This window comes from Idiotropiscis lumnitzeri, chromosome 1, assembly GCF_059441095.1.
Source record: "Idiotropiscis lumnitzeri isolate Australia: NSW breed Sydney's pygmy pipehorse chromosome 1, RoL_Ilum_1.0, whole genome shotgun sequence".
In the NCBI taxonomy this organism is placed as follows: Eukaryota; Metazoa; Chordata; class Actinopteri; order Syngnathiformes; family Syngnathidae; genus Idiotropiscis; species Idiotropiscis lumnitzeri.
Genome location: NC_142391.1, coordinates 20,846,355 through 20,983,855, shown reverse-complemented (window position 1 = coordinate 20,983,855; position 137,501 = coordinate 20,846,355). Strand labels below are relative to the sequence as shown.

The window sequence follows — 137,501 nt, the reverse complement described above, 5'->3', positions numbered from 1 at the left end:
ATTAAATTCAAGGGCTATATAGACAAATACATTTAGATACCTAAAAACAGAAAACGAACCTTAAAAGTGATGCCCTTCTAGTTGTGCCGTGTTATGATGCTCTAAAATACAGTTAAAAAAAACACTAGACTGGTATCATAAGGTGACATGGAGATGTTCAACTGTGGAAGTTTACTCCATGCCTCCTGATGACACTGCCAGGGGGCCTAACATTGATCCCTGCGTCACACCAAGTCATTTAATTGCTATGGAAGGAGGTTGTATCGAAAATTCAAATAACTGTTGTCAGTGAGGTACACGCAGTCCTCAAGATACCAACACAATGGGTCCCAAGAGTTTGTTGTAAGCCGACTTTCAATCAACAGTACTCTACTTCTAAGGCAATTTTGTCTTTGAAGGACCCCTGGAAATGGTCAACATTACCATAGAATAGTTGCTTTAAAAAAATAACAATACTCCTGTGTCTTATCATGTATGTGATGTGGTCTTAAGCCTTTTTTGGAGGGAGATTCGAGTCATATAGACACGCTTACTATTTTTCTTTGACATTTTCTTTGAGGTCTGAATTTTTTAATGATCGCACAGGGATCTATGGCCAATTTTGGGGGTGTTGTTTATTGCCTTTGCATCACACATCTAAATACAGGCTGTAGCTAAAAGTGAAGCTCATTGATTTGCCTTCTGAATGAAATGAGCTATCTAAATAAAGTTGCATTGCCTCACCTAAAGTAATCTCTTAACTATCAAAACAGCATTATCTTGGGAAGGCCAAAGTTTTCATGCATACTGGCTCCTAATTGACTGCAGGGCTGTGCCTAATGAAGCATTCAGTGTACGTGATATGTTTTTGGAGTTGAGTCAAAACCTTGAATGTTGTGTGCTCCTGTGTCACAATACCGTGCTTGTCAAAGAGGATGCTTTAAAAATAATAGTGTTCCAGCGGCGCTCATGCCACTTTTCCACGGCATTGGCTACGGCTTCACACTAATTCTCAAAGGCTTGTTTCTTAGACAGAGATTTAGTCTATCGTGCCTCTCATTGTAGCTGCTTTTTCTATCAACGCAGCAACATCAATGCGACACACTAAAAACAAGAGATTATGGAGGAAAAGAACATACTGTCTTCAATACAGAGAGCACATTTTCTACATGGGAAGAATGGTGTGTGTGGCGAATGCAGCTCCTCAACTATTTTCTGTTTCCCCCCAGGGAGAAGAATATATTTTGCGCACACCCCCGAACTATCCGTGCAACTATAAATACAGTTGTATCATTTGTCTATTAAATTTTACAGAAAAGTACACCTCTGCTCTGCCTTAATAACATTTAAGAAACCAAAAAAGAAATCTAGAGCAACTTGGAACAAAGAATAACTTGAACATGTTTAATTAGTTGGTCACAGCGAGTGTGAGGAGGTCTGGTTTTTTTTGTTTAGTTTTTTTAAGCCAATTTGGTAACATTGAAGCAATCTGGTTAACTTAACAAAATCTAAGGTAGAATTGTAGAAAATAACACTGGAATTTATTCGTGTATGTTGCGATAACTTGACTCTTACTATAGCAGATGAAATTCTTCTGGAAAATATCAACCCTGAATTTGGTATAAATATGGGACTTGATAAGCCGTAATTTCAAACCAACATTTGTATTTTGTTATTTATTATTTTTTTTAATTAGAAAAGTCCTGTCTACTGGTTTGCCGGAGAAACAAGGCGTCCGACGTGCCTCCTTCACCATCGCTGCATCGACCCAATGTCAGCCAGATGGTCTTTCACACCATCAAGAAGGAAGATCTGGAGTTTGTAAGTTTATTTTTATTTATCTATTTTTTTATAAAGTCCAATATTTTTACTGTAGTTTTTTTTGGGATGTGACACCTGAATTTTTTTTATCACATTCCTCAGATGGACAGCTTTGGGAGAGGGACGTTTACCAAGATATTCAAAGGCGTGCGCAAGGAAGTCGGAGACTACGGACTTGTGCACCAAACCGAAGTGGTCATGAAAGTCCTGGACCAGGCACACAGGAACTACTCCGAGGTAGGGCTTAGGAATATGGCCTTCCAAAAAAAATCTGATATAAGACTTTAAAGTTTATTCCTCCCATTCAATAAAAATGAATAAATAAAAATTAATTCATACAATTCGTAAGTTTTTTTTAAAATCTGTGTGACTTTAAAAATTCTCCAAAAATATCTGATTTGATCTCCCCCACCTAATTAATAAAAAGAATATGCAAATGACAATGACAGGATTCAAAACTTATGCAGTAAAATTAGGACTGTCAAAGTTAAAGCATTATCTAATAAAACCCACAAAGAGTGCCTGCACACATTTCTCCCACTTTAAGCATCCAACAGTGACACCTAGGGGTGCCACTTGGTACTTTTCAAATCCAGCCCTTTAAATAGAATAAAATTTGTTTTTGTTTTTCTCCTGGTTAGTGACTGAATTGAACATTTGAACAGGCTTTTTTAAAATACCAAACTATGCAATGTATAAAAGAAGGGTATTTTCTGTAATATTCTTAATTTACGCATAATGCATTTAGTGGCTTTCTGCACTCCAATGGAGCCAGTGAATGAAGCGTTTTATGATTTTTGAAAGTGGAGATCCTTCATTTAGTCTGATGTTGTGGTTAAAGGAAGTGCGGATTAGTTCCACTTGTGTTCCTTTTGTTCTCGTCACGGACATCTTAAGTGTTTTGCTTTTCTTTTTCCCCCCCATGCTTTGCTCTCCCGGCAGTCTTTCTTTGAAGCGGCCAGCATGATGAGCCAGCTCTCCCACAAGCACTTGGTTCTCAACTACGGCGTGTGCGTTTGTGGCGAGGAGAGTAAGTCAACAGCACACACAAGCTTACTTTGTAAACGGGAACAAACCTTTTCTCATCCAGAAAAGCGCAGTGTTTCATAATTAAGACCAAAGGTTGTTGGTTTTTTTTTGTTTTTTTTCTTCCCCAAGAAGTGTTAAAGTGGCATTTGTTCCTTGCATTGTATTTGTGAGTTTAACTGAGAGGCTGATATTGTCTCCTGTCAGATATCATGGTGCAGGAGTATGTGAAGTTTGGCTCCCTGGACACCTACTTGAAGAAGAAGAAGAATTCTCTGAACATTCTGTGGAAGCTGGAGGTGGCCAAGCAGCTGGCCTGGGCCATGAACTTCCTGGTATGTAGTCATAACCAAGGTCAAATCCAAAATGGCAGGGGAAAAAATGCGGTCAATAAATTCTCTCAAATAAACAAAATATTGTTCATCACAAGCCGTCATTTACAAACTCACGTATTTGCAACTTGATTGTGAGTGTTGTATGCTGGCAACTCAGCATTTTGGCCAACAGTGAATAATTTCTCATGAAAGCTGTTTAATGCCTCTCGCAGGTAAAATCGACAGAAACACCAAACAACAAAGACAATCACATCATGTACTTTAATCTTAGCTTAATGCTAACAAACAATGAGTAACATGCTTAGGGTTAGTTGCCATTTTAAAAGCAACACTTATTTGAACACAGATAATATCGGCATATATTCTTGCACTTTGGTCAATTAAATACATGACCAAATACATGGCCAAGATCAAATGAAGAAAGGGGAAAAAATGAAACGTTAAAAAATGAAACCCCCCCAAAAAATCACGACTGAAAACCCATGACCAGTAATCCTAACCAAGACATGACCCAACAATTATTACCAAAAGAAACGACCGAAAACTATGACCAAAAAAAGTTACCAAAATGCATCACCAAAAACCTTGGCTTAGAAACCAAAACTCAGACCCCAAATTCATCACCCAATCATATTCTAAAAATCATGTGCGAAAACATGATCAAAGCAGCTCTAGTTTGAGTTATTGAAATTGCACTGGCGTACCTAATAACGTGTCCAGTTTTGTCGATGCTGTTCAATCAAAGCTTCCTTATCCTTCGACTCGAAATGGCTCACCATTTTTTGCTGCCCAACGTGCAGGAAGAGAAGCGTCTGGTCCATGGAAACGTGTGCGCCAAAAATGTGCTTCTGATCCGAGAGGAGGATCGCCAGGCCGGGAACCCGCCCTTCATCAAGCTGAGCGATCCCGGTATCAGCATCACTGTTCTGCCTAAAGACAGTGAGTCTGCAACTATTTTTACGTCCGCTTCTAAGTACCGTCAATGTACCATTGTAATAACCAAGACAACATTATTTTACAACAACCAATAGTTGCGTTTCTGAGTGCTTTTGTTTGCGGCCAGTTTTGATTGAGAGGATCCCATTGGTTCCCCCCGAGTGCATCGACGACCCCGCCAACCTGAGCCTGGCGGCGGACAAGTGGAGCTATGGTGTCACCCTTTGGGAACTCTGTAGCGGCGGAGAAAGGCCGCTAGCCGCGCTGGATGACGCCAAGGTGACAGTTGAAGGATTTGCATGGCCATAGAAATCATGGCCAACATACATGACCCACAAATGTGCCCATCAATCATGACCCACGTATATGTCCAAATCCGTCACCAAGGTACGAGACCAAAGACACGTGACCAAGTACGTACTGCATTGTAATCCCAATATGTCCCGTTAAACCGTGACCCGAGTATTTGACCGTAGTACAGTACGTAACCAAAGATGCCACCACTCATCACCAAAGTACTTGACCAAAAAAACGTGACCAAGGTGCCTGTGACCAAAGAATCCAGACTAAAATTGCATCTTTTCCTTTTCACCAACACTTCAGAAATGCTTGTTCTACGAGGACCAGCACCAGCTTCCCGCACCCAAGTGGACCGAGCTGGCCAATCTCATTAGCAACTGCACCGACTACGAGCCCACGTTCCGGCCGACGTTTCGCGCCATCATCCGTGACCTGAACAGCCTCTTTACGCCAGGTTGGTTAATGCACTCAAGCTGTTCTTGTTTCTGTCAGGTATGAATGTAGGTCACATTTTGCCAAAACATCCTCCTTTGGCTCTTGTGCCCAACAGATTACGAGCTGATCGTGGACAGCGACATCCTTCCCAACCGGACGGCGGCTTCCGGCTGGACGACAGGAGGCTTCGAGAGTCAGGAGCCGGCGCAGTTTGAAGAGAGACACCTTATATTTTTACAGCACCTAGGAAAGGTAGCAAAAGTCATGACAAAAATAAAATGGATCAAAATACATACACCTAAAATCATGACCATTTTTACATTGTGACCAAAATCATGATTAAAAAAAAAATATATATATATATATACAAAAACACGACCAAAAATCTTGACTAAAATCATGACCAAACGCCATGGCCATTTTTATGTTATGTTATGAGCAAAAAAAACATGACGTTAATCTCCTGACAAAAAAAATTAAAATTACCATAACATGACCAAACTTCATGACTAAAACAAATAACAGAGGCGTGACAGTGACATCAGATTTGCCACCAAAAATACAACCAAAATTATGACAATAGGAAAAAAAACCTAATCAGAAGTCTGACCAAAAACACAACCAACCTCATGAATCACAAATCTGACCAAACTGTGACCAATAACTTAACAGGAGACAGGCAAAAAAAATCTCAGCAAAAATGTGACCAAAAATCTGACGAAAAAGCATGTACGTTTTTTTTTTTTTTACTTTCTGACAAGGATTTTGCCTATAATTACATGCCTATCATAACCCAGTACAAAAAAAACATGACTCGTGACCACGACCCAAAAAATGTGAGTGTAAGTACCATCAAAAAAAAAAAAAAAAGATCTGTCTGCTTTTCTTTATCTTGACCGTCCATGGTTTGTTGATCTATTTCAGGGAAACTTCGGTAGCGTGGAGATGTGCCGCTACGACCCGCTGCAGGACAACACGGGCGCGGTGGTGGCCGTAAAGAAGCTGCAACACAGCACAGCGGCGCACATCCGCGACTTCGAGCGCGAGATCGACATCCTTAAGTCTCTGCAGCACGACAACATCGTCAAGTACAAAGGCGTCTGCTACAGTGCGGGTACGCTTTCGACGCAGCAATCTGAACAGCACAGGACAGCCAAAAGTCCAGGACCAAAAATCCAAAACCATAAAACAGACAAAATTTTATTTAAAATTTCAGATAATTGCAACCAAAAATCAAACAAGAAAACGCATCCGTGAACCATGACCACAATTGAACAAAAATCTAGACCAACACCACGTTCAAAATCCATTACCAAAAATCTGAGAAATCTTAGAACCCAAATACACAACCTTAACCAATAACAAAAACTAATGACTAAAATTTAAGACCAAATATCTGACTGAAAACCACAACTATAGACCACCTTGACCAAGTATCACGCATAGCCAAACACCACAACCAAAAACTAGACTCACTAATACAAGCAAAAGAAATCACAACAGAAAAAACATGACCCGAAATCACTCCAAATATTAAAGAGCAAAAAATATGGCCGTAAATGACAATAAAAAAACAAGACTAAAACTTAGAACTGAAACTAAATTAAACTAAAATATATGTACAAAAATTGTCAAAATGACAATAAAGGGATTTCTATTTCTAAAAAAACCAAAAATAAAAGAATTTGCAAACAAAACTCACAATAGAAATGTAACAGACCTAGTGTAAAGTAAGTTCCGAAAATAGCAAATTATATATTTTGTGTCACAAGTAAAGTAATTAAACATCATAAAAATAATAAAGCTTGGGGAAACAAATAATTTGGTATATTTGACAAAATAATAATTTTCTGAAGTGTGACATCATTCCAAGGCAACTACAGCAGCGCTCTCACCATTGAAAGTGTATTAAGCCAGTCAGAAATTGATTCACAGAGCAAAATCTCAAACATATCTGAGGGGATCCAAGTATTTGAAGAGCTGGAGGAAGACGAGCTTGTTAGATTCATGTTGGTTGGACCTTACATGTACGAGCCAGATGCTCTGGAGACCCCCACTATCGCAAGCAAAAAAAAAATCCAAATCTCACTGAGTTTTCCTCCTGGCCAGGCCGACGCAATTTGCGCCTCGTTATGGAATACCTTCCCTTCGGAAGTCTGCGAGACTACCTCATTAAGAACAAGGAGAGGATTGACCACAAGAAGCTCATGCACTACACTTCCCAGATCTGCAAGGTCCGTACACTTTGCTCTCACTTTTCCACCAAATTAGCTTTGGTTGTGAGCTTCTTTCTTGTGCCGCGTGCGTGCAGGGAATGGAGTACCTGTCCAGCAAGCGCTACATTCACCGCGACCTGGCGACGCGAAACATCCTGGTGGAAAGCGAGCAGCGTGTGAAGATTGGCGACTTTGGGCTGACCAAAGTTCTCCCTCAGGACAAGGAGTACTATATGGTCAAAGATCCAGGAGAGAGCCCCATCTTTTGGTAGCGCCGTCCCCGAATGTCCTCATTGATACATCGCAAACACGTCCTGACGCGTCTCCTCCTCAGGTACGCCCCCGAGTCGCTGACGGAGAGCAGGTTCTCCGTGGCATCGGACGTGTGGAGCTTCGGTGTGGTGCTCTATGAGCTCTTCACCCACAGCGACAAGAATTGCAGCCCACCGGCCGTAAGCCACCACACGCTGTAACAGCGAATAGAAAAATAAGTCAAAACCTAGAAAGGAATTCAAAACATTGTCATACTCTAGACCAGGGGTGCTCATTACGTCGATCGCGATCTGCCAGTCGATCGCAAAGGTAGTATGGGTAGATCGCATGACATTAAAAAATAGACGTCAGCCTATCATTATCCGTCATGTGATTGAAACAGGGCACCCAGTCAGATGACACCTGATGCGCAAACAACGGTGCTAAGTGTAGCACAACTAACAAGCTAGCGAGTTGGTTACCTCCAAATTTAAGCCCTCGTTTTATTCTCTTGAACTCAAGGGGGGTATAAACATGAGTGGGGGTGCTGGACCAAGTAAAAAGACAAAAACGTATCACTTTAATACGAAATGGGAGGAGGAGTTGTTTTTCACGATGACATTTTCAAAGTGCGTTTGCCTCATCTGCAAGTCTACCATCGCAAGGGAAATGTGGAGCGGGATTTACGGACCGTTCATGGAAAATATGATGCCGACTTTCCGCCGAAAAGCGAGCGGAGGAAGAGAAAGGTGAAGGAATTAAAAAGCCAGTTGTCAGGACAGCAGTCATTTTTCACACAACTTACTTCAAAAGCGAAAGCCGCCACCGAGATTGGCTCATGCGGTTCTGCAAGGTACATCAACATACGCCGTTGTACAAAAAATACTCAATATATTTTTAAATAAAATTGCATTTTTATAGTAGGTAGATCATTTTGTCCTTGGTCATTTTATAAGTAGCTCGCATGCTGAAAACGTGTACGCACCCCTGCTCTAGACATTTATTTAACGTCAACATTTACAACATGTTTAACAGGGTACGAACATCCAAATCACTAATAAGACCATTGTCAAATCGGCAATTAGCATAGCAGTCTGTTGTCCTCCATTTTGAATCTTGTTTTGGTTTTGTGCCTTGTCAAGATTTTTATGTCCATGATGGGCAACGACAAGCAGGGCCAGCTGATCGTCTACCACCTGATGGAGCTGCTCAGGTCGGGCAGCAGGCTACCGCAGCCTGTCCACTGTCCTGCCGAGGTAAGTTCGAAGAATTTGCGTTGACATCAATTCCCTTGTTTTGGAGTGTATAATTAAAATAGGAATGACTAAAAATTTGAAATATTTCAACTATCCCTCGAAGTGTGAATCATATTGTTTTTTAATTTTTACAAGAAGCTTGTTTGGGAATTTTAGGGCTCTGTTATGGTTCAGGACTTTTTGGAAATGGTTGCATGTCTAAAGACTCTATTAAGCACATAGGGCATCGATTAATTAAAATACCATTATTATTATTTATATAATGACTATATTGAGATAAATATAGCTTTGAAATTGCATTAAAAAATAAAAGAATAATATAAATCCCATCATGCGAAATACAAATATATTCAATGTGATTACATACAATTCTATTAAAGAGAGAGAGAGAGATGTAATTAAAATGTGGAATGTAATTAAATAAGAAATTTAAGAACTGTTAGTTTTCACATTACATTAGATATTCATTAATTTAAAATGACATGAAATTAAATATAAATTTGATTAAAAAGAATTATATTAAGTAAAAAAGTTATTTAAAGACAAGTCATTGAATAATTTATATATATATATATATATACATATTTTTTTTTATTTAATACATTTAAATAGAAAACAGGTTTCATTAAAAATGCCTGGTAATTAAAAATTCAATCAAATAAAGAAACATGCCATTAAGTAAAAACAAATGTCGTGAATGGGTTATTTCACTCCTATTGGGCAAATGAATGAGGCAGTTTTGATTTGAAGCTGAAGAGAGACGAGAGCCTGACAAGAAAAAAGAAATTGTCATATTTGAGAAAGTTTGCAAACTGAGCCTTGTGGAAACAAATGAATTCTAAGGGTTCAAATATCAAAATGGATAGAATGAATGTTTGTTAAACGCTTTGCAGTAAAAGCAGCAAAAATGAATAAAAATTTTACAGGTGTGAGCATTAATGAGTGAATTGACGTCATGTCATTGTCAATCGTTTGCAGATTTATGAGATCATGGAGGAGTGCTGGGACAACGATTCGGGCCTGCGTCCGTCTTTTAACGAGCTCACCCTGCGCATCGACCTGCTCCGGGACGCCGACTGACCGCCAAGCCCAAAGTGCCGAAGCCCTGTTTTTCAATATGACATAGTGTAAAACAAAAAAACGTCCTTCTACATCTGGCTGAATGTTTTGCTTTTTGTTGAAAGTTTTTCAAATGTATTATTGATTATCTGTAAGTTTCTTGGGGGGAGGGGGACTCACATTGCAACATGGAGATGCTTACTTCTATGTGCGTGCGTGTTAGCCACCCAAACCGCTAGCAGGGCTAGCCGTCATGATGTTTCTCTCCCTGGAAAAAGACTATTTTCTATGTAAGTGTATATACACCAATAGTATATATTTGTGTACATATTGTCAAGATTGTTTTGTTTAGCTTGTGTGTTTTTTTTTCAAAATTCTAATTTACTGGAGCTGGAGATTAAAGCCCCCGTGTTGCTTCAAATTGAAGTCTTTGGGTTTAATAGGTGTCGACTATACTTGGTCCCACGAGTGTGAGAATTAAATCAGTCAATATGTTTTAGATTTAGGATTCTTCACGTTAAAAGGTGACCTTCAGACAAGAAGCAGCGCCACTCCATGGACATGATTCAAAGACGCAAACTCGCATTGTTGTGCGTGTTAGTGAGGCATGAGTTAATTACAATTAATGTATATTAATAAATAAATCCAAGCCTTCTTTTATTGTGTGATCATCCATGTTCGCGCTCTCATGCGGCTCGGACTTCGTCAATCGCTTTTTACTTTATTAACTGTGAAGACTTGGAGATGGCAAGCTAGCGTGGAACACTCACACACTGAACAAGAAACAAGCCCAGAAAAGAAAAGGTGGTGCTGAAAAGCTGAGGAACAAGAAAAAAAAAATCCGTCGAAGTTGTACCCACACAAGAAAATGACAGATTTAGTTAGTGGTCTTTCGGGTTTAGCCAGACAATAAATTGTTGCCGCAGCTAACACGAGATGTCAACACGATAAAACAATAACTCATATAATGGTAAGTTATGGTAACTTAACTCATGTTTACTTTTTTTGGAGACGCTTTAGGTGAAAATGCTCATTTGGCAGACGTTAGCTTGGCTTGCTAATGGTGCAAAGTGCTTAGCTTCGTGTTAGCTAGCCTATGTTTCTCAAAGTACAGAATGAGCACAATGACCAGGTGTTTCCTCTAGTTGTCAAGCTTCGCATTCATAATGTTATTGTCTGGTTGAAAATCAACCTGCTATTGGCTGAGTTGCCTATACTAGATGAATATGAATGGATGGTTTGTGAGACTGAACATGCCGCATCCTACATGGAATCATCATTGAATAACATTCCAATTTGTATATAGGCCTGCATGAAATGACGATCAACCACTTCAACCTGGCCTCCTCTTAAACGCAACACAACTGTGAGTACACAGTAATGGGGTTTCCATGTACTTTGACTCAATTTTAGAACCAATAAAAGGGTGAACATTTGAATTAGCGTGTGGAAAAGGCTTCTCCCTCAGTCAGTGCAAGTGGACCAGCAAACCCGAAGCAACTAAGCAGACTGGTGTTTTGCCAGGACTTCTCACAACCTCTTCTCTCGGTTTCTCAGTACAGCATTCATATTAGTCGGTCATCACAGAGGATAAAAAATACAAGCCTGTGAGTGATAGATCATCTGCCTACATGTATTGCTGCACCGTTTGTGTGCTGATATCAGTCTCTTAAAGGGTAACATCACTGCGACATTCATGCCGATTGTTAGCCCGTGTACCTTTGTATCCTACCGTTAAGATAGCGAAGGTTTAATGTTTGCTTTAAATAAACATGTAATTCTTTGTTTCATGTTAAGTTTGAATGTAAAGAAACTATAAAACTAAATTAAAATTAACACAAAATGTTTTTAAAAAAACATGAAAAAAATGAGTCAACAGAAACATCGTAAACATGGGTCTCGTTTAATTATTTGGTTTTCTTAGCAAAAAAAAACAAACCTGGATTGGTTAGAAAGTAAACCAAGTTGTTCAGTTAAATTAGGATAAAATATCGCAAAGGAAAGGAGACTACTTTGTCATTCTGAGGTTATGAAACCAAAAAAAAAAAAAAAAAAAAAGACAACTACAGAAAACATAACGGGGGGGGGAAAATCAACATTGAAACGTTAAAATACAACATCAAGACTACAAGAACATGTTATACAGAGGTGGGGGGGACAAAAAGGGAATCTCAAGGCAGCAACAATAGAGGCACGAGGAATATTTTTTTTCTTAAGTTTGAAAAAATATTGGAAAGTTTTGTTACGGTGCAATTAACTTTTTTTTTCTTTTTTCTTTTTTTTAAAAAAAGCAAAAGTTGCACCTTTGGTCCATTGAAAGTGTTGGAAACAACGCAGATGTGTTACTTATATGAATTAAAAAAAAACAATGTAGGCTCAGTCTCAACCAAATTTCTAGAAAAAAGACTGTTGCAATAAATGTGAATCATTATAATTTGTGGACTTCTTCCTAAACAGTTCCTCTGAGATCTTTTCAAGAATTGCACAGCGGGGTGCATCAATCACTTAGGCGTAGACATCGGGACTGAGCCGAAAGGAAAGCCCTACGAGGAGGCCCTCTTCTCCTCATAGGGGGACTCGTAAACCTCCATGGGGGGGCAGGTGCAGACCAGGTGCTGGTCGCCGTAAATGTCGTCAATCCGCGAGATGCTCGGCCAGAATTTGGTCTCGGGCCGAATAAAAGGCTGTGCGGGGGGGAAAAGAAAATTTTGTTTTTTAAATCATTTGTTTAGACAAAAGACACTTAAATATTTGTCAGAATGACATTCCGATAAATTATTCATCGGCATATTAATGAACAAAAAATGTAATTGATAAAATAACTTTCTGTTGTCCCGCAATGCTTCTAACAATATAGATAGGAATTATAGGCAGAACATTGAGAGCATTTGATAATATTTACAGCAGAGAGAAAAATCACTACAAGTTTTCTGTTTTCTTTGCTGATTATTTTGCCTTTCCTTGTCTTGTAAAATCTAAATGTATTTGGAAAAAAAAGAGGTAATATCGGCCGATTACATACGCTGGCCCAAAAAAAGAACGGCTGAAACAGCCGTCGGGGTTAAGACATCTGAACAATGTACTCTGCGTTACAACTGTAACAAAAATTAAAAATGTGTGTACTTTATAATTAGTTTTTTTCCCAATTGTAATAACTTTTTATATCATTAAATTTATCTATGAAAAACTTTTTTTATTTTAAATTATCGTTTTTAAATAAATTAGCTTTTACAAGTTACGCATCATTATGAATTGTTGACAAATTGGCACCATGACTCTACACATAAATCATCTAAATGTTAACAAGTGTCTTCTATTTTTAATACAAAACGGACAAAAAGCTTTGGATTTAAGGATATTTTTTTACATGTTCCAATTTTTTTCATTGTTAAATTGAAAAAAAAAATCATCCACACTCATAAAACACGGCAGTTCTCATACCTGCCCACATAAAAATGATTACAATTCATTCTGAAAGCACGATGCATCGGCCATAAAAAAAAAACTTTGAGCTCCGTCTTTCCCACTTACCAAGGGGAAGGCTGCAAACTCTCTGGAGTAAGGTCTGTCCCAGGTGGAGGCCGAGACGCAAGCCAGCGAGTGAGGCGACATCTGAAAGACAAACGTACAAAGCTCAGGGACCAGACAGTTTGCCATAGTGGGTGGAATTTATTTCTTTTCAACTCCGGCGACAACAATAACCTTGAGCGGGTTGACACGAGAGTCCATCCTGCCCTCCTCGATGTCGGCGATCTCCTGCCGGATGCCCAGCAGTGCGTCGCAGAAGCGGTCCATCTCCGCTTTGTCCTCCGACTCGGTTGGCTCGATCATCAGCGTACCCGCCACGGGCCACGACATGGTGGGCGCGTGAAACCCTTCAAAAATGGATAGATGATAGAATTGTAGACAACTAGTGGCAAAAGCGCCAAATGAATCGCACCATTTTTTTTTTAATTCATTGATGCAATTGCTAATTAAACAGTCGGTACAACAACGTTTAGCTATTCAGTGACAATACTCAGTCATCTATTCTAACGCCTCTGCTACGAGCTGAGCCATTAATAATGCCAAAAGAAGTACATATTAAAATGAATCTACAGCCATCGCTTTCTGTAGGCGTAAAAAAACGGGATTACAGAGGAATGGTGTTCAATCATTTTTAAGAAAAAAAAATAGGCCGTGCTGAAATACTCATTTCTTTGCATTTTAATTGACATCATCTCAAGCTAACCAATTGTGCTGCCATCTAGTGGTCAACAGTGGAATTGTTTTCTCCCCCAACTCATTCCATAGTTTAAATGATTTTTTGCAATTAGTGCAGCTCTAATAAACCAAGAAGAACAGTTAAAAGTTGTCTTTGTTATCCACAGCCGTTTTGTGTGACTCAGCTAAATTGTGAGCCATGAACTGACCGTAATCTTGGAGCCTCTTGGCCACGTCCACAGCCTCCACGTTGGCTGATTTCTTGAAGGGCCTCACGTCCAAAATGAACTCATGGGCTACAAAGCCTGCTCACACACACACACACACACACACGCGCACGCACAGATCTTTATTTTCTCCGTTTGGCACTTTATGTGGAAAAAACAATTCATTAAATACACTTGATTAATAATTGTAAAATAAAACTTTACATTTGATTATCCATTTAATACAAAAAAGGGTACTAGTACTGTTACAAATGTCAAAAAAGTAAAATTGACAAATGCAAATAATACACTAATTGTGCAAAACTGAAAAATATTTTAAAGCCATCATATCACTTAAAATTGTTTAGAAAAAATTGAAAAGATTATTAAAACAAAATCAACGCTTTCACCAGTAATTAGCATTCTAAATGTTGTATTTATTTAATTATTTTGTAACAAGATTGTTGTACAGTTAAACCCACATTTTTATATGGTTCAGAATATTCAGATTATTGCATTTGGTTTTTGGTGGGATTTGAAAAAAAAAAAAAAAAAACGCATTGTCGTGTCAAATAAAAAATATTGCTTTGGTGCCATCTTGTGACAACTACAAGCAATGCCATATTCTGTTACATGTTCAAAATTTTGTTGTGACAACAAAAACCGTTCGTGAACGTCTGCGACCGACCGTTTGTCACCTTGAGCAAACCCTGACGAGAAATCAGCATTCGGCCCTCAGTGGCATACGACCTTAATGTTGTCCCAGTGTGTAGCGTCATCTGTTGCTAGGCGGATTCCATGCAAACCTGAACGTACCTTTGGCTCCTCTGTAGAGGATCTTGTAGTGGCCCTCCAGCCTTTTGGCCATGTAGTTGGCGTTGAGGATGGCCATTTCTGTTGCATGAACCAGACCCTTGGCGCCCATCATCTTTCATTGAAAAAAAAAAAAACACAAAAATAAAATTGTTAAACAAATGTGTAAATACTATTGAGTTTTGTATTTATTTTTTTTTTTTATTGCCGACCTTGATGTAGGCCCAGGAGATGGGCAGGATGGCGCTGGATCCCCACGGCGCGGCACTGATGGTGCCCAGGGAGCTGCTGCTGTTGACCGAGCTCATGGAGACCACCGGGTGGCTTGGCAGGAACGGGGCCAAATGCGCTTTCCTGCTCGGGGCCAAATAACAGCCTGCTGAAGCTGAGGTAGGAACTCCAGAAAGCCCTTTGAGTATTTATTCCATAGCCTTGATATCTAAAGCTCAATGAACTAGTATGCTCTTTAGCCTTACTGGTAAAACAATTCAGTGCACTAGTAGACCGGCAGTCTCTTACTCATCAAGCCATTTTGGTCTAACTAGTAGGGCCCAGGAGGCTTCAAGTGCAAATACAAATAAAATCATTACTGGAAACAAAATTGTTTTATTAATCTGCTGAATTGTCTCTTTAATGATAAAAAAAAACAGACATGTGCATCGATCTTTACCTGGATAGCAAGGAATCAAATAAATGCTCAGGCGGCTTTACATAGATGACTATGCGTACTATTGGAACTAGTACAGTGGGACTTACACGCCGATTGGACCCATGCCCGGTCCTCCGCCTCCGTGCGGGATGCAGAAGGTCTTGTGCAGGTTGAGATGAGACACGTCCGAGCCGTAATCTCCAGGGCGACACAGGCCCACCTGTAACACACTAGTGCTACTTTCACTCATGCAACATGGGGTCGGATCTTTGTCTGACATAATGTCCACGAAAGAAAACGTCCCATTTTAAATATCGTCCACTTAAATCGATGAATTGTTCAGGACCTAAAATAGTTGCCAAATACCTGTTGTTTGGTGTTATAACTACCACAACAATGATGCTAGTTTTGTTAGCAAGTCTATGGAGTTTCCATTGATTGCTAGCTTTAAGATGAAAGCTTGAAGCAAGCACATGACCTCTTTCATGACGAATTGTTCACTAGCTGCCCAAGTAGCAGTTTGCTCACTACTCTAGAAAAATATATCAGGGTGTGTGACGGCTCAAGTCAAGGTACTGTCATGCTAAGGTGTGTTGGGTTTGTGAGTTGCGCAATTGGTTGTCAGCATTTTCGCGAGCAAATGGCTAAAAAATAATCCGGTTATAAGCAGATAACACACGCACACGCGTACCTGGGCATTCATGTTGGCGCCGTCCAAGTACACCTGTCCGCCGGCACGGTGGATGAGCTCGCACACGTCCTGGATTTGCTCCTCAAACACGCCGAACGTGGACGGGTACGTTATCATCATGGCCGCCAGGTTGTCCTTGTGTTTGTCCACCTGGAAAAACGCATCACAACGTTTGAGGAGTTTTAGCCTTTTTTTTTTTTTTTTTAAATAAAGCTTATACGTAAAATATTTGGTGAAGGGAAAAAAAAAAAAGAGTTCAATGTTAAAGGATTATATTAAAAAAATAAAACGGAAGTAAAAGAACAACAAAATTTAAATATTTTTTTCACTGATTCTTTTTGAAATTAAGAAAATTAATGACGATAGGGGGGAAAAATATCATCCATCCATTTTCCGAACTGTGCTTCCTCAAGATAAGAATAGGGATGAGAAATGCCCCCAAATGCTAAAAGGCCTCTAAATGCCACGAGATTGCGCCAAAGCACGACAGTATAGTTCTACTAGAAAGCCCACATAGTTCGTTTGCACCAAGATGCCACAAGGGGGTGCCAAAGCGCTACTTCTTAGTTTGGGAGTCACTTGGGAATAGGCGGGTTTTCACTTGACATTAAAAATTGTTAAGAGAAAATATTGAAAGAAAATAAACTAACTTAAGTACAAAAATCATTTTGTTTAAATCATTTACACAATTAATCACCTGAAAAAAGAAAAATAATCCCACATCAAAAGAAAAAAGTAATTAATAAAAAAAAACGTGATACCAGGGTTTTAAGGTGGGCCAGGTCGATGTTGCCGTCTTTGTCCACCTCCACCACTTGCACCTTCATGCCCGCCATCTGAGCGCTGGCCGGGTTTGTGCCGTGTGCAGACTTGGGGATCAAACACACCTACAATGTACACACAAAGGCATCTCGTCAATAATCAGATCAAGACAGCCATTCAAGAAACCGCAGGGGTCGTCTAGCTTCGTTTGGAACTAAAAAAAAAACAACAAAAAAAACAGACATATTGTGTCAATCAGTTTTTTTAAATGTTCCTCATGAATGTTATCTTTTTAATCACATTTCCTGCCATTGTAGATATTTTTGTTATTATAGTTAAAAAATAATCTGATTTATGAGTTAACACAAACGATTAATTCAATTAAAAAAAAACATTTGTATTCATGGGTGAAGTGTGCTATACAAATAAAGTTGTATTGAAATTTCTACATTCATATTGTTGCAATGTAAATTTGATAAATGTGACAAAATATATTAAATCAATATATAAATACTATACATGAATAAAAAGTTAACTTGTATTGCATTTATCCCCCAAAAAAATCTCTAAATAAATTTGACAACGTAATTCAAATTTTCAGTCTTTTGTCAAGTCATTCCAGATTGTTTTTTTTAAACATTTGTAAAAAAATATGATATATGGCAAAATAAAAGTTTGAATTTTCCGGTTTTTGGGGGCTTATCTTTCTAGATATGCTTATGTGAAAAGAAATGTGAAAAATATATATTTTTTTCCATTAAAGAAATAAAAATTCAAATTTTTTTTTTCACCCGATCATTCTAGATTGCATCCCTTATCTGTTACACTTCACTTGCCACAGTGTGACTTACTCCATTATTTTAAGAGCCAGACAATACAATAAATACATAGTGTAAAATATATTATTACCGGTATATATTAAAAAAAAAAAAATATATATATATAGATAGATTTTTTTTTTTTTTTTTTATTTATTTTTTTTTTTTTGTCATTTACAATTGCAACGTGACAAACCTCCTGCAGCAATGGGTGAAGTGTTTTTTTTTGTGTGTGGGTGTGTGACCTGAATGTTTCAGCGTCCTGCTGGTCACTAATTGATCTGCTGCCTTATTAGGGTGACGTTCATGACATTGCGCAATTCAGCCGGGGCACTTAGACCTTCGGGTTGGGCAACGTTCACAAATAACACACAGGCGGCCTCTGCAAAATGAAAATGCCAAATATGGAATATTGTCCATTTGGACTTTGACTCTTTCAAGACCGCCCTCCACCCCCCTTATCTCCGACGTGCATGCATAGACCATTATTAAAAAAAAAGTACAGGTGCTAAAAGTCCAGTCAGCCGTTCTTTAATCTCCGGGGACGTCTTATCTGCGACTAGTTCTTAAGCGGTGACCAATCGGCGGCGAACATGCTGAACTGTGATGTCGCAGTGACCCATTATAGCACATTGTGTGGGCAAGAATTGTCACTGATAAAGATTACACTCCCACCTTACTCACTCACAAAGGACAAAAAAGTGACCCAAAGAATAACACTGTACTGTTTCTTGTGTACAATGTGCCAGAATAAAATTTTTTAAGGTGAAGTGAAAAAGATTGCAGTAGCAATTATGGTAATAACGTTGTAAATTAAGTTATTAAAAAAATAAAGTTGTAAATTTACGAGCAAATTGGAAGGTTATGAGAAAAATGTTATAATGGTGAGAAAGATTGAGTAGTGAGTGAAAAAAAAGATTAAGAATAAATTTGGAATATGGCACAACCAAAAAAAGTTGTAGTTGAAAAGGTCAAGAGTATAAGTGGGAATGTGTTGCAAGCCTTAATGTTGTGCTCTAAGGGGATAACGCAATGTCATCGCAAAGTAGGGCTGGGCGATATATATCGTCAATGTTGCTTTGACGATGTGCAAATTTACATTATCGAGTATTTATACTCCCTCGAAAAGGAACGACATCAGTCGGTCGATGGCCACACAGAGGAAGTGGTGAAAAAACAAAATTTGTCAAATCAGGGCGCATTGACGGCAGAGGAGGAGGAAGCGATGAACCTTCATTCTGCGACTCAGCGGGCACGATCCAGTCTGTGATCACACCCGAGCTAACGTTTCAAATATGGAGGAGGAGGAGTGTCCCGTCTCAGCGGGTAAATTAATACCAAGACGCAATTCCACGTGCCTCGTCTGTAAATGATTTGGTGTTGACAAGACTGACGTCGGTCGAAATAACATCACCGTGGAGAGCAATTCTCTTCCACCATGAACTACATGAAAGCTTTTAATGAAGTAAACACACACACACACACACACACACACACACACACACACACACACACACACACACACACACACACACACACACACACTCAGAAAACCCTTATCGAGTTGAGCAAACAAGCTCACACACGCACACAGTACTTTAGGCAAGCAAGTTATAGAACGTGACAGCCAGAATGTTCCGTATTCGCTGAACTTTCAGTTTCAGTTCACAAATGATGTCTATTCATAATTGTTCTGCGAAGCAAGAATATTTTTTGGTACAATATCGTCCCATTATTGTTTTTAATCGAAAAAGTAAGCAGTAATTAGAACCCCAAAAAAGTTACAAAAAAACAATTATCGATGATGTGAGAATAATGTCTTAATTTAAATAGACAATAAAAGTAACCTCTCTATTGCTGTACCAGCACATTTTCCGTACAAATCCTCATTGATATTTAGTTTTGTTTGCGCATCACTTACGCTTCTTGACATCTCCCCCTTTGAGTTGAGGTAAGCCTTAATAGCTGCCAGCCCGGCATATTCTCCCTGAGCGCCACTGGAACACAAAACAAACATGCTCACGCACAAACTAACGAATGGCGCTAAATACACGATTGCCATTCAAATGACATCACTTTTGCTTGAGCTTACCAGAGCTCAGGTCGTTGACACCTCGAGAACATTTTCTCCCTCCTAACTACCTTACATAATATTTGAGTACTGTTGCTTGCCATCTTTTTTTTTTTTTTTTTTTAAACAATCGTAATCTAATATTGGACTACAATTTACATCCTGCACAAAAACGGATGGACAACTTTACATATGATGTAAGACAGTGGGATTGTAAAATGAAGTCCAATTTAATTTGATGTGGACCACATCCCGACCTGGCCGTACCTGTTTGGCTGGAAGGAGATCTTGTCATAGCCCGTCACCTCACAGAGGTCCTTCTCCAGCTGCCTGAAGAGCTTCTGATAGCCCTCGGCTTGCTCCAGAGGCACAAACGGGTGAATGTTGGCAAACTCCCGCCACGTGATTGGCTAAAGCAAACAAGTAACATTTTCACTGGCTAAAAGAAACAAGTATTACCTTTTAAAAATATACTTGAAAAGTGACTCACCATGAGCTCCGAGGAACTGTTCAGCTTCATGGTACAAGAGCCCTAAACAGTCCCCAATATATTCATGTTATTGAAAAATCTTATATTTATTAGTTTTAAAAATGGTGTTGTGGTAAGTTCTCACCAGTGGGATCATGCTGTGCACCAGCGAGATGTCTTTGTTCTCCAAACGCTTCATGTATCGCACGATGTTTGTCTCCGAGTGGTAACTAGGATGAGCCAAAGCAGGATGGTTAGCAACATGCTAATGCTAGCATAATTAGAAAAGGCTGACTGAGCGTGATATCATGTTACATCCTGAGTTCCTCAAAGATATTAGAAGCCAAGACTGGATTATTTATGGCCCCAGTAAAGATAAAAGTTATGAACAAACACCTTAAACGGCTGAAAAAGCTGATAAAAGTTCACTTGAGTGGCTAACTGTAAACGTCCACTCATCAATGTGAGATCACGCATATATGCTTTCAGGTTAGCATGTAATGCTACTTCATTACATGCCTAAAGAAAATGATAAATGTTAGAGGACAAGACCAATAAAAGTAAACGCATTGTCGGCCAACCCTGTTAGTTTCAAAACAATAACTCTTGTGTGACATGTGTAACATGGTTAGCCGCAGAACACTCAAGAGGAACAAGAAAACATGTTCGATGACGTCTCCTATAGAGTTCATGTCAAAAGTAACTATCCACCTGTTGAAGACCTGGTGCGCCAGGTACTTGCTGGTCCTCTTGAAAGGACTTCCCATGATGCCCTTCATCCGCTCCCCCATCTTCTCAGCAATAAGTTCCTAAAAAGAAAATGAAGCATGCAGTCCTTGAATGAGCACAAGGCAACAAAACACGATGAGTAAGAAAATAAGCGTTGGTGTCAACATACAGCGGAGGATTCACAGCCAAAGACCCAAAGCAAGTCGTCCAGGTCCCTTTCGGTCACCGTCTCGTCCAACGATACGCCCAACTGTAATGAGCAAACAAACAAAAATGAGATTTGAAGAAGTGAGCGACCCACTAAAAAGGTCCAGATTTGACATTGTCGCCATCTCCTCGGACCAATGGAGGACATTTCATTATTTTCAAGGAAGATGGAAAAATTACCAGAGTTGTCCAACAGATGTGCATGATCAAATTAAGGACTGTAAATAAATCTTGGGCACCCTTACATTGTCAAAGACCAAAGGAAGAAAATGGATGAACCACAAGAATGGAAGTCCTCACCACTCCGTCAGCGTAGACCCTGAGGTTTATGTTCCTCTGCGCAGCTCTCTCCAGGATGTCCTTGGCCGCCACACCGCAGGTGATCTTCAGTGTGTCGAAGAACATCTCACTGTGCAGCCGGTGTCCTGCTCTTTTCAGACCTGGACCATACCACCACTTACTCATTTAGCTTTTGCCCGAATGGTGCAAGGACCTTACCCTCGGCGAGGATAAGAGTGGCGTTGTGCGTCCTCTCAGCAATGTGTTTGAGTCCTTGAGGGCCGTGGTAGAGTGCAAACATGGCAGCCATGTTGGCTAGCAGAGCCTGATTGTTGGGAAACGAGCCCAGTTACGACACAAGACATTCCAGTGAGGGATTTGGGGTCTGTGGACCTACCTGAGCTGTGCAGATGTTGCTGGTGGCTTTGTCCCTGCGGATGTGCTGCTCCCTGGTCTGCAGTGCAAGCCGAAACACTTCCTTCCCTGCAGCATCCCTAAAACATAAACCTTTAACTTGAACACATACGTCACTGACAAAAAGTTTGGAATACTCGTCTTTCGGGGGGGAAGGAATCACAACAAGTGAGTCTTGATGTCCTACCTGGTAACGCCAACCATCCTGCCAGGCATCATTCGGACCAGATTCTCTTTGACAGAGAAGAAGGCGGCATGAGGACCCCCGTAGCACAGAGGAACCCCAAACCTCTGCGAGCTTCCCAGCGCAATGTCCACACCGAACTCGCCAGGGGGACGCAGCACACACAGTGCCAGCAGATCTGTTGCGCAGCAGGCCAGGGCCTAGAAAACAAAAATCAATTTCTGTGAACTTCAAAAGAGGGACCTCTAATATGTAAGGCAGACGTATGAACAACTTGTCCACCATCATGCTACTTCAAACCAAACCATTTTATTGACATTTTCATTAGGAATGAATGGACTTACCCCTCCTTTGTGTGCCCTGTCCACAAGAGATGTGAAGTCCTCCACCCTGCCGTCAGTGTCAGGGTACTGGAACAAAACCCCGCTGATGTCTTTCTGGCTGAAGTCCATCTCGTGGGGCAGCTTCAGCACCGTCTTCACACCAATGTAGCTAAAACATGAGAGTCAAACGGCATGCCAATGTTGGATACGTCATTTAGGACGGTTGAAAGTCTTTTGAGTGTTTTCCTACTTGGCTCTGGTCTGCACCACTGCAATGGTCTGAGGGTGACAGCGAGGGTCGATGTAGAAGATTCTTCTTTTGTTCTGTCTGGGAGAAGAACGCAAGGAAACCCAGGAGCGTTATGCAGACTCTGGATCTCTTCCTTCCTCTACCGTGAGGTAATGCAATAACGTTTCTTCACACCTGTGGCAGAGCTGCATGGCCTCGGCGGCCGCCGTGCCCTCATCCAGTAATGAGGCATTGGCCATGGTCAGGCCTGTGATGTCGCAGATCATGGTCTGGTAGTTGAGGAGAGATTCCAGTCGGCCTTGGGAGACCTCGGGCTGATAGGGTGTATATTGAGTCACCCTGAGGAAGCGGAATATCAAACGGCAAGAAGGCACCAGTTAGAATTAAGTATAATCTCAACGCATGTAGACCTTTCTTGTTTTTTTTTTTTTTTTTTTTTTTTTTAAATAATTGTTATACTTTAAATCCCTTAGGCCAGTGCTTGCCAATTTTTGGGGAGATTAAATTATTTTCAGCAGCGAATATTTGAGTTTTTGCGAATGTTACATTCTCGTCAGGGTTCGTTTAATGACGGAAATGTTTGATCAACTGTCACCAGACATTCGCCTGTACTTTTCTTGTCGCAAGGGAATTTTGAACATGTGGAAATATCCTTGTGACAAGGAAAACCATTAAAACTGTTTCTGAACGTCTGGCGACCTGACACAAACGTGCATTTTGCTACTTTTGCCAACATTCGCAATTATCGAATATCTTTAAATGTTTAGTTCTTGTTCTATTTTTGTAATTCAATATGGAATAAACCAAGGAACAAAATAAAACTCATCCGAGATTGTTCATTCCCGTCCAGCAGAGAATATGCATTGACCCACACAGTCACGAGTGACGGTATAGCTCAAGTCACAAGTCGTCTGGGCTCCGTGTCGCCGGGACACATTAAAGCTGAGTGACCAAAACTTTGTGGTCAGTCAGCAGATCCTCAGAAGTCACTTGAGTTCTCCAACTCACCAGCCCGCATTCTCCAGGAGGTTCCGCTGGATGGGCGGCGGCACGGAACAGTTGTAGTAGCCCATACCAATGTAGGAACGCCACACCTTGTTCCTGGACGCGATCTTGTGCAACGACTCCAACACTTCATTCTCACCTGGAACATTCCCAGACAACAGTTTATACTATACCATATGTAAAGTGCTTTGTTACAGCTCAGCTGTTGTGAAATACAACTCTCAGTACATACATACAGAAGCGATAACAGTAAATTAATCTGTTTCGATGTTGTGCTGATTAAATTCAAATATTCAGCTTTTAAAAAGGACAGTATCCATAGTCCATCTTGCCAATGAGAGAATGAAGCCTTCAAAACTACTTCGCCACATGAGATCAAGCACCCAGCATTAAGAGACGGACGGGCCTGGATTGAAGTCAAAGCAGAATACTCAGGGATTCCTTGCTTCCATTTCCAACACTCTGTGTGTGTGTGTGAAGCGGGATTTTCTGCAATGACTTTGAACAAAACAAGATTACGAAGTAGGCGGTGCGATACGGCTCGGTTCGGGGCGATGCATTGTGAAAGGACCCAGATTATTTCTGTAGGGGTGTCGGTCACAAAGCAACAGTGGTGGCGCAAGAACCCCTGCTTCCTGCTGATTGGTCAGCAGTGAATAATAGCTACAATTTGATGGCATGGTATGACATCAGCCTATTTACCACAGCGACCTCAAATGAACTCTTTAAGTAGCAACTTATAAAAGCATCATCCCTCTCACTAGTTTGATCCACTCTGTTTATCACGAGTCACCACGTGGCCGTCACGCCGCACCACTCCTCTACTTAATGCCGGAATATTCCAATGAGCAGCACTCGGAACTGCGGAACAAACGGGATTAAAAGAAAAAAAAAAAAGCAGATTAGAATGTAGGCGACAGAGAGCGAGAGAGGAAATGAGGACATATTTTGTTTGCAAACATCCAGAGAAGAGCTGGATCCATACAGCATGCTTCTAACTCACCCCCCCCCCCAACCCTACCAATTTAATGAGCGCTGTGCCAAAGCAACCGCTGAGATTCTTCTGGTTGCCTAGCAACGCCAAGGAATGGGACAATGGCACCCCATGTGAACTACGACTGGAGAAAGGGAAGACACCCCAAAAAAAGTGAATATGTGCAGTTGATTCAACGTCAAATATGTTAAAGATATAAAATGTGTCGTTTCAACGGTGGTGGGCCGTGCTTTTGGTTACCGGAATTTTCCAGTAAATTCCTGGAAAGTTTGGGTAAATTTCCATTGGAATTCATGATGGGGAATTGAGGCAATCGTCCAAATTGTAAACATTCCATTTTGTTTTGCCATAAGCAGACATTTATGAAAATATATAGTTCCTCCTTGTCACTCAAAATTCAATATAGAAAAAAAAAAGTTAAACATGTGGCTCACTGACGCCGCGGGGGACAAAGGATCGAGTCCGACTGTGAATGGCAAAACACCATGAATAATTGACTCATAATTGTAATTGCTATGAAAAAAAACATTAGCCACCAATAAGCGGGGGATCAGGTCATAAAGAAATTCAAACAAGCAAGCAGCAGGCAACCATCCGACGGACATCGTCTGCAGCAGGTCACAATCAGTATTCATCTAAGAACACGACAAAAACGAATTCAACTATGTAATCCTCACCAGTGATGCAGATTATTAAACGGAATAATGTGTGCCGATCAATACAGACTCGTTTTGCTAGCCAGAACTGTTTTGTTCTGGTCAACCAATCAGAGGATGGCAAACTGCTGATGTCATAAAAGGGCCAGCGCTCTGGCCCTGTGAGGCCGAATTTGGAATGCGATTGGAGAACGCATTACATACACACACATACTCAAAGAGAAATGGTATGAAGTGAAGACTGTTGGGAGTCACTGTATAGAATTTCATGGAACTAATATTAAAATGAAGGTTGTAAAGGACTGGGGTAAAAAGCCGGATTCAAAGCCACGTGGGAGCTCCATTGTTGTCTCCTTTGCTGCCATTTTCCTCCAAAGCCTCAAAAAAGCTGACGCGGCAAAAAATGTCAGCACCCAGCCTCCCCGATTGCGACCAATAGGACGCTGCCTCTCGCCAGGTGACTCCAACAAACTTAGTTAATCATTCCCGCTTTTGGATTTATGGTCCATACAAAAAAAAAAAAAAAAAAAGGCTACTTGTGTCAGCACTCGTGACCTTATTAGCCTGTCATCAAATTTGGATGGTAGTGAGTTGTGAAGTACACGATTGCGCAAACAAAAAGGTAATTACACCGCAAACTCTCCAAACGGCAATTTTAATGATTAAAAAGCTAAAAGCTATGAAACACAGTCCAAATGTCAACAGATGTGTGGAGCACAAATTTCATGCCAGAGATTGAAAACGGCAGAATAAATAATCCGGATGACATGTTCTACGTCAAAAGAACGTGAACTGGATTCATTTGACGTTGTTATTCCGGTTGTAGCCGTTCCTAATATTTCATCACGTTAAAAACCAACATAGTGACTCTCATCGATTAATCGCCTGATGCATTGTTGTTTACTTAGATCAAATTATTCGGTTTTTTTGGGTTTTTTTAATATTTGTTCGATTTGATCTAGGAATGCCCTGATGCCAATTTTTTTTCAGAATACAACTACACTGAATAAAATGGCACATTGAATTCACTTAATTTTATTTTGTCAAATGGTCGCATGAAATGAAATCATCTGGACCCAGATAAAAAAATGTATTTAAATCCAGGTGATTGTATTGTGTGCAACCAAATACATTTTCAGTTAATTCAACAGACATATTTTCAGTTTCCTTAAATTTTAATACCGTTATGCCTTGCAATTGTGATGAAAATGTGTTCCATCTATATAAATATGATCATATGTGATTTGTTTTTTTTGTCATTTAACAGGGAGTAAATTATTTGACTATTCATTTTCATCCTTAAAGGAAAACCTAAATTGCACTCAGCAGCATATATTTCCATATAGTTTTCCTTTTTTTTTTTATTCCTGAAAGAAAATGCTGCAAAGCTTGTAATCAATTTTTATTTGATGTTTATTGATTATACCAAGTCTAGCACCGGGGAGAAATTTAAATTCACATTGATTTATTGTTGTACTAAAGCTTGGTGTGTAAATATATCCACTATATATTAAAATTATTTAAAGGGGAAATTCAAATGACACTGCTGTAATATATACAATTGAGAATAGAGACACTAATAACTGTAACGGTGTCATAAAAAATGGTTTCATTAAAAAAAATGGGTCAATGTGACTTAGTTTTGTACTAAACTCAAAAATAATTACGTCAATTGGTAAAAATAAAAAAAACAACTAAACAAAATTGGATCCTTTTTTGAACATTTAAATTGGCCAACACATAACATATAGGAGTGTTAAACTAAACTACAACTGGAATAATAAGCCAAAAAATTAGAGTCTAATGATTATGATCAGCATCTTTGCAGTCTTTTTTTTCCATTGGAAAGTCCTCTGTGATTTATCTGGTTTGAACTGGGTTTCAATGTTGTTGTTGTTGTTGTTTTAAGGTAGCAATTTGTGTCAGTGTGCAGCGTGACAAGAGGAGAGAGTGTTTTTTTTGGGGGGGGGGGATTTCATCCATCCATGTCACCTTATTAGGAGCCCCCTCGGCTGTGATGTAATGTGACCGCTGGAACCAGATTGAACTGGACTTGGGACCTGGGCGAGAAACTTTGCACTCGCCTTAACGTGATCCTCATCATCATTATTCTGGTCGGAAATATGTTCAAGGGGAAGCATGTGGCAGAAAATGCGCGATAAAGATTTCAACTCACACACTGGGTCGTCCAGCTTCATGCTCTGCCTCATACGGATGGACGACGGCACCGTGTTCTCAATCAGCTGCTCGATGGACTGGGGGGGGACAACAACAAAACAAAACATTTGAAACGGAAACGGAGGAGGCGTATGCTCGTACTTTGTCTTTGTTTTGAATTACCTCCAGTCCGAGCGCGTCCAGCATGTCCCGCTTCTCCCGCTCACCTGGCCCGATGTGCCGCTCGGCGAAGTCGTCGTGCCGGGGTAGGATCCGCTCGATACGCCGAGAGCATCCAACCGCCGACGTCCGGACGCCCCGCGTTGCCACGGACTCCCCCGGCTCCGGCACCGGTGCGGCGCTCCGGCGGCCGGCGGTTCCCCACATCACGCGGCTGTCGGCGAGCGCGCGCCCGCCGCCGGCCGCGCGAGTCCGGTTGGCCGCCCCCACCACCTCCGCCGCTTTGGCCGAGAAGATGCCCCACGACTTGGCGCAGCGTTGCATCTTTTGTTTTGGAACAACAAGTTGGAGAATGCCGGCAGAGTGTGAAGATGCGATCCGCACAGGAGGGCTGCCGTTGCTTCTCCTTCTGCTGCTGCTGCTGCTGCTGTTATTGCTGGACTACTTCTGAGAGTTTATACAAGTGCGCACACACTTGCACCCGAGCGAGCCAATCATAGCGCAGTCAAGCAAGTGACGTCACGTCGAGTCCAAGTTAAACAGCTGCTCAACTTCCTCACGTGATTTACCAAAATTCGCCCCTTTGTTGTGAAAGGTTAAATAACAGCATTTGTCATTTGGGTGGGAGGTGTATCACGAGTAGGCTTGCAAAAAACGTCTCACCAACCTTTGTCTATAAAGACACAGGAAATAAGCCATGTTGGTTTATAGCCATCCCTCAAAAATGTCTCCATCGGACGATGTCGATTTTTTTTTAACTCCCCACTGAACAGCATGGAATTTGGTATGCATGAAAACTATGTCACACAAAATCCATTCTTGGTAACTATGGAAAGAAAAAAAGTTTTAGGATGATAAATTTGAATGACACGAGAGAAATGAAGGACTCATTCAACCAGTTCTAGACACTTTGGAACGCTCGGTAGTGAAGCTTCATGAAGTGCTTGTGATGTTTTATTTTACTCCTCTGGGTGGTGCTCATGATTTAAGGTTAAGGGCTAGTGCAATTGAATGTATTACATTTCCTAACCAAGTGTGCCATCTAGAGAAGTCAAAAATGATCACAAGTGCTTCATGAAAGTTCATTTGGCCATCACTACCAAATAGTATTGATTTGCCGTTTTCGCTAAAAGAAGTAGCAGACGCTGTGTGCTCATTACAAGCAGGAAGATCACCAGGGAAAAGGTGGCTTTTCTCCAGAATTTTACGGGGCTTTACTCCTCCCTCTTCTCATGGGCGTCATCAATTTAGCCTCTATGGAGACTCCGAAACTTCCTAAATCCTTCTCTACACTTATAATTGCTGTGATGTAACCCGTTCCACTGTCTCAATTCTTTTTCAAACTTCTCAATAGTTATGTTTGGTAATCCATATGGAAGTGTAAAGTAGCCCAGATATCCTTGGTGAAACTGATTTTGACTATCAATCAGGGGGGAGTTGCCTTCCCAATGAAAAAAAATAAACAAATAACTTAGCAGTACAAATAGGACTGTTACCTAAAACACAGTGAAAACAAAACGTGACTGCTCGACGATATTTTGACTATTACATCATAAAGGAATCCAGCACCCGGAGAACTCCTTTAATAGTGGACTGTTCATGCCATTCGAAGAAAGACCTTCCGTTATCTCCTGATACAATCATTCCTGAGGACTAACTTGGACTTTGCCTGCCATGATTAATAATGGAGAATTTCTTTGGCGTGGGCAACAGAATCCAATTTATTTCTAGAATTTATCGCCTGTTGATCATTGTTAATCCAAAAGCAGGTTTGCATAACTCAAGACTGAAATGTATGGAGGACTGAAAGAGCCAAAATTAAAAAAGAAAAAAATTCATTATGAAATATTTAATTAGAATTTTCATTAATTTAATTTATTAATTAAATATTAATTTAAATAAATACATGTGTAATTAATTAAATTACCAATGATTATATGTAAAAATAAAAGTCATTTAATTATATCTGTATTTCATGAATTATTTCATGGTCCCACAATGCAGCATTTCACGGATTTATTTCATGTCAAACTCACACAAACTCACACATCAAAATTAGTGGTCGGTTCTAGACGCTGACAAACTCAAATCTTGTCTAATCCGTTGCTTCGGCCTGAAGTGGTTGCAAACTCGGCGGGTACGACGATGGAGGACTTTAGTTTATTTGCTCGAATATTCGAACCAACGTAAATGTGAATAGCGCCACCCAGTGTATCGGAGTATTCTCACTAGACTCGGTTGGCACCAATCCATTATTCTGGAATTGAATCGACTTAACCCAGTCCAACCAATCGGGTGTTAGGACCCGCCCACGAAACGTTTATGGCTGAGTGATTGAGTTTGACAGATAAAATTAATTCATGGAACACTGCAACGCAGGACCATGATATAATTAAATACGGTAGTAATTAATCAAATATAGAAATAATTATATAGATTTATTTTTATAGATCATTGGTAATGTAATTAATGACAATTATTTAATTATAAACAGTTGTATTTAATGATATAATTGTGCATTTATTTATCTGATTGATTTAATTCCATAAATAATGAAGGAATGAAACAATTAATGACAATTTTAATTCAACATTTCATGGTATATTTATTCATTTAATTTGGGCACTTTCAGTCCTCCATAGAAATGGGAGTTGAATCTCTGTCCCACCGGACCCTGAATTGTGTTTATTGGGGAACGTCACCTCTATTTGCGATTCTTTAAACAATCCACATATCCCACGACAAAGATGATCAAATTTTGGAGAGGAAGCTGCCCCCAGATTTGTTGTTTTCTTTTTAAATTCATAGTAGCGTTGAGTCAGTTGGATTTAGCAACATGTAATTTGGTTGGCATGTCTATCGCAAGTAGTAAAATACTACAAACGCTGCTGAGTACTTCAAAGTCCTCAATCACATGAAGCCCCCGCCGCGCAAAAAGCCTTTGAAAACATCACAAAAGCAAACGTTGATCCTACAACTCCTTCTTAAAATTCTAAAGTCATGAGTCATGCAATAAATATCGATTTGAAATAAACAAGTTAACTTAATCCAGCAAACGTTTGTTATTTTCTCCCGCAATTGTCGAAGCAAACACCCAGACATTTCAAAAATACAATACAACTTTATTTATATTAAATAGAGGCGACAACTACATTACACAACTTCCACAGAGCGAAGAACGTGAAGTAGGTTGCCACACCTCTGCCACACCTCTCGAACATAAGAACGACAGCTTATTTGATTTCGAGCTATTTTCACCACTTTACATTGGCTACATTTGCCTAAAAATTACAAAGTGGAGACGTACCATAAGTATGGATTTGTGAGAGAAAAAAAATGAATTGGACCATATTTTGGCATACGAGGTTTCCGCCGGACAGCGACAATAAATACATTCCTGGTAAGTTTGAAGACTGCAAATGATGACGCAAATGATGTACTTCACTGTATGTATTATATGTCGTTTCCTAACACACAGCACCGAAAAAGCTTAAAACCTAAAATTGTGTCCAGTCCTTAGAACGCCATTGATTCTCATCTTTCTTTCCACAGGTTACCAGCGATGATTCCTAAAAGTAGTAAGAGTCCAAGATTCCGGTTGGATACAAACTTCTTCCAGCAGTCCTCCGGCTTGTCCATGTCCAGAGTGAAAATCTAGAGGAAAGAAATACAAAGTGACCTTGACTTTCAAGTAACCCGATTTTGGTGTGGTTGATTTATTGATTTCTTTTTATTTTGAACAGTATTTTTGCTTTGCATTGCAAGTCACTGAGTTTGACGACCGCTCACCTGGCGTGCAAGGTGAAAGGTGACGGCGGCGAGGGCGGCGTAGTAAGGGGTGGTCTGCTCGGCGTGGAGACCCGCCGCCACCAGGCCTGCCATCATTGCCGCCGTGAAGCCGCTTAGCCAAGGTTTGGTCTGCTCGCCGAAACGAAGCGCTGTCGACTTGATGCCCACTTTGACGTCATCCTCCTTGTCCTAAAACCCATGGGTACAAATGCTAGATATTTTTATTTTTTATATTAATCATATTGCTATAACACATTACAATACGATACAACTTTATTTATGTAGCGCATTTCACAACAGCTGGAGCTGTAACAAAGCGCTTTCCATATTGGGCTTGCCTCACATTTCATGGAAGCTCATGAATGGTATTATTATGAATTATTGGTAGGCTATCGAGAAGAAGTGCCTTTAAAATATTTTTTTTGAAGAAAGTCACAATCTTCAGATGATAAAGTTGAAAGGTGAAAGGTTGTATTTCTTTAGAGAAAAAGCTTGTTTTTACAGAGAAAAAATTTCTTTTTTTTTTTAGATCAAGTTCTATTTTTGACAGAAAATTAAACAAGTCAGACTTTTACAAGAACAGAATTTAAGAATGTTTTTTTTTCATAAAGTCCTATATTTTAAAAAAAGGGTCAATCTCATGAGAATAACATTGCATTTTAGAATTAAATCTTACAGAAAAAAAATAACCCCACAACAATGAAGACGAGTATCTCGTGATGAAGTCTTTTTTTTTCCAAGATGCAGAATGAAGTCATCATTTTTTTTTCTGAGAAAATAAATGTAGGCTTTTCCAAAAAATTGGCCTTCATTTACATTTTTCTTCCCCCAAAAAAGCTGTGATTTGATGAGCACAAAGCTGCATATTCCCAAGCAGGGATTCTATGCGTACCGGTGAAGAATCGATGACATGGCGCCTCACCTGATGAGCGTAAATGGTGTCATAGATGAGGGTCCACATGACTCCAGAGAAGTAGAGAGGGAGACACACTGACCAATCGCAGACACCTCTGACAGCAGCCCATCCCAGCAGAGTCCCCCAGTTAAAGGTCAGACCTCAACACAAGCAACAAAGTTACACGACAAGAGCCAAATAAAAAAAAAACATTGCTTACCGAGCACCAGCTGCGGCCAGTAAGTGATCCTCTTCATCAGTGGATACGTGACCACAAGCGACAAAGAGGCGGCGCCCAGAGCAATACTGAAAATGTCCCAAAACAAAAATGCTAATAAAAATAGAACCATCTGAAAGTAATGATTCTCACACACACACACACATATATATATATATATATATATAGAGAGAGAGAGAGAGAGAGAGAGATTTAAACTATTTTTAAAATGTTTTTTTTTTTGTGAGTAAGATTTTTGGGGCACAACAATTTTTTGTTGACAAAAAAACACTACTTATGATGAAAAATCTAAACCACTCTAATCCCGGCATGTACCTGTAATAGTTGAGACAGAGGAGCACGCCAAGAGCAAGCGAAAGCTGCCCTCCCAGGAACACCAGAGCCTGCAGACGGGAAACGTCGCCACAAGCGATGGGCCGCGTGGCCGTCCGATCCACCTGCACGGCAAAATCAAAACGTTGCCTGGCATGACAGCTGTTGAAAAGCCAAGACATGATGAGATGAGACGTGACGGTACCTTCTGGTCAAAATCTTTGTCCCACATGTCGTTGATGGTGCAGCCAGCGCCGCGCATCAGCAAGGCGCCCGTACTGAACAGGGCCAGCATCCCCAAGTCCGGAAGGCAGCCCGGCTCGGCGGCAAGGGCGATGCTCCACGTGCACGGGAGGTAAAGCAGCCACGTGCCTGCCACGCATTAGGCAGGCAGTTTTTTTTTAAAGAGAACAAAACAACACATAGCTGCCTCCGGCCCAGTCAACCAAGGAAAATTTTTCTTTTAACAATTACAACAATTTACTGCTTTATGACAATAAAGGGCATTCTCATTGTGATAGGAAAGGATTTTTTTGGGGGTGGGGGAGAGGGGGTATTTTTCTTGAAAAAAATTACAGATTTTCTAAAAAAAAAAAAAATACAACTTAATTCCTGTAATATTCCAACTTTGTTTTTCCCAAAATTTGGTAAAAAATAGAATTAAAGTTTTGCATTAAACTGTAGGAAGTGATGCAACCTTTTTGAAACCGATTCAGTTCCTGGTTTGATCATCGTTTTCCAAAATAGCAGCAAATGTTTGGTTTATTTTGATTATACCTAAAAAACAATCAGTCTGCTTTCATGAAAGACTACAGAAATAAAAGAATAATGACTATTGAGGTGCAGAAATCAAACAAGATTAACAATGGCTATAATGGATTACTAGATTCTTAAAATAGATGTTGATTAATTTGACAATCCGTGATTACATTTTGATACCTCTACTAACATGATGAGAGATCAAATTCCTTCCATTCATTAAACACAGCCCCGCGCAAGATCTCGATTTATTGTGTACCTAAAAAATCGTGGCCGGTGAGTGTTGATGTACACACCAATGGGTTTGTCCAGCCTCATTAAGCGTAGATACGGCTGGACGGGCCGCGGGGCTGCGTTTACGATCGCCGATGCGGACACGCTGAACGTTCTCCTTCCGTGAGCAATAGATGACGAGATATTTCTGTGGATGGCGGGACGGAACGTTCCGGTCTGGCGCTCTTTCTCTTCGGGGAGCGTTCGGAGGCCGGAGGAGCAGGTGGGACGCCGGTGGAACCTCCTGAGGGCGGTCAGCGTACACGAGCATGTGAGTTTGGTTGAGAGCATGATGGCTCCGGTTTTAGAAGTGTGTTTTTGTGTGTGTTTGTCATTCACTGTGGGGCCCCATCAGCAAGCCTAGGATGAACACACACACACACACACACACGCACGCACACAATGACTATTCGTTGTTATGCAAGAGCAGCCAATCTCTTTGTTACAGCACGTGCACAGTCATGTGTGTGTTTAACTTTTCTGTGTGTGGTTGTGACTTGGGTGGAGCATGTTCCGATGCCAGGTATCGTTATCGGGATGATACCAGCCTTACTTCAAGGAAACAAGTGCTCGCAAGTTCGCAAAGGCTCCCGTTTCCAGTAAGCGGCGCCCTCTTATGGCCGTTCTACTGTCAGGAAGTAAATGCATGGTAGTGAAAAGTATGTATGTATGTGTAGAAGTTTCATAACCATAAGTGTGTTGCTTCAAAGTTAATTTTCTAACTCAATTTCTGCTTGGCCGACACATATTTTCCGTTGGATAGCCCAGCCCTATTTTCCAACTGCATTGTGTCAGGCGAAACAGTTAACAGTTAAATCTGTGTTAATTTGCACTTCTGTTTGTGATGACCAAAGAATAGATCTCCGGGAGTTGCCAGATTTATTTTGGACTACATTTATCAAAAATTAATGTTTTTGAACTTAAATGTGTCAATTGTATAGATACTAGTTCGCCTTTTGTCAGAAATAAATGAAAGGTATTTCTTCAAAATTATCTGGCATTGGTTTTGCGATCAAAATTACTAGTGGTATTGGTTACCTCATTACCTGGTTGTTGCAATTGCAGAACACCAAAAGTTAAAGCCATACCTACATTTTAATTGGATTGTTTTATATGCAGTGTGTTTCCACTTGTTTAACACACAACTCAAAATGCCATTAACAGACTACAAAACCAACATCATTGTTGCTCCAATTGTAAACCTCAAATCAACTTATATTTGAACACCAGCGGTACCAAGGCAAGCAAACAGAGCATGTAACAATACTTAATGGCATATATTCTTTACCCGAAGTGAAAAGACAACTATTGCAGCAGAATGCCCATACGATGACTACAGGTTGTCTAGAAGGCGAATAGGCAGAAGCATGAGTTTATTATGCCTCACTCCTAGTTAGTTTGGCGTTCCGACTTACGTACCGACCTCGTAACTAATGACATATGGCGCTGATTTTACGTCGTAAATGGAGGTGTAATTTTAACATGAAACTGTTGCAATGGGTTCAAGGAGGAAGAAGAAAATAACAAGGATGCATCGATAGATGGTTAAAAAGAAAATTTAGGGGTCACGCATGCCCATAAATTACCTTTCACGTTTGAGTCACTGGTCGCTTCCTCTTTGGGTGATCATTTCTAAATAGTTCCGGATGGAAACAATTGTTAAAAATTAAAACAAATAAATTGTTTAATATATTTAAAATGGTTTGAACAAATTTGCATTAATAAAGACTTTGGATACGAAGTAAAATAATGTTTTGAACTCGTGGAAAAAATTCGATCAATCCCGATGAAGGTGCTTCAAATTGGACGTCAAAACTGACAGCAAATCTAAATTGGCTCTGAAATAGTCGAAATGACAAATTTGAAACAAATGAACACAATCATTACATCATATAAGAACTGATTTAAAAAAATGATTCCAAACTGTTTCCAAACCCGAATTCCAAACTTCCTGTTGGGAGTGAACCGATCCGAAATAAGTCCGGCAGAAAACGAAGCTCGCAGTTCAGAATACCGCTTTGAAAGCCCTGATTTGTTTTCGAGTGAAATGTTAAAATTGCTTCGGCGATAAAAAGAACCAGGAACACCTTTTATTTTTTTTTATTTCTGTTTGCTTCAAAATGAACATGTTGGTGTTTTAAATTGATCTAGAAAAAGATGTCCGTTCATAGTCACTGAATCGTTATAATACCTGCAGCATGCCTTCCACTTGAGGGTACTGACAGCAAAGGGAAGAGATTGCTACGAAGTCAATTTGTTTTGTGTATGAAACGGATTGATGAATATTTGTTGTGATTGGCGTAACGATAATTACATGATGATAATTATGTCTAAAAGTATTATCTGACCTATTCGCCGGAAAGACGGTTAACAAATGATAAAAAAAAATGCATTTCACATTAAAATATAAAGGCAAACGTGACGAATACCTTGTGCTTTGTAAAAATATAACTTCCGTCTACCTACCTTCAGTATAAAAAACCCCAGCGCTTTGGCATTACAAAACAACGCGACGACTTGCCGGTTTAACGTTTTACCTTGAAGGAGCCACGACTCTGACCGGAAGCCGAGTTGCGGCATGAGATAGTCGAGTCTCGCTCGCGCGAAAAATGGTGGAAATGTGTGCTGCGTTAGCAACCTCTTCTATTCGAGGTATTGCGGTATAAACCTCGAACCTGGACTATTTCCAGGTGAGTATGTATCGTTTATTCACTGACAACGGAGTAGCGGTGCGTCTATATTGCCCCACGATCTTTGTCTTTCATTTAATCTCAGCACGCCTCGATTGGAAGTTGTACTTGCCCACTTTATAGTCACTTTTGCTATTGTTGTAAATCAATATTGTGCTCTGCATTGACAATTAAACACACGTTAAAGCTTTTTATTATCGCGGACCCAATATATCATATTGACGACAACCTTCTTGTCCCATCGTTGCATCCAATATGCAAAACACCCATCAAAGCAATTTCTTTTGCTTCACACTTGCATTGTTGTGATGCGTTCACTCGGCTTCCACTTGTGGCCATTGTGGCATCATTTACGCATCGCCATGAAGTCGTGACAAGACAAAATACCGCTTGCCACACTCGTCAATTAAAAGTAGGACATGGCAACATTTGTTTTTGTGTAAAAAGGGAGTGCGCATGTAGCTCGACGTCACATTGTTATTCCTCAGACCAGAGGGTACCCAAAGCGAGGATCGGGTTGTTGGTCCGATTTTGTAACGGATAGACGAATGTCAAAGTGCGGGCGGTACCATGCAAAATAGAAATGACCACCAGAAATAATCCACAGACCCCCCCCCCCCCACAAAAAAAAGGTCTCTGTGCACTGATTGTAAGCTTGTTTCTTGTTTATCTGTTTATTCATGATAACCTTGGCCCAAAGAAATATAGAAAACGACTTAATAATGCACAAAGCAAGACCTAAATCTCGTCATGCACTAGCATGTGTCCTGCATTCAACACTGTCACTCCCCTGGGCCGTTGTTGATAACTGCCTCTTAGAATAGAAGAAATGATCATCAGATGACATGTCTGTGTTTCTCATGTTTTTTTTTTTTAATGACTGTCTAGGTTGTGTCACTGCAATGACCTCCTACAACGGGATGCAAAAAGAAGACGACGCTGACAACGATACCATGCACAACCAAGATGCACCCCAAGAACAACCCCGCCCGTCGTTCCAGTGCAACCGCTGTCCCCTTGAGTTCAGCTCCGCGGTGTTCCTGCAGGAACACCTCGGTCAGGATCATGGCTCTGATCCAGATTTGAATAACCATGCCAAGAAAGACTTACCTAAAAGCAACCCGGAAAGCCCGCTTGGAGATCTTCAAACCGATCCTTCTGATATTTTGAACCACCTTGAAGATGACAAGAACTTGAAAGATGTAACTCAAGAGGCAGAGACTGAAATAATGGCCGTGTCAGCCAACCACCATGATGAAGAAAAACAAGATGATGAAGAGGCACAATGCTTTCCTACCTCAAGCGTGACTCTTAACTTGTCTAGGGATCTGAAGACATACAAGAAACCACTACAAGCCTCCAGCATCAGCAAGCATTTCACAGTCACCGATAGCCAATCAGACAATGAGTCAGAAGACCAATCAGACTACCGACCAGATGATGAGTCAAACAACGTTGCCCCTCCCACCATCGACATCTCTAACAGCCACACTTACTTGCAAGAAGACTACCTCTATGTTGATCTGATGCGCCCCGTCATCGAAGCACCCGCCTCGAAGAGCAAGAGAACATCCAACGCGGAAAAGACGACTGTAGAAGCGACAAACAAGAAGGAGCTGTCCTTCGAAGTAAGTGAAGATGACGAAGACAAGTGGGTTAGTCCACCGACGTACAGATGTAAGCACTGTGACCACAAAGATGGCAGCCTCAAGCAAATATTTGCCCATTATCACAAAACCCACCCATACGTACGCTACAACTCCGACTACATCCAGGACAAGAACAATCGGAGTGCCACCTTCCGGTGTCTGGTGTGTCCCATCGAGTTCCTGAACGAAGAAGACCTCAGGAAGCACTATGGGGACGAGCATGTGGGGTCCCCAGATATCTTCACGCTGGGACTAGACCAAATCAACCTTGTGTTCAAATGTTTCACCTGTGCATTTACCACCAACGCTTTGGATATGCTAAAAGAGCACTACAAAGAGCAGCATCCGTTGGCCAAGGCGCTCAATGGGTTGATGTTTCTCAAATATGTGTTGCCGCCACGCAGAGAAGACCCGTCACCCGCCAAGACCCCCGCTTTAGAAAACCCAGAGACCAATGTAGCCTTGTACCAATGCAACAGATGCCCGTTTCATCACAAGTCAGTTATCGTCTTGCAAGTCCACTACCAAAAAACTCACCCGGAAGAAGATATCACCATCGACAAGATAAAACGTCAGGCTGGCGGCGCGCCGAGTAAGAGGCCAGAAAGTCCACCCTCGGAAGAGCAAATAAAACGCAAGGACAAAGTTAAGATTGAAGCTCAGCCGGAAAGTTCTGTATCTGAAGAAGTTAGCGAAAGCTCTGAAGCTCACACAAAAAGCAAGGACAAAGTTAAAATCCCAAAAGTCAAGATGGAATCGTCAATACCCGGAGAAGTCAGAGAAAGCTCAGAAGCTCCGACAAAAACATCGGACAAAGTTAAGCTCCTGCAAGTTAAGTCGGAATCATCTATACCAGGGAATGTCAGAAAGAGCTCCAAAGTTCAAATGAAAAGTAAGAATGTTAAGTTCTTAGAAGCTAAATCAAAATATTTTACCCCAGAGAAAGTTGATTCCTCAGAGGACCAAAACGGAGCAGTTGACTCTGAACAAACTTGTAAAGCCGAGGCACTCATCCACAATCGGCTGGGCGGAACAACTTTACCTGATTTTAATGGTGCTAAAAATGAAGAACTGACGCCGAAGCGCAAATATACGACTTCAAACATTTACGCACGTGCCGAGAATTTGTATTTCTGCTATAAGTGCAACTACGGGAACCCAACCATCAAAGGAATAATGGTCCACCAGTTCCGAACACACGATAAACTTCGGACCAGCAGCGAAAACATTGCGGACTACACAGAGAAGATTCACAATAGTTTGCAAAAATCGGTGGCTCAAGCTGAAAATCAGTCCTTTTCTCCCCTGCTGCCTCTTCCCATCTTGAACAAAGGTGATGAGCACACGTTTTTCTGCCACTTTTGCCATTACCGGCGCAGTACCGTCTCCAAGGTGGTCCAGCACTACGCCCGGAGACATAACGGCTTGGTGGCCACTCCCAAACAGATCCAATCGTACACGTTTAGGACTCTCGAGCTGTTGCAGAAAAAAGACGACAGCGAAGGAACGGGACACAAAAAAACAGCCAACAAAAAACAAGCCCCTCAGAAAGTCAAGATCCTCCAGTGCAAGGGTTGTGTCTACAAGACCCACAACGCAAACCTTTTCCGAATACACGTTCATAAGTGCCAGCGAGGAAATCACTCTAGTTCAGGCGTTTTAAAAGTATACCTTAAGCAAGGAAATGTCCAATCCGGCTACCAGTGCGATTTGTGCGAGTTCTCTCACAAGAAATCCACCATGTTGTATAAACACTACCGCCAGGAACATCCCGAGAGTTGGTCCAGCCTGGATTTTATCACCACCCGCTTGAAGGAAGGCCACAAAAGTACTCCTTTTCTTAAAAATAAAAGCCAGATAAAACAAGAAATGGGCGACAGGGACGAAAGCGATGCCAGCGGACCGAGCGACTCTCGGACGTATTCGTGCCGTGCATGTTCTTTCAAAGGGAGCTCAGTAGTAGGAATTAGAGACCACTACCGAGCTGTGCACCCTTGGTGTCTCAAGGATGATGGCCTGGTGCCCGGCGTTGGCAACCGAAAGAAGTTGAGCAGCGGCAAGAACAAGAACAACAGCTGCTTTGACGACTACCAGATCCCTCTGGAGTCCCCGAGTATGTCGCCGGAACGCACCAAATCGTCTCTGATCAAGGATGACAGAAAGACCACTTCCAAAGAATCTGAACATAGCTTTGACATGGATGAAGAAACTCACATGCACGTCTTTAAGTGTCCGTATTGCACCTACGTTAACACCAAGCATCAGGGGGTCCTCACTCACTGCCAAATGAGGCATCCGGACCTTCAGTCACGAGCCGACAGTCTCTACGTAGATGAGGTGCACTTTCGCAACTGGGGCGAGAAGCAAAAAGGCCAAGAAGGTGATGCGTCGCACTTCCGAGGCTACATGTGCGAACTCTGTCCGCAGACCCACGAGACGGAAAAGAAGCTAAAGAGACACCGCGAGCAGGACCATGGTGAGACCCCGCCCGATGCAAAGAAAATGCACGTTAAGATTCCCAAAAGCAGCACGTACAAAATCAAAATGACATTGTTCAGGTGTCAGCAGTGTGCGTACAGCTGCAGCAACAAGATGGCGTTCGGTCGACACATGCGCTTAAAGCACAAGGGTGCCCCTGTTCAGGTCTTTCGCTACAATTGCGTTTTGTGCTCCAATTCCTACTTCAAGAAGAAGCGCCTCGGGAGCCATTATAAGAATAAGCACGGGCAGGGCGCCTACCTGGAACACTTTTTACCACTCTGCGAGCAGATCACTGATACGCTTCCAAAACCCGAGGTCAAGGCTGCAAACAAGATCAAAAGGCTTGTCTACAAGTGTCCGTGTTGTCCTTACGTCAACTCGCGCCCGCACGGCATGGCCACGCACTGCCAGATGATGCATTCTGACCTTTCCGTCCGGATGAACGAATTTGAACGGGGCGAGATCGTCATCAGTAGCAACTACCAAGCGGGAACCAACAACAAGCGAGGCTACCTGTGCAACGTGTGTCAGGGGATTTGCATGTCGCTCAAGAAACTTGCCATCCACTGCTCCAAGAGACACACAGGAGCTTCCAAACAGGAAAAACCCACACCTGAAGATGGGAATTCTCTGGAATCGGTATCGGTGACCGCCCCTTTGGTTGACATGAAGCCCGACGAAAAAATGATTAAAAACGTAGGGAATACTGACTACTCTTTGTACAGGTGCTCGCTCTGTTCTTATTCGTCGGTGGTCCGGAAACGTCTGGCTATGCATTACACCAAACGGCACGGAAAGAAAGCGTTCCGCATACACTTTGCCCCTCTGTACCTTAGCAAAGTCAAAAAGGCGCCGCATACTCCAGGAGTAGTCGTCTCGGAAGCACCAGAAAACCCCCCGGAAGGAGAGGAAATGCTCTACAAATGCCAGTTGTGCGAGTACAGAACCTGGGCGCGCCGCTACCTGACGTATCACTACAACAAGACCCACCAATTGGACGTGAGGACAAGAGAGAGGCTGCTGATGGCGTACAATAAACGCAAAAGACCTCTCCCTGAGGAACTTCCTCCAGACCTGGTGCAAAGCCCGCTAGATGGCGAGCCGCCACCCTCGACTCAATGCAAGAAGTGCCCCGACTTGTCCTTTGACTCACCGCAGCTCTTGCTCGCCCACTACTGCGCTGCCCACGACGTCGACCGTATAACAGACTTTACCGTGATCCACCCGGCAGGCCGCAACACAGGCGTGTATCGGTGCACTCGCTGCCTGATGACGCTGAACGGGATCAGGAAGCTGGGCCACCACCTGGATCGGCACCAGGAGAAGCGTTCGACTAAGGTTAAGGCCAAAAAGAAGAAGGCCATGCCACTTGAGAAGAAGACGGTCAAATCGGTAAGTCGTCACTTTCTATCCCCAAATTTTCAGAGGATCTAGTTCCGGGCCACATTGCCCAGGACTGCATCTTTTCCTAACCTTTATTTTTTCATTGTTGTTATTATTTATTTCTTTTTTTCACACTGAAAGCAGAATACTGTGGCCATGATAGCGGCACGGCTTTCGGCCCGTAACGCGCCACAAGAAGAAGGGTCCCCCATGACCAGCAGCATTATGGCATCGCCCGAGAAGCCCGCCGAAGTCGAGCAAATGGACGCGGAGTCGCTAAGCGAGAGTTACGTATGCAGCCAGTGCCAGCGCACGTTCAAGTCGCGCAACGGTTTGCGAACGCACCAGCGCAGCCACCAGGCGCTCGCGGCCATCAAGAAGCTGCCCGCGTCACTGTCACAGCTCAGGTAAGAAAAACATTCTTCGTCATTTGACGAGGAAATACCTTTTTGTCCATTTTAGGGGAGGCGGCCATTTTGCCACTTTCTGTCAACTGAAAATGACATCACAATTGCTCAACCAGTCATGGCTCAGCTTCAAAAAACCTGAGCCAGGAGCAACTGTGATGTCATTTTTAGTTGACCGAAAGTGGCAAATGGCCGCCCCCTGAGATGGACAAAAGCCGCTGGATTTTATTGGATGTTATTGTCAAGACAATTATATTGTTTGAAATCACAATATCTTGATATTGGAGAGTGGTGAGTGGATATTTTTTGAGGCGTCTACCTTGATCGTCCACTTACGCTACGTACTTGCATGCATTTCGGCCACTAAGACGACACACTTCACTACTTCATCCACTAGTAGGCTGACATATATGATTGAATTTCATCTGATAACATTTTAAATCAGATTACTGATATAATGGGGAGTGGAGCGTCTGGATATTTTCTTTTATAAGCAGCTGGCTTGATCCTTCGTACTTTCACGTATTTAGGCAGCTGAGACTGCATGGCTCACTAATTCATCCCGAGGTAGTCCTCCATATATAATTACGAATTTCGTTGAGTGTCATTTCAAGTTGGGATCAGTGCTATTTCTGACAGGGCCAGCAGAAAATGTGTAACTTTGCTCTCGTGAGGGCATGAGTCACTAAATAGAAGCACAATCTATCCACCTGCTTCCCCTATTTTTTCCCACATTCTTGGCTTTTTGCCTACTTACTTCACTTGCTATCCCGCAATTTGTCCACTTAACCTACAGAGTTACCCTTTCGACCTACCTGCAGATTTACCTACCTACTTAGCTATATACCCACCTAATAACCTACCAACTTACAATCTAGTTCCTCACTCATCACCTTGTCACCTACCTAACTCCCTATTTACCTGTCCACCTACATACATACCGACGTAATCAAGCATGTAACAACCTTTCAACATCAGCACCATCCCCCCTTCTTTACTACCCACAAATCTAAAGACCTGTATTTTTCCTTTTTTTTTCTCTGACCCCAACAGCCTGAACAAGTATCTTCTCCACAAGCCCGGAACTATCCGTCCTTTCCAGTGCGCCATCTGCTTTTATCGTACCAACGTGATGGGTCTGTGGACCAACCATTTGCTGAAAAAACACCTTGGTAAGTCGACACCTTTATTTCATTGATGTTCTTTAATGACTTTTGAAGAGATTGTTTCCAAATCGTTTGTCTCTGGCATGCCTTCCCAGCGATCAAGTGTGAGATGTCAAAAGCAAACAACGAGTGTGTGTGTGTGTTTCTCCAGATATCGTTCTTGAAACCTGTGATGACAAACAGGAGAACAGCATGACTCAGAGTGCGGACACGGATACTCCTCAATTAGGCTCGGGAGATATTAGTTTGGCCAAAACTAATGAAGGCTGTACCAGAGGCAAGTATTGTAATCACAAATGCATACTGCACCTGCCTGCCTACCTCCTCACGCAAGTGTTCCATTACACCTTACACAGATTGGTATCTGGAGCCCCCGGAGGTGCGCCGTCAGCTGAGCCACTTCTGCCTGATGGCTCAGAACGGAGCCACCAGCATGCCGGCCACCCGACAGATTGACAGCGGCGGCCTGTACCGCTGCGAGAACTGCTCCTTCTTTTGCGAGGATCTGCCCAGCATGCGGCGACACTACCTCAGCAAACACGGCAGAAAGATGTTCACGTGCAAGGATTGCAACTTCTTCACCGGTTTAAAGTCAGTTTGTTATATTTACTGCCACTTAACATTTTATGATTGTACACTGTATAGACTGGATACAAACTGTATCGCGCAATCCGCCCCTTCCCAAAGTGAAATAAAAAAAAAATTACTTTTCCAGACAAATATACAAAATTGAGGTACTAATCACTTTTAAAAATGCCGACCCATAATTAGGGGGATGTTAAGTAAGTATGAACAACACCTGATAATAATTCTTACCTACCAACCAATGTGCTTATCCATCAAACTACAATTGCATAAAAAAAATCTGTACTTAACAGTTGAAAAATATATCAAATAAGGAAAAAGTAACTGTAATCATACTGGAAAAACAACAATCATAACATTTAAAAAGAATAGCATCATTCATAATATAATGTGGAATATTGTTACAGTACAGCATCTGTGCTCTGCGGTTGGCTGCAGGGTGTGGAAATGGGTGGAAGAACTATAATGTTAAACCAAACCAATAACAACAAGATTAAATGACTTTCTAAAATAAAGGAAATCAAATGGTAGTGTAATGCTCTCCACTTTTTATTTAAAAACAAAAAACTTTAAAGTTGTAAATGAAACTAGTACTAATTGGTAATGTGAATGTTCATATGATCATGCTTCTATTAGGAAAAAAAAAAAAAAATATATATATATATATATCTAATGCTTATAATTGACAAATCAACAAACAAAGTCGTTTGTTCCATTGGGCAAAATATAACCACGTTGTGCAAATCAAAATAGACACCTAATTTCAAAATGGATTTTTCTTGCTCTAGCAAATCAACCAAGGAGGACCGATGGAATATGGAACAGTGATTGATAGTGAGCACTGCTTGTGTGTTCCTTAGGAGAGCCATGAAGGTGCACATGGACACGGATCATTCCTCATTGCAGAAAGAAGCTCCTCCTCCAGACGGCCTGCGCTGCCCCTTCTGCCTCTACCAGACGCACAACAAGAACCACATGATCGACCACGTGCTACTGCATCGCGGTACTTCACCGTCGCATTTTCACTTTCCCTTCACTGCGATGTTGCCTTTTCTTCTGATTGTCCAACACGTTGGCCCGCAGAGGAGCGTGTGGTTCCCATGGAGGTGCGGCGGCCCAAGCTGTCGCGTTACCTGCAAGGCCTGGTCTTCCGCTGCCACGTGTGCACGTACACGAGCGCCAGCGCCGACAACCTGCGCTCACACAGCGCCAAGCATGAGTGCGTCAAGCCGTACCGATGTCGCTTGTGTTACTTCGACTGCGCCAAGCTGGACCAGCTGGAGGCCCACCTGTGCGCAAAGCATCAGGTGAGGACACAACAAAACTCTTAATTGAATAACATATCAAAAATTTGGCAAAATGTATGATTATGATTTTCATGAACTACTATTACATTTATTTTTAATATACATTCTTAAATCATTTTTAAATAGACAGACAGAAAATATTTTTTGAAAAGGAAACTATTATTTACACTCTAATAAAACAGTTGGATAATAAAAAGGTTAAGTGCAATCAGATTTACAATTTTGATTCAATGTGTAACCCTTTATTAATATGAAGCATAAAAATCAGTCAAATGTATAATAAAAAAACTGAACATAAGACTGAAATAAAATCTGCATATAAATCAAAAAGACTCAAAAAACTCATAAAAGTTAAATTTAGGTTTTTCACGAAAACGGCATCGTGTTGTGGCAAAAGTATCACAAAATAAATAATCTTTTAGATAATATTTAAAAAAAATATGTGAGTATGCAGGGGGCAACTGTAACAACATATGACTTTGATCATGTCTACTGCTCTAAACAATTGTAAAAAGTATATGAAATGTTGCATTAGAAAGTTGTAGTCATAAAATAAACCATTTATGTATAATTAAATTGAATAATAAACTGGTAATCAGATTTGAATTCAAACCATACATTAAAGATAAAAATGGTCCTGAATGATCACAAAAACACATTAAAAATATTAACGAGGCAGAAGATTTCACATTAAAAATAGAGAGAAATCAATTTCATACAGTCAATTTTCCAGCCTTCATTTCAATACTGTAACAAAGCGATCTACAGGTACACATTGTTCAATTGATATATAAATCCCAAATAAAAATAAATAATCTAAACTTTAAAACGGAACAGCTGTTGTTAAAAAACTGAACCCAAACAAAAACAATATTTGAATCAAGTGAAGGAAATAAGCCTTCCTAGTTTGTCAGTTAAACAATAATTCTAATAACCACCATTATTCTCTTCAGTTTCTGCATTTATGTTGGCAATCTATCAGCACATTCCAACTTGTTTTCTTGCGTGTAGGTGATGAGGAACCATGAGCTTGTGGGGCAGGTCAACCTGGAGCAAGTGGAGCAGGTGAAGCTCAACGAGAGACCTGAAGAAGGCCAGGAGGACGACAACAAGGAGGAGGAGGAGGAACAGAGGTCTGCCCTTGAGATCGCCAAAGACCTCTTCAGCAACCTGAAGGACACCGACGGCGGGAAGCCCACGGAGCAAGTCAGCAGCGACTGTGAGACCCACTTCCCCAAAACAGCCACTGTTAAACAAGAGCATCCAAATGATGCTGCCCCACCTGAGACGAAGGACGGCAATAATTCTCCGCTTCCTCCGGAGCGCCGAAAAGAAAAAGCGGAGGTGGCGGTGGACGAGGAGGAGAGGAAGGTAATGGACGAGGAGGTGGAGGAGGAGCAGCAGCAGGGGAGCGCCACCAAACCTGATGAAAAAGCGCACCACTCAAAACAGCAGAGCCTAAACACAGAGGCGTGCGTCGAGAACGACAACCTGCGCCACATCCCAGAGCTGGACAAGGAGAGCGCGATGCGGGGTTCCTCTCCGTTCGAGGAACTCCACACAGACTTCACAGAAAGCTCGGGAAAAGTGGCCAAAAAGACGCTCAAGAGGGAAATGTCGGCCCCACTTCTGGGCCACACCTTGGACCCGCCCCGAGATGACAAAGCCCACAAAAGGAAGATCTGTGAAGGACTAAAAGAGGTAGCGATGAAGGAGGTGGCAGGACGAGATTGTGAAGGGCAGAAGAAGAGGCTCAAGATGGAGGATACGTGCATGGTGCAAGATGGCAACTCGTCTGAAATCAAAGGTATAAAAAAAATTCACCGGGATTTACACAATTGCTATGAAGACTAATCGCAAAGTCTGCTAGCTTATTGCTAACACACAATGCAAAATACCGTAAACAGACTAACTAGCATCGATGCTGCTGTAGTTTGAACCGCTTTATTTGCTGCCAAAAGTGGCTAATGCAGTGTTCCCTCGCCGCTTAACGTTTTGCGCGCTGAGTGCTTTCCGTGTTTTTCCCGAATATTCGTCGAAAAAAATAAAGGAAAAAATACAGCCATATCAGCAACCAACGGCTCTCAACAAGAATTTGGCATAGCCGAAGGGTGTAGAATTTTTCCAATTTTATTAATATATCATTCCCAAATAATGTTTATTACATGCACCTCGTTGAACTTCTTGGTAGCAAGTTCTGGCTCACGCTGCCCCAAAGACACAGGATGGCTGCCTTTTAAACACCTCGAGCCCTCCCCTAAGCCAATTAATTCTAAACAGAACTGTTTTCTTCCGCAGAACACACTTATATTATCACCAATATTATTCGTAATTATAGAAAAATATCATCATTCAACCGATGTGTAACCCTGCTCAAAACAACACGAAAATTATTTGACTTGAAAACCCAGTATTTCACCATGACGTCACATGCAGACGTCCCGGGACGCGCATGACGCTGCGAAACCCGGAAGTAAGAGCGACGCTCGATTTCACAGTGGTGTGTTGTGAATGATAGGCGGACACCGGACAATAGTTTGTGGTACCCGAGGGTTATGAAATGAAAGTTGGTTTGATGGTTTGGCAGTGATCTCGTGTGCACCCAAGACCACAGCGATGGCTGTCCAACAAAATTGCCTGTTAGCCTGTTTGGTTGGTGGCAACGGTCTCCAAACCACCGAACAACGTTCTGTTCGCAAACTCAGACCGTTATGTTCGTTAGAGTCGTGCCGGATAAGCGGATAGCAAACAGTTGTGGGTGGAGTGCGCTCAGGCACCTGACAAGCACGACGACACATTGGCAAATAAAATGTTAGTGCTTGTCTTGGCGCAGCTTACAACACAATACGATCCAACTTAATATGGCGCATTTCACAACAGCTGGAGCGCTTTCCATATCGTGTGATATAAATTAGCGGCAAATCAGAACACTAATTAAAACTTAACTAGAATCCTGCCTTGCATTTTATGCAAAGGTCCACATTCATGTTATGGTGCAAAGCAAACCATGATTACTTCCTGCAACGGTGCTTCTTCATGGTCTAAAAACAAGAGGGAAGAGAGAAGACGACGACAACTTCTATGAAGAAGAAGAAGGCAATGAAGAAGCAGCAGTGCAAAAATGATTTAGAAGGTTGGGAACCATGTCGGGGCGGTCGCAATGGCGTAATAGAAGGGTAAATCCCCCCCACAGTTAAACTAAAAATTTGATTAAAAAAAAATAAAAGTCAACCTCAACTTTGCGGGGTTTTTTTCACCTTCACGATGGTTCTGCTCCCCATTAGCTGCGATACACGAGGGATGACTTTATAACTGCAACTTAAATCAGTTTATTTTTTTTCCTGTATTACACTGCCCCCTGGTGGATTAGATGTGCACACCAGAAAGATATCCACAGGCCACAAAATGAAATCACGATTTGATTATGGTTGAATTATGCCTTTTCTGTGTGGTTTATATCAAGTGCAACATTGTAGAATGCTTTTTCCTCCTCTTATTAAAGGAACAAAAAAAAAATCTTTGGGGTTTTTAGGGCATGACCGGTTATTTTTTGGGAGGCCAAAGCTTATTCTGATATTTGTCAGAATAAAATGTTCAGAGCAGTTTAATCAACCGATGAACTGTGTGGGTTTTTTTCTTCTGAAATATCGTTCTGATCTGTTTATACAGTGTGTTTTAATAACTTTGAGGCTCGTGTAAGATCTGCGATTTAATTTTTTGGGGTGTCGTTGCAGGTCTCGACGTGACCTTCTCTTGCAACTTTTGCGGACGAAACCTCCAAAGCAAAGAAGAGCTACAGCGCCACGCCTCTCGCCACGGAATGTAGGCCAGGAACACTTTAACGACACAACACTATCAACGTAACTCACATTTCAGACTCCCTGTCGTGGAGCAAAAAAAAAACAAAAAAACTTTTCTACATTTTAAACATTTTCTAAAGGAACGAGATTTTTTTTTATGTGACACAGGTCTGTTTGGTAGTTTAAATAAAGCTTTGGAAAACAGCCGCTAAATGTCTTGACACTTTGTTTTGGTGTTTTTTTTTAATGTGCAAATTGTAGTACTACTGTATAAAAAGACAAAATCCTGGTTAATAATTGTATTTAATGTTTGTATTTTGGTTTGTTTTCATGGACGAAACACCCCACAAAAAAAAAAAAAGTCATGTTGCATTCAAGCGCTGCAGGACATTGTGCCTTTCTTGTTTCTTCTCACAAACTTTTTTTTTTCATTTTATGACATTAACTTAGTTTTGTTTTAACTGTTTTACATATTCAGTCATTGAATAAATTTAAATGTTTTGTACTTTTCTCTGCTCAGTGATGTGTACATTATTATTCTGTTCCTCCCATTTGATTGTTAATAATTGTGATTTAATAACTTTATGATCGATTGTATCTATCCGGGCGTTCAAGATCAATGTAGTTGATGGGAAACTGCCTTTATGAATCATTGAGTTTATTTGGTCGGTGCTGGCAAATAATGTTTTGTGTGGGTTTTTTGGGGAACGAAGTATTCCAGACGTGCGCTATATGAGTGTTGGGTAACTCTCCGATATGATGCGATGGTAAATCCAAATTTTCTGATTTTACTGAACGTCACATTTTTGACGGTTGAAATGCCTGGGTGCCTCCTGAGACTTAAAAAAAACTTTAGCGTAGTTCAATAAGCTAAAAAAACTGCAGTCGCCCTCGCTGGTTTCTGTGCGCATTCATGCGCTTGTCCGCTTTCAGCCAGTGTAAGTGAAGAAGCGACTTATGGTGTTTTGGAATTTGTTGAGGTGACCATATGAGCTCGCATTTGCTCCAAAATATTGTGCAGTGCGCTTTTATATTTTCAAAAGTCGAGGTGGACAAAGAGTAGTAATGTGCATTTGTATTCTGGTGGCGATCGGTCGCTTTTTCAGGCAACAGACCTACAACGCAAGCAATATTACGATTGCCTCCCTGCTGTGACGGGAAGAAAAATAACAAGCAAGATGCAAAAGAGGGTGTGCTATTTTGTTGTAAATCTCATCTCAAAACAGATCCTAAATCACTGCAGAGTATTTTAGGTGTTGTGAATTTTAGTAAGTAAGTGCCAATGTCAGGTCAATCAAGTGTCCCTTTTCGGGAGCGACTGGGTTTTAAAGCGGTTAATATATAATATACACCTTCTAAAACACTGACACCCACAGTCAGAATTCACAAACAAAGCACGCAATTTACGATGGATGCTGCAAAAAAACGACGTTTTCTGAACGTTTCATCTAGTTCTCTGCCCGTTTCTAAAGAGGGCGGAGGAGACATTTACAATATTACAGTATTTTTAAAATCCAGGTTTCACTCTCTTCGGATTTAGAATACACTCTTATGTACTAATTAATATAGGAATTGTGAGTTTTCGTTCGTGTCTTCTTTGTGTAAATGCTCAACGCAGAGTTGTTCGATAGATACTCAAAATTCCAAGTTTCTATCAACGCCGCATTAGAATGTGCGCTTTGACGACACACTTGTGGTGTCGTCCGAATGTAAACTGACACCGCTCCAAAATAAAAAAAGAAAAAACTGACACCGCTTCCTGGTGCGGACTTTCCTCATAATAATGTACGGATGAGCGGAAGACTCGTCAAGAGTTGTGTTTGGGTCGCTCCTCGGAAGCGTTAAGTCGTCATTTTACGCCGAAAGTGTAAGTATTCGAAACGCTCGCGAACATTTTTTTGTCCTTGCGCTAAACGCAAGGCGGAGAGAAGATGCTGAATGACAAGGATCTGTGGAACTTTTAACAGGGTCCCATTCGTTGTAAGCGAAAAAAGAAATATTTATATATTGAAAATAATCTTTGAATATCATTCGGCTCAATTCATTGACCCACTTGAACGTTTGGCGAGCATTACAACCTTTTGCTTCCTGGTACAGACTAACACCTGAAATCAGTGTCTTACCAAACGGATGCTTGCCAAGTCTAGTAAAAAAATAAAATAAAATTTAAGTCAAATGTATGCTTCTCAACTTTTGATATTTATTGACATTTCAAGTTGTTCTTCCAGTTCATTTTTTGTGTGATAATAACAGCTTAATAATAGGGGAAATTTTGAAGAAAGGCGTTTCTTAATAAGAATGAAACCTGAGTATCTGTGACAACGAACCAAAACTAACCTGCCATCTAAAACCTAATAACATGTTCTTGAGCTTTGCAAACCATGTTTTAGATTGATTTGTCATATTGATGAGGCGCATTTGTGATTTTTTTTTATGCATAGCACTGATGAACTTCTTCAGCTGTTTACGCAACAGGACTAATAGTCAAACACTAAACAAATATCCAAGTGAGAACTCTTGCAAGAAGTTGCTGTAGGCCACAACTCACTCCCCGATTCTCACATGCAGGCAAATTGCTCAACCCTCCCTCAACTCCTGACAGTTGTCACTCGGCAACGCTCCTTAACGGCACACATCCAACAGACTGCCACGACAGTCACTGCTATATTAATTGCAATCTATTAAACCAGGTTGTTTACATTTTTGCTTTATGTTATATTTTGTTTTCTGCTGTTTAGCATAATTTGGGGTGACTGAAACCGGACATTTGTGGTCAGGTGTCATGACCGTTTTCTTTCCCTAATTTGTCTTCCAGACACTGTATATTTTTTCTAGTCAGCGTGAAGGATGTCACATGCGGGCAAAGCATCCGACAACGTGGCCCCGTCCTCGTCAAGGGTGATCTGCGTGGTCTTCGTCCTCTTGCTGCTAGACCTGCTTGGGTTCACCCTCATCCTACCTCTGCTGCCCTCCATCTTGGACCACTACGCGCACACCGGGGTGGGTGAGCCATCTTTTCTCATACAGTGAGGAACCAAAAAGAAGCATCTTCCTCGCACACTTATCCAGAGAAGCTTCAAGCTGTTTTTATTTGCAGTTAAATTGACATAAAACAAGCATTGTGTGTTTAAACACCAAAATGTTCACCCAAACCATGTCATTTTTGTAGCTCAATACTAACATACAATGCAAACAGCCATCGACAGGTGAAGGCAAAGGTAAAAGGAAAAACATCCAAACAACGGCTGTTTAACACACAGAGCAACAGCACATACAACCAGAACACATACCAGTACTCACAGACAACAACTGTTATTGCATTTTACACAAGTCACTTTACACTAGTCATAGTAGCACCACATGATAATACACAGAAAGTGTGAAAATCTAAATTTGGACTTTTGACTTATACTATTTAAAAAAAAAAAACATTGAAAATGATCGCCTGACTGTCATACAGCATGGCTTCATTGTAACTCATAATGGGCATGAACGTGACGCTTATTTCTTAGAAATAAAAGAGTGCTTTGTGGCACAATATTTCTTGCGTTACATCAGATTGGTTTTACATGTGGGGGTGTGTGTGTGTGTGTCCTTATGATGTTTCGTGCAACAGGATGCTGCCTATCAGTCACTGCAGAGCGCCGTAGACGTCTTCAGAGAGGCGCTTGGGATTCCGATGGAAAAAAAGTACAACAGCGTTCTGTTTGGAGGTATTCAAATGAATAATCCAGCTTCTTCTTTTTTTCTAAGATATTGATTGATGGGTTTTTACTGTAACACTCTCACATGTGGGAGACGAGAGCCACAGTGTTTTTTTTAATTTGTTGTTTTTTTTGCAGCCATTTATTGAATTGTAAAACACACTCATTCAGAAACTGGAGGTCCCGCCTCTTAAAGGCTTGTTCATGGACACTATACAATGGAACACAACTTGTTTGGTGAAACTTTATTTGTTGATAAGCTAACAAGCCACAGCAAAAATGAAGTACAACAAAAATACAGTCGTATAAACTGACTCAAGTAAGAGAAAAAACATCTCTATTCAATATAGACTCAATTTAATTCAATTTATGTAAAAAATGAGTCGGGGATATTATTATTAATAACTTACAAGTCATTTAAACAACAAAAAAAAGTGAAATGCAAAAAAAGTCCTAAACTAAAATATGCATTTCTGTTTTGTTTGTTTTTTTTGTAAATTACGTTTCTTGTTTGTCCTTTCCTTTTTTTAATTTAGATTTTTATACATATTTCCTCAATTAGGTATATTAAAAAAATCAGCATTTAAACATTGCACGGGGAAAAAAAGCAACAATATACTTGTAAAAGTAAAATATCAGTTCATGTTCGCCACCAAAAATGAGTAAAGCACAATGCTGAGAGTGCGCTGGAATTGAAAGAGTCCACATTAAAGCACTTCATGCTGCTGGCTCTTCTCTGAGTGTCAATTGCTGAATAGAATTGTCAAGCATTAGAAATTCCTTTGAAGGAGTTTGAAATTGAGTCAAGAAGAAAAGTGACATCAGAGTTTTCCTGCTCAGCTTGAGGATATTTGCTTTCAACTCGTCTTTGTGCTTTTCAGGTCTGATCGGCTCCGTTTTTTCGCTGCTGCAGTTCTTGTCATCTCCCATCACCGGAGCGCTGTCGGATCGTTATGGCAGGCGACCTTTGCTCCTCCTGACTACAGTGAGTATTTGCATACTTTGCAGCATTAATTGAAGCGAGGTGTTTTTTTTTAGAATGTAGCGGCCTACGCACTCACTGACTAAATAATGTGCAATTTTATCGTTCGTGTGTTGTATTGTTATTTTGTGCAAAAAAAATCATTTGAACAGCAGTTAACAGAGGTCAGGCGTTCATTTGTTGAAGGTGGTCACTGCTACTTAAAAGAGGCATCTATTTGTTCAACAGCAAAATTAAATGAGGCACAGGATTATTGACAAGAAGTCTTTCTATGGTTATGTTGTTGTTTTGCAAAGACATCACTTCCCCTTTTATCAAACAAGGCACAACAATATTTGAGATGAAGCGTTTATTTCTTCGATTTAATGATTGCTATTTATGAGTCAGAACTTTGATTCTTTTGTTGCAAGGATAAGCTTTGGTGACAAAAGAGTGAATTGTGCACGTCTGTACAGGTGGGAATCATGTCGGGTTACGTGGTGTGGGCTCTGTCCCGGAGCTTTGCCATGTTCCTTTTGTTCCGAGTGATCGCGGGAGTATGTAAGGGCAACGTCAGCCTCTGCACCGCCATCGTGGCTGACATGGCCGACCCAAAAGCTCGAAACCGCGGGATGGTAAGCGCAACACACACACACACGGTGAAGTACATTTATGCCACGTCAAGTTCCTTCCAAGTCTATGTTGTGTTGTCTTGTGTTCTCCAGGCCATGATTGGCGTGGCTTTCTCAGTGGGCTTCACCGTGGGACCTCTGATGGGGGCGTACTTAGCCGTGACTTCCAAAACCACGGGACACCTCTTCTTCCAGACGCCGGCGTTCCTGGCGCTGGCATTCAGTGTCGCAGACCTCGTCTTCATTTGGCTCATGCTTCCCGAAACGCTTTTGGCGCGCGCCAAGGTCAGTTGAGGAAACGGAACCACTCAACCGCAGTATGGACAAAAGGATTTATACACTCCTACTAAAAAGTTCAAAGCCCAATTTCACAATCTATTCACGATGGAATGTTCTGAGTGAGTCGGGGGGGGGACGCCTGTGCAAATGGTAATTAGCGGAATGGCTTCAATTTTGAGTTCCTGTTTGTATCTCTCTCACTACCTTTTCCACATATAGTACAGCGCGTCCATGGTTCACTGCATAGTTCTGACAATGACAGCTGAATTTATACCAAAAAATGTGATGTTTTTGTAAACTGTAATATTAAAAAAAGTTGTGGACTGAGTATAGAACCCTGTAGAACACCACCAGCATTTCACCACAGCTCTCCCAACTCCAATTTATACTTCACCGCTTGCTGTAGTCACTGACGTGGTAGTCAAGTCGTTATTATGATAAAATAAATATTTGTATGACGGAAGGAAGAGCTCGTGTATTACATTGCAAACTCTAAGGTTTTATCATGGTTTTGTTGCAACTGTGTTGAAGGGTTCCCATTCTGGGTTTGGGGACTTTCGAGACCTGCTCAGCCCGGTGGCCTTGTTCAGCTTTTCTGCTGTCGCTCGAACCAAAGATCCACCCTCAGTAAAAAGTAAGGACAGCACTTTAGGTGTGATGTGTGTCTGCATGCACTGGGAATTAAAAGGGAACACATTTGGGAAAATTGACTTTTTGATTGCTTCTATTCAGATGCGCAATATTGTCTAAATTGCGTCTTTTAAAACTGTCTCGGCAGGAATGCAGCGACTGAAAGTGCTGGGTCGGGTTTATTTCTGCTACCTGTTTCTGTTCTCCGGCCTGGAGTTCACGCTGAGTTTCCTCACACACCAACGCTTCCACTTTACGAGGTGAGCACACCGTTGCGTCACCGCTTGTGCAAGAAATGCACCTTTTTGTTCTTTTTTTCACTGTTGACTTGTTTTACTTCAACAGCATGCAGCAAGGAAAGATGTTCTTCTTCATCGGCATCGCCATGGCATCCATCCAGGGCGGATACGCACGCCGAATCAAACCTGGACACCACGTCAAAGCTGTCCGCATGGTAGAAGGAGCTTTAAGTCTGGGCGACTTGAAAATGGCTTTTATTCGGAACGGGGGCGTGTCCTTGCTTTACGACTGGCCCTACGTTCATTCATTTGGATGTTACGATTGCAGCACGATGAATAATGCGGCATGCTCCAGTTACCACCTTATTTGCCGTTTTTCAATTAATTGCGATTTTTTACTGTTATTATGACTTCACTGCTGTGTCAGCACAGTTTCAGGACAGACAATGGCACGTTCCGACTTCAATGCAAATTTGCACATGCAGAATTTGCATTTCATTTGTCGTGTTTCTGCTTTTCAGGCCATCGCCGCTCTGATCCCAGCTTTTATTCTCATTGGACTCTCGTGGAACGTCACCATGCTGTACATGGGCTTGGCGCTATATGCCTTTGGTGAGAGTAATTCACCATTGTAGCCCCACTTGAGTGTGATTCCCATTTATTTTGGAGTAGTACATGAGTCTGTCTTGATCAAATGTGATCTAACAAAACCAAACTAGAAAAAAAAGCAAAGCAACAACCAGAAAAAAACAAGACGCATCATGGACACGCAAGAGGAGAGAACGGTGGAACGGAAAAATCCATATTTGAAAAAAATGAATAAATAAATAACATAAAAAGAATGAATGTGATGGAATAACTAAAACAGTGTCACAGTGGACAACTGGTTAACATGATGGCCTCACAGTGCAGAGGTCGTGGGTTCGATTCCGGCTACGGCCATCCTGTGTGGAGTTTGCATGTTCTCCCCGTCCCTGCGTAGGTTTTCTCCGGGTACTCCGGTTTCCTCCCACATTCCAAAAACATGCATGGCAGGTTGATTGAACACTCTAAATTGTCCCTACGTGTGATCGCAGATGATTGTTCATCTCTGTGTGCCCTGCGATTGGCTGGCAACCAGTTCAGGGTGTCCCCCGCCTTCTATCTAAAGACAGCTGCAGTACGCTCCAGCACCCCTGCGACACTTTGTGAGGAGAAGCGGAACAGATATTGGATGAATAAAAAAAATGAATTAAATGGTCATGTTAAGTGCTCATTTGGTGTACATACTTCTGTTTTGTGTCAGGTTTTTAATTTTCCGTTACAGATGAATGCAATTTATGTTTTGTTTTTCTTCATTGTAGCGGCAGCAGTCGTGGTCCCGTGCCTCTCTATGCTTGTCTCTGAACATGGTGAGTCTCTGTTTTTTTTTTGTTTTTGTTTTTTTTCTTGTTGGGTGGCGGTTGTGAGTAGAACATCCTTTACGACGGTTTCAACACTTCCCCAGGCTCAGCCAGTCAGAAAGGCACAGTGATGGGCATCCTACGCAGTCTAGGCGCTCTGGCCAGAGCTCTGGGACCAGTTGTGTCATCTTCTGGTAAATAAAATATTCTGCCCAACATGTTTGTAATGTATGTATTTTATAATAATTGTGTTGTTTTTTTTTTTTTTAGTTTACTGGCTGGCCGGGGCTCAAATATGCTTCCTCGTCACGTCGGCCTCCTTCGTGATACCGCTGATTCTGCTGAGCAGCACCTGATCTGCGCTCGTTTTGACACTGTAGATGTCTTCATGTTTACATGTGCTCATTTGTGAAGGAGTCTCACAAGATGCAAGAACAACAAGGCCAACGAAAAGAGGGGGAGCGTGTGTGTGCGCGTGCGTGTGTGCGCGCGTGTGGGCGTGCGTGTACGTGTGTTGCAAGCTTTTATACTGTACTATTTTGTCACTTTAAAGAACAAGCATACGGTGTTTAGGTGCCTTAAAAGAAGTCTATTTTCTTATGATTAAAATGAATGAAAAAAACACTTATTTACACTTGTTGATTAAAGATACAGGAAAGGTTAAACTCTATTAATCTGGATTTGATGATACGTTCTTTATTTATCATCAATTTTTAGCAGTGTGATAATATTGTTATGTACAAATATTTTGAACACAATTTTATTGAATCATTTTAAGAGGATCAATTAGTTCTTACTGTCATGGAAAATGTAACATTAAATTATTATTACAGTAATAATAAACATATGAATAAGACAAGATAGGTTGGAGATTTAAATGTGTCTCATTATTAAAAATTACCTTTTGAAAAATCATTTCCAATTCATCCACTTATAATGTATTTAAAAAATAATTCTATTAAAATGAAATCACGATAAAAGTTCTGTGCAGTACACGGGGCTGCCTCTGTGTGTCGCCCTTCGCCGGCCCAACATCATGTCAACACGCCGTTAGTCTCCAATGCGCATCGTTTAGTAGCCTCGCTTGTGTGCTAGGCCGCAGATTGATCGACTTATTTCTTCATTTCAACTACGAGCACAATGACATCACCCCGACAGACTCTGAAAAATTACACTCTGACGTGACGGCGTTAAAAAGGGACGATTCTGAAATGGAGAAGGTAAAGAAAGGACATGAAACACGGCGCTCGCGTTGAGCTAGCGGGTTGGCTGCTAGCTAGCTGTGGCTTTGCTGACTTCGAAGGGGAAAAAAGATGTTCCAAGATCAGTGGATAAGTGTTATGCCGGAACAAAGCCAAGTTTGGCCACTTTAAACGTCAGTTCGTTTGATTTCAGGGCAAATTGAAATTGTCGGAATCATGTGGATGAGCTGACTTTCTGTCAGTTGAATAAAGTTTTCAATGACATTCGTGCTGATTAAAAATGATTTCAAATGGCTGCCAATTTGTAGCCAATGTGGCCTTTGGGGGTTATTTTTATTTTTAGATGATGCGTACTATTTTATTTCCACTTGTCCAGGAGGGCAAAGTGACACCTGCTGAGTCGACTTGTCACCCGGGGAGGAGAACTGAGTCAGCTGGGCAACAACACTGCAGCTCCAACCGTCATGTGATCCCACCAAACCCCGACCAGTACCAGCACAGGCCAAAATGGTAGGAGCACCGAATGAATGTGGCATTGCACTCTCACTTTAATAGTTCTACAGCAAAAGTACTCACTGTCTGTACTTGAGTATAACTATGTGTATGTATATATATATATATATATATATATATATATATATATATATATATATATATATATATATATATATATATAAGTATAGACACATGAGTACAGAAAAAGTATTTCATAAAAGTAGAAGTACTGGTTAATTTTTGTACCTAACCAAAACTAAAAAGTGCTGACTATGATATCTCATTAAGTACAGGAGGAAAGTATAGTTGAAAAATTATACTCAAGAGTACTGTTGCTTTAAAATATGATTCAAGTTAAAAGTAGGTCTATAATTAATTACTTTAATAAGTATTCAGTAATTATTATGAATTATTCTTCTAATCAGAACATGAAGGTTAACTGCCACCCAACTCTATTTACTGTGCAATTTAAAACAACCATTTCAATTTTGAGACTGTTAGTTTTGGGGTCCAAGTCAGCAGAGTGGGATCTGCAAGTGCCACTTGGACCAAACACCTAAAACTTCTGATTTCTATTAATTGAAATTCGGTGCCATCCAAGCATTGATTTAGTATAAACAAGGCCTTAATGAGAACACATGCTTTTTGCTCTTGGGCACATAGATCTGATATTACTCTGAATGGAAGGAAATACCATGTTTTTTTTTTAAATGGAACTCCAGGGCACCAAATACATTGAAAACAACAGGGTGCCCAAAATTGAACCCTGTGGAACACCATATAGCAGTGGGGCAAAGCTGGACTTAGGGCTACCAAATCTAACACAAAAAAAGTAAAGAAAAAGTTGCAAATTCAGATGCTGCCCAATAACATTACCAGAGGTGGGTATTCCATCAGACTGACAGACCAGACTGACGGAACATCCGTTAGGTACACATTAGACGACAGGAAACTTAAAAAAAATCCATATTAAAAAATGGTCTAAGCTGACGGAAGTGGGTTTTATTTGGTCAGTGTAATCATCACTAACCAGGTCAAGTCCCGGTCTCAGTCCGCCAGAGACGGGACGTCTGTTTTGCTGACAGAAACACGCCCCGCTTGTCTCATGTGTTTGTTTGCAGGGGGTTACTTTGAGAGGACTGCATTGACTTTTTAAGTGTGAGAGTGAGCGCTCTTGTTTTTAATAGGCTCTCTGCGGGGACTCTGATGGGCTAAGTAGGTAGAATTAGAAAACGTCACTTCATTTTGCTATGACGACACAAACCTACAATGTTTGTTTGAGGCTAATAGTGTGCGTGCGTGTGTGCATACGCGCGCGTTCAATGTGCAACAATTCCATGACTTCCTGTTCCGTGTGTCTCTGTTTTGAATGAAAGCAACCAGTCCAATGCGGGCCCGAAACGGAGCCCTCCGTCAAACATTAATGGGGGTGACTTGTCCTGGAGAGCAAAGGTTAGTTGTCTACCCTTCAAATGTGAAATTACACAACCCAGTAAATCTGTCTAAAGATTTCCATTCCCCAAAATGTGTTTATCAAGTGAGCGCTTCAGAATTTTGCCTGATTGTCATATAACATGATAATGCGAGCTTCTGCGTACTCTGCTTTGGCCACGCAGGGATGAGGAGTTTGTGGGATGCCTAATTTCAACAAGACGTAATAGGGGTGTAGAGTGCGCTATAATTGTTTTGAGGAAAGCATGTAAGGAAGAGCCCTGGGTCTGTTTTCATTTGTGAGCAAAAACAACGTTAACATTCAACATTAACGAACAAACGGTTAATTCAAAGTCCTTTAAATCTCCACAGGCGACAACAAAGAGAAATGACCCCCGTATGCAACACGAGACGAGACGAGGTAATGCAGTCACTATTTTTTATTATATTTTCCCTCTTAATATGTTTCGAGTCGAATTGACCCAATTTAAGATAAGATAAGATAAGATGTCCTTTATTAGTCCCACAATGGGGAAATTTGAGGTGTTACAGCAGCAAAGATATAGATCACACAGAGTCGGCGGCGTAATGTAGCCGTTAATGTATAACATTAGCAGCAGACATTCAGAAAAAGCATGCAAATATACACAGTATAAACGTATCTAAGTGTAAGGAAACACTCCTAATGTTTGTCCATTATACGGAGGGGGAAACGCTGTAATGATAAAAACTACTGAATGATTGAAAATACTGCAATCATAAAAATATTGCAATGATAAAAGTACTGTAATGGTAAGAGTACTGAAATGATAGAAAAGTACTGCATGATAGAAAATACTGCAATGGTAAAAGTACTGTAATAGTAAAAGTACTGCAACGATAGAAAAATACTGCAATGATGAAAGTACTGCAATGGTAAAAGTACTGCAATGGTAAAAGTACTGTAATAGTAAAAGTACCGCAATGATAGAAAAATACTGCAATGATAAAAGTACTGCAATGATAAAAGTACTGTACAGTGATAGAAGTATTGTAATAAGAATACTGTAATGGTAAACAAAATACATCATTGGTCAATATTTAAGTACACCCTTGGCTGAAAGTACAGTAGTAGTTAATATTGCATCCTAGGACTGCACAATTGCACTAATGCCCTCCCGTTTGTAGGCCTGACCCAATGTTCTTGTTAAAAAGTCTGACAGCAGTTGGCAGGAAGGAGCGGCGAAATCTCTCTTTGGTACAGCGAGGGTGTAAAAGTCTGTCACTGAAGGAGCTGTAAAGTGTTCTCAGAGTGTCATTGAATGGGTGGGCTGGTTTGTCCAGCATTGATGACAGTTTTGCCGTCATCCTTCTGCCCCCCACTGAGTCCACAGAGTCCAGGGAGCAGCCCAGGACAGAGCTGGCCCTCCTCACCAGTTTGTCCAGTCTCTTTTTGTCTCGGCCCGAGATGCCTCCTGCCCAGGAGACCACTCCATAGAAGATGACTGATGAAACCACCGAGTCATAGAAGTTCCTGAGGAGTGTTCCCCGAACGCCAAAGGACCTCAGCCGCCTGAGTAGGAAGAGTCTGCTCTGACCCTTCCTATAGAGAGCGTCTGTGTTGTCGCTCCAGTCCAGTTTATTGTTCAGATGAACACCCAGGTACTTGTAAGTTGAGACCCTCTCAACGTCTGTTCCCTGGATATTCACTGGTGCAGGTGGAGAGTGCCGACGCTTGCGGAAATCCACCACCAGCTCTTTGGATTTCCCAGCGTTGATTTGGAGGCGGTTCTGCTGACACCAGTCCACGAACCCCTGCGTAACCCCTCTGTACTCCCGATCGTCATCGTCAGTGATGAGGCCGACAATCGCAGAGTCATCAGAGAACTTCTGCAGGTGACAGGTTGTGGAATTGTATTTGTAGTCCGAGGTGTAGAGGGTGAACAGGAAGGGAGCCAGCACAGTTCCCTGCGGCGCTCCCGTGCTGCAGAGGAGCACGTCAGACACACAGTCCTGTGTTCTCACGTACTGTGGCCGGTTTGTGAGGTAGTTGTGAATCCATGTGATAAGGTGGTGGGCCACTCCCGCCTGCTCCAGCTTGTCTCCCAATAAGGCGGGCTGGATGGTGTTGAAAGCACTTGAGAAATCAAAGAACATGATCCTCACCGTGCCCCCCGCCTTCTCCAGGTGGAAGAGTGAAGTGTGGAGCAGGTAGATGATGGCATCATCCACACTGATGCCAGGCTGGTATGCAAACTGGAGTGGGTCCATTGAGGAGCTGACCAGGGGGCGCAGATGGACGAGGACCAGTCTCTCCAGGGTCTTCATCAGATGAGACGTCAGCGCCACTGGTCTGAAGTTGTTGAGCTCCTTCGGATGGGGTGTCTTTGGAACCGGAACCAGGCAGGATGTTTTCCACAACTGGGGGACTCTGCCCAGCTTCAAGCTCAGGTTGAACATGTGCTGGATGATTCCACACAGCTGGTCTGCGCAGGATTTGAGGAGCTGGGAGCTGATCCCATCTGGGCCTGCCGCCTTCCTCGCCTTCATCTTCCTCAGCTGGTTCTTCACCTGAGATGTTGTGAGGAACAAGGCTGAGCAGGAGGAAGTGGTGGTTGTCTGATGAGGCTGGGAACTGGAGCCTGTGGAGAGAGAGAGGGGCGAGAGAGGGGGAGAGAGGGTCTTGTTCGCAGTGGCAGGAGGGGTGGGTGGGGGCTGCATCAGGGAAGCCTGAGCGGGGTCAGACATTTGATCAAACCTATTGAAAAATAGGTTCAACTCATTTGCCCACTGAAGCCCCCCCCCCTTCTGGGTCTTACCTGCTTGTCCGTGGCCTGAGATGGTCTTCAGGCCCCTCCAGACATCCCTGGCATTGTTCCGCTGCAGTTGTTCTTCCATCCGCATCCTGTAGGACTTTTTCCCCTCTCGGATCCTCCTTCTCAGCTGACGCTGCACTCTCTTCAGCTCGTCCTTGTCGCCTGAAACAAAAGCCCTCTTTTTCTCCTTCAGGAGAGCTTTAATGTCCGGTGTGATCCAGGGTTTGTTGTTGGAGAAACTTAAACTTAAAAACAACAGAATAAGATTAAAATCCTGTCCGCAAATATTACACAGTATTATTGTTATTAGGTTTTCCAAAATTTAATGTTTTCTTTGTCCTATTGTCCAACTGTAATATATATTTTTTGTGTGTATATGTATATGTATGTATATGTATGTATGTATGTATGTATGTATGTATGTATGTATGTATATATATATATATATATATATATATATATATATATATTATTTATTTTTAAATAATTATTCTTAAATGTTACAAGAGAGTTTTGGAATTGGGACGGGGGGTAAAATTTGTTTGCACTGACCCACGTAAAACACTTTTTGTCTGGGCAAATGTACAGCGTCGAGCAAAATGATGGGACATATTTGTAGGTTAAAGATAAAGATGGCCTTTATTAGTCCCACAATGGGGACATTTGAATGTGTTAAAATGAGTTGGATGAAAGGCAAATAAAGTAAAGAAATAAAAAAAGTGTTTTTATTTTCAAAAAGTACATATAATGCCATTCTGTTCCATTACGTTTTAAAAATTAAATCAGTCAAGTGGGATCCATTCCACACATTTACCACCATTCACTTATTCGGCTATTTATTGACGAGTAACTTTTCTGTAATGTCAAATGTAATGGATTGCAGATGAAGTAATGTGTTGTATGTTGCCAATAGATGTTTGGATCCCTGCTCCATAAACAGGTTTTAGGGACCCCAGATCTGCGAGGACGCCAAAACCCGCTCAGGATGACATGGCCCAGTTTGAGGTGAAAATGTCCGACTTCCCGCAGCTGGACGCCGGCCCCTTGGGCTCTCACAAAGATAGTCGGGGGCCAAAAGTGATGGCAGAGAAACAACATCCTCCCTCAAAGTCAACATCTCCATGGCCAGATGTGGATCAGCGGGTACTTTACATAAATGCAAAAATGTTTTTTTGCCGCCAAAATTGACTCTTTATGTCTCGTTTGTGTTACATAGACAGCCGTGAGAGGATCCTCGATTGCATCTGACCCCCGACAAACCGTCGGCCACAATCCCGCTAGCCCTGCAAATCACCCCACGGTTACATCGTGGGCTAACGTGGCTTCTCAACCACCGAAAAAAACCTTCCAGGTGGAAAAAGCTGTTGTGCTGGTCAGTGTGGGAAATGGTCCAAACTTAGCAAAAATGCATGTTCTAAGTTTGTTTAATTAAAAAAAAACTGGAGGTTGTAATTGCTGCCAGTGGTGCATCAACAAAGTATTGAGAAAAGGCTTTTCAACGCCGGCAGACATAAAATTTCTTTGATACCCTACATGGTGTCGTCTTTACTTCTTTGCAGACGGAGGAAACGGCCGCACAGCAGCCGGAAGAGGGAATGGTTGCAGGGAGGAAAAAACGGAAGAAAAAGAAGAAGGGAAAAGAGGCAGATGACGGCACGGAAGCCGAGCCGGAGCTTTCAACAGTCCAACAGGAGCCGCCAAAGTTTGAGGTGAATGCATCACCTTACCTCATCTTTGGTTTTGATATCATGATATGAATTTGTGGCTATTTTAAAACACACTTGGCAGTTAAACAAAATGGCTGTGACGGTTTATGTTAAAGAATAACTTCTAGATGCGTATATTTAATGAAAGATTGGTCAAATATTGTGCAGGATGAAGAGGAATTTCCAGGTCTGGCTCCAGCTCGGACTTGGTCTGATCGACTTGCAAGCGGTAGAAACGCTGGAAAAGGCGATGCAGTGAGCGCCAACACGCTTGCAATTCATCAGCCGTTTTACACGCACTGATCAACGTTTGTGTTGTGTCCTTTTTACCAAGGAAAGCCAACAAGATGAAATGTTACCAAGCAGGGGGAAGAATGCCACAAAAGCGCCACCCACAGAAACAGCAAAGAGAGGACAGGTGAGGACTTTGCTCTCATGAAGTATCATACAATGAGTTTTTGTTAAAATAATTTCAAAAGCATTTTTGGTACAACATTTTTTCATTTTGAATATTAGATTTTTGTTTTAAAGAAATCATAAAAAAAACTACGAAATAAAACCAAGCATCAGCTCATAACCTGAAAAACTTGTATGTTGGGACACTTGTAAGTTGAGGCATCATGGGAGAGCAAAGTTGTTTATTTGTGGTTCAATAATTCCCAGAAAGTCGAGAAGACCTCCGGGAAGAAGAGCAAAGCTCCCGTGCAGTTGGACATTGCCAACATGCTGTCCGTCCTGGAAAACAAGCAAAAATCTCAGAAAGTCAAGCAGAACGTCATTTCAGGTGAAATTTGCGCTCTGAGTGCGAGCCATCGGTGACGTCGCAACCCGCCGTGAGTTTCAATATCGCCCTCTAGTGGGTGGAGGACTTCCTGTCATCCGCAAGCAAATGACAGTCCAGAAGAAAGCGCCCTGGCAGCAGGACAAAATCGCCCACAACCCGCTGGACTCGACAAGCCCGCTAGTGAAGAAAGGCAAGCAGAGGGAGGTGCCCAAAGCCAAGAAACCGACTGCTCTCAAGAAGGTGCTTCCATGATTTGATCCTCCTGAGTTTTTAATACGTGCTCAAACAATACCTTTAATGGGTGACTTGTTAAAATACACATTTAAAGTAGTGGAAATGTGTTTGAAAGCATCAACTCTATGGGGAGTAATGTGCAGTATGAAGCGGTTGTTAATGTTGAGAGCCACCTGGAAATTTTTGCACTTTCACAAGAACGGCCACAAAGCTCCATCAAGAAGCAAAAGCACAGATTTTATTGTCTCCTAAATGGACAAAAAGATTTCTCATCCATCATCGGGCTTAAAATCAAAACTAAGTGCTTCTATCTGAGAATGCGTGACGTTACTTGCCGCAAATCACACCCCCAAGACAGTGAAAATCCTGCAAGACAGTTATTTTCTACATATATGGACTTGTTGCTGCATGTAATCGATATTTGTTTTCGGATCTGAGCAGTAGTTGCGGATATCAACGCTGTAAAAACAAAGAAATGATCATGAAGCTGCGGACTTCCTTGATCAATATTGAATTTTCTTTGTCATCCTCAGGTCATCCTCAAAGAGAGAGAGGAGAGAAAGCAGCAACGTCTACTGGAGAAAAGGGGAGTGCCGCCTGAGAACGATTCCACGGTCGCCACTGATGCAACAGAAGACGAGCGGTGCGACGACAATCTGACAGGTCAGAGCACGGCTCAGCTCTTAATAGACATTCAATCACGTTTCCTTTTTTTTACAGTACCAAGGAACATGCTTTTGTCATTATCTGGGTAGTTTTAGTTTTTTCTCCTTGGAAGTTTGAAAAGGTTTGCCCTGGTCACCAGTTCTAAGCAATGGATGCCAAATTGCATGGACATGACAGTTGGGACACCAAACATTCAAGCAAATGATGTTTATGTTTGATATAAATAGATTTTGTGTGACAAATGGCCAAAATGGCCTCCTCCTGAGATGGACAAAAACAGCCGCATTTTACTGCTTAACACATATTTTGCAATGTTCATCAGAATGCTGTGTTTCGACGAGTGGGTCTGCATACAACATAATTCTTTTAAAGACAATGTTTGGGTCAGTGTTGTTTTTGGCAGGCCTTTTAGATTTAGTCTCAGTCTGAGTCATTTGGACGAAAATGATGATTAGTTTTCATCACATTTCGTCATTCCTATTTGTGATCGTTTTAGTCGACGAAAACTCAAAAAGGTTTTCGTCCGTTTTAGTTGAAAATTTGTGTCTTCTTTAACAGCTTGCGGTTATCAGAACTAAGTAGCCTAGCGAGTGTCACTGTCGCCAAGGTCTGTCAAAGGAAAACGTGTCAGCTGAGACGAATGACGGCAAACATGTTCGTGTTTTGTTGTGCCGGTGTGGATGACGCATGCAGTCCCGGTGGTGGGCGTGCCCAATCGAGGATAGGATGTACCAGCATTGCAATTTTTTTGAACAACAGTTTACATGTCCAATAGGAAAGGATATCATAAATTTTGAACGTCTGACGGACCACACGCTAACAATTTCGTCTTGTCTCGTCAACGAAAATTCATTTACGTCACGTCATGTTTTTGTCATCAAAGTGCCCCGTTTAGCTTGTGCTTGCTTGTTATCGTCATGAAAACGATAGAGGCGTTAACAAAATATTTTAGTCGTCGTCATCGTTGACGAAAACAACACTAGTTCGGGCTGACTTCACCTTTAAAGAGCAGAATATGAATAATAAAATAGAAGAAGAAGATCTTGACTTGGAAGCCATTTTGTGTCCCTACGCCTACATTTAAGAGAGGCTGCTTCTAGTCATAATGTCATGGATGTGAACATCAGAGCCCACAAATTTCTTCTCAGTGGAGGACGTCTGTGCTCTTTCGGGAAGTGATGAGCAGCAAGTAAACGAAACGGCAAGATGTGGTGACGGACAGCCTGACTGCGCGCAAGCTGACGATCAGCAAAGCATACAGCAGGACCCTTTCGTCACTGTGCCGGATCGACCCAAAATCCACAGCAGGAAGTTCAGAGAGTGAGGAGAAACCTGCTCACAAAATGCACCTTGTCCTTTTCTCAGTTTGTCACGCGCTGCACTATATTTGCGATGCTCAGGTACTGCAGCCAAATGCTCAGCAAAGACGTGGACCAATGTGTGACGTCGCTGCTGAAGGAGCTGGTCCGCTTCCAGGACCGCCTGTACCAGAAAGACCCCATGAAGGCCCGCATGAAGCGACGACTGGTTATGGGCCTGCGGGAGGTCCTCAAGCACCTCAAACTCCACAAGGTCAAGTGCGTCATCATCTCACCCAACTGCGAGCGCGTCCAGGCCAAAGGTACGACTCTGCCTCCTTTTCTCAGTTTTTGTCTTGAAATGCATTTCCACCTGGAACTTGTAGTTCTTGGTACTTTGTGGACCTAATAGGCGGAAATCAGATCTGTTCCTGTGATCTGGTGTTCCCGTGTGGTGTTTACATGTTTCAAAGTCATGCCTGTTGTCTAATTTCACCGATGTGCATGATTGTCTATATGCGATATGCGCCCTGTCATCGACCATTCCACGGCGTAACCTGCGTCCTCCCCAAAGTCCGCTTGGAATGGCTCCTGCTCACCCACCCCTCTCATGTAGCTGAATAAAGCCAGCACATTTCGGAAACAACTCCACAACTTTCAGGCTACAATCACGTTATTGAACATGTCAATTAAATCTGAGATCCGTTCTTCTTTATGTTCTTTATGTTTCTATCTGATGAGGCCAGCGGCCCGTTCACATTTTCAGGTGGTCTCGACGAGGCGCTCCGCAAAATCATCGACACGTGCCGCGAACAGGGGGTGCCGTTCGTTTTCGCCCTCTCCCGCAAGGCGCTGGGGCGCTGCGTCAACAAGACGGTGCCCGTCAGCCTGGTGGGCATCTTCAACTACGATGGCGCACAAGTCAGTGAACCACATCGTCATTATCGATTCTAGATGGATGAAGCGCGTTGTTCCTCAATCACTCGGGCGGAACACTTCTCTGTTGATGTCTTAGTTGTCTATATTCAATGATGAGCTCTTCCCACTTCACAGGACTACTATCACCAGATGATCGAGTTGTCTTCAGAGGCCAGGCGGGCATATGAGGAGATGTTGGCGAGCGTGGAGCAGGCCGTCCGGGCGGAGCACGGTAGCGCCGACTTCTCTGAAGAGCACAGTGCCGCCAACTTGTTGGAGCCCAAGAAGTCAGAGTCTCAGGAGCCGGAATACAGTATGTAACCCAGAGGGGGATATACAGTGCACTAATCACTAAGGTTACTCGAATGAGTGTAAGGGAATAACTAAAACGGTGTCACGGTGGACGACCGGTTAGCTCGATGGCCTCACAGTGCAGAGGTTGTGGGTTCGATTCCGGCCTTCCTGTGTGGAAGTTTGCATGTTCTCCCCGTGCCTGCATGTCATGTCATTTGTTTTTATCTGTGTCTTTATTTCGATATTAAAGTTGGTCGTAAAAAGAATGAAGGTCGAACTGTCGTCTGAAAATTGTAGAGTACTTCTTACACAATACTTGGTGGCTCATATTTTTTTCATCTTGCACTTAACACTAAACCGAAACATGTTTTTAAAAAATTGAAACTAATCAAAACAAACAAGTCTGCTCTCAAAACTAAGTAAAACTAACTTAATAAAAAACAAAACCAAAACATGTCTAAATGGGAAAAAAAACTACTATCATGAAAAATCCCCAACGACTGGAACAGTGCTGCTCACAAAAAGTTTGTCATTTTGGGCTTTCGTGTGAAATTTCAGGATGCACCGAAAATGCAATCGTAAACCTTTACAGGTGAAGTTAATTATAATAACCTTCTGTAAACCTTTGATTGCGCATGTCCTACGGTTGAATGTTTCAGTATTTTTTTTTATTTATTTATTTTTATTTTGTACAACTTGCTGTTCTCGAACAAGGCGCTGATCGGCAACATTCACCTTCCATATTTCTTCCTAGGCCAGCTGTGGAGGAAGCTGCTCGAGAACGAGTCCAACTTCAAGTCGTTGAACTTTGACGCATGGCCGAGTGAATGTAGCGGTGAAAATGAAGACGTGAAGAGTTGACAGCAGCGACTGCGGTGAGGCTCTCAACAAAATAGGACAGGATTTTCTTTTTTGTTTTTATAACAGGCACAGCGTTCAATCTCTGTGCGGAAAAAAATACAAATCCACTTCACGAGATTGCCGTCCACTTCATGAAGCAAGGTTATTTCTTAACATATATTGTTTTGTTAAGTTTTTGACATTTTGGCTGTCAGTTGTGAAATGACACAACCAAGTCAATCTTGTGATCTGTGATATGGTTCAATTATCCTGTGCGCGATATTTATTTGCGATCTGGAAACATTACATCAAGGCCAGAATGTTAAGCAGACTTTTGTCGGAGACACAGATGAGTATAATCTAACGGTATTTGCTTGTGGTAAGCAGTTGTTACTTGATCGGTCATGATGCGTTGATTGTTGTAATTCTCGTTTGTTGGGATGAAGTCATGTCTTAGATTAATGCTAGGAAAACAAAAACACTTTGTTATTGACACCTGGCCACTGTTTTAAATTGTGGGACAAAAATGCATAATTTGTCTCCTTAAATAAGAACATGTTCCAGAAGTCAAATGTTGTCTTACACAAGCAAGGATGCAATATTCTTTTTTTTTTTTTTTTTTTAAATTTCTGGCTTGAGATCCCTTGTGATGCTTCCGTCAGTTCAGTAAATTCGTTGTTCCCGTTCAACCAGTCACGGATTTATTTATTTACTTTAAAATGCCTCACACCATCAGAATTTTCCCCTCTGGGCACCGAACACTATCAATTTTTCAAGTCTATTTCCTCCGAGATGCCACAAGCTATTAGGTGTTGGCACCCTTCTACCACTTGCATTTAGCTGCTGATCTTCAAACAAGCCGGAAGTGTCATTCAAGTGGAGAGAAACAATTCATTTGAACTCATGTGACCTCCCCGAAAGCAGCATTTTTCGCTGCGGACTTTCACCCACTTTTCCAGGTCTTGATGGCGAGGAGATGAGGAGAGTGTCTTTCAATCAATTATTTTAAGTTTAAGAGCGTGCTTATGTCCGCTTTACTTCTAACTCGATGGGACCAAACCAGTAATCTCGCAATATGAAGTGAATGACAAAATGTTTTGCCCATATTTGACTGTAAAAAAATAAACTTAATTTGTAATTTTGTAATTTATTAGTTGGAAAAAAAAAATCAAGCTATGAAATGTATGTATGGGTGTGTATGCAATGACAGATGTAATAGAGAAAAGAATGACAAACTATTTTCAATGATTCACATTAATAAATGACATTTTGGGATGTGGTGATGTTTTTTTTCCCCCTTCTGGTTATTATTCTTCCCATAAATGAATCACCAACTTGCCCAAAAACACACGCGTTTTGAACACAGCACCCCAAAAACATATTTGTGTGTCCCAGACATGAACATCCCCTCCAAAACTCATTGAGAAGTGCCATTTGGTAAGTTTGAAAAAACTTGATCAGAACAAGTTTGGGTGGACACGTCTGTCATAACAAGACACATGAAAGTCACTGACCCATGCATATATTGAACGGGAATTGTGACATTCTGGTTTGAAGTAGCCACATTTGGTGAATTTCAGGCATATATTGTAATGGTATGCCGCAGTAGCAGGTGGGAGGCGCGGGTTACGTGGTATCAAAATAAGGAAATACAGACGCGCTTGAACGCACACTGCTGTGATGCTCCCAGCTCACGTGCAGACTCTTGACTTTCTGCTCGCTCAGTCCTCTGACGTTTGCGTGACGCGTTCAGGTGCGTCAGGCTTCTCTGAAATGGTGGACTCATGTGCAGCAGAACTTCTATAGACTGATCAGAGATTCTTTATTTAGATTGTTGTTTGTGGTTAAAAAACATCCCTAGTATTGTAATGGACACTAATGCCCTGTTAAAATGTACACTGCACTTTTTTTAAAGAAGCAAAACAAAGATTTTGTTGTAATTAGATCCGGAACATGTTGCATGTTGTTCCACCAGTTCCGCCTCATTCTGTTGAATTTCGCTCGTCTCTCGCGCTGTACATTTCCAGTACTTGGCAAGCTGCAGGGGACCCAAAAAAACAAAAAAGATATACGCCGTCAATAGATGACAAAGTGTATTACCTGATTGTCAAGATACTCTTTCAGGATAACTCAGATATGTGGGACGTTGAACAGCCGCCTATTTGTGGATTTTTTTTTCAATGAGCAGTCAGTATTATAAGAACTTTTACAAGATTAGGGGACAAATGTCATTTTAATAAGTGCATATTTTAAAATGCAATTTCATTATGTGTTGTTGTTTCTTGTTTGCATTTCCTTTTGCAACACTGACAATTCCGACAGCTACAATTCAGAATCGAAAAACGGTTCCTTTGGAGTGCTTGTTCCAATTCTGCGGAATAATTTAACTGCTGGCCTGATAGTTCTGCCTATCAATTCCTCTTGAACGCTCCAATCCAGGGGTGGGCAAACTTTTTGATTGGTGGGCCACAATGGGTTCTAAAATTTGACGGAGGGGCCGGACCAGGAGCAGATGGATGGAGTGTTTTGGTAACCTCACCTCATCGGAGAAAAAAGTTACATTTAATTTTAAATGAAAAAAAGCTTTACAAAAAATATCTATGTTTGACACGCCACAGTATTTAGAAAATAATAAAAAAAAACAAGGTTTATTCTTTGTTTTTTTTTTTGTTTTTTTAATTTGGCAGGCTGGATCAAAACGTTTAATGGGCCGCATGTGACCCCCGGGCCGTAGTTTGCCCACGCCTGCTCTAATCAAATACAATATATCATTTGTATATCACACACTACTGAAAGACTTTCTAACAATTGAAACATTTTCAAGCACGTTACTACACTTCACATTCTACAAAAGCATTGTTACACAGAGGTCTCATCTCACTCTCAAAACCCTCTCACACATCCAAATGAAACATTTTCATATATTTTACATTTTTCATATCACTGCTGAAACACTATCTCACACAACACAGCACTAAAATTTGTATGTAGCACAAAAAGGTGAGAAAATTTCAATTTAAGCAAAACTATAAATTAAAATAATGTCATAGCACCCGCGCATTTGCGAGCCAAACGACCCTGCGTGTTACCGTTCGTTTAGTCATGAGACATCTTCCCCGGCGAGACGATCTTTGAGATTGCCCAAGCCAAAAGTGGGCGTGGCCGCATCCCTGACTTGATCACTTCTTTCCCGGAAGTGAACCACTTGTCGCGTTTTAACCAAAAATGATTTGTGTGTGACTTCATTTTCATTTTCATTTTATTTATTTTGACAACTTTGTAGCTCTTCGCTGCATCATGGCGGCGTCTCCGGAGCGCTCGGCCAAGCTCAACCCGCTGAGCGTGGAGTGCAAGAAGCTCTGCGACGTGTTGGACCGAACCCCCGCCAATGGATGGCGAAGATTCGGGGAGATTGTGGCTGAGGACCGGCGCTTCAGAGTCAGGTACACACACACACACACACTCACAAAATAAATATCTAAAAATACTGGAACGTAAATGTTGTTCACTTTGCACAACTGGAGCCCACACTGTCTTTCACCAATAAGCGGTAGCGAAAGTCCTTTATTATTTGTTTTTTTTTTTAAGTAAGAAAAGCGGGAGACACTAATTCAAGAGCCTTAATGAAAAGTACAGTATAAAACAGTGCGGACTGAAATTGTACAAAGTAACTTAAATCTCTCACTCTGTGTAATAGAATTAGTTATAAACCACTCAAGAAGGTGAAAAAGTACACAAATGTATTCAAGTAGAAATTGAATTTTACCAAGTTGTCAAAGTACTCCTACATTATAGTTATACAGAAGTAGATATGTTTAAAAAAAAAAAAAAAAAAAGACAAAATAAGGGAAAAGTAAAAGTACGGCTTCAACTCTTGTATTTAACAAAAAGTTAAAAATGAAAGAAAAACTATAGACTTAAATGTACAGAAGTAAAAATAAATATTTTATGCAGCTAATACTATTCCAGAGATATTGAAAGTACCCTCACAGAACTCAGAATCAGAAATCCCTTTATTGTCATTGTACTCAAGTGTGCAAGGAGATTAGAGAGCTCCCCTCTCCAGTGCAATACAACAATAATTCAGATAAATATATAAATAAGAGAATAGTTAGTGCAATGGAAAATAATACTGAATAGGATATATAAAAACACATCACGTTGCTGTTCTGCGAGGTAAGGGTGGTCGTGTGTGTGTGTGTGTGTGTGTGTGTGTGAGAGTTTAGAATGGAGATGGCTCTTGGAAAGAAACTGTTTCTCAGTCTATTGGTCCTTGATTTGATGCACCTGTAGCGCCTGCCAGAGGGCATCAGGTCGAACAGGTGTGAGTTTGGGTGGGTATTGTCTTTGACGATGTTGAGAGCCCTGCTGAGGCACCGGGCGGTGTAGATGTCCGACAGTGAGGGGAGAGGGCAGCCAATAATCCTTTGCGCTGTTTTGACTGTCCTCTGGAGCCTCACTCTGTCCGCCTCAGTGCAGCCGCTGTACCAGGTGGAGACACAGTACGTCAGCAGGCTCTCGATGGACGAATGGTAGAAGGCCAGCAGCGGCTTCCTGTCCAGGTTGAATTTCCTGAGGACTCTCAGGAAGTGCAGACGCTGGTGGACCTTCTTTACCACTGCTGTGGTGTTGTGAGTCCAAGAAAGGTCGTCGGAGATCTGTACTCCCAGGAACTTGAACGTGTGGACCCTCTCCACACACACGCCTTCGATGCAGAGGGGGGGCGGCACCGTCTTGTTCCTCCTGAAGTCGATGACGATCTCCTTTGTTTTTGCAATGTTGAGTTGCAGTCTGTTGTCCTCGCACCAAGCCGTCAGTCTCTGGACCTCCTCTCTGTAGGCTGTCTCGTCACCTTCCGAGATCAGACCGACCACTGTCGTGTCGTCAGCAAACTTGACGATGGTGTTGTTACCGTGGGCCGGGCTGCAGTCGTAGGTGTAGAGGGCGTACAGGAGAGGGCTCAGCACGCATCCTTGAGGGGAACCGGTGCTCAGCATGAGGGTGGAGGACGTGTAGGGGCCGAGCAACACAGTCTGAGATCTGTTGGTCAGAAAGTCCTTAATCCAGATGCGTGTGAGGGCAGGGAGGCCGAGAATGTCCAGTTTGGCGACGAGGATGTCCGGGATGATTGTGTTGAATGCCGAGCTGTAGTCCGCAAAGTGCATCCTTGCATAGCTCCGCTGTTTTTCCAGGTGGCCCAGCACAACATGCAGAGCAGTGTCGATGGCGTCATCAGTGGATCTGTGAGCCCGGTATGCAAACTGGTAGGGGTCCAGAGTGGGAGGAAGGCAGTCCCTGATGTGCTGGAGAACCAGCCTCTCGAAGCACTGCATGATGACTGGACTACTAAAACTGAATTGTCGATACTTGTTTAAAAAAAAATGGGGTGGGGGGGTCTCTGGTCAAAGTCGAAGCACTGCGTCATGTCCTGGACTTAAGTAAAAGTTAAAAAGTACAGACTCTTAAATGTAGTTCAAGCAAACTTATTTTTTTAATTACAGAGGTGGAAAAAGTACTCACACTTCAGAGTTTGTACTTAAGTAGAAGTCACATATACTTCAGCCATTATCCCGAGCCACTTCTCCTCACAAAGTGTCATGGGGGTGCTGGAGACCATCCCAGCCGTCTTCGGGCAGTAGGTGAGGTACACCCTGGACTGGTTGCCAGCCGCTCGCAGGGCACATTAAGACGAGCAACCACTCACGCACAAAAAAAGTACTGATTGTTGGCACAATTAAAAAAAAAAAAGAAGAAAACACTCAAAATAGTTTCCTGAACAAGCAGCTTATGTCAGTAGACACGCCTGATGTATACAAGCGATATCAAAGTTTGTTTCCGTAATATGACACCTTTGCAACTATCCCTGCAGTCCGGACAACTTGGAGATGTGCTCACTGAAGGTCCTGCAGCCCGACGGCAGCCCGAGCCGGACGCTGCTAATGCTCCTGGCAGAGCGAGGCTGCACGTGCGGCCACCTGATGGACTTCCTCCACACGCTGGCCAACACGGAGGCCCTGCACTGCCTCAAAGCGCCAGGTAGGCTCAAAAATCAGCTTGATGTCAGGCCACAGTGGCGCGGTTGACTGCGATTGTGCCAAAGCTCCGATGCTGCGTATCTCATTTCTATGTAGTTTGTTGGGACCAGGATGACACAAGATGCTGCCAAAGCAATTCTTTTGTCTAAATGAAACACTTCAACTTATTCCGCTTGCACCAAGGTGTGACATAAAGAAACACTATTGTCGCAATGAAATCACTGGACTCACTTCAACATAGTTCACTGGTAGCAGGATGCTGCAGAATGGCATCAAAGCCCTGCATTTGTCAAAATTAAGCTCCTTAACACTTCACCATCCTTCCTTGGCGCTATGGTGCCTCAAGATGGCAGCAAAACAGTAAAGCAGTAAAAGAAGCTCATCGACTCACTTCAGCATTGTTCCTTGGCACGATGCCACTCGACAGTGGCCAAGGACTACTTTTGTCGACATGAAGCGCTTCAACCCACTTCAATGTTGTTCATTGGCACATAAATGCCACAAGATGGCGCCAAAGCACTTCTTTTGTCTCTATGAAGCTTCTCAACTTACTTCAACATAGTTCCTTTGCACCAAAATGTCACAAGATGGTGCCAAAACATCTAATATGTGGCACAGCACCTCATTTCAATATTGTTCCTTGGCACTAAGTTGCCACAAGGTGGCAGCAAAGTCCAACTTTTGTGTAAATGAAGCAGATCAACTAACTCACTTCAATCGTTCCTCTGCCACAGGATGGAGACAAAACTTGCTTGTGACTAAATCGCACCCGTGCACTTTGCGCAAGCTCATTTGTATTTTCTTTTTCAGCTTTGCAGATCATCAGCCAGCCGCAGTCGGTGTCGCTGCTGTGCGGTCACAACTTGCGCCTCAGCTGCCACGCTGCGGGCCAGCTGCCGATGCAGTACCAGTGGTTCAAGTCCAAGGAGGAGGTGAGCCCACCTATTCAACTTAAACCCCAAGACTGTACGTTAAGTTCTCTATTAAGTGCCGACTTTAAAAATTCCAAGAACTTTGCCACCCTAATGCATCGCATGATGTTTTTCCGTGCGTATCACTGCAGGTGACAAACGGCTCCTCCTCAGACTTGCTCATCAGCGGCGTCCACGTGAATGACGGCGGCTTCTACATCTGCCGTGTCAATTGCGGCGAATCCTTCCAGTTCAGCCAGTGGGCTCAAGTGGACGTTTTGGATGTGTCTGCGTCGAGCGGTGAGCCCCCGACCAAACACACGCACCGTGTCATGTGACCGCTGGTGGGAAGTAAAGTACAAATGCCGTGGTGCCTTGTGATATGAGTGACCCAACTTGCCAGATTTTTAAGATACGATCTGTCCAAGGCTTTGATCTATAAATATAATCTTCATAAAAAGAGGCTTCAAGCTGTTCATTATCACTCTCAGTTGATATTACTGTCAAACTCACAATAAAACCTAGGGAATTACGAACGTTTATATTTATCGCAACCACTTAGCCTCCGCTACTTTAATGCTAACATGCAATGGAAAACTCTGTTAGCAAACAGGCTAACAATTAGCATTACCGTGCATAGCAAATATTGCACTGAAACTTGATTTGAAGAAAATTTTGAATCAAATAGAAATCGCAATTACTACCAGAAGCATCAAGAGACCAAATTAAAAACGTAATTTATTCATGATTATATTTTTAGATTCATCGGCTGATTAATTCGTTATCAGAATTTTTGCCCTTCAAATATGGGATTCTGCATCTGCCTCCAAAATCCAGATTAGTTTGGCTCTAGTGAGTATCATTTTAAATTGTATGGAAGTGAGCGGTCTCGAAGGATCCATTGATTATCAAAACAGTTGTCAATTAATTTGATAATCGATTAGTTGCCGATTAATTGTTCCACATTAATGACCACGATGATGCCTCTGATTTCAATTATTTTGATGACAGCAGCGAATATGTTGATGGGTGATAAAGATGATAACTAGGCATAGGCATGTATCAATTCTGGCCTTATTTCAATGGACTGTATCTCACACTCTAAAGACTGCTGGGAACAGCCATGATATTAAAAAAAAAAAGTCTGATTAAGTCCTCCTTGCCAGTAGTTGGCACAACAATGTGGCAGTTTGACACACTGGCAAATCATGAAATTTGATGAGAGTACTAGTGGTATCGGCGAGGACTCAGGGGTGATTACAGTAACCCCCACTCCACTGCCGGGCTTACATTTCAAACCACAAGATGTGAAAGCTGCAATATAGAAATTCCCTATTTAAATACTTGCTAGGCATTTTTTCTATTACATCAAACACCCTATTAAAAACCATGAAACAAAAAATTATATTAAAATCCACAACAACAATGACAACGAAGAAGACGGGAATCAGAAAATTTGTTGTGGTGTAGTGTCGGAGGATTTTGTGCCAGGAGAACCGTGGGCTCACTAGCCTCACGTTCCAGATGGCCAAAAGACAACGAATGGTACAGATTTGTGCCAAGCTCAAGGCGTTGGCATGTCGCGCCAATTCTCCTCTTGTGATGTCATGGCGTGTTATAATATGTCACTTTTTTTTTCTTTTTTTTTTTTTTTTGCGTCATGTCACAGATACCCGCGATGGCCGCCACCTACTCAGTGATGACGATCCAGCAAGTCGTCAAAGAGGAGCGTGGAATGCAGGTCAGTTGGCACCAAAGTTAGAATACTTTGAGATTCATTCATTATAGTTCGTTTTTATTTCAGTTTGGCTTTGTTTTTTTTTAATCAGTTTTAATTACTTTTTCGAGTCGGTTTGGCAGTTTTTTTTTTCCCGAAAAAGCTTCAATATAGATTAGTTTTTATTAATTTTAATATATGGAGTATTTGCAGAGTGACAGATTCTAAATAAAATTGAAAAAAAAAGGTCACTAAGTAGAGTAAATGGTCTTTCACTTGTATCGTGCTTTTCCAGTTATTAAGGACTGGTTCACATTCTCCTACTTATGGAGCAATTGGGGCTTCACTATCCTGCTCAAGATGGTCACAAGGGCCGGGGGATTAAATCCACCCCCGCTGGGTCGGGAGATGACCACTCTACCACTTGAGCCATACCGCAAAAACTTGTGTAATAAATTAAAGGAAGCTTCTGTCAATTGCTGTGTGGATGAACAGGAAATACCGAAATAAATACATTTAAAATGACTCGTGAAAGCTCATGTATGTGATTGATTGTCAAAGACAAAAACAGAGGACATTTTTGCTATAGTTTGATGGGATGGGAAAATGAAGCTTCAAATTTGCTTCATTGAGCCTGTTGTTTTTTGTCTCCCCTTGATGGTACCCTACATTGGGCTGAAAGTACACTGACTTGCTATTTCTTCAACAGCTTCATTTAAACCAACAGTGCCATCTAGACGAGTAAAAAAACTACAACTGCTTCGTGAAGCAAATGTGAAGCTTCATTTTACTTTCGCTACTGTAATTATAGTTAGTAATAGTTATGAAATGAAAAACAATGGCATTATAAAGATACAAAAATAATGCTATTGTATGTACTTTTGAAAAATAAAAACACATTTTTGTTATTTTGCTTTATTTGCCTTTTATTTAACCTGCAAATGCATCAGCTCATTTTGCCTGACCCTGTATTCTAACTTTGGCTGGCACCGCACATTACAACAAAACATTCATCAACTTGATCCATTCTTTGATTGATTTATTTATTTATTTTTTTTTTTGCGGGGGGGCTTTCCAAAGGCCAGAACTTCCAGTCTTTGGATGATCGTCTGGAGGTGGCCGTGCAGCCTCGCCCGCAGCAGCTCCTGGCTGGCGCCACCCTACAGTTGGAGTGCGGCGCTACGGGGTGCCCCATTCCTCGCTATCAGTGGCAACGAGACGGCGCCCCTCTGCCGGGTGCCACCAAAAGAAAACTCACCGTGAGCCAGAAGAGACACAATTCACTACCTCTCACACACACGGTTTATCCATCTGACTTAGTTGATGTTTTTTTTGCTTCAGATTCCCAACGCCGCGCAGGACAACCAGGGGCGGTATCGCTGCAAGATCATCAGCAGGGGCAAAAAGACGTGGACCAACGAGGTGGAAGTTGTGATCGGTACGTCAGCCATGCTTTCAAACGTACCTTCTTCTGTAACGACATCTAAACACTTATTTGCGTTTTTTGCCGATAAGCTCCAAGTACGCTGGCCCAGATTTCTGGAGCAATGGAGTGCTCTGAAGGTAGAGTCGCGAGCAGGCTGTAGCTGCATGCGCATTTGAAAGGAGTCATATTGTGCAATTTCTTTGCCATTGAAATCATTAATTGAGTGTCTTAACATTTCCTCTCGCATTCTTTGGGTATTTAAGCTAATTGAACCTGAGAGAGGAAAAATAAGTCATTGTGTAATTTTTGATCCTTGGTGTATTTTAAGCCATGAAGTCACCCGGGAACTGGTTTCAATTGTTTATTAAATTGCACCATATGATGTCATGGGTCCATAAGGTCATTGAGGTCACTTACCGGACATTCACAAGGTTGCTTGGCATGAATGAAGGAGGTGCTATGAGAGGGTCACAAAGGGAACGAACGGATGAGGCGGATGTCACAGACACGGCCACTTTATTAGGTACACCTGCTAATGAGCTCCGTTATTTCAAGAATGATTCTAATGCGCACTTTTGATTGATTGACACCCTCATAGAGGAATTTTAAAATGACATTTGTTCAACTGAGAGCTCCTCCTAATATTTGAAGTTGCTCGTGTCTCTGACGGCAGCTTCTATCCTTTACTGGCATTTGGATTAATTGCCTAATCATTTCAAGTGTGAAAATAAATTCATGTTACCCATCTTAATTGTGTTTTGTTCTCATTCCTAGATGACATTTATGCCATTGGAGGAGGTATTTCTCTTCATCACACACTAATGTATTACACATAATTCCTCTAAATATTCCGACATTATATGTCTATTTGTGTGTGTGTGTGTATGTGTGTGTTTTTTTTAAGTTTCCAGCGATTTCCTCCTTAACAGTATACCCGAGCAACTGTTTGGTGAGTGTTGTTCTACGAGTATGCAAATATACGTTTATGCCAGGGCGGGCAGCAGCACAACGGCCATTCAGTTGAAAGGGTTCATTTTCAATCTTATTTAATTCTATAATTACTTTATGTTTTTACAATGTACAATATTATATAGTGCTGTTTTTCTTACGTAAAAAACAAGAACAAAATGTGTTGTTTGATTTTGACCAGCTGGAGCGGTTTAATGGCAATTCAATTATTTTCAATGGGGGGTAATTTAAGAAACGAACAATGGAGCAAATTAAACTTGTATCTGGAGGCACTGCTGTACTTATGTTTTTTGTGAGTAGGTTAAAAAATCTTGAATTTGCAAATGGCAGGGAAAAAAATAAATAATATATATATATAATAATATATATATATATTTATTTATTTATTATTTTATTATCATTATTATTTTTTATTTTTTTTTATTTTTATTTTTTATTATTATTATTATTATTATTATTATTGAGGCCTGTATAACTCAAGTGTTCGACATGCTGCATTTGGCACTATTTAACCTTACATTGCAATGCGGACCTTCCAACCCAGCAACGGACAAAGTCGCCCTGCTGATAGGCAACCTGACCTACCGGAACCACCCGCAGCTCAAAGCCCCCATGGTGGATGTGTATGACCTCACCAACGCGTTGCGGCAACTGGACTTCAAGGTGGTCTCCTTGCTGGACCTCACCGAGTCGGAAATGCGCAACGCCATCCACGAGTTCCTGCTGCTCCTGCACAAAGGGGTCTACGGTAGATTTGCGGGCGGGTCGGGATCTCGCGCTCAGGTTGTCGGGGTGATTTAAGCCTTCTCCTTGGCAGGGTTGCTGTACTACGCCGGGCACGGCTACGAGAACTACGGCAACAGCTTCATGGTGCCGGTGGACGCACCCAATCCGTACCGCTCCACCGACTGCTTGTGCGTGCAGAGCATCCTGAAGCTGATGCAAGAGAAGGAGACGGGCCTCAATGTCTTCCTGCTTGACATGTGCAGGAAGAGGTGAGTTCTTACGAGAAAACAAAAAAAAAACGCTCAATAGAATTGGGCACCTTAACCAGCATTGTCAATCCATCCGTACTTTCCAGGAATCCTCATGATGACAGCACGCACAACGTCGTCTTGAGGGTGACGGCCAACATCGTCTTTGGATACGCCACGTGAGTGTGAAGCTCCCTGCTCCTATGACAGGATTAAAAAAAAAATAAAGAAAGAAAAGTTGTCTTCTCCAAGGTGTCAAGACGCCGAGGCCTTTGAGCTGAGCTCTAGTGACTTCACCAACGGCGTGTTTGTCAAGTTCCTCAAGAAACGCCTGCTGGATGACGAGAAAATCACCGTGGTGCTGGACAGAGTCGCGGAGGGTAAGAAAGATCGCACAAGCACTTTTTGTTATTGCTCATGTGTACAATCATTGGCCACGATATTCGGTACAGCTGTCCAGTGCAATGTCATGTGATCAAAATGTTCAAAAGATGAACACAAATGTTATATAAGTTAAAGGCTTTTATTATGTTTGTTAAAGAGCCTTACACTTGCGTGTAGAAAAAAAAATCATTCACTTCAGTTGTTTGATTCAACACGTGAAATTTGCGATGCACGGTGAGTGAAATATTTCATGATTATTTTGACCAAATAGCTCTGCAGGCTAACAAAAATCGCATAGCAAATATTGAAAAAATATTTTAAAAAACATAAACGTATTGTTAAGATAACAGTGTCAGTAAAACCTGCAAAAAATGATCTTCATCACTTTGCAGTTTTGCGGAATGTTATGGCAAAAGATTTTTTGTTGTGATGCGCAGACATGGGTCAGTTTGACGCCACCAGAGGCAAGCAGGCGCTAGAGATCCGCAGCAGTCTGTCAGAGCGCCGAGCCCTGACCGACCCGGTGCCGCCCGGTGCTGCCGACTTCCCCCACAGTCAACAGTGGGCCAAAGCTCACGGTGAGTTGCCATTCACATTGTTTGTCCACCCATATTGCTTGAATGCGATTCAACTTTAGCATTCAGGCTTCATACAGACAAAAAGAAACTGTTCAAAGGATACATTTTTGGAGATCAAGATATATCATTTCAGAACTTTTTTTCGCCATTAACGTGATCTACGACCGATACGATTGGAACAAAGTATTTTCTTTCATTTCATGGACGTAGATCCAGACAGATATGATTGCACAAGTATGCACCCCCTCTTAGAAGTGGGAATGTGGATGTGTTCAGAATGAATCACATTCAAGCTCATGTGAAATAGGAGTCGACACACATCGGCACTCCATTCCAAGTGCCGCTGATCAACTGATTTCTGATTTCTGACGATAGTCGTCTCCTACTCATTTATACCCGTTACGAAACTGAGAAGATTTTCTAAATATCATGACAAGCATTTGGAATGCCCTGAAAAATTAATAACAGCTGTTGATGTGACTTTTTGTGCTCCCAGAGCTTCCTGAGAGCATGTATGTGGACTTTGAGTGCGGCGCTCAGATCAAGTTGGGCTTCGCCGCCGAGTTCTCCAACGTTCTGGTCGTTTACACACGCATCGTCAGGAAGCCCGCCGAACTCTCCTTGTGTCAGGCGCACGTCACCGACTTCCCGCAGGTTGGTAATCGCGCCCATGAATGCAACGTTTGACAAACGCTTGCCCCATTGCAGCCTCCTTGCCTTTTCAGGAGCTGGACGTGGACCCGAAAGCGATGAACCGGACCACTCCGGAGGACACGGGCATCTACCTGCTGTCCAGCAACCTGCCGCAGCATTGTCTCTACACCAGACTCTGCTCATTGCAAAAGCTCAAGGTCAGTTAACCACTTTCTGGAGCCTTTATTACTGGATATACTGGAGATTTTGTCTCAATGGACTGTCGTTCACAAAAAAAGTTCACCAAAAAAAAATCCATATGTCGTTAAAATGAATGATTCCGAACGCAGCTTAGTGAGCAATTGTGAGCCTCTTCTGTCCCTGCTATACTGCCCTCTGGTGGCCAACACGTGCACACTCTGAACAAATTTAAGCCAAGGCACTACTGGGACAAAGCATTGAGCCCCCTGCATGCCAGTGTTGTTTTCGCCGACGATGACGAAAATATTTCGTTAACGCCCCTTTTTTTATTCATGACAATAATGAGACACGAGCTGAACGAGGATCTTTGATGACGAAAACATGATGTGACGTTAATGAATTTTCTGTGACGAGACAGGATGAAATTGTTAGCGTGTGGTTCGTCAGACGTTCAAAATTGATGACATCGCTTCCTTTCTTTGGGGGCGGCGTGGCTCATTGTCAGAGTGGTCATTTCTCAACCGAGAGGTTGTGGCTTCGATCCCCAGCAATTGTGACCATGTCCAAGTATCCTAAGTGGATACCTGATGGTATGTCATCAGTACGTGGATGAGGTAATAGTGTGAAGCGCTTTGAGTACCGTAGGTAGAAAAGCGCTATTTACCATTTCAAAAAAATAGCAATGCTGACGCAATCTATCTTTGTTTGGGCACGCCCACCACCAGGATAGCACGCGTCGCACACATGCGTCGCACAACCAAACACAAACACATCTGCGGTCGTTTGTCTCGGCTCACACACACTGACACGGTGACACTCGCTCGGCTACTTGGTTGTGATAACAACAAGCTGGTACAAGTAGACAAGACATATGTTTGGTAGACTTTGTACTCGTGCGACTGTATTAGAACAAGTTGACTACAAGTCTATGTTGTTAAAAAGCTTTTTTTTGGTTTATTTATCTTGCTTTAAGTGAAATAATGCCAAATAAAATGTTTTGGTTCTCGGCTTATTTTGGCGCAATGAGCATTGATTCCACTGTTGCCACTTTTATCTGTTTTGTAATGCATCATCCTTAGTAGTCGATCAGAGAGTCTTTGCTATTGGGTGGAAACCTTGGATGACGATTTTGAACCAAAACGGACTGAAACCTTTTTGAATTTCCGTCGCCTACAACTATCACGAATAGGAATTACTAAATGTGACGAAAACTAAATAATCATTTTCGTCCAAAACACAAGACGAAATCTAAAATGCCTGCCAAAAACGACACTGGTGCATGCAACAAATAATCAAATTGACATTGACATTGCAACTGGCCTTGTTTGTTGTCATCCATGAGGATCATCTGGTGTTCACTGCGTGCCTGAGGGGCGCCTCCGCGACCATGGAAGCCGACGACAGCGTCTGCTGGACCGAGAGCATCAACATCGGCAAGCCGCTGATCGCACGCCTGGATCTGCATCAAGCCACGCGGCAGAACAGCTGCCTGCTGACGTGCCCCATGCCACACAGCCCAAGCGCCCAGCACCGGCTCCCGAACCCGCAGCCAGACCATCCCCCGGACCGCGGCCACTTGCCGCCTCAGCATCCCCGCCTTGACGTTTCCGAGTGTCTGCCGATGGTGGCGGCTTCCGGTTCCAGCATCCCTATCGAAGCCAGCGACGACATTGATGAGCTACAGACGGCGTTCATCGAAAGTCTGCAGCTCCAGCAGCCCTGAGATGCCATCCAACTAGTAGGAGTACACTTGTCCCCCTGGAAAATGTTGTATATCATTAGTTGAAATGCAAAACGGAAGTAGTACAAAGAAAACCACTTTCCAGAACGACCTGTGCTGTGGCTTCATTTGGTAAAAATGGTCAAGGAGGAGTCAAGCCTCCAGGAGATGAATTGTTCTTTATCGATAGGCTAACCTATTAGTATGCTGGATAGAAATATTCAGATGTACAATTGGGCTAGGAAATAATAGTGTTGTTATTTTTTTTTTTTGACAGATACTAAATGAAAGTTCTTTTTCACTAATTGAATAGAAAGAAAACTTCATTGTACAGTGTTATATAAATAGTCAAGTCTATACTCAAGAAATGAAAAAAATCTCAACACTCAGTAAAAAAAAGAATACAATATTTCTGAAGCAGGCCACAACACCACAAAACAATGGACAAAGTAGCACTATAACAGTTTAGAGTTTTAAAATCTTTATTTGAATATTGCTGCATTCCCAAATCCACCTGAGACATTTTGTGATGACCTCCTTCCACAATTTTCAATTGATTGAAAACATTCTGACTTGAAGATAATCTTCTTAATTGTGAAGTATGCAAAACTATTTTTCACAATCCAAAGATTCCAAATTGTTCACTCTTCCAAATTTTGCGTGACAATATTTCCAAATCCGACCGAAACATTTTATGTGCATCTATGTTCGCATTTCTCAACCGATTCAAACCATTACATCCATTTTCATGATATTATAGTTGACCATTTTTTTCCCGGCTAATTTTAGCATAGGTAAAAAAGATAAGAGTAAAAGTGTAAAGTGAGTATTGATCCTTGTACTGCTGCAGTCTGAAATTACTTCAGCTGTCACTCCTCTCATACGACTGCACCAACAGGAAATAATATTAGCTTGCACAAACACATTAAAACATCCCAAGCTGATTCGAAGCCTGCGGGACAAGCACCTCCCTCTCCGGCAGAGCAGCCTGACTCCGGTCATGTGAAGAACGGCCGCAGGATGTACACTGACATCACCGCGGAGGCGTCACTGTGATGCAGCAAGTGGCTGAGGAGGAAGAGGAAGAAGGGGAGGAAGGATGAGCTTCTCCACTCTGCAAGAGAGGATACGCGGAATAGCATCGTCATCAGGATGCCTGCCTCCTGGGTGCTCCTACTGCTAGCCTGCTGCGGACACGGCAACGCAAGTAAAGATGTTTCAATTCAATGTGATGCTGTGTTCACGGGCCTTGACCTTCAAATCACCTCACCTGGTGCAGGAACGACCAGCTAAAAAGAAATAATTGCAATTATTTCAATACAGTCCGGTTTATTTTAATTTATTTTTTTTACTACCCAGTTTTGATTCACTTGACTATATAGTATTGTGTCATTACTGCTCATCATGTTGTGGCCAAGAACTGTTGCGAGTACTATGTTTTTTATTGTGTGCCTTTTATTTGTACAAATTAAATATTTAATTATTAAATGAAAGATACACTATATAATGTTAATTAATTTGGTATATAATTTGTCCACAAATGATGACGCTTAATGGAGGGGGAGGGGGAGAGTGAGAGAGAGAGAGAATATGAGAGAGGGTGCGAGAGCGCGCACGCTATATATATATATATACCCAAACAAAATTCTGCTTTCTTTATGCTAACGTGTGAAACGCCATAGATGGACTAATTGAGATTGCTACAGTAATTAGAACTAGGACCTGACCAATATATTTTTTGGGGGGGGGCGGAACCAAGTTAGTATTCTTTTTAATAGCGTGTGTACTGAAAAAATCTGTTTAAAAAAAAAGAGAAAAATTAAAAAAAGAGAATCTATAAAATAAAATAAGTCACTTAAAAATGTACGATTTTGTCGTGGCGGAAACAACTAATTGCAAGAATGTAAAGCGGGGCCCGGGTTTACGGAATAGTCCGTTTTTCTTGCCAGAGACAAACGGCGAGACACTGCCTCCGGTGGACCCTGGTGGTCATTTCCCGTCGGATGTGCGGAGTGTGTTCCTGAAAGGTAAAAAGAAAAACATTTATTTTAGTTCAGTCCATATTCCTTTGTAATTGTCATCATATTTTTTTGCAACACAGGTAAAAGCCACACGGACAAAGTGGAAGTGTCGGCTCCCGTCAATGTGACGCTGCAGTGCACCTGGGCGGGTAACGGCAACAAGGCGCTCAATGTCACCGGACACTGGCGAAAAGACGGGCAAGAGCTTGGCGACAGTCACGTGATGCTGCCGCTGGCGAAGCAGCAGTTTCAGCTTGAAAGAATGTAAGGCACCAGCAGCAGTGCCTCTCCAACGTTTTACACCAAGTTCCAACTAAAAAAAAAACTTCGCTCCCCAACGACCACTATACGACCAACATAAAAATTGTAGGCTTAAGAGTGGTTCATGTGCACTGATCTCTGTGTGTTGTGACTGTTGATGGTGACGTCAGAGGGGTGCGACAAAAAAGTAGTGTGGTAGAGTGTTGGACTTGTCGATTGAATAAACAGGCGGCGCTCCCAAGCCTGTCCTAAGTTGTTATTGTTGTTGGTGAGATTTTAGAACGCCCTTGAATTCTTACGTTACATTGAAGAAACTGGAGCAGATTCGACTTTGGAGCGCCGTCCGTTTATTAAAACACATGAACCACTCTTAAGCCTACAATATAGCAGTAGTAGTAGGCCTAAACTACAAAAATGGTTGTAATGTTTATGTTAACGAGGAAAATATCTCTCCATAATATTGCATTTTCAAAAAACAAGAAAATTAACTCTATGCATCAATAGAACGCCCTTTGCGCTGCTATTGCTCATGTGTATCCCTTGGCCACCAGGGCGCAGTATAAGATAGATCATTGCAGACAATAATGACGCTTCCTTGAGATTTCCCAAATGACTGAGCTGAGCATTTATTTTTTGCCTGTCTCGTGTTTTAATATACAGGAAGTCCTCAATTTACGAAGAAGATCAATTCCTACGCTGGTGATGTAACTGAATGAAAAGTCGGAATTGACCCTTTTAAGACGCCCCAGATCTCTGACTAAATATCCAACTTCACGTGTTATACTTAATAGTAATAAAATAAATTATAATAAAAATAAGATACTGTATTATCAGCACTGCTGAGAAGTTGGGATACAGTTCGCATACGGGCAAAAATGCAGTCTGGGTCGCATTTTCCTGCAGTGTGAACCTAAATTGTTGGCCGTCGTAGAGTAATACGTCGTAATTCGAGGACTCGCTGTATTCAAATGTTTAAAGTGTGTGAGAGTGGTAAAACTACCTTTAAAAATGCATTTATATGGGCTTTCTATCTTGAGGTTCATCATTAAAGACGAAGAAAGTCTGGGAAGATACTCGTGCATGTTTGGAAATGAAGCAAAGGTTGATTTCGTTTTGGCAGGTGAGTTTTCCCAGTGAATAGGCAGATGAGGACTGAGACCTGCCATGACGAGCAAATAACTGCATCTAGTTGCAGAGAAAAATGTTTAGAATTTGCTTTTGTTAATAGTTGAAACTTGCAATCTACTGTGTGTTGTTTTCGTAATTGTATAAGCTACTTTTGTTTAGCTTGCTTTTTTAAGTGTCTTAAACTATTTTGAAACCTGTACTGTATTATGTGATGCGCACTGAGTTACCTTGACTTTTTCTTTGTAGATTTTAGTAGTTGCAGTTTGTAGTTATGATGATGAAGATGGTCATTTTTTTTTTTTTTTTGCACTTTCTTCCCACCAGTGCCGCACATCGGCGACGTTCGTGACAAGCCGGTGGTCAGCTATGTTGGGGACTCTGTGGTGTTGGTGTGCAAAATGGATGACAACAAGCCCAAACCCAAAACCTGGTTGTGGTTTCGAGCCAATGGCACTGACAAGGTGTGACATGCCCAATGTTTTTTTTTCTTTTAATTGAATGGGGGGACATTTCTAACAATACTTGAAATATCATCATGGATCATAAATGGCATTTCTGTTTTCTATTTTGGTGAATTCATTGACATTTCTCATTAAAGTTTATGAATAAATTCACTAAGCACTAAACTAAAAGTGTAAATCCATATTCCCCCCCCCCCCCATGAAACAGCCACATTTGCTCGGAGACACAGATTTTCGACATTCATAACAATATACCTATGACCTTATCTTTGGTATTTGGGTGTGCTTCTCCACGTCTACTTAAAGCGATTAACTCGACTTTTAGATCAATAAAATTATCCATTTCAAGCTACAACATGTAAACAAACAACTTGATTGCGGTTTGATATTTTTAAGCTGTGACATGTTTCATATGTGCGATTTCCTGCTTTTGTTTTAGGAGCAGATCGATGCTGGGGTTGAACCTCAAAAGTACCAAATCAAAAACGACGGCAAGGCCACCAAGCTGCACGTGTACGATTTGACCCGGGACGACTCGGTTCTGTTCTACTGCGGCGCCGTGTTTGCCATTGGCACGGCCGTCAGCCACCTGGAGCTAAAGGTAGGTCATGTTAACACTTGCATGTAAATCTAAAGGAATACTTCAATCGTTATATTTGCTCTGTACTAAAAAGGTGATCACCATTTACGAACCCTTGAAGCCCTTTGTCGCCATCGTGTTGGAGGTCCTCATCCTGGTCACTGCCATCTTGCTCTTCGAGAGAAGTCAGTCCAAGAAGGCCAAAGTACAAGAAGGTACATCTGTGGCACCTTATTTCTTTTATTAGCTAGCCACCTACATGGATAACGAGCTTTCTAGCGAACTAAAAAACCTCTTGCGTCCATACTTGAGGGTTTTGACTGACCTCGTCATCCGGTATGGGGTGTGCCTAATGTTCTAATCACTGTCTGCGCATCTGCCTCAGGGAGTGAGGTGGCCACTGCTGAACTCCCCGCCACCAACGCTGAGCCCCCCACCACCACGTGAGTACCCACAATGCATTGCCCGGCTTTTGTGCAGATGTTGATTATTGTGACCTCTTCTTAGGCCGTCAGGAGAAAGCAACGGACTGGAAGAAAACCCCTCAGCCCGGCAACGCAAGGCTTGAAAAATGACTCATCAAAAGCAATAAACTGCTTGACTTGTGGATTTGCCAACTTTTGCTCCAAAGCCAGATAATCTCTACCTAGTATTAGAATTAAGCAAAAAGACAATGGGCAATAACCACACTTGAGTGCAACTCTTATCAACTGATATTGTCAAGGTGCAATCACTCGCTCACTAAAATAAGAACTAATGTATTATTCTGAGTGATAAAGTGTTGAGCGATCATCATGATTTGATGTTTTATTTTTTAATATGGTAGGTCCTTTGTATCATGGTGTACTGTACCGTAGTTTCAATCCACTTTTTCGGTTCCAGCTGTCAGTCTTCCATTGTTTTAAGAGGATCACGTGGACAGTATTGGGTAACTGTCATTAAAATCAATATGTAACAAAGAAGGCCTGGTTTCTAAACAGGATATCTATTTGACACAAATTCGAATGTCTTTTAAATACATTTGTATTATGAACTTGAGTGTCAAAGAGCTTCAGGGGTGGCGTATTGTAAGATAAAGGTAACTTTTTTTTTACTTTAGTAATTCAACCACACACACATACTGGCACGCAAACCATTTTTATTCTTCTTTAAATACAACTTGACAATTTATTATTTTTTGGGGGTGTTGGCCCAACTTCCTGCCCCTTCATGTTCCAACTTGGATCACCTCTTGGGGCTGATGGAGAAAGAATCGGACCAGGAGTCGCAGCGCATGGTCGTTTAAGCCGACCACGTGGCCGTCCTCCACGCTGTCGTAGAGGCGCACGCTCTCGGTGCCCCACAGGAGGTTCTTGCGGGGGTTGCCAACGTCCGTCCGTGTGGACAACGCTAGCGTGTTGAGCTGGTAGCAGAAGAAGGAGAAGAAGCGGCCGTCGCCGATCACCGCCTGCGACACGAACGCTCTGCTCAGGTCCTCGTGGTTCCAGAAACCTAACAAATGAATTTGTTCAAAATGTAAAAATAAATAAATTAACATTTAGTTATTCTATTAAATTTTAGTTGGATTAAAAACATACTAAATGCATTTCATAAAAAATATTGAAACAAACCATTAAAATTAAATTACTTTAAAATTTACTTTAAAATAAATTACTTTTATAATCATACCATAATTTGTTTGCACATTTTCTGCACTGCTAATTTGAAAAAATTTCCTGTTTTTGAATAACAGATTTTTTTTTACTTAATTGACAACATAATCGACAGTTTACTCGATTATTAAAATAATCAGTTGCAGCTCTAGTTACTTTATTTTATATTATTCTATACACTGAAAATATGACAGCTAGAGTTGAAAAATATTTTAAAATAAAATTGTTTTTCTAAATTATATTTGTCAAATACAGCAATCAAAATGTGTAAAAATAACCCAATCCAGTGTGTTTGTCTGCTTGACCTTGATAGGAGGCCTGCGCGGCGGTCCACGCAAACAGGCTGGTGATGGCATTGGCCCTGAGGAACACCTCCACCTGGTCCGACTGCTGGCGGCGGGCCATGCGATCCCTGTGGTAGCGGTCGGGCACCAGGTGGAACTGCGTGTGACCGTAGCACGCCGGGTCCTGCACCTTGGAACCTGTTGGACCGCCAGCACGCATACATTTGATGACATCTGAAGTCGCTTTATCTACAGCCATACGAGTGGCGCACCTGTGAAGATGGTGTTGGCGTACTGTCTCCTGAAAAGCGGCATCCGATCAGGAGAATATGGAATTTCGGGTATGTCAGCGTCATAAGAAGCCTCCATCGGGACCAACTGCGGGAGGAGACGGTCAGTCAACAACACCGTTTTGGGCATAATTGAAGTAGTGAAAAATGAAAATACAGCAGTTTGAATGACATTATTTGATTTATTACATAAATTACATTATTTGTTACAAATGGGTTAGCAAGATTTAATTTCCTCCAATTCTCATCTTGGTGCTTTTTGTCCGTGGGTTGCTATTTATGTGTATGTTAGCATAGCAAATACTAACTTGTTAGCATGTTATTTTTTACATTTAACAAATTAACATTCTAACATTAAATGTCACATTTTAACATAAGATTTGTGTTTTAACATGATGTAGGTTTTACCTTTTAACGCAATATTTTACATAACATGAGAAGTTTCACGCAAAATTGTGACAAAGTTTTATGTTTTAATGTGACATGTTCCAGGCAATGTGATATTTTTCATATTTTAACGTGGTAGGTTTCATGTTTTCATGTGATCATTCATCACATTAAAAAGTAGGTAAACATTGTATCGCAATTTTTCACATAATAATGCTAGAATACGCTACATACAAAATAATAAGTTTCACACGATAACATAAGTTAAAAGTTTTAATGTGATGAATTACATGTTTTAATGTCAAGTTTCACCTAATAACGATGAGTTCCACAATAAATGTGATAAGTTTGACTTCTACATTCGGCAAATAAAAACTAAAAGAAACATGAAAAACATGAACCTTCACGTTACAATGCAAAACATATCATGACATTAAACGTATTTTCTGGTATGTCATCAATATGCTTCGCCCACCTTTAAATCTTCAGCACCCAGGCTGCTATCTTTGATCAGCTCTCAAAAGAAATGGTGTAGAAGCCAAGTATGTTTCAAGAACAAGACTGCAAATGAGTGACAAAGTGACCATTTTAACCTGAGGCAGCTGCTGCGTTATTCTAATCTGACAGAGCGGCAGGTCGTCAATCTGGAACCTGGTAGGCTCCAGGCTCCCCCTTCTGTGGCCCCTCGGGATGATCCTCTCCCCTCTCCTCCAATAGAAACCCACTTGGGGATTGAAATCTGACGAACACACACAAAAAAACCATATTTACACGACTCTCAAGATATTTGGAATATCGGGCTTTTGGATGAATATAGAGGTCAAACATCAAATGCACCAGAACCTTTCCAGTGACGTTAATTTGACGTTCTCTAAACTTTATTATTATTATTATTATTTTCTTCAGTTCCATTTGCCGTTCTTCTTCTTGGGGAACTGAACGAAATCAGATCCTTGTTAGAGGACAGAAATCTCTGCACAATGTACTGAGACATTAGACAAGAAAAGGTTTAGAAAAGCTTGAATTAAATTAACCTGTATATGCTACGTTCGTGCACTTTGGAAGATTTTATACCCATGCTGGAGCAGGTGAGCAGCGGGTTGTATTTGGCCAGGGCGTATGTTAACACTTTGGCCAAGTTCCTGAGAAAAGGACCCTCGATGAGCTCCTGTTGTCGGTACACGAACGGCTGACGTTTTATCAGGTGCCAATGCTCCTGGAGAATCACGCGAGTCACCAACGAACGGATTTCCTCGAACGCCTCATCACCAATGCTGAGGTTTTCTCTTTCTGTGGCGGGGGACGTCCTCTCATCTTCCCCGACAGTATGAGGGTGATCCAGGCGAAGTTGCGCCGGCAAGCCGGGGATGTACGCGGTCTTGGTCAAGTGCTGGTACCATTTATCCGCGTTGCGTGCAAACGTCTGCGGGTAGACGACGTACTTTTTGCGCTCGATGCGAGTGAGGAGCCGGAGTTTATCTTGCACCGGGGACGCTTTTATCCTCTCGACTTGCTCTTCGACCTGACGCGCCCGAGCCGATTTGCTTTTGGCCGTGAGAGAGGGCTTAATGGGCGGGTAGACAGCGTGCTTGACCTCGGTGTGAATAAGCTTGTAGCTTGTAAGCGAGTTCAAATGGAAGCGAAAGGGCAACCGTGTGCGGGTCGCCATGTCGTTGTTTCTTCTTCGTTTTTTCTGCAGGCAAAGTGAAAACCGTTCACACTTCACAGCAGCGCCCCCTACCTCTAAAATAAAGGCAATGGTAATGAATAAACGTCTTTATTGAGCACACACAACTGTAGTCAAATAACACACTGATCGAGCAGCCACCGTCATTAACGTATTCTCATTACAAATGACAAGTATATTGTCGCTTATTTTGCATATTATTGGTTAACATCGAAGACCTCCAGATGATCTTGAACACAACCCGCAAAGCAGCGCTGGAAATGCTGCGTTTCTGTCGGCCAAAATGTTGTAATCTTTTAGTACACATTAAAATGTCATATGGATGTTTCCGCGAACATGGTAAAATCCAAAGTATATTAAGTTTTTTTTTAATGATAAATATAAACGTAAAACGACTGCTTTCCGTTTTTGCTGACGTTGAACGCAACGTGAAAGTCAAGTTAACGAGATATCCTGAAGGCAACACAAATGTAGTACAAGCTAAACGTTTTCTTAAGGAAAATAGAACCTCTTGTGTGGTTATATTTGAGGACACTGTGCTTTGACTTGGGAATAACGCGAACAATGCCCCCCCTTGCCATTGTTTATCATCATATTCTCCGAACATGCTTGGTGCCGAGTCGGACGGTGGCCCAACTCAGCGGTTTGCAACTTGTTTGCAGAGTCCAGGTAGCGTCTCTGTGTCATTTCTATCTTGTTGTTTTTGACCACGTCACGATAGATTAATGTCACAGTCGTTCGATTTTAGATAGCAATGTAAATTGTGGCCTATGCTAGCGCGTTTTGGGGCGTTATTTTTTTTAGCGAATTTCTTTTTGTTTTACCCTTTCCAGAGAGCTCTGTCCACCGGAAGTGATGAAGTACGACTGGCAGAAGATGCCATTAATAAATATGGCCGCCCAGCACCCACGATATTCTCCAAAGTGATTGACAAAAGCCTCCCTGCTGATATCATTTACGAGGACGACAAGGTCCACTTGTGCTTGTACATACATCAATGAGTTATAATGGTTACAGTCTAGTAATTTAGTGTTTTTCCTCCCCCCAGTCTTTGGCTTTTAGAGACATCAATCCACAGGCTCCCGTTCATTTCTTGGTTATCCCAAAGAAGCACATTGCTAGGATAAGTCAAGCCAAAGATGAAGATGCTGAGGTGAGATGAGATAGAGCCGTCAAGAACATTTTTTTGAATGCCCATCAGTAGTAATCACCAAATATATAATTTTTTTTAATAGACAACTTACAGTATTGGCATGAATGCGCCACTCTCTCAGTGTAGAAAGAAAACAAATATTATATTAACTTCTCCCATTCATGTTCAGCTACTGGGACATTTACTAGTGGTGGCCAAGATGGTGGCCAAGCAGGAAGCGCTAACAGAAGGTTATCGAGTGGGTAAGTGCCTTTGGACATCGGGACAGTGTTGAAGAGCTTTATTGATCATATTGTTGTGATCTGCAGTCATCAACGACGGCAAACATGGCGCGCAGTCCGTCTACCATCTTCACCTCCATGTGTTGGGAGGCAGACAGCTGACATGGCCGCCAGGATGAATGAATACACACATCACATACTTTACTATTTCATTTTGACAACTTGCTATGTGAGTAGATTTCCTCTACTTATGTCAGCTAAACATCCAAAATAAAAAAAATCTCCCCAAATATTGACTTTTTTTTTTATCTAGTAGCAATATGAATGCTGAAAAGGCGAAGCATTTTTTTTTACAGTATATAAAACACATTTCATACTTAAGTCAACTCAAATAAAATAATAAAAAAAAGCCAAAAGACAAGTCAACGCTGCATGTAGTGTAGTTAAGCCTCATGTCAGTTATGTCAACATAAGTCAGCTGATGAACACAAACAAGCCTGCAGGTGGATCTTTGTCACCATGGCGAATCACACGGCAGCGCCGGGGGACTGAGGTGACAGCATGTCTCACACACACACACGCACAGGCTTCTTATTGGCTTATGACAAAAGGCCCTGGGAAGCACTCGCATAGGCCGGCCAAACCTTCAAGTGATCAGCTCGCGAATGTCACATGACCAAACTCAGAAAACAGGTGAGCTGTGAGCATTCGTGATGTCATTTTCATTCAACAGCAAGCAGCAAATTGATGGCTTCCCCAGATGGATAAAAACATGTGGATTTTGCTGCTTCATTAATATTCCGCAAACGCAATATGTATCAGAATACAGTGTTTAGACAAGTGAGGCGCATCGAACACTGAAAAGACCATTTTTAAGTTGAGTTCCCCTTTAAGTTATAGTTAACAAAATGTAGTGTTAATGTAAACAAAATTTTAACCAAGTCAACACCCTGCTACGGTGCACCAGATGTTCCTGGGGACGGTGGAGGCCTTCGGTGGCCATCCGGCCTTGGTGTACAAAGAAAGCAGAATGAAAACTCGACTTCACTGTCATTCATGAAGAACACCAAAACTCATACTTTCAGTGATTTGTCTGAAGAGACTAGAAATATTATAATTACAATATATAAAGAAAAACTAATCATGCATCAAGAGTGACATAATTGCTGTGTGTATGTAACAATTGGAAGTGACGTAAAATGATAAGAGCTTACCATTTGCTTTGGACATGATTTTATCACTTGATTTTACAAAACAAAACAATACATTATTGTGTTTCACTCACCATCAAGACTAATGAATTTTGAATCATTACATTTTCCTTATTCGCCTTTATTATCATTACGACGAAGAAAAAAGGGTTCATAATGATCATTATAATGAAAATTTGATAAAACGTGCTGTAAATCTTGCCGAGCAACAGCTATGGAAACCAGCAGTGCTCGTACGTCTAGCTTGCATTTTTTTTTAATATATTTACGTGCGACATCTTAATGGCATCTCTGATTGGTTGGGTCGTGCAGTTAATTTATAAAATGAAACGCGATATTACAGGAAAATGCGCACTTCACCAGTGTGTGAAAGGCCACCGCATTAAAGTGTTATTTTTCCACCATTTTCATCCAAGTTGGAGTTGCAATTGATAATGGCCACAACTGTCCTCTGAACTCGGTGCACCGATTCCGTTGACGAGTACGCCACCTACTGGATGCCGTGAAAACAGGCCTGCAACGTCTTGTAAATTGTAAACCATAGGTTGTGTTTTCGAATAACCGGGGAAATAAATTAGAGGGGTTTTGTGACGTTATTTTCTACAAAATCGAATCCATTGATTTAATTATTTGAGCCAACTTCTGTTTATTTTTCGTTTAAAATCTCATTTTGTAAGGTCACTTGAGTGTTTTTTCTTTGGTATGAGATATCTTGGTGTCTGTCTAATTACAGTAAAATGGTGTTTTCTAAATTTGCCAATTGGTACGTATAATACTTTAAAACTCAACTTACTAGAATACAATATGAAGGAAGTCTTTTTTATTTGGCATGGAGATCAGATAGGCTGCAATAATAGTTCTAAGAATGATAATGATTCAAATTCATATCATCTTTCCTTGACACTCAAAAGAAAAACAATTTACACTATTACAGAACATAAACAGTGAGGTTGTAAAAGCCAGTGTCCATGTTGCTGCTGTCACGCTTGGAGTGAATTTAATGGCCACCTTTTCATTTTTATGCACATAATGGCCACATGAAGGACATCTCCGGATCTCAAGAACGGTGCCAAGTCCTACCCGCATGACGCTTTCCATCTCCAACTTATTGCCGTCTGTCAAACAGTAGCCAAACTGACCCCAAAATATAGAAACACCCAATAAGAAAAAAAAATGTGTTCCCTCACCCAAAAAACATTTTGTTATCTCACAATCATTTCAAGGGAACGCGAAATTGCAAGAAACATTTTGTTTGACTTTTTTTCCCTTCCGTGTCACCTTAGTTCACAGGTGTCAAACTCAGGCCCGGGGCATTATTTTATGTGGCCCGCAAAAGCAAATCTTGAGTATCATCTTCCATGATTCTTGCTAAGTGCTACCAAAATTTCATATTGTCATTTGAAATAATAAAAAAAATCTTCAGATAATGCGTTTTCTTTTATTTTATTACCAAACCCCTTTTCACAATAACTTGAACAACCATTACTCTTGACTTTTGACTTTCAAATGAGTTATTCATCAATTTGTTGTTAAACATTTATATGGTTTCCCAGTCATAACATGCCCTCCGAGGGAACGGCTAACGAAAATGTGTCCTGCTCTAAAAACGAGTTTCGAACCTCGTTTTAATTCAATAGCGGCTTGCTAATTAAGCTAGTCGAATTAGCTTGCGAGACAACGTAATAACTGACCAGCTATTTAATTTGTTGACTCATCTAATAACTAGCTAGCTAGCTAGCAAGCAAACCAAACAACTAACTAATTAATTAACTAACTAATCTAGTAACTAACTCGCTAACGTTCAACAAAAAATGTGTCATTCTCGAGAAATTACAGTTGTGACGTAACCAACCAGCAAACCTAAAGACACAACTTACAAACTATATAGTTGAAGAGTTTGCACTTTTTTGCACAAGAAAATTTCAGTGCAGTTGCTCCAATAATTGAGGACAATAAAATTTTAGCAACGTCGTGATCAAATAGCCCATGTTGGGATCCAATCTATTGCTCACAGAATTGGGGGGGGGGGGGGGATCATATTGTTCGGTAAAATGTCTTTTACACACCCCAAAAAACGGAAATGAAAATGTCTTATTTAAATTAAACACAAGGTTCAAGTACAAAATGTTTCACTTTTCTATCCTGTCGTAAAGTTGGCATTGATGAGTGGCCTCGACAATCATTGACACACGACCACGGTGTTACGTGGGGTCACATGTGGTGTGATTCATGAACCTGTGTTGTGCGTGTGTGTGCCTGCGTGCTTAAGGTTAATGTGTGTCACTGGAAAAAAAGGATACATTTTCTTTCCCATCCCCTCCAAAAAGAAAAAGCAAATTAAACAGGATACGTATATAAAAAAAAAATGATATGAAAGAAATTGAAAGAACTTGCCTTTGAAGACACACATGATGTGTAAGCGAAACTGGACGGCACTACTTTAATACTTTATGTGGTGCTGTGGTGGTGTGTACATGCAAGAGCCTTTAAGAGGCGGGTCCTGCTGCTGTTGCGTATGACATCAGCGAGTCTGTCAGCGGGTGTCAGGATGTGAGCAGTGGCCCACGGCAGCACCTGCATTTTGCTGATTAAATGAATTCAAAGCTCTAATAAAGAAAAAGTACAAATATTATATATGGCGGCATCAAAAAAGTCAACGCTGCGTTTTCCATCACGGTGTAGTGTAGTTCCGTGTCATGTCAGTAGTGTCAACATGAGTCGGCTGATGAGCACAAACAAGCCTGCTGGCGGGTCTTTGTCACCTTGATGAGTCACGACCTTGGCGGCTGATGTTTTTTTTTTTTTTTTTTTTCCCTTCTCACAGGGCGCCGTGGCCCTGCCAGGCAAGTGGGCAGGACTGAGGGGATGCCATGCCCAGCATGCAGGCTTCCTATTGGCCGATGACGGCGGCCTTGGAGGCCATCTGCTCTGGCTGACCGAACCTTCTTCAGGTCTTCAAGTGATACCCTGCAGACGGTAAGATGACTCATTGACGCACTTTTGCTTCTTCCATGTTTAGATGTTAATGCTTTGAACACCTTTACTGGATACATGCTCCCTCTGCCAGGAATTTGGTCATTTTTGTTGAATTCTTATGGAAGAAAAATTCATGACTCAGAATCACTGTAGTTTTTCACAAGGAAACAGACTATTGCATAACAACAACAAAATGTTATTACCATTTTTTCAGTAAAAATATTGAAATATTACAAACAATCCATTTTTCAATTAAAAAGCCTTTTTAGAAAATGAAAACTAATCATAAATAAAAAAAAAGAAGAATTTGTATTTTTTGTATAAAACATAATGTCAAGAGAATACAATGTTATTTTCTCAGGATTGGTCTTATTTTATTTTTTCCGCTTCAATGAAATTGGTCTAATATTATTAGTGCAATCGACTAGTCATATTATTCCCCTCGCCCCCCTAAAAAAAATTATACTCCATTAACTAAAATAGTCTCAAAAGTAGTATGTATAAAATCATGTTCACACAGTTGATTATATCATGCTTTTATTGCAACAATAAAATAATATTTATAAGTATTTTTCAAGCTAAGTGAGACTAAGAAAAGTTTAACTACTTTCATTATTGTCACAAGAAAGTTTGATTTGGACATTATTATCACTTTATAATTTTCCTTTGGACTTGTTTGTACTTTAGTGAGTACTGCAAAATGGCGCCAACCAGACTTTGTTGTCGCCACAGTCTCATGTTGTTGCTTAAGATTTTTAAACTTGAAGGAAAATGGAGCAAAGTTCAGTGTAATTGACAACACGGACACACACACACGCGCGCGTGCACGCGCGCACACTCACGCGCACACACACAAACACACACTCATACGCAGAGGTCAGACGGAGCGTATGAAATGTCATTCAACACTTTTTCCACGAGGTAGAGCAGCATAATTATCCTCATAGATTTTCTCAAAAATAAAAAAAAAAAATGTTGATGTAATCTCGTTTTCAAGAAAATCAGATTTTTTGGGGGGGCGGTGGAGGAGAAACAAAGAATCTTTTCATCAAAATATGTTTGAATATTAAGAGAATAAAGTTGTATTTTTGCCTAAATAATTTGTCTACTCTCTTACGAGATGTTTTTGAGAATAAAAATGAATACAATTCTTGAATGTCGTAAAATAAAAGTTGTAAGTTGGAACATTGCAATAATGGCAATATATATATATATATACATATATATATATATATATATATATATATATATATGACAAGAGTAAACATAATTTCTTGTAATATTCAGATTTTTTTCACATCCTAAAATTACAAAAGTTCTTCCAGTATGTTTTCATTGTTGTCACCTTAGGTGAACTTGAACATGAAGATGTTGTCGAACCTTCCCCTCCTCTGGATGGCATCATGTTTCTGTCTTTGCAGGGCTTTGAAACACAACTTGACACCTTCTGGCTTTTAGCTCACAGTTGTGTTTCGCGCCATACGTGACATGCTGACTCAGCATCATTTACTAGGTTAAAAGTAAAGTGGAGGGGGAAAAGAAAGAAATAAGGGTGTCCCAATGATGTCTGACCGTCAAATCCAAAGATTTCCACATGGACTTTGTCAATGTTGCAATGTGTCTGCTATAAATGAACACCAAGCCTCCTCACTGATTTTCATTGGCGCTTATGTCCGTGCCGCAGCTTTTGAAGACAAGATGGCCGACAGCGCGTTGGGTGACGGGCTCACGGGCGTAGATGGACACCATTTTGACAGGTACGCGCACTGCACATCTAATGACTGATTTTAGAGTTACCCAACATACTTTTGTCTTGAGTTGCAAGCAAAAATTAAATGTAGCTATAATAGCAATGTACGTCGCAACAACTCACTGTTTGACAATTTATATACATATATATATGTATATATATATATATATATTTTTAAATTTTAATTTTAATTTTAATTTTAATTTTAATTTTAATTTTAATTTTAATTTTAATTTTAATTTTTATTTATTTATTTATTTTTTTACAAAATTGGCTGGGTTTGTCGCCCTCCTTTCTCTTTATTGGATGTTTTGAAAAGACATGTTGGGACTCATGTCAGGATATCTCTTCCTTCCACCAGGTGTCACTTCAGAATTATGTTTAGTCAAAAGCTGTCAGGAGTCTGAGCTATCGGAGCCCAACTGTGATTAAAGATTAAATTTAAATAAACACAAGACACCCCGAACAACGACCAGGCAAAAAAAAAGGTGGTAGGGGCAGCCACACTAACATTAAACTTTGATTTCAAGAAGTGTGCCCCAAAATATCCTCCTGTGGGTCGCAAATGGCCCCGGGCTGCGAGTTTGAGACCCCTGCTGTGAAGTATTATCTTTCTAAAAATATATAAAAAATGGTACGGATCACCGACATTTTCCATCATTTCAATGTGTTGAGATTCAAACATTTTGCAAGCGCGGTCATGGAACAAATTTAATTTGTTAGTCAAGGCACCCCGGAATTATCCTGCCAGAGTGACAATTGTTCTTAAATAGAAGTCTTGATGCTTGAGTTAAAAAAAAAAAAAAACTTAATATGGGGACCACTTAAGGCCAATTCTGTGTGATCCTCACTTGAAAGAGGTTTGCCAATTATTAAGCTTAGTGATTGCCTTTGTTCATTTACACGACACATTTAAAACAAATCATTCTTGGAGCCAACGTCCACTTCTCTCTGTTTACATCATCCACAAAGGTTAAAAAAGTACATGAACAAGTCTAGGTTACGAGGTGAGGAGCAGAACGGGCACATTTCTAACTGTAGGGAGTAAAAGTAAAAGTAAAAAAAAAAAAAGTTTGAAAAATTCTCCAGTGCAGTCGGTCGGGATTGCTGACAAATGTCGCCGTGATTTTGAAATCTATCCTCCATGTGTATTCCCAGTATCACGGAGTCCTCCACTCTCATCGTTGCTTCCAACAGGAAGGACACACACACGGGTGGCGTCTCCGCTGCACCACAACAGACACAAGCAGGTACCAGTCTGGGGTGGGGGGGCAGCTGCCAACCCCCACCCCACCCATCATATATTATAAGGCTCTACCGACACAATGACATTTCAACTTTGTGCCTTCAACATAAGGTCACCGAAGCATGTGGCCTCCTCCAGATAATTAACAAAGAAACGTTGAGATGAAATTCAAGTCTGTAGAATATATCCGTCCATCCATCGTTGCCCTAGATCTGGTTTCAAATAATAACACATTGTACAGCCACACAAAAGTGGCTTGTCAATCAAAATGTTGTAAATAGCTCCAAATTTCTCATGAAGTAGAGAACAAATTGCAAGCAGGTTCAGCTACTGTTTTTCACGGTCGAGCAGAAAATATTTGTTGCTTTGTTTTTAGGAGAATTGACCCAATTTCTTCAAAAATAGTACGAGAATTTCTGTTTTATTCTTGGTCCTGGAATACATTTCTGTTGTTTTTAGAATAAAATAGTTTTTTAGGAGAAACGTAACATGAATACAATATAATACAATAAAAGTTTATTTATTTGGTAACAAAGCACTTTCTATATACTGTAATAAATAAATAAATTCATTAAATAAATAAATATAAACTGGCAAGAAATTAGAACACAGAGGCGGATCGTGCCTTTTCTGTTGCCGGTCCTTCCTTTTGGAATGAGCTCCCGTTGAATGTTTGGCAAGCCCCGCCCCCGCTCTGTCCACTTGTAGACAATACTATTGAACTATACTCACAGGGACGCATTTTTATCCTCTGCGAAAAACAACTAATATTACTGCTGTACTGCGAAACCGAGAGAGGAGCTGAGCCCCCAGTAGAGTGAATATTTGTATGTATTATGGCCTTCTTAGACTACGTGACTTTTTTGTCATTCATGACGGTTGCGCTGTCAGACTACAAGATAATATCGTTCTGTGTTTTGGACCGGGTGAGACGTCGCACTACAAGTCCGTCTCAGTTCAGACCCCGTCCAATCATTGTGCGGAATATTCTCTCTCTCTCTCTCTCTCTGAAAAAAAAAAAAAGAGACTATGAACGCGTTCTTGAAACACCAATCGAAAGATGACGGAGAACATGTCACAAACAAAATTTCGGACACGCGAGACTTTCGTGGTGGTAGTCGTGAAGACGCCCTCACGCCAAACGACCAATCGTTGAGTATATCACACGACACGGGCTACGATGCGTCAAGATCACTCCACATGGGCGATGAGACACTCCGTTTTGTCTGCAACACATCCAATATCGGGCGACATTCGTCTCGTCTGATGTCGGCATGATACTGCCGCCGGTTGGCCAAAGTGCACGTACCAGAATGAGCTTCACCGCTGAAAGAGAAAGTGTGACCAAAATAGTTTTGAATTATATTTAATGATGTCTTTATTTCATAAAATACAATACAAAGTGCAAGTTGCCATGAAAAAAACTAGACAGTTTTTTGGGAGGTTGCGATGGATTCATCTACTAAACTGTTATTCACATCTGTTATGATCCTTCATGATGTGCGACATAAAAAGACTCTCTAAGAAAAAAAAGTCAGGCCAATTTGTGCAGCGTTTGTATTGAGCAAACAAAATGTCTTTTCAACTTTACAAACCTGACTATCAGGTCCACTCACACGCGCTCACACAACTGGCTGCCTGCACCATCTCAGGTAACACGGAGACCTCGCCTCCCTGGCGTGGCCTCGACGTCACCGTCCTACCTTGCCTCCCCTCGCTCGCCCGCTCACTCCGCTCGCTCACACGCCGCGATCCTGAGTGCGACTAGTCACCATGGCGGGTAATTGCAGTTGCCCCTGTTGCCCCTCAGAGCCGCCCGCCATCCCGCTGTCGCCCTCCGCCGCAGCCGCCCTGGCCCCGGCCGAGCGGCTGTGGACCATCTGCAAAGAGGGGGCGGTCCAATTGAGGATGGAGAAGTCGGGGCTGGCTGCCGACCCCCCCCTTACGGTGCACCAGATGTTCCTGGGGACGGTGGAGGCCTTCGGTGGCCATGCGGCCTTGGCGTACAAGAAGGACGGACAGTGGGAGACGCTGACGTGGCGGCAGTACTACCAACAGTGCAGGACGGCCGCAAAGAGCTTCATGAAGGTCTGCAATTATGGACTTCAATTTAGCTTCACTGTCGTCGATGGAGACCACCATTTGTCTCCGTTGTAAACCAAATGTGCTGTGTTTAAAAAAAAAAATCTTAGTTAAGGTTTACCAAAGATATTCTTGAGACTGATTGGGGACTTTGCTGTTTTTATTGGAGCATAGTGAAAACTGCAAATATGTCTTCAAAGTTCACAAAAGACAATTAGAATAATCATTTTGGATGCTAAATTGTTGAAGTCTCCAAATTGTCTCCAAAAGCACGTTCATTCATTTATCCGAAGACTCACTTTTCTTTAATGTTTACTCCAATTTGTAGCTGGTTGACTTTCACTTGAGACTAAATTCTTTGACATTACCGTTCTTTGGAGACTAAATTGTATTTGATGTCTTATGAAAACAGGTTCATTAGTTTAGTTGAGGCCTTGGTTGTCTTTGAAGTTTACAAAATAGACGTGCATTTGGTTAGCTGAAGTGCTTTCATTTGTATTTGATGTTTTTACAAGAACTCAGGCTCTTTGAAAATGTCGTATCTTATTCTTTTTATTGTATTTTTTTAGAAAAAAACTTGGAATGCGATGGGAATGAAGTTGTATTTTTTCAAGACAAAAAAGTCGTACTCTTGACAAGAACAAAGACATATATGGTCAGGATAAAAAGTCTTTACAAGAACAACAGTGTAGTCTAGCGTGATAAAAAGTCATAATATTATGGGAATAAAGTTAAAAGAATAGACCGGTTCAAATTAATTTTCCCGCATTGGATGAGTCAGTGTGTATAAGGAATAAAAATGCAAAAATCAATGGCTTCTGATTTCCTAAAAAAAAAAAGTTTACGCCGATTATGTATCAACACAATGACAGCCATATTGGCCATTTTGGACCGCTTCACGTCATCCCTGTGACGTACGACTCCCTGTACACGAACTAGACTGTTCATTTCTGACTTGTTTACCGGTTTATTGTGCTATAAAAATGCAAAATACGTCATCTAGTAATTTAGATATCACTCCTCTCGTCAGGTTCGATGTTCATAAGGATGCCTGTCCATATTTTGCTCACAGTGGCAACATTTTGGAACAAAAAATGTGAATGATTGTCACCAAAATTGATGTGGACATGTATAAAAATATGATAATCAGTCCGAAAATAGTCCGTCGGAAGCGTTAATATGCAGATGTATATTAATGAGGCACAATCGACCGGTAAAAAAGTCTGAAATGATGAGTCGAGTGTACAGCAAGTCATTTGCTGTTGTTCAGCGGCTGCGCCCAAAACTCTCCGGGGAAAATCCAATACTCTGCTTTGGGCGTGTGAATCTCCGTCTTGTGTTCCAGGTCTAATTTCCGATCTAATTTCAAGTCGGCTTACCGACTTGGATGTTGGTTAAAAGTAACACGCGGCCGCGTGCCATCATTAAAAATGCATTTGTGTGTTGCGTATAGCTCGGCCTCGAGCGCTACCACGGAGTGGGCATTCTGGGCTTCAACTCCCCCGAGTGGTTCATTGCCGCTGTGGGCTGCATCCTGGCCGGGTAAGTACGGAACTTTTTTTTCATCAACATCTTTTTCACCCCCTGCGCCATTTCTCAACGATATCTGCTTTCAAGCGTGTGTCAGTGTGCGTTGACGTAAAATATACAATGTGCGTATCAGGTGTGCATTCCTCGCGTAGGACAGACAAGTCCGTCAGATGATTATCTATATGATGACAAGCATAGATTCCATGATTTTCATTTTCTGAATTTTTCTACGCGCTTAATCAGACTCAGTAACTTGTTTTTTTTTTTCTACCAAATCGACTAATCTATAATCTGCAGTCATTCGCTACAAATTTGCTTTGCTTTGCTAAACTGCAGAAAAGTTGTCAGATGCTAATGCTAAATGCTAACAGTAGCTTACACAGTGTTTTTACGTCAAATAAAAGCACCGTTGAGAGTGTTTGCACTCAGCTCTAGGAATAACTTATTACTTAATTTACTACGTATTCACAGAGCTGGGCACTTGACCCTTTTTTGCCGGTCGGTCCCCGGCCCTCCGGCCTTATAACACGTACATGCTGTGTGTGCATTCCAGGGGTCTGGCAACGGGCATTTACCCCACCAACATACCTCATGCCTGTTGGGAAGTGGCCAAAACGACGCAGGCTAATATCATAGTGGTGGAAAATCAGCTGCAGCTGGACAAAATCCTGCAGGTGAGCGCCTGACTCGAGTGTGTGTGTGTCATCTCCAGTGCGCAAGGCCAGTTCTTAAAAAAAGATTTCTTGGGGGCAGGTGAAAGACGACCTGCCAAATCTCAAAGCCATCGTCCAGTACAAAGGAGAACTAAAGCAGAGGCTACCCTCGCTGTACACGGTACGTTAACACATACAATCTATCAGTGGTTTTCAAAGTGGGGGCCACGCCCACTCGGGGGGCACGGGGCTATCATAAACACTTTTCATTCTTAAGTTATGCTGCGTGCACACTGAAGGCGTGCTCAGCGTTCCACATACAATCCAACTTTACTTATAGAGCACATTTCATAGTCAATGCAGTTCGTTGAGTCAGGCGCGGTTGCATGACCGGCGGTTGTTCTTACGTCCATTCAACTCGCGTGGGATGAATCCCCCAAAGATGTGATTTTTACAGGGAAAATTTTGAAGTCATGTAAATAATAATAATTTTATGAAAGGGGAAAAAATTGGTTTGACAAGGGGTAAAAAAAAAAAAAAATCCGGTATAAATATGATAAAAGTAGTCATTCATATAAGGGGAGGGGGGGCAATCTTAATACAAAGGACAGCTTGAACTGAAATGTGTTCCTCACTACTCCACTGTTCATACCGTACGCGTAACAACACATGTCGCACGAAATGGATTCTGGTTTTAGTGGGCAGAATTCATGAGGCTCGGTGAGGACGTGCCTGAAAAGGAGCTGAACGAGTCCATCGCCCGCCTCCGCGCCAACGAATGCTGCAGCCTCATCTTCACGTCGGGAGTCACCGGACCCCCCAAAGGTGTCATGCTGAGCCACGACAACGTGAGTCGTCCTGCCTCACGGTGGACAATTTTGATTACATTCAAAAATCAAGTTAACAATATAAAACAATTTGCTCAAGAAAAAAAAAAAGAATTTAATGAGGAAAATATACAAATACTATGGGAATAAAGGAGTCAATTTACAAGGAAACAGTTAATGAGAATATAGTCGCAATGTTAATAAATAAATTTTTGGACTAAAATAATGTACTTGTTGATGATCCATTTAAAATATAATGCAAATAAAGATTTATTTTTACAAAAGAAAAATTATAATTTAATGAGAAAAAAAATATTATCGAAATAGTCACAATTCCAAAATTAAAGCTGTTGCTTGAATAAAGTTTGCAAGTTTACAAAAATAATCTTGATTTAATGAAGCAAAAATTTTGTCATGGTTAAATTAGAATCAGAATCAGAAATCAGAAATCCCTTTATGGTCATTGTACTCAAGTGTGCAACGAGATTAGAGAGCTCCCCTCTCCAGTGCAATACAACAATAATAAAATATATAAATTAGATAAATAAGTCATGTATTTATGACAAAATATATTGCGAGGGTAAAATAAAATAGTTGTTGTTTTCCAAGGAAAAGTTTAGATTTTAAGAGAAAAATATATGAATATGTGAATAAATCCCTCGGGGATGAATAAAGTTGTAGGTTTGTGAAAAAGAATTCTTCATTTTATGCAGACAAAAAGTCAAAATATGTGAATAGATTAATTTTATAAGATCAAGATTTTAAAAGTTGAAAAATTCTAAATATGAAATCAAATTTGCAAGTAAAAAAAAATGTTTCATTTGATGGAAATAAAGTAATTCTGCTCACTGCCAGATAAGTGCAAATTATGTGATTATCCTCTAAAAAACAGAAAGGTTCTGAAAGAGACCCTTGGGAAACCCAAAACTCCCTCTACAGGTAACCTGGACAGCCCAGAGAGCAGGCGACTCGGTGGGCTTGCGCTACGCCGAGGAGTCGGTGGTCAGCTACTTGCCACTCAGCCACGTGGCTGCTCAGCTCAACGACATGTACATCACCATGAGGTTTGCGGCCACCACGTACTTCGCAGAACCCGACGCACTCAAGGTGAGCACAGACCACTTCTTTGGCACCCTCCCTCACTTGACTACCATTTTTTTTTTTTTTTTTTAAAGGGGTCCTTGGGCATCACGTTGAAGGAGGTGAAGCCCACCGCATTCCTGGGCGTCCCTCGTGTTTGGGAGAAGATGCAGCAGAAAATGCAAGAAGCCGGAGCCAAGGCAAGCCCGTTCAAGAAGAACGTGGCCGACTGGGCCAAGGGTATCGGGCTCATGTACAACTACAGCGCCATGCATGGGTGAGAGGGCCTCATCTGGATTTTTCCCATAGCCATTTTTCGTACTGTACATTATTTTGGAATAGAGCAAACAAACGTTACATCCGTAGAAACACACACACACACACGCTCAAATAAAGTAAGAAATTACACAAAAGTCATAACGAGTTGTGATTGTCACAGAAAAAAAATGCAAACATTTTTTTAATTGTATCTTATTTTTAGATTTTACACAATTTCGTCAGTAAATTCCCGCAATTTAATTGCAAATTTTGTCACTATGACATGAAGAAAAGTGATAATTTTCCCAGAAATGTTTCTCAATTTTAGTCATTTTTTTTCTTTTATAAGAAATGTATTTAATTCAATTGGGGTTTTTTTGAAGTACATAAGAATTGTTAAAATCAGAAATTTTATGCATTATGTAATTTTTTTAAATTAATGTGATGAGAAAGGATTTAAACTATTTCAGAATAAATGTGATGAATTTTCCAAAAGAATGTGAGTGGCATGAAGTGCTGAGTTTTTTTTGTTGCCGCAGGGAGAAGCGTGTGCCGTGGGGCTTCACGCTGGCTAACCAGCTGGTGTTCAAGAAGGTGCGAGCGGCGCTGGGCCTGGAGCGCTGCCGGATCTTGTTCACGGGCTCTGCCCCCATCTCCAAAGAGACCTTGGAGTACTTCATGAGCCTCAACATGCCCCTCATGGAGCTGTACGGCATGAGCGAGAGCTCCGGGCCGCACACCGTCTCCACGAACAACGACTTCCACATCAACAGGTCAGTGCTCACCACACTTGGAATAGTGCAGCCCAACAGACATCCAAAGCCAATTACTGTCAATGCATCACTCAAATGTCAAGCCATGAAGAAAATGTGCCCTTTATCAAAATTTCTAACCCCTACGGAAGAGGATTTGGGCAATGAAGAAAAAACAGGTTGGAAGGATTGTGATTTATTCTCAGAATTCTGACTTTCAAGTGAGAATTCTCACTTTGAAGAATGCTTCCAACCTTTTTTTTTTTCTTTTTCTTTTTATTACCTTCACTGGCACCAATCCCCTTCTGGAAAGCCCAAATAACACTCAACAAATTTTTACACACTGTTTTACTCAGAGATGCAGGTAAAGTTTTCTTTATTTATTTACTTTTGTTGTTGCGCTGATTGAGAATCTGCCCTCGTATTTACTCTAGCACATCAAGTTATCATAGTATTAATATAATAATATAATTGTTCTGATAAATATAATACAACATTGAATACATTTAGTAATATTTTTTAACTGAGAAATTACTACAATTTTATTGAATATATATTTTGCGCATTTTCTCAAGAAAATCCAGTTGAAATTATTATTGAAGTTATTATTAATTTTATTTATCTATTGATGTATTGAATTTTCTTTTTTTTAAAAATATGACATGTTTATTGAATACGTTTTATATAATTATTTTACAACTGGAGTAATTACACATTTTATTTTTAATAGCACTTACTTACAAAATATTTTTTTAATTATTTATTAGATTTTTTACTTTACATAACTTTTAAATTATTTGTAAAAATATAAAAAAATTTATATTGTATAATATTGTAATAAACCGCTACTGGGTTTACGAGAACGCTGCCACCACCTTTAGCCGGTCCAGTCCAGAGTCAGAGACTGGATACACCACCAATATATTCTTTAATAAATATTTCATATAAAATCCTAATACCTTTGAAAAATGAAATTTTAACATTTAATGGTATTTTTATCCAAACATATTTTTGATTAATGGGATTTTATTTCTTGATTGATATTTTTATGTATCAAATACAATTGCAATGATTTAATGGAATTTGTAATTAAAATGGATTTCTTAAGAGTCAGGAGTTAATTCACATTTCTGTCTTCGTATTTTTCTGAGCAACGCCACATATTAGTATTAGAACTGAAGCAGTACGCTAATGCTAATGCTAATGCTAATGCTAATGGGTACGTGCGGTCCTAGCTGCGGGAAGGTGATGCCGGGCTGCAAGGTGAAGCTAGACAAACAGGACAAGGAAGGCAACGGTGAGATCTGCTTCTGCGGGCGCAACATCTTCATGGGCTACCTCAACATGGACGAAAAGACCAAAGAGGCCCTGGACCAGGACGGCTGGCTCCACTCTGGAGACATCGGAAAGTTCCAGCGAAACTTCCTCTTCATCACTGGAAGAATTAAAGGTCAGTCAGCACACGCTTAGTTTAAAGTTGGTGAGAACGTTTTCAGAATTCATAAATTGGAAAGAAATCCTAATTTTATAATAGCTGTAATATTAAGAGGCAAAGTCACAGCCTGTTTATTTGTCACCTCCTGTCAAAGTTTCATGTAAAACTGACACTAGAGACAAAAGAAAAATAAAACAACAGTGTTCCAATCACGGCAGCACAGTTAGCACGATGGGCCTCACAGTGGAGAGGTCGTGCCTTCCTGTGTGGAGGTTGCATGTTCTCCCCATGCCTGCGTGGGTTTTCTCCGGGTACTCCGGTTTCCTCCCACATTCCAAAAACATGCACAGCAGGTTGATTGGACTCTCTAAATTGTCCCTCGGTCAGCGTGGATGGTTGTTCGTCTCTGTGTGCCCTGCAATTGGCTGGCAACCAGTTCAGGGTGTCCCCCGCCTACTGCCCGAAGATAGCTGGGATAGGCTCCAGCACCCCCCGCGACTCTTGTGAGGAGAGGCGGTGCAGATAATGGATGGATGGATGTTTCATTCACATTTAAATGCTAAAATATCCAATCAACCCATTTCTTTTTGTCGAATTAAAGCTTGCGAGCTTAATTCTAACATATGTTGGAGAAAATCGAAATTAGCCCAACTGAAAAAAATTAAAAACATTTGCTTAAAAATTGCAGTTTACTGGGGGTTCACTATCCCAACAAACATTTATTTTTTTAAGTCCAACCATTTTGAGTCCAATTTCTCTCACAAAATGTGGTCATTTAGATTATTGGCTTTAACGTGCAGAGCTCATTATTACTGCCGGAGGCGAGAACGTGGCCCCGGTGCCCATCGAGGACACGCTGAAGGCGGAGGTGCCCATCATCAGCAACGCCCTGTTGATCGGAGACAGGAAGAAGTTTCTCTCCATGCTCATCACGCTCAAAGTAAGATGCACAAAATCCCGATTGTTTTTTCCCTCTGAAATATTCACGGCAAAGCGTTGGCCAGTGCGTCACGGACCAAGAGGGCAACCCCACGGATCGGCTGAGTCCCGAGGTCGTCAGATTCTGCCGGGAGCTTGGCGTGGGCGCCACCCGAGTGTCGGAAATCATCGGTAACAAGGAGCCCGCCGTCTACGAGGCCATTCAGCAGGGCGTGGAGCGATACAACGCCAAGGCCATCGCCAATGCACAGAAAGTACAGAAGTTTGTCATCCTGCCAAGAGACTTCTCCATCGCCGGTGAAGAGCTCGGTGAGTTGTTGGGAAACACAGATGCACCTTTTGCTACAGCAGCTACACTTGAGTCCTCCTGTTGGAATTTTAGGAGATCGGAAAATAATAATAATAATTTAAGGAGAAAATGGTCAGAATTTTGGTAAGTTATTTTCAAAATTTGACTCCGTATGAGATACATTTTTCTAGTATAATTCTTTCTTGATTTGGTATTTTTTCATCATTGACATTTTTTCCTATTTTTTGTTTTTCATATTTTTATAATAATTTTGAAAATTCTTTAGTAAATTATTTCATTTCTCATAATTGTATGAGGAAGAGCTTTTGACATTTTGTTGATAATTTTACCAGTTTATTTTCCTTGGACTAGGGCTGCACGATATATGGTTGTTGAATATAGCGATATTGATATTATTGCAATATTTAACATGTTCCTAAAGAAATTACATTTTATTTTATTTTATATATATATATATATATATATATATATATATATATATATATATATATATATATATATATATATTTCACACAGCCAAATAAGCAAGCTCAATGTATTCTTGGCTAATGGCGATGCGCATTTAAGTTTGCGACTGAATGGTCAAATTTAGACAAAAGCATATGATTCCAAAAGAAAATTATTGCATGTCTTTGCGATATGCATGAACCAATATTGCAATATTGCCATTTTATTCGATTTACGGCCCTAATTTTGACTCTTATATTACAGTACTGATTACACCAAAAAATAAATCTTTTTTTTTTTTAAATCCTAATTTATTTGAAAATGTCATTGTTTTTCAAAACTTTTAGTAATTTTGTAATCTAAATTTTGATGAGGAAAATCTTTTGAATTATGAAAAGCAAATGAAAATATCTGGACTGCAAAAGAATCATGGAAAAATGTTCTTGTGAATACAGTCTTCAGTAAAATCTTAATTTTATTAAAATAGGGTAATAATGTCAGTCATACAATCTGAATAGTGCTGCAGTTTTAGGGTGATTCTGTTTGAATTGCAGTAAAAATAAAAATGTTGCATGAATGAATTTGCACATTTAAACAAAAACGATCTGAATTTTACAAGAATATATTCAAATAAATATATTAGAACTATATTAGTCATATTACAAAAAGAAAGTCATAGGACCAAAATAGATTTTTTTTAAATTACGTGAATAAATTTAGATCTTTTTTTGGGAATGGGGTTGCTAATTTTCCCCTCACAAATAAATATGCCAAGTACATTACCGTAATATAAAGAGCTTGAATTCAAGATGTGAGATGAGTATATTAGTACTTTTGATTGCATTGTTACGTTTGGAACTTGAGTAGAATGCAGCCTGTCCTGTCACAAATCAGCTTGCCATCGAGGTCACTTGTCTTGTGACGAACCACGCCACATTCCAGGCGTGTTTTTTTTTTTACGATTCCAACGCAAATGTTTACATTTAATTATCTGCGTGCACGTACACAATTTTGAAACAGAATGTCGTTGTACTTACAGGACCCACCATGAAACTCAAGAGGCCATTTGTCGTCCAAATGTACCAGGACAAAATCGACGAGATGTACTCTGAGCAGACCCAATCAAAATAAATCCCAAAGGTTGATTTAGTTCTACTTTACTGCACTTTTATTCTGGAAGTGAAAACTCCAAATCATGGCCACAGCTTGCCACCAAGCCGTAGGTCACGTGACTACCTAAACACTGAAGTGCCCCGTCATTTATTTTGTATTGCCATGAACATAAGCATATTTACAAAACTATATCAATAAGTATATTCATGTAACAGGATTGACAAATAAAATGAAATATTATTATTAATAGTTGTCTGTGTTTCACCGTCAATTTAACCGCAGGAATTCACAGTAAATCACTTGATGGTTAGGTTTCACCTTTTTGGCTCATCTTTGAGGTTAAATACTGCCTGCCAGAATATGAATCTTCGTTTGCTTGGAAAAGAGGAAACCTGCTGAAATTCACTACACTTACTATGCTACCAATGACTATTTCTTTGTTTAACTTTCAAATGCTAATATTTCCAGATATGTACTCTTATGAGATGTACTGTATGTTTGAAGGCTTTCTCGGTTTCATCTTCCTTATGAAGAACTGAGGTCACTCCATGATTTATACTGTAAATTAGTGAGAAATGGGAAAACTGTAGGACGTGCATAATTATTTGGAAATGATGCCTGAGGTAACTGATGCGCAGCGTTTCTGCTTACATTCTTCTCTTCTTTGCTAAATATGCTTAACACATCAGATTGCATTGCTGGGTTAATTGTTGTCGTTCAGGTGGCTGTCAGATTACTGCCTCGCGCTATCTTGCCCGTCAACTCTTTTAACAAAATGTCCCATCAATGAACCCTACATCGTGACAGCACGCTGTCGTGCTTCACAGATTAATAGATACGCATACTCGAGTTTTTGGCTCGTAGGACGAAAAACAAGAAAACCAGAATAAAACCATAATGTCAAACCTCCGTCATCAGAAAGGCTTTGATTACCTTAAGGGTTGAAAAGCTCTATAGAAACGAAAGCCCGTTTCCAATTTCGTTGGCTCAATAGTGGAGTGCCTATTGTCAATTGTAACTTACTTTGTTTGTCACGCATTTCAGGCGCATCCTGAAATTTCAAAAAAAAAAAATCAACTTTTTATTAGTACTGTATATAGTTAAAGGCACATTTTTGCACAACCGAGTACAATAAAACCACCAATGCAACAAGAGTACTATATATTTATTTGGTGTTTTTTATTTTTGGCTCTTTACTGCTCCCATGTGACTGAAACGATCATTGCATGTAGCGACGCATGCAATAAAAGAAAACCAGATCAGTTATATACATGAAAGCCAATAGGAATGATTTGTTGTCGTTACTGTACGTACAAGGCTGTGTTAGCGGCTGCTTCTCATTTGGTGATGATGGCCACTCCCTTCTTCACCCAAGCGTTGCTGTTGAGGAGCGACAGCATGAAGCGAGCCACGTCGCCTCGTCCCATAGCGCTCCCTGCTGGACGCCCGCCGTCGTCGGGCACGAAGTAGCCCTCGTGAGTTAGGAACTCCAAGGCTGGGAATGACACGGGCGTACAACCTTTACATTTGTCTGGCTTTTCCTTTGAAATGAGACTGGAAGAAGTTGGAGCAAATTCTGCCTTGCAACATCATTGTGAAAGACATGAAAATCCCCAAGCACGTTTTCTTCATGGCAGGACGCAAGAAAAAGCCCCTTGAACCACTAGAACAAGCGTTAAAACGGACAGGAAGTTGGCCATTTTGTTGAGTTGGTCTCACCCAATCAGCTCCTTGCTTGTCGTTCTATTCAATCAATCAAAGGCCCATCTCTGCAATTCAACCAGCAGTGGCTCTCTTAAGGTAAGACACTTTTTTTAGTAAAGTTTTAATATTTTTAACAGTTGTATAAGTGTAAAAACTGAACTTTTATTGGCAAGATGTCAGTATTCTGCCTAGCAACACCGTGCGAGAGATGGGAAAATTACGCCCCTCATAACCAGTATGTCCGATCGACACCTAATCTGTCACGCATGTTCGTAGTGACAGGACGCACAAAAAAAGTCTGTAGAACCTACGAGATGTTAAATGCACAGAATGTCAGCCATTTTTTCTGGTTTAAGCCGACCAGCTCGCTGCCTGCTCTTGAATTCTACATATCCAAGTCTATTCTTTGCAATTCAGTCTACAGCAGAACACTCAAGGTAAGCACTTTTTGGTAAAATTTCAGCATTCTTAATAAGATTTTATGAACAAGAAAATTACTGCTACTAGCAAGAGTTGGAAACAAAGAAACAAGCCCTCTCACCAGTATGTGAGATTAACATGAAATCTGGTACATGTATTTGTCGTGTCCGAACGTCCCTTGCTAAAGAACACTCAACAGGTCAACCATTTTCTTATTCTGAGGAAGTCAGCCATTTTGTTTTTATGCTTTCAGTGGACCATTTCCATACCTGCCCTTGTGTATCTTTTTTATTCAATCCGGTGACTGTTCATTCCTGTAAAATATAAACTAAATGACGGTTGATTTAAAAAAAAATAAGAATAAATGAATTAATGCCATTTATAAATAAAGACGGCATTAAGAAGCCAAAGCTATTAAGCTTCCACTGTGACCAATCATGTCCCCAGGCTTGACTATTGCCTTCTGCCGTTTGCATACATAAACGCAGTCCCTCTTTTTGTCTGTCTTTACCCGAGGAAGGCATGTTCTTCAGACCGGGCGGGCGCACCACGGTCCAGTTGATGTCATCCACCTGCCGAAGATACTCTTCCATCTCCCACATGTTGCTGAGCACGCTGCGGATCAGGGGCAGCAACAGGAAGCGAATCAGGTATGGCGACTGAGTCCCAGAGTTCGCTGGGAAGAGAAAATATAACAATACATTTCATATATAGTCACTTCTCTATCAGAATTGTTGTAAAAGCAACATCAGAGAAAGTCATTTTGTGTTATCCTAACTTGTGACATGCAGAGGGAATTTTTGCATTGGGGAAGCTCTGTCAGAGTCCAGCCCGTGGGGAGCTTCATTTTTACTGACCTGAGGCGTTTAAAAAAAAATAAAAATACAGTAATCCCCTGCATATTCACAATTCTCAAATTCATTGGTTTATTTTTGGGTGGTAGTTCTGAAATGTCCTAAAATGGTGCCAAGGTCCTGTCTAAATAGGAAAGTGGCAGCCGCCGGTAACTGGCGTCAAGGAAGTATGTTCAAGTGATACGTCTCCACTGAGAAACTGCTTTTGACTATAGTTGCAGCAGGCCAGGTTGCTTTCCCCGCAAATAGCGAAAAATTAAAGACCGGTACACTCCGATGGAAGATCTAAATTGTGAATAGTGTTCTGTGATTGTTTTATAGCGCTATAAAAAAATAGTTATGGATATATAAGCCACAATATTTTAGAATAGAAATTTTTAATTGACTCCCCAAAAAGTTGGGAGTCTCACTAGGAATATGCGCTATCAAAAATTCTGCCTAACAACATGCAAAATTGTGACTTGTTATTATTCAATTGCTCTGTTTTTCAAATATTTTGTTCACTGGTGTCGTAATTCATTTGTTACAATGTCGTGTCAACTCACGGTCCGTGTACCAAGACGTCATGGTGATGATCTTGTTGACGCGCACCTCCCGCAGGGCTGTGATCATAGCCCTCATGGATTGGGTGTAGCCTGTGACACTGGAGAAGAAGGAGGTCGAGAAGCCCAGGCAGGAGACCACCACGTCGGACCCCTTGAAATGAGACTTGAGGCTGTCCGCTGAGAACACGTCAGCCTCCACGACCTGCGGGCAGTGCCACACATTATACCGCAGAGTAAAGATATGAAATCTGACAAGCTATATTTGAAGTAATCTGAAAGTATCCCGAAAAGTTTGCTCCAGCCATCAATTTGTGCAAAGCACTACTTTTCGATTGGACAATGCTCGCCTAGCTAAGTGAAGTTCCCCAGCTCACTTTAATACGGTTCCTTGGCGCCAACATGCTACAAAATGGTGTAAAAGCAATACAGTGAACCACAGATTCATTTGTTCACGGGTCTTTTTCCTCAGTGAAGAATGACTAATATTACTGCGGCTTACTGAAGAGCTGACATTCCTCCCTATGTACATCTACATGTTGGTATTGTACTGCTCCCTAGTGGCCAAGATGTGTAATGTCCATTGACTTGAAGCAAAAAATGTGTCAAAAACTTTAATTTCCTCACATTCTATTTAATAAAATGACTGCAGATATTTTTTGTAAACAATATTTTATTTTCTATGGGTGGCCGGAACAAATTGGAATGAATTTCAATTCATTTCAATGGGGCAAGACGATTTGCGATCTGAGTGTTTTGAGTTACGAGCCTGTTCACAAGCGGATTACATTTTGAATCTCTAGGCACAACTTTTATTTTATTTGCCGCTCAACAGCATTGAATAATCCAAGCAGTAACTATAAAACAGCACCAAGAAAAATTAGAGTATCGCTGAGTCATCAAATGGGTGAATCATTTCACTTTTACGACACAGAGATGACCTTCATATACGACATATGACAGAATGCTACAATGTTAATTTAAATGAACAAAAACGTAATATGTTTGAAACTATTTTCACAGGTGTTGCATATTTTCACCTTTCCTTGAAGCCAATTGAAGAGAACTTCGAGCCCTGGCCTGTCATTACCTTGAGGTTGTCATGACGCACGGTGAGCTTGTCCAGGTTCCGGACGACGGCGGTAACGGCGTGGCCCTGCTGCAGTGCCTGGCTCACCACAAACTGGCCCGTCTGCCCGGTGGCTCCCACCACGGTGATCCTCATGCTGACACTGCGGACGCAGAGCACCGCACGTACTGAAAGCTTTCCAGATGTTACCGCCCCTGTTTCATAAAGTCACACTGTTACTAAATGATTAGCAAATCTCATCATGTGTTAATGTCATAAAAAAGACATTCTTTGCAGCCGACAGAGGGCGACACCAAATGGGTTCAGAATAGAAAAGCTTACTTGTTCCAAACGGGGCGACTGGGCATTTAGATTAGCTGCAGGCGCCAAACGCTGCATTGCCTCCATAATTGATTGCTTCTGCATTTGTGCTTGAAGACGGCGATGTCAAAGAAACTTTTTTTTTTTTTTAGGTGATTATTCAGGGCGGATAAATGCCCTCTCTGCTAGGCTAGACACGATCAGGAGCGCTGACCTACTGGATAAAAAAAAAAAGTCAATGTACCTTTTTTCAAATGGAAGGTTTTTTTGAGATAGAAAAAAATAGAGCAAAATATAATCACCCTAACACGTGGGAAATTGTGTTATGGTTTGATGGCATCAATTAGAAACCTTTTGCCATAGAGTCAGATCCATTAAAATTGGGACATTGACACAGTTCTGATCTTTCCGGCAAGAAATACCACAGTGAATTTGAAATGGGATATGACTTACAGTATACAAACTGTTGGAAGTCCTGCACCGCATACCTGATTTGGATGTAAATACCCTCAAATTAAAGCTGAACTTCTGCAGTTAAAACATGTATTTATTTATTTTTTTTGTCTGATCAGATTTCAGCTTCTGTATGTTTTAATCTGCCCAGGGCCTTCGGGAATCAGTTTTTGGCCTATGTAACTTAATACATTTAATAAACAGCACCTCTGGTGAGTATAATGTATTTTATTTAATGTTTTTGCCCAGGTATTTGAGAAATATAGATCCTTAACTGCTCCAGATGATGTACATGCCACAACTGTATTCTGTTTTAATGTTGCTTGATCATTTCTAGAATTGTGAAGTGACAGGGATACTATTAGGAGGTGGGAAAACGTCAGGTAAGTCAAGTGACTTGCATTAACTGCACAGCTAATTAACAATCGAACATTCCTCAACTAGGAAGACAGGTCGTTAAACACAGGAGGACAAAATTAAAATAAAGTAAAACTACTCACCCTTTGAAGGCCAGTCATGGATTTGGAACAAGAAGGCGTTTACTGACTGTGATGCAGTCACCTAATGGCATTTTTTAAATAAAGTTTATAGTTCCATTTCCAAATTTGATACTTTGCAGGCGCAGAAAATTCTAATCCTAATGTCGTTGCCTTTAGTTTAGTCTACTTCGCCTTGTTTAATATGATTTTTGTGAAATTACCGTTCATACAATGGGATTATCTTCCTACTTCCAAGTAAGCAGCACTCATAAAGGCCCAATTTAAATAATCAATTAATTGCTGAATTTAAGTTTTCAAATGAAAGATTGTTTTGTAATGCGCGTCCACTACTTTGTAGTTATTACAAAGCACTTCCGTATACCTTCGCGTGCTTGTGCAATTTAGGGCGCCGTTCAAGAGCAGCAGGCGTCCGAGAGTGTTTGATAAGCAACACATTTTACACGCCTAAAAACCATAACGTATGCCAAGAAAACGATAAATGTGGATTTTTTCCAAATAAAAGTAGAAGCTATTTCATCTGACCGTGCTGACTGTCGTTTGAAATGAGCTTTTGGTAGCTAGCTGACCGTTCCGACCATTCCGGAAATTGCTCCCATTCATAATTGTCATGTCATTATCTACACTGCTTATCCTGTACAGGGTCGCGGGAGAGTGCTGGAGCCTATCCCAGCTGACTCCGGGCGAAAGGCGCACTACACCCTGAACTGGTCGCCAGCCAGTCGCAGGGGAGACATAGACATCGTCATCAAGTGGGAACCGATCTCACGCTGCCCGCACACAAGTCAGGCGAATGTACCACTACACTATCAGTGGCACTCCATTCATAATTTTGTTTTTGAATGTACATTGTGGGGTGTTAGTCATCATTAGTTTATCGACCCACAAAATAATAGATTAAAATAGCTCAACCTAATGAGTTAAACAATTTTTAAATTTTGTTTAAATTATTTTTATTCATTCATTTAATTTAAATAATTAAATCGGGTACTATTGGTGATTTTGATATAGTTTTACTTTTTTATTCAAATAATAATAAAATAGAATAATAAGTACATTATGATGGATGTATGAGTAAATATGACAAATTAAGTAATTTACTAAATTCATACATTTACAATAGATATACCCTTTTTAGCCCTTTAACGATCGTAATAAAAACTATTTTGTTAAGCTTTTTGATATTAACTTTACCTTTTTAAAATAATAAGACAATGAACCACTGTTTATTACGCAGGATACATAGCAGGGCTTGCTGCGATAGCTGAAAATCGGTTCCGTATAAAGTAAGTTTTAATGCTCCCGTTTGCTCACAAACATAAAAAAAAACCCACTTTGTTTATTAGGTGCTGTTCTCACTATTTGTCAAGAATAGGGAGATGATATTATAGCATTACTTTGAGGAAACGAAAAGAGGAAGACTCACTCACAGAGTTCACCAAATTAGAACAAAACAATTAACAAAATGTGCTTGCTTTAAGTTTTTTATTGAAGTTAGAAACTGGTGAAGAGAATTTAATCAATCAATTACAGAAAGGCGTACAACTCTGAATTTGGATTTGATTGGACAGTATAGTGTAAAAAAAAAAAGAAATCACCTAAAAGTCTGTGCAGGTGAACACGGTAATATTTAATAATCCTTCGTTTCCCCATAAACGTTGGCTTTCTTTGCCATATAGCAAGACACATGTCGGTCTTTTTGGTCTTGAGGTTACCAAATATGGTTCCTTGCCTTATAAAAGGTTTCAGGAAAGTTACACATGCACACTTAATCTTGGACGAAGAAAAGTGACGATATCAATAGTGATGTTGACCTCCTTCCTACCACCTGTTGCTTACTTCCTGTGGTCTCGTGCAAGCGGCCTGTCTTGTCTCATTAAGCAATTAGCGCCTCTAATCCACTTGTGCCTCGACGATGCCGCGAGAGACTAAAGAGCGAAGCGGCTTTGGGCCAGTGCAGAGTTGTCAGAGACGAGCAACACACCGAGGGCTTCTTTTGGACTTGGGTTTCTCCTGCTGTTCCTGCAAGATGGCCGACCTGAACCTCTTCACCTGACTAGCAGGGGGGAGGATGACGCACGGCAAACATCCCAATAAATGCACCCTGGACGTGGTGACTGGATAAACCACGTAAGTTTTTCAATACATAGCTTTATATCTATCTTTTCATGTCTAATTGCAATTACGGGCTCCCCGCCAGTTGCCTACAACAATGTTGCTCAACTGCTGGGTTGCACACAGCCTATAGAAAAATTCATGACAAATATTGACGTGTGTTTTATTGCAAGGATTTTTTAAATTTGTGTTTTTAATGAATGTTAGCATTTATTTGACTTTTTATTAAATAGAATACATTTTAGTAATCACGTCATTTCAATTTGAATTTTTTAAAATTACTTATAGTTGATACGTAATTTGGTTTCTTGTTATTTTATTTATAGCTATTAAATATTATTATCATTAATGACAATTCTTTGTTGCACAGTAAAATTAGCATTTAATTGCATTTTTTTACATGTTCAAATATTTTATTCAATTATATATACAGTGGAAAATCCGAAAATAATTTCCATTACCTAACACAAAAAATTCTGAAATAAGTGGAGATATACAGCCAATAATAATAATAATAATTTTACACGAAAAACGGAATATTTTTACATTTTGCGAAAAAAAAGCAAATGGCAGAAACCACAGGTACACAAACCCAAGTGTGTGATCCCCTGTATAATTACTAAAGTATTTTCATTATTTAAATTTGGAACCCTTGTAATAAAATTTTCCACTTAAAATATGATCCGTAATTATTTCATTTCAATTATCTTCACTTAAGTTTCCGTTTTGCATGATATAAATATTTTCAGTGTTTTCATATTTTTGAAAATGAATGCACTTTGCATGTTGTGCACATTTAAACTTTTAAAATTATTTGTCAGTGTTTACCTGTATGCTTAATAAAGTTAAAACTTTGTGACAAAATTGCCATTTCGCAGTGGTTTCAGTGTCACACTTTGTAGCTTTGAATGAACTGAGATTACACGTCTGCTTTCCATTTTATTCCCTATTTGCAACAAATGTTTCATGCTGTGTGACCAATTGACGAGCTGAATAAGTCTAAGCCTTCGTAGAATTTGTGCCTAAAAGGTTCCCCCGCCCGCTGCACTGATTGTGCAGCTCCATTTAGGCCGGTGACAGGCAGAGGTTAAAAGTGACCCAGCAGTTAAGGGGATTAATGTGAGGCGCCTTTGTTACAAAATGGTCAAAACTGATATGAAACAAGACAATCATAGTGCAGTGTCATCTCGTCACTCAGACCATTTTTTAAAATTTGAGTGACAACTTACAAAAAGAAGCCAGGTGCTTGCTTCTCCTCACAAGGGTCGCGGGGGGTTGCTGGAGCCTATCCCAGCTGTCTTTGGGCTGTAGGCGGGGTCACACCCTCAGCTGGTTGTCAGCCAATTGCGAGGCACACAAAGTCGAACAACCACCACAACCTCACAAACACACCTAGGGACAATTTAGAGGGTTCGATCAACCTGTCATGCATGTTTTTTTTGGGGGGGGAAAGTGGGAGGAAACCCACGCAGGCATGGGGAGTACAAGCAAACTCCTGAGCCCGAATGGATCCCACGACCTCGCCACCGTGAGGCCAGTGTGCTCACCAGTCGGCCGCTGTATATGTCGATCAATATACCTCTGTCTTATATGTGAGCGCAACATAGCACTCCACAATACTGGTACAGTATATATTCTTTATCCTCTGCGACTAATAGCAATGCAACTTAGTCCCGACTGTGGTGTTCTGTGCTCCATCATCAAATCTACGTCATCATCAAAGTCTAAAACAAAGTTTTTTTTTTTTTTATGTGTTCGTTGTCTTTGCAGGAACAGTCATGGGATGTGGCGTCACCAAGCCCAACCAGTTCCAAAAACACCCGGTCAAAGGTGAGCTCGGGATGTGCCGCACACTTCCATGCATAAAAAGTCCAAGCGTGAATGTTGAGTCATCAATGAATGCATTTTCTTGACTTTCTTTTGATCCTTTCTGCTGCGCTCTTCGCAGGCGTCACGTGTAAGCCGCATCTCTTCTTTTTGTTTTGTGCTTTCCATTTGTTGTTGTCGTAGCTTTGCTTCACTGGCTGTTTTCCATAAATAGTTTCTATGAAGTCACTTTTATTAGAATACACGGAAATGAGTTTCATAGAAAATCTGGGGGAAAAAATCTGATCTGAAATGTGTGTTCCTATTTTTTTCATTTGTCTATTTTAATGAAAAAAATATTTTTGTTTTGATTAAAACATTTATCTGTCATACATTAAAAGAAAAGAAATGGAAATTAATTCAGAAAAAAAATATCTAAACAAATAAAGCTCATATTTTAATGAATAAAGAAAATCTTTTGACAAATATTTTCAATTGATTATTACAATGTATAGATATTTTCAAACGTGCACCATTTAATACAAAGATCGCTGAAAACAACAAAACGTGTTTTTTTTTATTTAAATTTCTTAATGAATTAAATTTTGAAAAGTTTTCTTGATTTATTTCCTGCATTGAAAACTAATTTAGAGATACAAATCACATAACAATATAAATACTAAATATAAATGATTTGTATGTTTTATGTTTATACTAAAATGATTTTATTTTTAAGTTGGCCACAAGCTACTTTACAAACTTTGTTGGTCGGTTTCAGGAAAAAAACAAAACAAAACACAAACGCTATTGTGCTGAAGAGTCGAAGTAGAAGTTATTGCCTGCTTCAAGTATTTGTCCACTCACAGCATTGAAGCAGTCCTGAAAACAATCAACTTAATGACTGATGAATGAAAGCTGCTTGCTGATGTTGTCTTTTGGTTTTGCAGCGATAAGGGCAGCCGTGCTGATCCAGCAGTGGTACCGTCAGTATGTGGCACGCATGGAGATGAGGAGGAGGTACACCTGGCACATCTTCCAGTCCATCGAGTACTCGGGAGAGCAGGCTCAGATCAAGGTGAGAAGACAAAATCAAAACAGCCCCGGACATCAACACAAAACTGGTTGAACACGTCTGTCATAATTGGACGGCCAAAAAAAAGTCTCGTCGGCCAGCTTGGCTTGAGATTGGGCAAACTTCTACTTGGGCAGAATGAGCTGAAAATGATGGCTGCAAACCAGACGCCAGACTTTTGTGTCAGTTCAGGCGGGGCTTTGTGAGACTTTTTTGTGGGTGTACTCATGAGAGACATGCTTACTAAATTTCATTTCGTCAGCTTCAGTGGCTGAATTTTCAAAATGACTGCAAAGTTAGTTTGGCGCTGCCTTCAAGTCACTTCTCTTTCGGCAGCTGTACAACTTCCTGGGCTACCTCATGGACAACTTCACACCGTCGAGCAACGAACGTGAGCTCGATGCCGCAAAAATTTGAGACGCTGACTGCGGCCCCCTAAAAAGATGTTGGTGTGACCTTGCAGGAAACCTGATCTCGCACATCTTCCGTGAGAACGAGGTGTGCCGCGACGCCGAGTGGGAGCGCTACTTCTGCTACAAGAAAATCGAGGTGCCCGAAATCTACTCGGGACCTCACCTGTGCTTCCCTCTGACTGTGGAGCAGGCCGTCTGCCTGGTGGAGGCCTTCAGGAACAAGAAAGTATGCATGATTGCCTCCTAGCCAAAAATCATTGCGTTGCATTCAATGACACTGCGGGATAAATAATATTAACCGAAATAAATCGCAAAAATTCCACTGATTGTTAATTGACACTGGAAGTACAGTGAACAACCGCAAACAATTGACGCTCCACCCTAAAAAAAGGTTTATGATTGACAATAGATGCCCCTGGATGAAGACAAGGCCTACTTTTGTCTAAATGAAACTCTTCAACTCCTTTCAAAATAGTTCCTTGGCACCAAGCTGACACATGATGGGAACAAAGTGTCGCTAATGTCTTGAATGAAGCTCCACAATTTACCACAACATACGGTAGTTCCTTTGCACTATGATGCCGCATGATAATGGCAAAGCACTACTTTTATCTAAATGACGCTCCTCGATTCACTTCAGCATAGTTCCTTGGCACCAAAATCCCACAAGATGGCAGCACAGCAACTACTCATTTTACTCAAACATAGTTCCAAGGCAACAAGAGTCCATGAGATGGCGGAAAAGCACTACTTTTGTCAAAATAAAGCTCCTCAATTCACGTCAACATAATTCATAGACATCAAGATCACGAACCCTCCCTGTGACAGACATAAAATGACAGTCTCGTTTAAGAAAATGAAAGGATTTATCTCGTGGTGTTTTTGAGCTAATTGAACTAGTTTTATTTTTGACGTGCTGACTGAGTTGAAGTCTGACTAGATTCGCCTCCTCCCGTCGTTGCCCGCTAATGCCGCCTGTTTGCCAGCAGCAGCTGCACTCGCGCTACGTCCTGCAACTCCTCCTGGAGACATGGAAGCTGCTGCGCATGTTGCCCAACATCAGCCGCATCTCCACCTGCCACAGCAAAGAAATCACCATTTGCGGCGAGTCTCCATTTGGTCAACGAATCACTGCTCCGCATTCTATAAAAACAACGTATGATGCAGTCATCACCGTTGATGATTTTTTTTTTTCTCTTTTCTTGTCATCAGGTGATTTGCACGGGCAGCTTGAAGACCTGCTGTTGATTTTCTACAAGGTAAACTTGTCACGTGACATATCGTGCCGAAATAGTTCGCCGGTACATATGCCGAAAAGACATCAAGAACGCACGCGATGGCGTTTTCTAACAGAACGGAACGCCGTCCCTGGAGAAGCCTTACGTATTCAACGGAGACTTTGTGGACCGAGGCAAGGACTCCATCGAGATCCTCCTCATCCTCTTCGCCTTCCTCCTCGTCTATCCCACCGAGGTGCACCTGAACCGAGGCAACCACGAGGACCACATCATCAACCTGAGGTATCGCGCGCCACCCGCCTCCGAGGACATGTGAAAACTCTGGGAAACGATTCATGCGTTGCCTTGTTTGTGTGACCGTTGCAGGTATGGCTTCACGAAGGAAGTGTTGACCAAATACAAGGTAGGTTGCATCCTTTTGAGCAACACATGGCTGCCACCGTCGCTCCTCTTCGTTTCCTAAGAGGATTAAAGGTCATTCATTGGGATACCCGCAGGACATTTGAGTTCATGTCCACCTGTGATGACTCAGACCAGGGAGAAACAGTGTCGCCTTTTTTTCTGTATTTATTCATTTTTTTATTCCAATTTTATAATGTAAAATGTCAAACTGTTAGTTGCACAATTGGCCACTTCCAAAATGTATTCATATATTTGCAAACTGAATTTTTTTTTTTTTTTTAAGTTTTCTCCAAGAATCCATTTGGGTCCCACAAAATACCGGTTGACAAAAAGTAGAAATGAGAAGGCAGGTCAAGACGTAGCTCATTTTTTTGCAGATGCACGGCAAACGGATCCTAAAGCTGCTCCAGAAGATCTTCAGCTGGTTGCCACTGGCGACGGTGATCGACCAGAAAGTTCTGGTCCTGCACGGCGGCATTTCGGACTCCACGGACCTCGGCGTGCTGGCTAAAGTGGACCGACACACTGTGAGTGAGCGACATTTTCACATTTCGGCCATGCGAAACGCTCTCAACTCCGCCCGCTTTGTTTTCGTTCAGTACGTTTCGGCCCTTCGGCCTCCCAAGAAGAAGAAGCAGCAGAGCTCGACGGGCACGTCCATAGACTCGGACATGGACGACGACTGGGCCAATCACAGGATCTTCCAACGGCGGGCTTCCCTCACGTGTCCTAAACCGACGGTCAGCCGCGACGGCTTCCTCAACCGCTCCCTGCAGGACTTTTCCGATCGGATCAAGGTCAACGTGGAGGATGAGCTGAAGCAGTGCCAGCAGAGAGCCACGCTTGTCCGTTTGGGGAGCTTCGGCGCCCAACAAGAAGCCCAGGCGTCCTTTGACTCGGTCGCTAGCGACAACGCCAAGGAAGAGTGGAAGCAGGTGAGTTGGAAGCAACCGTGCCCAAAAGGTTCTTTCTTGGTCCTCCATCAACGGGTTCCCCAGACAACAGGCTGTCACAGCAACGTCATTTGCTCCGAGGCCGTGACCCTCGTGCCGTGTCCCGCTGGACTAAAGCGCCCTCGCTGTCATTAATCAACACTTGCGCGGCAGTTGCCTGCACATGTTGGCTTTCAAGCGCGCTAATCCACGCGTCATTAATCCTCCCCAGGCTCAATCTGCTTTTCCAACTCTCCGTCATCACCTTAAGGAGCTGTAAAAGTGGGCCGTCTCATCTGGTTCAGGTTCAGGCAAGCTCGACTGAGCAGGCCCGTCACACGGATGCCGGGCGGCAAGAACGTAAAAGATTCGCAGCAACCACCTGAGTTCTTACTTATATGGACGGCGTGTTTTTTTTTTCAAAAACATTTTCGTTTTTGTTACAAAAGTTTTAGTTGTAGTCAATTTAGTTAGTTTTGGTTGATGATCTTATTTATATTCTTGTGCGTTTTTTTTTTTTCCAGATTCTGGACCTGCTGTGGAGCGACCCCATGTCGCAGGACGGCTGCATAGCCAATGAGCTGAGAGGCGGCGGATGCTACTGGGGCCCCGACGTCACTGAAGACTTCCTGAGCAAACACAACATGCAGCTCATCGTACGCTCGCACGAGTGCAAGCAGGACGGCTACGAGTTCTGCCACAATCGCAAGGTGAACGCTGACTCGGGACCGTGGTGCCGCTCAGGTCCAGTTTGTCCTTCTCTGCACTATATAAATAAAGTTGTATTGTATCATACCATGGGCCATAGAAATGCTGATTAGGAAATGTAAAATGGATGCAAGTCAGATCAGGAAAACTACAAAAGTGACGAGCTTGTGCCCTTTGACACCGAGGTCCTGACGCTCTTCTCGGCCTCCAATTACTACGACGTGGGGAGCAACCGAGGGGCCTACGTGAAGCTTGGACCCAACCTTGTGCCTTATGTGGTTCAGTACCAGGCCAGCAGCATGACCAGAGAACTCACTGCCCGACAAAGGTACCAGGTCACTCGTTTCAAATCTTTACCATTAATCAGCACCAGAATAAAGACATATTTTGTCAGGAGAGTCATAATCTTACGAGAATTCAACTTTAAATTCTTCCAAGATTGAATCGCAATATTGAGATATGAAAGTCAAAGTTGTCGCTGGTGATGTTGTAGTCCACTCGCCTGACTTGCGTGCGGGCGGCGTGAGATCGGTTCCCACTCGGTGACAGTGACCATGTCTGCCCTGCGACGAGCTGGCGACCAGTTCAGGGTGCGGTACGCCTTTCGCCCGGAGTCAGCTGGGATCGGCTCCAGCACCCCCGCGACCTCGTACAGGATAAGCGGTGTGGATAATGACGTGACAAGTCAAAGTTGAACAAGAAAAGTGAATGTAGCAATTTAAAAAAAAAAAAAAAAAACTATATTGTGCCTTTTGAGAGTAGCACTTTCAATTTGAGGCTTATTTGTGTGCAGCGTCGGGCAGACGGAGCGCTCAGCCCTCAAAGTCCTTCGAGAGCAGCTGTTTTCCCACAAGTCGGATCTCATTTGTGCCTTCAAAAGTTTCGACCGCAACAACACGGGTGAGTTTCACCAAATGCCTTCCTTCAAGGTTCAGGTTTTTAAAAAAAAAGCAAGAATATTTTTTAGATTTTTGAATGGTCGCCAGTTACAACTCTCTGGTGTAGTTGATTCCGCATAGCGTTGACCCCTCACAAGTGAGTATCCAATCGCAAGACGCTCTCATCACCGTCAGTGTAAGGCCAGCGAGAAGGCTCACTGTGACCAACGCGTCATCTCATTGGCAACTGTCCATCAACTGTAAACAGACAGAACAGACGCCCGCACGATTGTATCTGAAGGCCTCGGACGAATCGTGCGTGCTACTGGTATTATGAAATCTGCCTGGCAACAAGAGCGAACTGAATTCTGATTGGATAAGAACGCTCACCTAGTGAAGAATATGATCATGATTCCTTGATAATGTTAGGCCAGCAGAGAAGGCCTTGACCGCCCACCACAAGGTTTTTACTTCTCAGTTGTGGTCATCTTTACAGCCCACGTGTCCTTCCTGCTAGCGCATAAAGCACAAATAATGTGAGCTGAGCTTTTTGTACTTCGGACCGAGAATCACAAGCCATCATTATAGAAGTGGATGGCAACAAACTAAAACAACATGCTGGGAAATGTTTACAGTTTGATAGAAAGCGTATTTGGAGTTTAGTTGGTCAGCATCATACAGGCATTAGGTTTCATTCACTAATAAATGAGTCAAATGTTCTTCCTGTGTACACAAGTTCAACATATTTGCAAAATCACCGTCCGATTGTTGACTTGTGCACTGGCCATGGCCAATTGTTTTCCCACGAGAAGCTGGCATTTTTTCGGGTATGCGGCGGGTGACGGAAATCCAGCAGGATGGGAGTCAATTTGGGATTGGGATGGTACAGGATAAAAAGTTGACGTGAGCAGACGGGAAAGTCCGCAAGGGAGAGAGGACGACAATCTTTCTTGTAGAAGACCTCAAAATGGGAGCAGTGCAGGGGTGGGAGTCCTTCTGGAATAGGAGTTGTTTTCACCGGGACGAGACAGGATTTTCTTTTTTTTTTAATGGTCCAGGACAGCATGATACAGGATTTTTTTTCTGCAGGAGTGGGATGGGATCAAATCCACTCCCATGTCACCGCCTTTCTTACCACCACCATGTGTATGTTAATGAATCAAAATTTATTTATTTATTTTCAGTATATATTTTTTTCTTTCGTAGTTTGTTCTTGTGTTTTACTTTTTTTTCAGTTTTTTCTCACGAAACACATTAAATGTTTATCAGCATTTTGTCAACACTTGTTTTGGTGTATAAAAAAAAATAATTCTTTATTTCTTTCACCACTGTATTTCAATAGGCATCAATTAAATGCAGAATTTCACAACGCCGTCCTTCAATTAAAGTTGTTAACTTACTAAAAACCTTGACTTGCCGCACCTTTAAGTGTTCAACTACACAAGATTCGCCCAAACAAGCGTGGCATTAACACAAGTCACTGTCATCAATCAGATTACAACAATAATGCCAACAAATTTGTCACATAACTGTAGACGGGGACCAATTGTAATCAGATTTACCTACTGCAGTCCAACTACGGCTAATTAGTAGAGGGGAACTGTGGAGAAAAAAACTTGATGTGCTCCCAAAAAAAACAGTGCAGTTTTGGAATCAGCATGCCAATGTAACTCAACAGACTTATTTGTTTGTGGTTGCCAGGTGCAGTGTCGGTGACGGACTGGGCGATGGCGGTGGAGAGCGTGATGCAACTGGGCCTTCCCTGGCGGATGCTGCGCTCTCAGCTGGTCAGCAGCAAGCGCAGCGACGGCCTCATCGACTACCAGCAGTGGTTCCACGAGCTCGCCATCAAAGGGGCCAACGCCGACGTAAGGGCCTTCATCCTCACCGACGCGCTACGGTGGCTTATTAATGCACCATGCCAACTTCAACGTATCTCCGTGGAACACTTCAAATCAGTCCGCAGCTCATCCGCGCAGCTTCGGATCTTCTGCAGCGGACAGAGTTTGGATTCTGTTGTTGATTTGTCACAATGGTGTCTTTTGGCATGTAGCATATTGACCAGAGTCTGCTGGAGACGTTGTACCGCCATCGCTCCACCCTGGAGACCATCTTCAGGATCGTCGACACGGATAACTCAGGTTAAACTCACACGCTAACTCGGACACGACAGTTGAGCAATGTATGGTCATGTGCGACGCGCTGCGTTCTGCGTTCTCGAATGCAGCCCACCGAGTGTTTAATGTTAGGAAGTGTCCCGCAATAGCTCCTGCGTTCACTGAGCTGGCTTGTGCCTAAAATCGGATTTGTTCATTTAACTGGATTTAAGTCATTTGTCACTACTCCGTTGTACGTAATCAACCCCCACCAAAATAAAATAAAATTGGTTTTATTAAACAATTGGTTGAGTAATATTATATTTTAAAAATATACAACATGAAATAATTATTATTTTATGCCCAAATGGATATTTTATTAAATGGCTGATTCAATAAGTCTTACTTATAAATAACCAAATCTAAACATTAGAATGAATTTTTATTATTCATTTTTTTTAAGATTAGAACAAAATATTTTACTTCAACATTTGAACTATGATTTTAGTTTTACCGTGTGCTTATAATCCACTATAATTATCCATCCATTATCTGAGCCGCTTTTCTTCACGAGGTTCGCAGGGGATGCTGGAACCTATCGCAGCTGTCTTTGGGCAGTAGGCGGGGTACACCCTGAACTGGTTGCCAGCCAATCGCAGGGCACACACGTGTGAGGGCAGACGTGTTAACGTGTTAACTAACTATAATTAAATAAATTCTGAATACCAGGACTTAATATGAGAATTAATTATTTCATTAAATAAAAAAAATATTTATGATTTATTTTATTATTATTATTTTTATAAAGAAATATTAATTCATAATTGACAGATCAATTACAAATAATGAAATCTAAATCTGACAGTCAACTACTCTTTAATAAGAACAATAAAATTCTGGTCTTTTTATTTTGTTAAATAATTTAATTGAATTGAGTTAATTGTACTTGTAGTTAAATTAAGTATAAATAAATAAACCCTGAGTATTGTTTTTTTTTTCCTTATAATTATCTACATTGCCTAGTAGACAATTAAAATGTTTGGCTACTTTAGTAAATAATTGGCGAATTAATTGAGTTATAAAATGAGAATAGATAAATGTCTTTTTCGTATCTTACATACCCATTTCAACTACAACATTGAATGATATCAGATGTGTCTTGTCTTTGTCCACTTCTATGAATGACCTGGTCAAAAAGCACGCACATACGCGGACACGCGAGTGTGGTGACGATGTGTTGTGTACGACAACGTGTGACGCGCTAATCCTCCCGTGACGTCTTCCGACATCCTCCCGATTTAAGACGGCAGCTTAACCGAATGATCAACTGCACTTTGCCTCCTCCAAGCGGACCCCACATTTTTCTTTTTCCTCCGGCCTTTTCTGCCTGCTCAGATACATTTGCTTGACCGTATTCTACCTGAAAAGACGATAGTTTGGGCCCCAAAGTCACTGAGACGTTTTAGTTCTCAGATAGTTGTAGTTTGGTCCTTAGAATTTTCTTTATTCTATTATGTACGTGAACTAACATATAATACTATTTAATTTCTTTCGAGGAGAAAACAATACATTTCTATTTCCATAGCGCTTTCACAACAATTATTCCACATAACACGAAACAATGCTAACAATTTTTCGTACCTATGCTGTGTTGTTTGAGGTCGAAAAAAAGGAGTGAATCAAATGCATGATAAACAAGTCTTGCTTTATTTCTTTTAATTTATTTTCCCAGGCTTCATCTCGCCGTCAGACTTCCGCCAGACGTGGAAGCTGCTGAGCGCGTACCTGAAGATGGAGATAACGGACGAGGCCATCTCGGAGCTGGCGGTGGCCATAGACAGCAACCGCGACGGCGCCATCGACATCGACGAGTTCATGGAAGCCTTCCGCCTCACCGACAAGAAGAGTCGGCTGGAGAGGGGACGCAGCATGTTCATGGCCACCGCGCCCGACCTCACCGCGCTCGACCAAGACGAACATATTTGACCGCGCTTGCGTTGCTCGCAGCTCGTGTAAAATTCAAATCAAAGTTTGAAGTGCTGGCCAGAAAAACACTTTTCAAAATAAAATGGTCCAGATTGGAGGGAAAAGAATGTTTGAAAGATGACACTGGAGCCCCAAATATTCACAGTTCAGCGTTCACTAATTCACCCCTGCTTATTTGTGTTTGTTTGTTTTAGTTGGGAGGGTTGATTTGTACTTTCTACATTTTTGGGGTGACACAATTTTGTTGCCCAAAAAGTCAAATGTCAACATCAACTGTGATTGGCTCCCAGTTCGTGACATCATAACTCCTTTTGACTTTAAATACAACTGATTGTGAGGACTAAAAAGCCTCAAAGTGATCAACTCTGCACACTAATTGTCAATATTGTGTTCATTTGTAATTGTTAAAAGGAAAAAAAAGTGACATTTGGACATGCGCTGTTTATGATGATGTTTATGTGTACTCTAGTGTTTGTTATTCTCTCTTTTATGGCACTAAATTTAAAGGAAATGCAAGCAATTCCACACACGGTGCCTCAGTTAGTCGTATTCCAACGTATTGTGTGTCACGTGTCATCATCATTTAGAGTCTGGAGCGAGCACTTTGTCGCCGTGCCAAGAAGTTCATCCTGGACCTAGAGGGAACTCACCAAATCATATATACACTCAGTGATAGTGTCATACTTGTACATGGTCAGAGCTGTTTTTCCTTATTGAAATATGCCACATACACGATGGATGTAAAAAGTCTACAAACTGTTGTTTAAAGCCTACTGGAAAACCTGACGTTGATTTGGGTTCTTCAGAGGCAACTTGAAATGGCGGCAGGTGTATGCTGATTTCAATTTAATGTGAACATTTGAATGTGACTGGTTATTTTTTTTAAAAACATCCCCAGTTAGAAGAGACGCACAATTGTGCAATTAAATGACCTCAGTTGTTAATGTTTTTTTGTACAGCATTAATGGCGGAAAAAGTGTTGAATTGATTCATTTTGGGCTCTTTTTTTTCAACAGTGTATAACAAAAACCTGACGTTTGAACACTGTATCTTTACATTAGGTATAGTCTGTGTTTTCAAATCAAATGTCATATTGACAGCTACAATGTAAATTTTAAAAATACGTTTTATACTTTTAGTTTCATTTGAATTTTTATTTCTGTACTTTTGAAAAAATGACGTTATGTAATGTTATTTATGTAAATATCGTGAGCTATGAGAATAAATTAATATTTTAGCAAAGATTTATTTATTGTGCATTTTAAAAAAATAAAACACACACATTCAGTTTAACACTGACAATAAATGATATATTTATGTATAAACAGTAATTTTTAAGTATTACGCTTTTAATGTAAAAAATATATTCACGTTTGAAAATAGAAAAACGTGCATAAAAATGTACTTTGCACATTTGTTTTCAGCGTGCTGCATAAATAAATTGTACTAAATGTGTTATGTCGTGCAACCAAATGGGAATTTTGCTGAAAATTTGAGAGCAGCGTATTAAAGGTACCACCAGGGGGTGGTAAAGCTCGACGAGTGCAACTTCAGCTGGTGCGTTCAATGTAAATGTTGGTCTTGTGATTTAAATACACGTCAGTTACTGTTTGTAACGTGATGAGTCGACAAAAGCGAGTCATGGGGCTAAATGGGGGAGAAACACAACAATGGCAGTAAAAATGACAATGAATTGAAACGGACACGTTGGGAAGCGAAGGGGCCCTGTTTCGCTTTGGCTCCGGACGGGTTTTGCTTTCCACAAACATTTTGGAGTGAACATAAACTCACCGTTAAAAATCAAGTTTGGTTCATAAATACAGAAACGTCTCAAAGGGCTCGTTCATGAATCCAAAAGGCAAACGGACAAAATCAAATCAGATTTATATACAATACAACTTCATTTGTGTAGCGAATTTCAAAACAGCTGGAGCTGTAACCAAAGCGCTTTCCATATGGTGTCATATTGGGGACACATCGGAAATAGAGTGATTGAAGATGGAATAAAACTGTACTAAACGCAAATGAATCAAATAATTTTTTTTCATAAAAATAAACAAAAACATCATAAAATAAAGTCAGCCAAAATAGATTTTCAAAGTATGCTTTCAAATTACTTTTGGAGTTTCAGAGGAGGGTTGGTTAGGTTTAAAAGTAAGGTTTCAAACCACGGTTAGGCTTTGAAAGTAAGGTTTCAAACTAGGGTCTGGTTTAAAAGTAGGGTTTCAAACTAGCATTAGGGTTTGAAAGTGGGGTTTCAAGATGGGGTTAGGGTTTGAAAGTAAGGCTTGAATCTAGGGCTAGGGTTAGGGTTTGAAAATTAGGTTTTATTCTAGGGTTATGTTTTCTTAAGTAGGGTTTCAAGCTAGAGATGTGGTTTCAAAGTAAGATTTGTAGCAAATTAGGATTTCAGATAATTTTTTCAGCCCAAATTTCGGCTTTCAAAGTCATGTTTTACACTGTGGTTTAATTTTCAATTAGAGTTTCAACCTTGGGTTTGGGTATCAAGCAAGGCCTACTGTTTAAAATTTTTGGTTTTATTCTCGGGTTAGGATTTCAACGTAGGATTTTATGCGACAGTTAGGGTTCCAAATGACAGTTTTAAATCATGCTTTGGGTTTGAGTCAGAGCTTGATTTTTTTATCACTCTGATGAAGCTTTAAAAATCTAAAATAAAATCAGTACCGAGTCCCTACTTTGTGGATTTTGTCCATGAATAGAAATTTTACGGCACTCTATATTCAGGAGCCAGTTGATTAAATTTGCCATGTTTTTTCTGCGCTTTGTCCTACTTTGACTATACAATGACCCAGATATTGACACACACACACAAACATTGCACATTTGTTTGCATTGATGTACGAGTGCAGAGCCAAAGGTTACGAGTCCAGCAATTGCATCACAAGGCTGCAGTGTAAGTGCAAAACGGGACACTTCTTCAGACTTTGGTCTTTTCTGGACTTTTCCACAAGTGTAGAAAGAAGAGAACTAAAACCCTGCTTGTATGAGAGTGTTAGAAAAATCACATACCATGAACTCTCACATGGCTTTTTCTCTTTGTATTAGTATGTTTCTTCAACTTGGTGCTCGTGCTGTGGTTACATACATTTCGTAAACAGCATCTGAATTATTGTTGTATTGCACTGGAGAGGGGAGCTCTCTAATCTCGTTGCACACTTGAAGTACAATGACAATAAAGGGATTTCTGATTCTGATTCTGACCATGGCGGTTTTAAAGGTCATTGATTGAGGGGGAAAAATCCCGTGCGAAGAGAACAAGAAAGGAAAAGTCAGCAAAAAAAAAAAAAAAAAGACGACAGTTAGTCACGGTGAAGAGTGTCGTGGGGTGGAAAATGCTCGTTTGTTTCAAATGATATAAAACAACAAGGAAAATACTAACTACATCAATGAAGTAACATTGTAACTAAAAATAATTTCAAGTACCAATATGAGAGGAAACGCTTAATAAATGAAAGTGGAAAAAATTCCTGGCACCTGGGCCAAACTTATTTCTGGGGGGTAAGCCCCTCCCCCCACCTCCACCAGTGTTTGCTCGTTACAGTTTAAGGGGGCATTTCCGCCAGAGGAGTCGGGTGTGTGCTACGGAGTGAGAAGTGGCCTCTTTCAGGGAAGTGTCAGGTCAAAACTGGTCAGTGTTGTCGCAGCTACAGCAAATTTACTGCAAGTGGGTGTCAAGTCAGTAGTAAAGTGATGACTGGGTTATATAAAAAAAAAAAAAAATAAAAAAAAAATAAAAAAAAAAAAAATGAAGGAAGCTCATAAAAGACAAATCACGGGTTTGCGGTCTTGTGAC

The 137,501-nt window shown here is 41.2% G+C and overlaps 13 protein-coding genes and 2 long non-coding RNA genes across 27 annotated transcripts in view; 11 read left to right on the top strand and 4 right to left on the bottom strand.

Annotated features, from left to right (window-relative positions):
* Positions 1–9,828, top strand: part of jak2b (Janus kinase 2b) — a 19,196-nt gene extending 9,368 nt beyond the window's left edge. The window contains exons 11-24 of the mRNA XM_088287893.1: positions 1,676–1,800; positions 1,903–2,037; positions 2,743–2,830; positions 3,034–3,161; positions 3,962–4,100; positions 4,225–4,376; positions 4,701–4,851; positions 4,948–5,084; positions 5,757–5,946; positions 6,942–7,066; positions 7,144–7,316; positions 7,383–7,500; positions 8,443–8,556; positions 9,535–9,828. Coding sequence (XP_088144019.1) covers positions 1,676–1,800; positions 1,903–2,037; positions 2,743–2,830; positions 3,034–3,161; positions 3,962–4,100; positions 4,225–4,376; positions 4,701–4,851; positions 4,948–5,084; positions 5,757–5,946; positions 6,942–7,066; positions 7,144–7,316; positions 7,383–7,500; positions 8,443–8,556; positions 9,535–9,636 — 1,877 coding nt within the window. The 3' untranslated portion in view covers positions 9,637–9,828. The remainder of the gene's footprint in view (positions 1–1,675; positions 1,801–1,902; positions 2,038–2,742; positions 2,831–3,033; positions 3,162–3,961; positions 4,101–4,224; positions 4,377–4,700; positions 4,852–4,947; positions 5,085–5,756; positions 5,947–6,941; positions 7,067–7,143; positions 7,317–7,382; positions 7,501–8,442; positions 8,557–9,534) is intronic.
* LOC148343651 (uncharacterized) lies at positions 9,823–15,316 on the top strand. 2 transcript variants are annotated; one of them, XR_015842012.1, is made up of 3 exons: positions 9,823–9,905; positions 10,922–10,981; positions 15,060–15,316. It is a non-coding gene; the product is annotated as an uncharacterized LOC148343651 (long non-coding RNA). The 2 variants fall into 2 exon arrangements; XR_015842013.1 differs by lacking the exon at positions 9,823–9,905 and adding an exon at positions 10,362–10,585.
* On the bottom strand, positions 11,503–28,114 carry gldc (glycine dehydrogenase (decarboxylating)). Its single transcript, XM_088287899.1, has 25 exons — positions 27,679–28,114; positions 27,515–27,593; positions 23,692–23,827; positions 22,858–23,022; positions 22,684–22,761; positions 22,455–22,602; positions 22,114–22,310; positions 21,910–22,006; positions 21,732–21,837; positions 21,534–21,673; positions 21,196–21,276; positions 21,009–21,106; positions 20,443–20,527; positions 20,319–20,360; positions 20,096–20,238; positions 19,679–19,754; positions 16,939–17,064; positions 16,178–16,327; positions 15,594–15,706; positions 15,050–15,191; positions 14,841–14,952; positions 14,028–14,123; positions 13,318–13,490; positions 13,147–13,227; positions 11,503–12,299 (listed from the first exon to the last, which is right to left on the bottom strand). Exons 1-25 carry the CDS (start codon positions 27,997–27,999, stop codon positions 12,159–12,161), a joined length of 3,126 nt encoding a protein of 1,041 aa, XP_088144025.1. The 5' UTR covers positions 28,000–28,114; the 3' UTR covers positions 11,503–12,158.
* Positions 28,115–30,883: 2,769 nt separating this feature from the next.
* coq2 (coenzyme Q2 4-hydroxybenzoate polyprenyltransferase) lies at positions 30,884–35,908 on the bottom strand. 5 transcript variants are annotated; one of them, XM_088287864.1, is made up of 9 exons: positions 35,528–35,908; positions 34,281–34,301; positions 33,965–34,185; positions 33,115–33,281; positions 32,913–33,034; positions 32,580–32,665; positions 32,387–32,520; positions 31,465–31,653; positions 30,884–31,329 (listed from the first exon to the last, which is right to left on the bottom strand). In XM_088287864.1, exons 3-9 carry the CDS (start codon positions 33,984–33,986, stop codon positions 31,210–31,212), a joined length of 840 nt encoding a protein of 279 aa, XP_088143990.1. In that variant the 5' UTR covers positions 33,987–34,185; positions 34,281–34,301; positions 35,528–35,908; the 3' UTR covers positions 30,884–31,209. The 5 variants fall into 5 exon arrangements, with proteins under 5 accessions (XP_088143990.1, XP_088144000.1, XP_088143973.1 ...); XM_088287874.1 differs by lacking the exon at positions 34,281–34,301 and having other exon boundaries at positions 35,528–35,573; positions 35,877–35,891; XM_088287847.1 differs by having other exon boundaries at positions 33,965–34,301.
* Positions 35,909–36,458: 550 nt separating this feature from the next.
* On the top strand, positions 36,459–49,920 carry LOC148343648 (zinc finger protein 462-like). The gene is made up of 10 exons (XM_088287833.1): positions 36,459–36,631; positions 37,520–42,153; positions 42,289–42,551; positions 43,605–43,723; positions 43,869–43,994; positions 44,074–44,308; positions 45,163–45,305; positions 45,386–45,609; positions 46,621–47,416; positions 49,344–49,920. Exons 2-10 carry the CDS (start codon positions 37,534–37,536, stop codon positions 49,433–49,435), a joined length of 6,618 nt encoding a protein of 2,205 aa, XP_088143959.1. The 5' UTR covers positions 36,459–36,631; positions 37,520–37,533; the 3' UTR covers positions 49,436–49,920.
* Positions 49,921–51,105: 1,185 nt separating this feature from the next.
* slc75a1 (solute carrier family 75 member 1) lies at positions 51,106–57,906 on the top strand. The gene is made up of 13 exons (XM_088304777.1): positions 51,106–51,276; positions 52,225–52,409; positions 53,026–53,122; positions 53,995–54,098; positions 54,551–54,709; positions 54,800–54,991; positions 55,517–55,619; positions 55,764–55,875; positions 55,961–56,069; positions 56,376–56,466; positions 57,198–57,245; positions 57,341–57,430; positions 57,507–57,906. The coding sequence occupies exons 2-13, from the start codon at positions 52,257–52,259 to the stop codon at positions 57,590–57,592; spliced, it is 1,344 nt and encodes a 447-aa protein (XP_088160903.1). The 5' UTR covers positions 51,106–51,276; positions 52,225–52,256; the 3' UTR covers positions 57,593–57,906.
* Positions 57,907–58,258: 352 nt separating this feature from the next.
* secisbp2 (SECIS binding protein 2) lies at positions 58,259–71,174 on the top strand. Of its 2 annotated transcripts, XM_088287816.1 has the most exons (17): positions 58,259–58,456; positions 58,815–58,948; positions 60,310–60,385; positions 60,737–60,785; positions 64,100–64,302; positions 64,376–64,531; positions 64,719–64,868; positions 65,034–65,120; positions 65,200–65,283; positions 65,529–65,649; positions 65,723–65,889; positions 66,417–66,546; positions 67,698–67,869; positions 67,950–68,170; positions 68,614–68,768; positions 68,901–69,078; positions 69,814–71,174. In XM_088287816.1, exons 1-17 carry the CDS (start codon positions 58,448–58,450, stop codon positions 69,918–69,920), a joined length of 2,199 nt encoding a protein of 732 aa, XP_088143942.1. In that variant the 5' UTR covers positions 58,259–58,447; the 3' UTR covers positions 69,921–71,174. The 2 variants fall into 2 exon arrangements, with proteins under 2 accessions (XP_088143942.1, XP_088143949.1); XM_088287823.1 differs by lacking the exons at positions 58,259–58,456; positions 60,310–60,385.
* A 1,812-nt stretch (positions 71,175–72,986) lies between these two features.
* malt1 (MALT paracaspase 1) lies at positions 72,987–85,558 on the top strand. Of its 2 annotated transcripts, XM_088287778.1 has the most exons (18): positions 72,987–73,342; positions 75,769–75,935; positions 76,745–76,866; positions 76,998–77,145; positions 78,515–78,586; positions 79,643–79,821; positions 79,904–80,000; positions 80,078–80,125; positions 80,763–80,786; positions 80,893–80,937; positions 81,502–81,705; positions 81,775–81,952; positions 82,039–82,110; positions 82,184–82,311; positions 82,753–82,893; positions 83,390–83,547; positions 83,619–83,744; positions 85,070–85,558. In XM_088287778.1, exons 1-18 carry the CDS (start codon positions 73,197–73,199, stop codon positions 85,448–85,450), a joined length of 2,436 nt encoding a protein of 811 aa, XP_088143904.1. In that variant the 5' UTR covers positions 72,987–73,196; the 3' UTR covers positions 85,451–85,558. The 2 variants fall into 2 exon arrangements, with proteins under 2 accessions (XP_088143904.1, XP_088143911.1); XM_088287785.1 differs by lacking the exon at positions 80,078–80,125.
* A 389-nt stretch (positions 85,559–85,947) lies between these two features.
* emb (embigin) lies at positions 85,948–90,598 on the top strand. 2 transcript variants are annotated; one of them, XM_088287807.1, is made up of 8 exons: positions 85,948–86,654; positions 87,397–87,474; positions 87,549–87,732; positions 88,767–88,849; positions 89,182–89,318; positions 89,758–89,919; positions 90,020–90,113; positions 90,284–90,598. In XM_088287807.1, exons 1-8 carry the CDS (start codon positions 86,600–86,602, stop codon positions 90,343–90,345), a joined length of 855 nt encoding a protein of 284 aa, XP_088143933.1. In that variant the 5' UTR covers positions 85,948–86,599; the 3' UTR covers positions 90,346–90,598. The 2 variants fall into 2 exon arrangements, with proteins under 2 accessions (XP_088143933.1, XP_088143924.1); XM_088287798.1 differs by having other exon boundaries at positions 85,963–86,654; positions 89,993–90,113.
* A 421-nt stretch (positions 90,599–91,019) lies between these two features.
* mrps30 (mitochondrial ribosomal protein S30) lies at positions 91,020–94,239 on the bottom strand. Its single transcript, XM_088287750.1, has 5 exons — positions 93,586–94,239; positions 93,105–93,250; positions 92,107–92,212; positions 91,856–92,032; positions 91,020–91,389 (listed from the first exon to the last, which is right to left on the bottom strand). Exons 1-5 carry the CDS (start codon positions 94,178–94,180, stop codon positions 91,106–91,108), a joined length of 1,308 nt encoding a protein of 435 aa, XP_088143876.1. The 5' UTR covers positions 94,181–94,239; the 3' UTR covers positions 91,020–91,105.
* hint2 (histidine triad nucleotide binding protein 2) lies at positions 93,787–95,851 on the top strand. The gene is made up of 5 exons (XM_088287764.1): positions 93,787–94,867; positions 95,032–95,169; positions 95,247–95,351; positions 95,521–95,593; positions 95,660–95,851. The coding sequence occupies exons 1-5, from the start codon at positions 94,763–94,765 to the stop codon at positions 95,749–95,751; spliced, it is 513 nt and encodes a 170-aa protein (XP_088143890.1). The 5' UTR covers positions 93,787–94,762; the 3' UTR covers positions 95,752–95,851.
* Positions 95,852–99,673: 3,822 nt separating this feature from the next.
* On the top strand, positions 99,674–114,428 carry LOC148343641 (long-chain-fatty-acid--CoA ligase ACSBG2-like). Its single transcript, XM_088287741.1, has 15 exons — positions 99,674–99,759; positions 101,444–101,516; positions 102,668–102,759; positions 104,566–104,843; positions 106,291–106,379; positions 106,921–107,041; positions 107,121–107,201; positions 107,719–107,868; positions 108,787–108,954; positions 109,023–109,204; positions 109,725–109,958; positions 111,173–111,387; positions 112,173–112,312; positions 112,377–112,620; positions 114,108–114,428. Exons 2-15 carry the CDS (start codon positions 101,458–101,460, stop codon positions 114,197–114,199), a joined length of 2,145 nt encoding a protein of 714 aa, XP_088143867.1. The 5' UTR covers positions 99,674–99,759; positions 101,444–101,457; the 3' UTR covers positions 114,200–114,428.
* A 903-nt stretch (positions 114,429–115,331) lies between these two features.
* Positions 115,332–120,435, bottom strand: LOC148343639 (flavin reductase (NADPH)-like). Of its 2 annotated transcripts, none has more exons than XM_088304238.1 (5): positions 120,045–120,435; positions 118,792–118,985; positions 117,705–117,906; positions 116,817–116,981; positions 115,332–115,676 (listed from the first exon to the last, which is right to left on the bottom strand). In XM_088304238.1, the coding sequence occupies exons 2-5, from the start codon at positions 118,924–118,926 to the stop codon at positions 115,519–115,521; spliced, it is 660 nt and encodes a 219-aa protein (XP_088160364.1). In that variant the 5' UTR covers positions 118,927–118,985; positions 120,045–120,435; the 3' UTR covers positions 115,332–115,518. The 2 variants fall into 2 exon arrangements, with proteins under 2 accessions (XP_088160364.1, XP_088160356.1); XM_088304230.1 differs by having other exon boundaries at positions 118,792–118,933; positions 120,045–120,434.
* Positions 115,478–118,337, top strand: LOC148343640 (uncharacterized). 3 transcript variants are annotated; one of them, XR_015841934.1, is made up of 5 exons: positions 115,606–115,656; positions 115,819–115,981; positions 116,242–116,322; positions 116,826–116,955; positions 117,760–118,337. It is a non-coding gene; the product is annotated as an uncharacterized LOC148343640 (long non-coding RNA). The 3 variants fall into 3 exon arrangements; XR_015841877.1 differs by having other exon boundaries at positions 115,478–115,981; XR_015841903.1 differs by lacking the exon at positions 116,242–116,322 and having other exon boundaries at positions 115,489–115,981.
* A 1,508-nt stretch (positions 120,436–121,943) lies between the features above and the next one.
* On the top strand, positions 121,944–134,929 carry ppef2a (protein phosphatase with EF-hand domain 2a). 2 transcript variants are annotated; one of them, XM_088287673.1, is made up of 17 exons: positions 121,944–122,171; positions 123,927–123,986; positions 124,910–125,037; positions 125,371–125,425; positions 125,498–125,673; positions 126,434–126,551; positions 126,660–126,706; positions 126,801–126,967; positions 127,052–127,088; positions 127,465–127,614; positions 127,687–128,022; positions 128,544–128,729; positions 128,913–129,055; positions 129,521–129,627; positions 131,307–131,473; positions 131,659–131,746; positions 133,434–134,929. In XM_088287673.1, exons 2-17 carry the CDS (start codon positions 123,935–123,937, stop codon positions 133,685–133,687), a joined length of 2,211 nt encoding a protein of 736 aa, XP_088143799.1. In that variant the 5' UTR covers positions 121,944–122,171; positions 123,927–123,934; the 3' UTR covers positions 133,688–134,929. The 2 variants fall into 2 exon arrangements, with proteins under 2 accessions (XP_088143799.1, XP_088143820.1); XM_088287694.1 differs by having other exon boundaries at positions 121,948–122,171; positions 126,437–126,551.
* The last annotated feature ends 2,572 nt before the right edge of the window (positions 134,930–137,501 follow it).

Coding starts and splice junctions, on each gene's coding strand:
- gldc (XM_088287899.1), bottom strand. CDS start 27,999: ATGCAACGCTGCGCCAAGTCGTGGGGCATCTTCTCGGCCAAAGCGGCG. Junction 23,828..27,514: donor GAAGCTGGACGACCCAGTGT/GTGAGTTGAAAT, acceptor GGAATGTTCCAG/GTGAGAATGAAGTGTTGGAG. Junction 16,328..16,938: donor TGGCCCACCTTAAAACCCTG/GTATCACGTTTT, acceptor GCGTTTTTCCAG/GTGGACAAACACAAGGACAA.
- coq2 (XM_088287847.1), bottom strand. CDS start 34,232: ATGCTCTCAACCAAACTCACATGCTCGTGTACGCTGACCGCCCTCAGG. Junction 33,282..33,964: donor GAGGCTGGACAAACCCATTG/GTGTGTACATCA, acceptor AATGCGTGGCAG/GCACGTGGCTGCTTTACCTC. Junction 31,330..31,464: donor CCTTTCACCTTGCACGCCAG/GTGAGCGGTCGT, acceptor TCTTTCCTCTAG/ATTTTCACTCTGGACATGGA.
- LOC148343648 (XM_088287833.1), top strand. CDS start 37,534: ATGACCTCCTACAACGGGATGCAAAAAGAAGACGACGCTGACAACGAT. Junction 42,154..42,288: donor AGAAGAAGACGGTCAAATCG/GTAAGTCGTCAC, acceptor CACTGAAAGCAG/AATACTGTGGCCATGATAGC. Junction 42,552..43,604: donor GCGTCACTGTCACAGCTCAG/GTAAGAAAAACA, acceptor TGACCCCAACAG/CCTGAACAAGTATCTTCTCC.
- slc75a1 (XM_088304777.1), top strand. CDS start 52,257: ATGTCACATGCGGGCAAAGCATCCGACAACGTGGCCCCGTCCTCGTCA. Junction 56,467..57,197: donor CTTGGCGCTATATGCCTTTG/GTGAGAGTAATT, acceptor TCTTCATTGTAG/CGGCAGCAGTCGTGGTCCCG. Junction 57,431..57,506: donor ACCAGTTGTGTCATCTTCTG/GTAAATAAAATA, acceptor TTTTTTTTTTAG/TTTACTGGCTGGCCGGGGCT.
- secisbp2 (XM_088287816.1), top strand. Junction 64,303..64,375: donor GGCCAGATGTGGATCAGCGG/GTACTTTACATA, acceptor TGTGTTACATAG/ACAGCCGTGAGAGGATCCTC. Junction 66,547..67,697: donor GTGCGACGACAATCTGACAG/GTCAGAGCACGG, acceptor ATTTCTTCTCAG/TGGAGGACGTCTGTGCTCTT.
- malt1 (XM_088287778.1), top strand. CDS start 73,197: ATGGCGGCGTCTCCGGAGCGCTCGGCCAAGCTCAACCCGCTGAGCGTG. Junction 73,343..75,768: donor GACCGGCGCTTCAGAGTCAG/GTACACACACAC, acceptor CTATCCCTGCAG/TCCGGACAACTTGGAGATGT. Junction 80,001..80,077: donor CGAGGTGGAAGTTGTGATCG/GTACGTCAGCCA, acceptor TTTGCCGATAAG/CTCCAAGTACGCTGGCCCAG.
- emb (XM_088287798.1), top strand. CDS start 86,600: ATGCCTGCCTCCTGGGTGCTCCTACTGCTAGCCTGCTGCGGACACGGC. Junction 87,733..88,766: donor CAGTTTCAGCTTGAAAGAAT/GTAAGGCACCAG, acceptor TTCTATCTTGAG/GTTCATCATTAAAGACGAAG. Junction 89,319..89,757: donor GAGCCAATGGCACTGACAAG/GTGTGACATGCC, acceptor CTTTTGTTTTAG/GAGCAGATCGATGCTGGGGT.
- mrps30 (XM_088287750.1), bottom strand. CDS start 94,180: ATGGCGACCCGCACACGGTTGCCCTTTCGCTTCCATTTGAACTCGCTT. Junction 93,251..93,585: donor GCTCACCTGCTCCAGCATGG/GTATAAAATCTT, acceptor TGTGTTCGTCAG/ATTTCAATCCCCAAGTGGGT. Junction 92,033..92,106: donor CGCCAACACCATCTTCACAG/GTGCGCCACTCG, acceptor GCGGTCCAACAG/GTTCCAAGGTGCAGGACCCG.
- hint2 (XM_088287764.1), top strand. CDS start 94,763: ATGCCCCCCCTTGCCATTGTTTATCATCATATTCTCCGAACATGCTTG. Junction 94,868..95,031: donor AACTTGTTTGCAGAGTCCAG/GTAGCGTCTCTG, acceptor TACCCTTTCCAG/AGAGCTCTGTCCACCGGAAG. Junction 95,594..95,659: donor AACAGAAGGTTATCGAGTGG/GTAAGTGCCTTT, acceptor TGTGATCTGCAG/TCATCAACGACGGCAAACAT.
- LOC148343641 (XM_088287741.1), top strand. CDS start 101,458: ATGGCCGACAGCGCGTTGGGTGACGGGCTCACGGGCGTAGATGGACAC. Junction 104,844..106,290: donor CCGCAAAGAGCTTCATGAAG/GTCTGCAATTAT, acceptor TGTTGCGTATAG/CTCGGCCTCGAGCGCTACCA. Junction 112,621..114,107: donor CATCGCCGGTGAAGAGCTCG/GTGAGTTGTTGG, acceptor TTGTACTTACAG/GACCCACCATGAAACTCAAG.
- LOC148343639 (XM_088304238.1), bottom strand. CDS start 118,926: ATGAGGATCACCGTGGTGGGAGCCACCGGGCAGACGGGCCAGTTTGTG. Junction 116,982..117,704: donor GACGTCTTGGTACACGGACC/GTGAGTTGACAC, acceptor TTCTCTTCCCAG/CGAACTCTGGGACTCAGTCG. Junction 115,677..116,816: donor GAAGAACATGCCTTCCTCGG/GTAAAGACAGAC, acceptor TGTCATTCCCAG/CCTTGGAGTTCCTAACTCAC.
- ppef2a (XM_088287673.1), top strand. CDS start 123,935: ATGGGATGTGGCGTCACCAAGCCCAACCAGTTCCAAAAACACCCGGTC. Junction 129,056..129,520: donor GAACTCACTGCCCGACAAAG/GTACCAGGTCAC, acceptor ATTTGTGTGCAG/CGTCGGGCAGACGGAGCGCT. Junction 131,474..131,658: donor TCAAAGGGGCCAACGCCGAC/GTAAGGGCCTTC, acceptor TTTGGCATGTAG/CATATTGACCAGAGTCTGCT.